The 144,179-nt window shown below is 43.2% G+C and overlaps 1 protein-coding gene across 2 annotated transcripts; it reads right to left on the bottom strand.

The window, feature by feature from the left end:
• Positions 1–54,946: 54,946 nt before the first annotated feature.
• klhl18 (kelch-like family member 18) lies at positions 54,947–136,783 on the bottom strand. Of its 2 annotated transcripts, XM_084139710.1 has the most exons (10): positions 136,629–136,783; positions 134,934–135,064; positions 126,186–126,326; positions 107,670–107,868; positions 100,188–100,348; positions 91,434–91,570; positions 84,321–84,543; positions 79,215–79,319; positions 77,410–77,521; positions 54,947–57,137 (listed from the first exon to the last, which is right to left on the bottom strand). In XM_084139710.1, exons 1-10 carry the CDS (start codon positions 136,761–136,763, stop codon positions 56,751–56,753), a joined length of 1,731 nt encoding a protein of 576 aa, XP_083995836.1. In that variant the 5' UTR covers positions 136,764–136,783; the 3' UTR covers positions 54,947–56,750. The 2 variants fall into 2 exon arrangements, with proteins under 2 accessions (XP_083995836.1, XP_083995837.1); XM_084139711.1 differs by lacking the exon at positions 79,215–79,319.
• Between the last annotated feature and the right edge of the window lie 7,396 nt (positions 136,784–144,179).

Below are 144,179 nucleotides of genomic sequence, written 5' to 3'. Positions count from 1 at the left end.
CTGCACGGTTCTTTGGTGGCTCCATTTCCTTTATGGCTGAGATCTTCTGCGGATCTGGCTTGATTCCATTCGCTGTGAGAAGATGTCCGAAGTAGCTGACTTCTGTAGCGCCGACTGTGCTCTTCTCGGGGTTGAGCCGGACTCCTCTCTCGCGGGACCTTTGCAGCATCGCGTTGAGGTTTCTGTCGTGTTCCTCTTTGGTTCGACCATAGACAAGGATGTCGTCCACAATTGCCACGACTCCGTCGAGGCCTTCGTACACCTCGTCGATCTTTCGCTGAAACTCGTCTTGGGCTGAGATAATCCCAAAAGGCAGGCGACGGAACCTGTAGCGTCCAAACGGTGTGTTGAACGTTGTGAGCTTAGATGACTCTTCTGTGAGCTTGATAGCCCAGTAGCCTGATCTGGCGTCCATGACACTGAAGTAGCGTGCACCCGCTAGCTTGTGTGTGATGCCATCTAGCGTCGGTAAGGGGTAATGGGGGCGTTTGATAGCCTTGTTCAAGTCTCTTGGGTCGAGACATACTCTGAGCTTGCCTGTGCGTGGTTTCTCCACCACCACTAACGCGTTGACCCAATCCGTCGGTTCTGTAACCTTGGTGACGATGTCAGATTGCTCCATGCTCTCCAACTCTTTCTTCAGACGGGCGCGGAGAGCAAGTGGAATCTTTCTCGGTGGGTAGACCACAGGGGTTGCGTCTGGGTCAAGGTGAATGGTACATTCTCCTGGGAATAGTCCTATTCCTGTAAAAACATCAGCAAACTCCTCCATGACATTCTCTATCTCTACTGGTGCTGTCACTGATAAAACTAGCTTGATAAGGTCCATGTCTAAACATGCTTTAAGACCTAGCACTGCAGGTGCTCGAGTGTCAACAACGTAAAAGTCCAACATCATGTCCCTTTCCTTGTATTTGCATTTGAGAGTGCATGTGCCTTTTACTGGGAGCTGTTCACCACCATAACTAGTCAGTCTGCGCGTGGTGGGCTGTAGCTCACACTCAGATGTCAAGCTTCTGTACTTACTCAGAGGAATAATGTTTACTTGTGCACCAGTGTCTAGTTTGAATTTTAGCTCTGTGCCTTGTCTTCCTATCTCAATGTCAGCAAAGGCTTGCTCTGTCTCTGATATCTGACTTTTCTGTGTCACTGAATCAATAAACAGTTCATCAGCATTTGACTCTTTGATTGACATTTCATCTTCACTCACTGTATGTACTGTTTTTCCACGGTAAACTCTGCACACTTTTGCAAAGTGATTCCATTTTCCACATTTAGTACACTGTTTGCCTTTAGCTGGGCAATTCCCCTGTTCGCCATGCACTTTGTATCCACAATATCCACATGTTTTGGGGCGTTTGGAGTCTGTGTCGCTCTGTTTTGGAGTTCTGTCTGTCTCCGTTCTGAAACATGCTCTCTGGGCACTGGAGGTGTGCTTTGATGTCTGCCTGACTGCGTGCACTGCTTGTTCACGTGATGCGCTCGTGCTGCCGCCTGAAATGGTTTTCATTTGAACCTGTGCTAGCTCGTGAGATCTGGCTATGTCGATAGCTTTGTCCAGCGTTAACTCTGATCCAACATTCAAAAGTTTCTCTCTCACTCGCGGTGAGTGTATTCCAAATACAATACGGTCCCTGACCATCTCATCCTTGTTTGCATAATCACAGTCTTTCACAAGCAGACGCAGCTCAGTGACAAACTGTTCAAACGATTCGCTAGCGCCTTGTACTTTCTCATGGAATTTGTACCTAGCGAAAATTGTATTGGTCTTTGGCACAACATATGCTTCAAAACGATCGTAGTATGTTTTCAGTACCTTTGATTCAGCCTCGGTAAGTGTCCATGTGTTGTAAATGTCTCTCCCTTTTTCACCGATCCAGAGGAGCAGGTAGCTGCACTTTTCCTCTTCTCCTCTTTCCTTCAGAGGACCCGTGAACATCAGCTCCACATGCTGTTTGAATTTACGCCATGCATCGGGTAGATTTGTAGACCCCCAATCCATTCGAGGTGAAGGAACTCCAGCAAAATCCATCTTTTAGTCCTTTTACTCTGACACCATGTCTTGTTTTGTATGCTTTGTACAAAATAATAAAATGCAGGACGACAGGATATTTATAAACGTAGCTCTTTATTAACTAGCTATAACTTGCATGTCCATGTGTCTCTGGCCATGATCTTCTTAGAATGACCTCACCACCTGGGTGGTCTTAACCAATCATAGCACAGTATGATATGACAGTATAATGCATCCAATTACAATTCAATATGCTGACACATATGAATATTACAAGTTTTTTGATTACATGTTTTGTCTGCGCATTTGTTGGGTCGTATGCGACCGATGGTTAGCGAGCTCTCGTTTGGTAATGTGTTACTAGCTAACGTAGCCTAGACTAGCTAGCTAGCTAGCTAGCTAGATAGCTAGCTAACTTGTAGCTAATTTCCCCCTAACCTCTGACACTCTCTAGCGGTTGGAGGACTAAATCACCTCGAGCTCAACATTTAAAAATGGAACTGGAAAATAATGGTACGTTTTGCTGCTAACGACACCCTTCTAGCTAGCTGACCACCGATTTTCAGTGCAATTTGTGTAAGTGAAGTTAGGTTTTGTTGGGGATTTATTATTCTCATAATTGATGGGATGACTAACTTAGAAAGAATGCATTCTAGACTGGGCTCATGTGGGTTGTTTTACCTGGCAAGCTGTGATTGATGTGAAGAGCTGTTTTACGGGGTAAGATAAGATAATAATTTGTGTCTCCAAATACTAGACTATACTGGTCCTTTGTGATCTGTGAACCATCCTTGGACGTAGGAATGGTGTCTAGGGGAGCTGGCTCTTCTCACCATGACAGGTTGTTATGATAAGATCGTATGCCTGGTAACAGGGATGCGCCAAGGGTCTGGGACTAGCCCGTGCGCCAACGGATTGGCTGAGTAAGTCTAAACCACACTCAGTCTCTACTCTGATTGGCCAGCAGAGAGTGGGAACTGAGAACTGTCAAGAGTATTTGAAGAACAATCTGAAACAATGGATTAGTTCTCTGTCTGCCCTGCGAGGTAGTTCAGGGAGCCCGTATATACGAACCTCATATTTACCATTTGAAGGTTTTGCATTAATTAAAATACTAGTATATCTTAAAGTCGTGTTGACCTCTTTTGTTCCTAATACCATATTTGAATTGACGCAACTTAACAGTTTTGAGTGTTTTGAAAAAAGTGATATGTACACATTTTGTGGAACACGCTGCATATTGTAAAATTCGACTGCGCGACAGACCACACATCATTTAATATCCAACTTTTTAGCTCTGAAATATAGCTAACTATTTTTTTTTTTAACTAATAATTTGGTGTTATCTGTATTTATGTATGTAGGCTGGTGGACTGACTGTTCTCAATGTGTGTGATGTAAATGTGGATGTGTATGATGATGTCAAAACAAACATTTTCATCCTGGATGGACAATGATAGTGGGGAAAAAAAGTATTTAGTCAGCCACCAATTGTGCAAGTTCTCCCACTTAAAAAGATGAGAGAGGCCTGTAATTTTCATCATAGGTACACGTCAACTATGACAGACAAATTGAGGAGAAAAAAATCCAGAAAACCACATTGTAGGATTTTTAATGAATTTATTTGCAAATTATGGTGGAAAATAAGTATTTGGTCACCTACAAACAAGCAAGATTTCTGGTTCTCACAGACCTGTAACTTCTTCTTTAAGAGGCTCCTCTGTCCTCCACTCGTTACCTGTATTAATGGCACCTGTTTGAACTTGTTATCAGTATAAAAGACACCTGTCCACAACCTCAAACAGTCACACTCCAAACTCCACTATGGCCAAGACCAAAGAGCTGTCAAAGGACACCAGAAACAAAACTGTAGACCTGCACCAGGCTGGGAAGACTGAATCTGCAATAGGTAAGCAGCTTGTTTTGAAGAAATCAACTGTGGGAGCAATTATTATGAAATGGAAGACATACAAGACCACTGATAATCTCCCTCGATCTGGGGCTCCACGCAAGATCTCACCCCGTGGGGTCAAAATGATCACAAGAACGGTGAGCAAAAATCCCAGAACCACACGGGGGGACCTAGTGAATGACCTGCAGAGAGCTGGGACCAAAGTAACAAAGCCTACCATCAGTAACACACTACGCCGCCAGGGACTCAAATCCTGCAGTGCCAGACGTTTGACCTGTGTCATTGCCAACAAAGGGTATATAACAAAGTATTGAGTAACTTTTGTAATTGACCAAATACTTGTTTTCCACCATAATTTGCAAATAAATTCATTAAAAATCCTACAATGTGATTTTCTGGAATTCTTTTTCTCATTTTGTCTGTCATAGTTGACATGTACCTATGATGAAAATTACAGGCCTCTCATCTTTTTAAGTGGGAGAACTTGCACAATTGATGGCTGACTAAATACTTTTTTCCCCCACTGTATATATTCTATTCTATTCTATTGTAGGTTTCGGCACCCAGGGGAAACAATGCCGCCACTGGGGAAGCGGTGGTGGGAAATGTTCAGGAGGAGGCACATTATCCTGAGCATGAGGAGGCCAGACACCCAGGACAGGGGGAGTGCTGAGTGTGCCACACGTCCGACGACGGACACCTTCTTCGCTTCTTATGAGAAGCACTTGGAGGAGAGTGGGTTGAGGGAGAAACCCAGACAAATCTATAACTGCGATGAGTCTGGGTTTCGTAGCGAGCAGAGCAGGCACAAAGTGCTGGCTCCCCGGGGCACAAAACACGTGTACCAGCAGGCTCCTGGGACCAAGGAGCACATCACAGTGCTGGCCTGCTTCAACGCAGCTGGGGAGGACGTTTCCCCGGTGGCCACTACACACTGGGAGCCCCCCCCCCCCAAGCCTTGGCTAGCAGTGGCTACATTGACGGGGACCTGTTCAGGAAGTGGTTTCTGCACTTCTTTAAGCATGCAGTGAAGGAGCGCCCTCTCCTTCTCCTCTTCGATGGGCACAAGAGCCACATGGACCCGGAGGTGCTCGCGGCGGCACTAAGGGAAGGGGTTATACTTCTTTGTCTTCCACCACACTGCACCCGTGTCCTGCAGCCGCTGGACGTGGCATACTTTGGCCCTTTAAAGGCTGAGTTCTCCGAGGTAGCTGGAGACCTTAGCCATTTTGACCACTCCTACATGGTAAACAAATCAGAATTTGCCAGAGTATTCCGCTACTCGTACCAGCGATGCAAGGACATGCGCTATGTGGTGGAAGGGTTTAAGAAGTGTGCCCTCTTCCCTTCTTGACCCTTCAGCCATTGAAGGGTCCTGTTTAATGTTGTCTCGGTCCCTACTGAGTCCCACCACCGCCTCTCCTGGAACCAGCAGCACTGTACCATCCGTCAGCGCCTCCTCCCCAGCGACCGCTGGAGGACCCTAAGCCCCATCTCCAGTCCCAGTCCCTGCTCCAGTCCCAGGCCTAGCTCTAGAAGAGCACCCCCTAATAGAGGGTGGGCTGATAGCGAAGGACCTGGGGCACATCCTTACTGTCCTGAAGTATCGGCTGGACCGATACAGAAGAGTCGCTGTGGTCGCCACGTGCCTCACCGGGAAGGAATACACGCGCCGGTGGCAGGAGAGGGTGAGAAGGAGAGGGCAGAGGAGAAAGAGCGTTGGGCAGCCCTCAGAACACAGAGGGCACAGGAGAGGGCTGCCTGGATGAGACCATTGGCGCCATCGCCTCTGCAGGACCCCTGCTGGAACCACTCCTGACAGCTGTATCACCACTGCCAGTGCCTCCCAGTGTGCAACACCTGTAGGAGCCGCCGCAGTCCCCAGCTGCAGAAGGCCACGTGCCTACTCTCCCGGCCACACCGTCGTCGGCCCCTCAACCCCACCATTACAAACACCAGCTCCTCCAAGCCATCGTCGGCGGTTTTGTCCATCACCACCACGATGCACACCACCCACCCTGTCTGTCACCGCCAACACGGCCTCCTCTGGACCAGCTGCCTCCTCAGTCTCCCCTGGTCACACCACCATAGCAGCCTCGTCTGGTGTCCCTGGCCCCCTGCAATTTGAATACTGCCACCTCCACAGGTAAACACATGTTAAATTACGAACAAATGACTGTTTGTTTTCTGTTTTATAAAAGAGCAATGTAAACAAAATAATCTATCTTTACATATCTACAGTACATAGCACCAGCCCTCAAGTCATCTCCACCTCCTCCAAAACCTCTGCAGCTTCCTATTGATGTAAAAAAGTTGAAAAGGTTTTCATGAAACATGCTCTGTCTAACAATACTTTTTCTCAAACTGCAGCACAGAAAAGGAAGAGAAAAGCACCACTGGTCACGCCACCCATGGCACCACTCTCAGGTACTTCATCTGTTTTTCTCTCTCTCTTTTATAAAAGAAGACCACCTGCTGTGCTCGCTGCGGGGAGCGTGATCCGCCTGCAAGCTCCTCTCAGGAGTGTAGATCCGAGGTGCCATGGTTGTGCTGTGACTTCTGTCTGCACTGGTTCCACTGCAGGTGTGTGCAGTGGGATCAAGAGGTAGCGGTGGAGCTGGATTATTATTGTGATTTTTGTGACAATATAAGGATGGAGGTCGAGATGTTATTGTTTGTTTTGTTTGTGGTCATATTAAGTTATTTATTTGTACAAAAACATAAATGTCTAAAATATAATATATATATATATATATATATATATATATATATATATATATATATATATATATATATATATATATATATATATATGTGTATGTATGTATGTATGTATGTATATATATATATATATATATATATATATATATATATATATTTATTTATTGAACCACTCTTGTGTATTTCTTCCTTTAGTTTCCAAGTGCATCTCTGCAACAAACTCCAACATTGTTTTCATTGTTTATGTCAATGAACATAACTGAAATTAAAGTTTTATTTGATGTAAATTATTAATACTCATATTTTAGAATTCAACGGTTATCTACTTTCTCAAAACATAAGATGAATCTGTCAAACAAATGATGAGACATTATTTGGTTACAACACTGAATATGTTGGTGAAGAACCATTTGTTTATCGTCCACAAGAGGGCGCACCGGGCTACGCAATGAAAAGTTGACAGGCAAGTCATTATTTTTTACCGGAAGGCTAGCCAACTAGTCAAACACTTCCGGTACGTGGTGGGTGTCTCTCTTTTTTTTAACGAATTTAAGCGGCTATATCTTGTAATTGAACAGAATAGTAAGGTAGCCAATAACTGGGGGCCGTATGCCGATAGTATGGGACGTATTTGTTTGCTAAACTGCTTATCAAAAAGCTGATAATAGTAGTATTTCCACTGAAATGTCAAACTTGCTAATTGCTAACCCGTTAGCTAACATTTTCACACCACCAATAATCACATAACATTGATGGTTGATCACAAGATAACACTGTTGAAGGTAATGCATTTTTTAAACGCTGTTGAATATGCCGAGAATACGGGGTTCCACGCTTCGTTTCCTCGTCTTCTTTTTTTTGTCATACTACCTTTAGCCAGTAAGTAGCTAGCTAACATAAGAGCGCTTGTGCTAGCTAGGTTACTTTCTAAGCTAAGCTAACGTTAGCTAATTTAGGTTTGTCTGCCCATGTGTATTATCGCGAGCTATTTAGTAGCGTATCAATCGTGTGTCAGCCGTTGATTGCTAACGTACGTTAGCTAAAAGCTAGCTGCTGTAATGGCTATGGAAATAATCCATTTTGTCACTTGTCGTAGCTACTTGTAGTAGTTGCAGGGTCTTGATAAAATGGGTTAATGGTAATGGTTAATCGTCTAGATTCTTCTTTTAACAGATGTGGCCGCTCAGAGAATAGAATTAGTAACATGCAAAGAAGGACCACACAAGGGTGATTCCAGGAAATATGACCAAGACATTTGCACGGCAAAAGACAGGAAGTCATCAACCAGTGTCGAAGACATGAAAGACAGATGGCCTGCTCTGTTTAGAAGCCTCTCAGGTGAGTCAGCAGGCAAAAAAATAAAATGCCAAATGATAAGTCTTTACTATGACAAACCTCTTTGTTATGAGCCTTGCTTGATGATATTTCAGTATTTGTCTTTCAGATCAATGAACAATTCCACAGGCTCACAACAAAGCATCTTGAGGCAAGGTTGGAGACAGATTGCGGGTCATGCTGGATGGTAAAGTATCCTCAGGAAAAATGCATTGTTTTGTATTTATCTGGCTGATGTTCGGTGCTGCAATTTAAGCCACAGGCCCCGCTGTGCTACCCAAGCATTGTACACCTTTTGCTAATATAGGATACTTGGATCTGTGATTTCATAGATTTCACATGCACAGATTGAATCCAATGAGATCAGTGATTTTATTCTATATCAGGGTCATGATGTGAGTTCAGTGAGGAATTATTGTTCAGCTTTACTGGAGGTGGCCTCATTAAAGACTACCATGTGGGGCCAATAAAGCATTTTCACCCATGAATATTCGATCACGTGTGTGTGTGTGTGTGTGTGTGTGTGTGTGAGAGAGGGAGAGAATGTTCACTGCAATCTGATAACAATTAAGGGCATGTCGTAATCCAGGTGGAATAAAATGTGTTCCCCACATTGTATTTGTGTGTTATTTATTTTACAGGAAGCTGAGGGGGGTCATTTCCTGCAAGACCTTGCGCAACATGTAAAGCAAATCTATGCGATCAACAAGGAGGGTGCCGTGGCGAGTGACAGCCCTCAAGAACAAATTACTGTCTTAAGCAGAATGACAGGCCAGAGGACAATTGTCATAGACTGAATGTCAGGGTTACTTTGTAACACCTTCGTAGTTAAACGCTGAGGTGCCTTTGGAACTCTTCTCTCCCTTCATTTTTTCTGGTAGCAGGTCAGGAACGGTGTCCTCTACCACAGGCCCGCTTGTTGTTGGTGAAGCCGCCTGGGGCACAGAATCTGTGCTGGGACCAACCTCTGCCTACTGGGGGATGGTCACCGAGAGGCGGGGCTCGAGCACATTGCGGTCTGGGACCCCGACCCCGATGGGCCCGTGGCGGTTATCTAGGCTAAAGAAGTTAGAGGGTAAGGAAGACACGTTTATTCTGCAAGGTGTGTTTTAAAGGGTCACTGCCACAGTATTTTCCATTGTGTTTTTGTATACAAGAGATACCAAATAGGTGTTTTTAATGAAGGATGTCATTGTAAACTGTAATGTCTATTTTGTTCCCATACAGTTGCGGTTTGAAATTCCGATTTTTGAATCCGTTGTACCATTTTGAGGTTTCATCAAGGTACACACCTTTCACCACTGGTATTTTGGCAATTCTACCATCAATCAATCAATGAGGTGGATTTATAAAGCCCTTTTTACATCAAAATATGTCACAAAGTGCTATACAGAAACCCAGCCTAAAACCCCACACAGCAAGCGATGCAGATGTAGAAGTGCGGTGGCTAGGAAAAACTCCCTAGAAAGGCACAAACCTAGAGAACAACCAGGCTCTGAGGGGTGGCCGGTGCCCTTCTGCCTGTTCCGGGTGGAGATTATAACAGTACGTGGCCATTAAGGGCACATTTTTCTCCAAGATGTTAAAACATTCATAGATGACCAGCAGGGTCAAATAATAAGCACAGTGGTTGTAGAGGTTGCAACAGGTCAGTCAGTACATCAGGAGTAAATGTCACTTGGCTTTTCATAGGCGGCCATTTAGAGGTTGAAATAGCAGCAGGTGCGGTACCAGGGTCTGTCTGCACAGTATGGTTGTTATGACATCACAATGCTACCTGCATCACTGATGGTCTACTGCAAAACCTTGTAGTTTATTTTAAACAGATTTCTATTGGGAACTGTTGAAAAAAGGCGCAACTACAACATTCATGGGTTAAAGCAAAAATGACCAAAGTAATATAGGTGGCATCCATCAACAGTGCTCGTGAACAGATAAATGTTATAGGAACAAACGAGTAAATGTGTTTTGATTATTGGGGTTGTCACGTCTTTAATTATTTTGGCCTTGTAGGCAACATTGTTGTTTGAAAAATATCCCACAGTGCAAACACAAGCTATTTGAGCCTCCATTTCAGTAGTTATCCATGGTTACTATGAGAATATTTTGTTCCCCATGACGTCTATGGGGTTGAAGCTCCATTTTATCTCTCGTAAGTAAATGTTCTGCCCACAGAGATCCTATACTAGTTAGTGTTCTAGGTCCTATTTCTACGGTTTTGCCTACCTATAGCAATCAGGACTTACCTGCAGTGTTGTTTGCAATTCCGTAATTTGTCAACTCATAATAACAGATGTTTTGCAAACCGTTGATGTTTAAATAAATGGATTCCCGGTGTCCTGATACCTTTTCTCTTAAGGGATCTGATTGAGTGAATCCAAAGTAAAAATGTGAACCTTTTCTGAGTTGGTCTAAATGAATACATCATGTAACATTGAGTACATAATAGGATGAATCATTCAGGTAAAAGAACACAATGTCATGGATCTATTTGAATTGAATCAACGTAATATAATAATTTTTACTTCTATCATCTTTACTCAATGTATTGGACCACATCTAAACAACTTACTCAAGCTTATCTACTCATAAAAACAAGCAAAAATATCTAATCAATAATATGACGTGTGCTTTTGTTGACTGTAATAGTTTGAGTACATTCCACAAAGTAATTTTTTACAGTGTATCTAAAGACACGTTTGTTGTGGTGATGCACTTTTTCTTTGACGTTGAACTTGCATTGAACAGACAAATCCATTTCGTTACAACCCTTTTGTAGTATGACTTAGGAATATTTGTTGATGATCCTAATGTCTATGCTTGAATAGTGATTGGTTGTTGGTGAAATATTGCTGAGAACCCATTGTTTCCTGCCCTTTTTTGACTCCCTATAGGAACCATGGGTGAAAGCAAAACTTTGCAACATCCAATAAATGTTTGGGTAGCTCTATTTGAATAGTCAACTTCTCCTTCGGGGGGGTTCACACTGCTTTTCGGAAATGGCATTGGCCAATGCCCTACCTTTATATCCTATAGCTTTGATTTAGCTGGCGCTTTTATCCCAAGTGACAACAGTGAGTCCATAACTTTTAGCATGTGACCCCAGTGGGGATCCAACCCACAACTATGGTGTTGCTAGTGACATGCGCTGAATACCTGAGCCACACAATACTGTGAAATGCAATACAGGTGGAAGGTGTGTGTGATTGCCATCCCCATGAGCGTGCCACCCTCCTCCAGGCCACGGATGAGGCATGCAATGACATCAAATCCACACCTATGTCAAAATGCTCAAGACAGGCTTGATGCAAACTAGTGCCTGCTAAACGTTCGGTTTGTTTCATTCATTCCATTTGTGTCATTTGATTACAGGACATCTATGTTGTAATTATCTGATGAATACATGGACTTTTTCCGTCAATGATTGTGACACGTCTTCAATGATGACATGGGATAAGAATGATGGAAATGTGATTTCCACAGTGTAATTGACAGACTGTAGCATGTTACATTCAAAGAGCAATTTAGAAACATTTGTTTTGCTATTGGATTCATAATGGTCACCTGGGACAACTAATTAGTGAACCAGAGTTCAGCAGTTGGCATTAAAGCGATCAAACCAAGTCATCCTAATAGGCTAGTATTAGCCTAAAGCAGGGTTTCCCAAACTCGGGGCACGTTTTGGGAGTTTTTGCCCTAGCACTACACAGCTGATTCAAATAATCAACTCATCATCATCAAGCTGGGAGTATTAGAATCAGCTGTGGAGTGCTAGGGCAAAACGTGCACCCCTTGGGGACCCCAGGACCGCGTTTGGGAAACGCTGGGCTAAAGAGCTAATACTAAAAGGGACTCCCCATGATGTGCGCAGATATGGGCAGTACCCGAGTTAAACCACAAGATGGCCTCCGTGCTCCACTGTAAAGTTTTGGCCTCTGCATGAGTCTCTCAGCAGCACTGCAACATGGGACTTTCAAAGTCAGTTGGCATGCAATGTTTTTTCTGGACTGCATGCAAGGCTATTATTACACACAACTAATAGTGTCAATTATTCATCTGAACACAAATGTTGTTACTATTCGGCCTATATTATCACTCGTTTCTTTTCCCCCTCGTTTGTAAAGCATTTTACTGTGCTACTATAGTTCAAAGGAAGTGGATGATGCCAGATGGTTGTATATACACACACAAACATTGAAGCTAGAATTCAGGCAACTAAAAGGTAGAATACGTAGCTTTTAGACATGTTAGTGAACAACATACATGGTGGTTAATGTAGAGGTGCGTGTATACATGGAACAATTGTGCCTTTTTGATGGAAATATGGAGGTGGCTCTTAAAAGAGCCTTTGGGGGATTTTGGAGATCAGGTCATCCTCATTTATGCGCGCTCTCCACGAATACGGCGGGCCAGCTGGATGTCCTTGGGCATGATGGTCACCAGCTTGGCGTGGATGGCGCACAGGTTGGTGTCCTCGAACAGGCCGACCAGGTAAGCCTTGCTAGCCTCCTGCAGGGCCATCACGGCGGAGCTCTGGAAGCGCAGGTCGGTCTTGAAGTCCTGGGCGATTTTTCTGACCAGGCGCTGGAAGGGCTGCTTGCGGATGAGCAGCTCAGTGGACTTCTGGTAACGACGGATCTCTCTCAGAGCCACGGTGCCGGGCCTGTAACGGTGAGGCTTCGTCACACCGCCGGTGGCCGGGGCGCTCTTGCGAGCAGCCTTAGTGGCGAGCTGCTTCCTGGGGGCTTTGCCACCTGGTGGATTTGCGAGCGGTTTGCTTGGTTCTGATTTAAGGGTTTTTATTAAAATCGTACAAAAACCATACATCATAAATCATTTCATTTCCATACAATATTTGCATCACGCCACACCATACTCACTCCTGTATCCTCTCACCCTCCTCTTTCCACCACCCCATCACTATTAACCAACCAACCAACAACCCCATCATAATAATAAAACACTATGCAATTTAGCAGACCCTGTACATACCGTCATGCTTGCATACATTTTACATGTGGGCGGCCCCAGGGACCGAACCCACTACCCTGGTGTTACAAGCGCCAAGCTCTACCCACTGAGCCACATAGGACTACGAAAAATCAAGAAAAATTCACATCATATATACCGACCCAAGCATATCCCAACAATAATAATCAAAATACTATGCCATTTAGCAGACGCTTTACTTACCGTCATGCATGCTTACATTTTACGTGGTCGGCCCCGGGGACCGAACCCGCTACCATGGTGTTGCAAGCGCCACGCTCTACCCACTGAGCCACATAGGACTACAAAAAAAAACAGAAAATTCACATCTTATATACCGCCTCAAACAATAAGACTAAATAAACATCAGGGGAGCAACTTCCCTCCCCTTTTTACCCAGCCACAAAAACACACCCTCACACCTTCCTCCCAACGCCTCTATACTAAACCTAAACACCCCCCTCTACAATAATCCTAAACCCCCCTTCCACCTCTCCCGAGCGGCTGGCCCCACTTCTTCTCCTCTCCCTTCATCCTCATTTGAGTTTGTTCTGTTGTTTCTGGATGATTAAATTGAAATTGCAACCAACTTTCTATGGCTTGTTTTAGATATAGTGATATTTGAGAGATGATTTCATTTCAAATAACTGAAAGTGAGAGGTTGTAATTTGAATAAAGGGGGGAAATGCCATTACTGAACATGTGGTGATTAGAACAAAATATTTTACTCTTGACTTTGGCGAATATTATCGCGCGGCAGTGTCCTAATGCCTGCGCGCAGTGGACTATTGGCATCGTTTGCCATAGCAGGCTGGCATTAGATTAGAACATAAGATTTCACTCTTGACTTTGGCGAATATTATCGCGCGGCAGTGTCCTAATGCCTGCGCGCAGTGGACTATTGGCAACGTTTGCCATAGCAGGCTAGCATTAGATTAGAACATAAGATTTCACTCTTGACTTTGGCGACTATTATTGCGCGTAAAGGCCGGCAGTGTACTTTTGTTTTGGGCGTGCAGTGTATTATTGCGGGAGCACGCAAAGTGTATTGTTTTGGGCGCGCAGTGTACTGTTTTGAAGCAAAGCAGCCCTTCCGATAGCCGACAAAGGAGGCCTCCGCAACGGGCCAATCGGGGTGGTGGGGAGATGGTGTCCAATCAGCAGATGCCACTGCCGGCTTATACATTTCACATGGGCATTTCGAGGCTATACTCCGACTGTCTAAGAAGGAAGCTAGCGCCATGGCCAGAACCAAGCAAACCGCTCGCAAATCCACCCGTGGCAAAGCCTACAGGATGCAGCTCGCCGCCAAGGCTGCGCGCAGGAGAGCCTCCCCGTTACAGGCCCGGCACCGTGTCTCAGAGAGATCCGTCGTTACCAAAGCTCCACTGAGCTAATCATCCGCAATGTGCCCTTCCAGCGCCTGGGGAGAAAAATCGCCCAGTTCTTCAAGACCGACCTGTGCTTCCAGAGCTCCGCCGTGATGGCCCTGCATGAGGCTAGCGAGACTTACCTGGTCGGTCTGTTCGAGGACACCAAACTGTGTGCCATCCACGCCAAGAGGGTGACCATCGTGCCATAGGACATCCAGTTGGCCCGTCTTATTCGCAAAGAGCGCGGGTAAATTATGACCTGATCTCCAAAATCCCACCTCCATATTTCCATCAAAAAGGCACAATTGATATATTTATTCGTGGTCCTCAATTGTAGCTCAATTGGTAGAGCATGGCGCTTGTAACGCCAGGGTAGTGGGTTCGATCCCCGGGACGTAAAAATGAATGTGCACATGACTGTATGTCGCTTTGGATAAAAGCGTCTGCTAAAAGGCTTATTATATATGCGCATTTCTCACCATGTATGTTGTTAACTAACCCGTCTAAAAGCTACGTATTGCACGTTTTATTTGCCTGAGGCTTTGAAATAAAAGGCATCAATCCAAATTGATTATCTACAATAGTCAAAGTCGCATGGCAGGCCGAAAAACTCCAACCAAACAATTGGCCAAATCAGGATGGACAAAGGAATGCTCGGTGCATGCGTTTGTGAACTGTATAGCGCCTCTGCCCAGTTGGCAAGGGATATTTCCTGTTTGAGGGAATTCTGACATGCCAAAGGCACAGTTCAGTACACCCCTCATCCAATAGACCCCAGCCACTTCCTTTTGGATCCATGTTTACGGTATAGGGGATGCATTTGTTACATACCGTACGTCTCTGATCTGGTCAATATCAGCATGTTGCTCTACTTACTGTGAAGTAAAATCATATTAGTCATCATCATAACATTCGTACATCACAGTATATATCATCCCCCCTCCTGTAATTCTCACAGAAACCCCTTTATTTCGGCAAAAAAATTCTACATTTTCCCTGGATGTCCCTAGTCTTGCTCAACAAAAAAATTAATCTGTCATCTCTACTTTTTAAGTCACTGCAGCAAAACGATTTTTGAGGTGCATTGATGTAATATTTTGTCATTGAGTAAAAGTTATATAGGCTATATAATGTAATGAAATCTAGAAACATATTGTATATACATATACCAGTAGGGGAGCCTACAGATAAATAATGCACTTGGTTCGAGAGAAAAGTTGCAATCCGTTTTTAATAAAGTAGTACAATTTAAAGGGAGTATGTTAGGGTCAATTACTGAAAAATGTTAACATGCTAATCTTCAGGGGTCATTTTGGAGCCAAACGCAGCCCTTTTGTAAAGGTTGTGTTTTTGTTGAAGACCAAAAAAAGTATTAATTTGTCCCATTTCTTTCCCCTGAGGATATCCAGTATGCACATATCTAAATCTTACCAAACATAGTTTTTTTTGGTGCAGTCAGAAAAAAGACATTTGCTTTAAGGGGGGCGTTTTCCCCCCAAGTTACTCTAATTTTATACTTCACAAACATACATTTTCATGATGTAGTGTTCCAAATCTGCAGTAGACAAACAAATCTGTAGGTTAACACCAAACAGATAAAGAGGTTATGAATTCAGAGCAGTCGGATTAAGTAACAGTCGCATACATTCTAACAAATGAAAAATATCCCATCAAAAGTCATTGGAGCATTGCATTGTGGAAAGAAATTACTTTATAAGAACATGTATTGCAATGTGAAGCATGCATTTCTAGATGACACACTGATTACGTTTGTTGAAAAAGTAACCGTATGATTTGGTGTGCTCTACTTGAAAATGTGCTTAGAGTTTTGAAACCACTGCCTATTTGATGATTTGTTGTTGTTTTAAGATGATGGCTCTCTGTGGCCAAGGTGAATAGTACTTCTGATCCAGCAGGTGGCGCTAAAACCCCTCCCTGGACTTGGACCACCCTCACTGCCTCAGCATATGACACCTTTACATTTACATTTACATTTTAGTCATTTAGCAGACGCTCTTATCCAGAGCGACTTACAGGAGCAATTAGGGTTAAGTGCCTTGCTTAAGGGCACATCGACAGATTTTTCACCTAGTCGGCTCGGGGATTAGAACCAGCGACCTTTCGGTTACTGGCACAACGCTCTTACCCACTAAGCTACCTGCCGCCCCTGCCTGGACCACCCTCACTGCCTCAGCATATGACACCTGCCTGGACCACCCTCACTGCCTCAGCATATGACACCTGCCTGGACCACCCTCACTGCCTCAGCATATGACACCTGCCTGGACCACCCTCACTGCCTCAGCATATGACACCTGCCTGGACCACCCTCACTGCCTCAGCATATGACACCTGCCTGGACCACCCTCACTGCATCAGCATATGACACCTGCCTGGACCACCCTCACTGCCTCAGCATATGACACCTGCCTGGACCACCCTCACTGCCTCAGCATATGACACCTGCCTGGACCACCCTCACTGCCTCAGCATATGACACCCTTCTCTCCTGGACCACCCTCACTGCCTCAGCATATGACACCCTTCTCTCCTGGACCACCCTCACTGCCTCAGCATATGACACCCTTCTCTCCTGGACCACCCTCACTGCCTCAGCATATGACACCCTTCTCTCCTGGACCACCCTCACTGCCTCAGCATATGACACCTGCCTGGACCACCCTCACTGCCTAAGCATATGACACCCTTCTCTCCTGGACCACCCTCACTGCCTCAGCATATGATACCCTTCTCTCCTGGACCAGCCTCACTGCCTCAGCATATGACACCCTTCTCTCCACTCTCACTTGTTGCACCTCCACTGCCTTCTTCATAGCCTCACACCCACTATAGCCACACTATGAGCACCCCCATAGTTGCAGCACTTTGGTTGTACACCATCTCCAACACTTCGCATACTCATGCTCTCCTCCACACCTGGCACACCTCTTTTTCTCTTTACAGACTGTTGCCACATGCCCAAACCTCTGGAATTTATAACATCTTTAAAGGCTTCGGTACATAAGCCCTCACATAATAACTCATATATCCTATTGTTACCTTATTTGGCAGTGCCCGGTCCTTAAAATGTAACAGAATAGACCTGCTCTCCACCCCTCGTTGCTTGCAATCTGTGTACAGTGGGGGGAAAAGTATTTAGTCAGCCACCAATTGTGCAAGTTCTCCCACTTAAAAAGATGAGAGAGGCCTGTAATTTTCATCATAGGTACACGTCAACTATGACAGACAAAATGAGAATTTTTTTCTCCAGAAAATCACATTGCGCCGCCCCATGAATTTATTTATTTTAATGAATTTATTTGCAAATTATGGTGGAAAATAAGTACTTGGTCAATAACAAAAGTTTCTCAATATTTTGTTATATACCCTTTGTTGGCAATGACACAGGTCAAACGTTTTATGTAAGTCTTCACATGGTTTTCACACACTGTTGCTGGTATTTTGGCCCATTCCTCCATGCAGATCTCCTCTAGAGCAGTGATGTTTTGGGGCTGTCGCTGGGCAACACGGACTTTCAACTCCCTCCAAAGATTTTCTATGGGGTTGAGATCTGGAGACTGGCTAGGCCACTCCAGGACCTTGAAATGCTTCTTACGAAGCCACTCCTTCGTTGCCCGGGTGGTGTGTTTGGGATCATTGTCATGCTGAAAGACCCAGCCACGTTTCATCTTCAATGCCCTTGCTGATGGAAGGAGGTTTTCACTCAAAATCTCACGATACATGGCCCCATTCATTCTTTGTCCTCCAAACACGACGAGTTCAGTTTTTACCAAAAAGTTATATTTTGGTTTCATCTGACCATATGACATTCTCCCAATCCTCTTCTGGATCATCCAAATGCAGTCTAGCAAACTTCAGACGGGCCTGGACATGTACTGGCTTAAGCAGGGGGACACGTCTGGCACTGCAGGATTTGAGTCCCTGGCGGCGTAGTGTGTTACTGATGGTAGGCTTTGTTACTTTGGTCCCAGCTCTCTGCAGGTCATTCACTAGGTCCCCCCGTGTGGTTCTGAGATTTTTGCTCACCGTTCTTGTGATCAGTTTGACCCCACGGGGTGAGATCTTGCGTGGAGCCCCAGATCGAGGGAGATTATCAGTGGTCTTGTATGTCTTCCATTTCATAATAATTGCTCCCACAGTTGATTTCTTCAAACCAAGCTGCTTACCTATTGCAGATTCAGTCTTCCCAGCCTGGTGCAGGTCTACAATTTTGTTTCTGGTTCCTTTGACAGCTCTTTGGTCTTGGCCATAGTGGAGTTTGGAGTGTGACTGTTTGAGGTTCAAGTTCAAACAGGTGCCATTAATACAGGTAACTAGTGGAGGACAGAGGAGCCTCTTAAAGAAGAAGTTACAGGTCTGTGAGAGCCAGAAATCTTTCTTGTTTGTAGGTGACCAAATACTTATTTTCCACCATAATTTGCAAATAAATTCATTAAAAATCCTATATAGACACACACACACACACATATATATATATATATATATATATATATATATATATATATATATATATATATATACACATTTACATTGATGGAAGTTACAATCTATCTCCAATATTAAAGCTGATCTACCTCCAAAAAAAAAAAAAACCCTGTCTGATTAGAATGAATAATGTCCGACAATACCTTTTTAATTCTATTCGCTATACATTTAGCTAGAATTTTTGCATCACAACACTGAAGTGTAAGGGGCCTCCAATTTTTTTTAATGGACTGGATCTGTAATGATGTCATGTCATAGTATTGTGTGGACCAGGGGAGAGTTACTACAGTGAGGGAAAAAAGTATTTGATCCCCTGCTGAATTTGTACGTGCGCCCACCGACAAAGACATGATCAGTCTATAATTTTAATGGTAGGTTTATTTGAACAGTGAGAGACAGAATAACAACAACAAAAATCCAGAAAAACGCATGTCAAAAATGTTATGAATTGATTTGCATTTTAATGAGGGAAACAAGTATTTGACCCCTCTGCAAAACATGACTTAGTACTTGGTGGAAAAACCCTTGTTGGCAATCACAGAGGTCAGACGTTTCTTGTAGTTGGCCACCAGGTTTGCACACATTTCAGGAGGAATTTTGTCCCACTCCTCTTTGCAGATCTTCTCCAAGTCATTAAGGTTTTGAGATTGACATTTGGCAACTCGAACCTTCAGCTCCCTCCACAGATTTTCTATGGGATTAAGGTCTGGAGACTGGCTAGGTCACTCCAGGACCTTAATGTGCTTCTTCTTGAGCCACTCCTTTGTTGCCTTGGCCGTGTGTTTTGGGTCATTGTCATGCTGGAATACCCATCCACAACCCATTTTCAATGCCCTGGCTGAGGGAATGAGGTTCTCACCCAAGATTTGACGGTACATGGCCCCGTCCATCGTCCCTTTGATGTGGTGAAGTTGTCCTGTCCCCTTAGCAGAAAAACACCCCCAAAGCATAATGTTTCCACCTCCATGTTTGACGGTGGGGATGGTGTTCTTGGGGTCATAGGCAGCATTCCTCCTCCTCCAAACACGGCGAGTTGAGTTGATGCCAAAGAGCTCCATTTTGGTCTCATCTGACCACAACACTTTCACCCAGTTCTCCTCTGAATCATTCAGATGTTCATTGGCAAACTTCAGACGGACCTGTATATGTGCTTTCTTGAGCAGGGGGACCTTGCGGGCGCTGCAGGATTTCAGTCCTTCACGGCGTAGTGTGTTACCAATTGTTTTCTTGGTCACTATGGTCCCAGCTGCCTTGAGATCATTGACCCTCCCGTGTTGTTCTGGGCTGATTCCTCACCGTTCTCATGATCATTGCAACTCCACAAGGTGAGATCTTGCATGGAACCCCAGGCTGAGGGAGATTGACAGGTATTTTGTGTTTCTTCAATTTGCGAATAATCGCACCAACTGTTGTCACCTTCTCACCAAGCTGCTTGGCGATGGTCTTGTAGCCCATTCCAGCCTTGTGTAGGTCTACAATCTTATCCCTGACATCCTTGGAGAGCTCTTTGGTCTTGGCCATGGTGGAGAGTTTGGAATCTGATTGATTGATTGCTTCTGTGGACAGGTGTCTTTTATACAGGTGACAAGATGAGATTAGGAGCACTCCCTTTAAGAGTGTGCTCCTAATCTCAACTCGTTACCTGTATAAAAGACACCTGGGAGCTAGAAATCTTTCTGATTGAGAGGGGGTCAAATACTTATTTCCCTCATTAAAATGCAAATCAATTTATAACATTTTTGACATACATTTTTCTGGATTTTTTTGTTGTCTCTCACTGTTCAAATAAACCTACCATTAAAATTATAGACTGATCATTTCTTTGTCCGTGGGAAAACGTACAAAATCAGCAGGGGATCAAATACTATTTTCCCTCACTGTAGATAAGTGGTTTGGGGCCATAGAGTCTACATTCCTTATGTCAAAGGAGATTACTGATGTTTAGGATAGCATGATGGATGGACAGGATATCTGACTTGGGGTAAAGAGTAATAACATCAAAGAATGGGAGTGCTCATTGACGATGGCCAGATGGGGTTGAAGAAATGTGCAACCAAGAGTATAAAAGCTGTGAGATTTCTATGTATGGGCAGTTCAACTGACAATGGGGGCAAGGCTATGTCCGTTTGTTAGATGAACCCACGAGCTCGTGATCAAATAAATACTTGGTAAAATCTCCACAGAATGTCTAAGTAAATTCTTCCATCCTCACTTCTCAATACTAGAAATTCATCATAACAGATTGGCGTCTTCACGTACAGGATACAGTCTACAGCTCAACTAACAGGTAAGCAGACTTTCATTCTATTATTATGTTAAAATCTGCTTATCTGTGGTAAGGCTGAGCTGTAACAGACTTTTAAAATTCTATATTATTTGGGTATGAGTGGTATTGAGTTATGTTAGAGATTTATCAAATTAGACAATGACATGGTGCTATGATTCGTAACAGGGTGTGTTAAGAGTAATTAGTACAAGACAAAAGTGCTCTACAGGAGTGGGTGTAGAACTTGATGTGTTGTGTCATCATGGAATAATTTATGAAATAGAGAGATGTGTTGTATCATTATGAAAAAGATAAACGTCTTTGGTAGGTGAACGTAGAAAGATGCGAGGTTCAAGTCCTCGGCGATAAACGTCTTTGGTAGACGAACTTAGAAAGATGCAAGGTTCGAGTCCTCAGCGATAAACGTCTTTGGTAGACGAACATAGAAAGGTGCGAGGTTCAAGTCCTCTGCGAGGTCAGGGATTAAGGTTAAAATCCCTGGTAGAAGATTACAATTAAAATAAACCGTAATTCTTTACGGGAGTAAGAGCCATATAGAGGAGAAGTCCAAATTAAGGAGGGTCAACCTTCTGAGAGGTAGAGTGCTGTAGTAACACGAGAATAAGGTGTGTGAAGTTGCTCCAAACAGGAAGGAGGGACAGAAAGCAATAAGTCATATGATAGAAAGAGCAGAGATAAGTAAACCTGTTGTATTATAGCACCAAAAGTCTAAATAAGCAAACAAAATTTTAATAACATCAGTGTGGAAATTTGATGCAAGTGTTTATTTTACTAACATTGCATGAACTAATAATATAAAAAAATGTGGAACCATATCTTAGTGATAGGTCAGCATGTACAGATAATTAATATCCTCAATAGAGTAGTTAAAGGGGGTAAATTACAAATAGCGCGAAAATATATCATTGACAATATCACCGTAAGCATCACGAAATGGGATTTAGATTATATGAAAGAGGCATATAAAGCATGCGATTTAAGGAGCGCACAAATTATTTGATGTACCTAGAAGTTTCTAACGGTCTATATGGAGTTTGTGACAAATGTGAAAATATGATCAATTTTATGTATGGGTAGGTGAATATTAGAGATTTCATAAAATAATAATTGGAATAATAATTATACATTGGCTTGCTCACCCACAACGTAGACGTACGTCATGGGTGGAAAAGTAATTAATATGGGTTTTCTAAGTTTGTACCGTAGTTGGATAATGTGATCGAGATAAGATTTAAGGAATAAACTGACCGTGAGTAAAGTGGTTAAAGACGCAAGTTATAATATTGTACAAAGCCAATTTGGGTTTCCATCAAAATTAAACTCATTATGGAGCGAATATGATGTAATAAAGGAATTTCATTATGTCGCAAGGGAAAACATAATCCATTTAAATAAAATCGGCAGATCTATTTCCAAATCAATGACTGTGGATTTGACTCGTTGACTGCTAATTTATTCATTTTGAGAACGTGAGAGATTTGCAAAGAAACACTTGAAATACTTTTTTAAGGCTATTTTCTTGTAATTGTGTCGTTATTATGTACCAGAGGTTAAGACTACAAACCATTGTAGTTGGGCTATTTGTGGGACTTATTGTCTTTTCAAAAGGCATCGGTTCCATGGTACTGACTCAAATCTGGGTTTTGGAGTGTAATTCACATGATGGTATGTGTGGCTTGAATGGATACTACAAAGTATTTGGTTTGGTGATGTTGAATGGAAGATTTGTAGCGTGGTGCGTGGTTTAAATAGAAAGACTCACTTATTTACCAGGAATAGCGAGATGATTGCGTGGTAGTAATTTTTTTGTGGGTTGCCTAAGGGTTTGCTAAAATAAACAATTGAGAATGGTGGCGTAATGTCTATAAATAAATTGGATATTGATAATATGGATATGCATTAAATATATGATGTTAAACTACAGCAAGTGTTTGGTCTTACTTGTAGCCTACGTAGAAAGGATAGTTACCTACATCTGCTATATTCTGATAATGGAGGAGTGATGGTTTCATATGAGAAGTGGCTATGATTTTAGTTGATTACAAGAGAAATAGGATATAGTTTACGACGCATGGAGAAGTGAATGTCTTATATTTATGAAAAGTGAAGCAAGGGAACTTAGAGAATAATAGGAATATTAAACAAACTTTAGGGATAATGTAGCTTTGTTAGAAGTATTATGGAAATACTATCGTAATAGATAAACTGAACAAACACGACGTTACTACAGCAATTTAGGATGGTTAATGTTGTTACGTTAGTTTTTAAACCCTACGATAGAGGTAAATGCAGAACGTGGTTTTAGCATGGAGGTTATTTGGTATACTAGTAAGAAGGGGTTTCCATATTTTGTGGGTGTTAGCAACTGGGTCTCAATGAACGTCCAAGAGCATTAAGTGTAATAATGGGTTAAGTTACATGTACAAGGATCAGTGGTTGCTGTAGAGAAGGATGTCAAAAGGCTGGTGAATGTTATCGGTGTGAAATGGCTAGCTAGTTAGCGGTGAGAGCTAGTGGGGTTTCATTTGGTGACGTAACTTGCTCTGTGAACTGGAAGTAGTTGCTTTGCAAGGATAGCAGATTTTGTTGAGCGACGGGTAATGGTGTTTTGATGGTAAATGTTGTCGATATGTGTAGAGGGTTCCTGGTTCGAGCCCAGGAAGGGACCGAAAGCAAATATTTTACATTGATGCTAGTGACCTAGATTACTAGATTCATTGATAACATTACATGAAAGGAATTGTCTTACCAGCACATAGCGAATAGTATAACATAGTAATTAAAGTTGCATATCGGTGAATAGATGTTGTTTGTTTTGACTATAACTTCACAATAATGTATTTTTGTTGAGGTACCGTTATATGGAAAGGTAGCGATAGAGAATAATAGATATTGTAGAGGGTTTACAAAGTAAGTAAGTTCATTGGGTGATGAGACATGTTGAATTAATGTTGAATTAAATTGTTTGAAGAAGGTTAAGTAGGTTTATTGGGAGATGTGAAAGGTTGAATTGGATTGCTTAAGTAGACTGGTATTAAAATAATTATTTTTAGCAAAGTCTATGAAAATATGTTATTAGGTAGTAGTGGTTTGTGGATACAATTTACTAATGACATGATTTCGTAAGAGGGTGACAGGAAGTTGTGATAGTTGGGTAATATTGACATATGTAGGAAGCATTGGGATGATATGAAGAACATGTCTAGATAGTTGAATATGGAACGTTATTTGATCATTGGTAATCATTATTACATTATATAGTTTGTGTAAACAACATTGAGTTATGCAGACAGTTCATTAGTTCTAAACAAATGATAATCTGTTTATGGTATGTTGAACAATGGGATATAGTTTTTACTATTAGGATGATGGATTAAATAAACATTTTTTGTAAGTTATGGAGTTATTAAACAATAGGGTGTTATTTTAAAACATGAATGCAACAAGTGGAGATGATTACATTACCAAACAGATTTAGGCTTTTGATCATTATTATGAGAATTACAGAGGATGAAGTCTGAAGGGTAATCAATTCGATATACTCATGGTAAACTCAGAGGAATTTTGAGAGGTTTTCATCTTTTGAGAGATTTTATATAATCTTTTTATGGAGTAGTTATGAGGAATTAGATTGATACAAATGATTATTGATGAGATAGGACTGTGTATATCTGTATAATGTTTTGTGTGTAATTACTGTCTTTGGATTACTGTTTGTAATTGAATGTTAACAAAATGTATAATTTCTCTTCCAGGAGAAAGGAGATTTGCTTATCATTGGATTGTTGCCCGGGCTAGGGGGAGCAGTTTAGTGGAATTAGGCAGTATTAGGTCGTAAAAGAGAGCTACCACATTAAGTAAGGCCTGGCTATTTTTGTTTGTTGTTTTTCAATTGGGTTTTTCATTTAAAATCACAACACATAGTATGGTGTGTATACAGTGAAGGAAAAAAGTATTTGATCCCCTGCTGATTTTGTACGTTTGCCCACTGACAAAGACATGATCAGTCTATAATTTTAATGGTAGGTTTATTTGAACAGTGAGAGACAGAATAACAACAAAAAAATCCAGAAAAACGCATGTCAAAAATGTTATGAATTGATTTGCATTTTAATGAGGGAAATAAGTATTTGACCACTCTGCAAAACATGACTTAGTACCCTTGTTACCAATCACAGAGGTCAGACGTTTCTTGTAGTTGGCCACCAGGTTTGCACACATCTCAGGAGAAACCTTCAGCTTCTCCACAGATTTTCTATGGGATTAAGTTCTGGAGACTGGCTAGGCCACTCCAGGACCTTAATGTGCTTCTTCTTGAGCCACTCCTTTGTTGCCTTGGCCATGTGTTTTGGGTCATTGTCATGCTGGAATACCCATCCACGACCCATTTTTTTTTTTGTTGCACACACTGCAGCAGGGATTTTGGCCCACTCCTCGATACAGACCTTCTCCAGATCCTTCAGGTTTCGGGGCTGTCGCTGGGCAATACGGACTTTCAGCTCCCTCCAAAGATGTTCTATTTGGTTCAGGTCTGGAGACTGGCTAGGCCACTCCAGGACCTTGAGATGCTTCTTACGGAGCCACTCCTTAGTTGCCCTGACTGTGTGTTTCGGGTCATTGTCATGCTGGAAGACCCAGCCACGACCCATCTTCAATGCTCTTACTGAGGGAAGGAGGTTGTTGGCCAAGATCTCGCGATACATGGCCCCATCCATCCTCCCCTCAATACGGTGCAGTTGTCCTGTCCCCTTTGCAGAAAAGCATCCCCAAAGAATGATGTTTCCACCTCCATGCTTCACGGTTGGGATGGTGTTCTTGGGGTTGTGCTCATCCTTCTTCTTCCTCCAAACACGGCGAGTGGAGTTTAGACCAAAAAGCTCTATTTTTGTCTCATCAGACCATATGACCTTCTCCCATTCCTCCTCTGGATCATCCAGATGGTCATTGGCAAACTTCAGACGGGCCTGGACATGCGCTGGCTTGAGCAGGGGAACCTTGCCTGCACTGCAGGATTTTAATCCATGACGGCGTAGTGTGTTACTAATGGTTTTCTTTGAGACTGTGGTCCCAGCTCTCTTCAGATCATTGACCAGGTCCTGCCTTGTAGTTCTGGGCTGATCCCTCACCTTCCTCATGATCATTGATGCCCCACGAGGTGAGATCTTGCATGGAGCCCAAGACCGAGTGTAATTGACCGTCATCTTGAACTTCTTCCATTTTCTAATAATTGCGGCAACAGTTGTTCCCTTCGCACCAAGCTGCTTGCCTATTGTCCTGTAGCCCATCCCAGGTCTACAATTTTATCCCTGATGTCCTTACACAGCTCTCTGGTCTTGGCCATTGTGGAGAGGATGGAGTCTGTTTGATTGAGTGTGTGGACAGGTGTCTTTTATACAGGTAACGAGTTCAAACAGGTGCAGTTAATATAGGTAATGAGTGGAGAACAGGAGGGCTTCTTAAATAAAAACTAACAGGTCTGTGAGAGCCGGAATTCTTACTGGTTGGTAGGTGATCAAATACTTATGTCATGCAATAAAATGCAAATTAATTACTTAAAAATCATACAATGTGATTTTCTGGATTTTTGTTTTAGATTCCGTCTCTCACAGTTGAAGTGTACCTATGATAAAAATTGCAGACCTCTACATGCTTTGTAAGTAGGAAAACCTGCAAAATTGGCAGTGTATCAAATACTTGTTCTCCCCACTGTATATTATATATATATTTTATTTTATTTTTTAAATATTTTCTTAACTCTATTTTCTTAAAACTGCATTGTTGGTTATGGTAAGTAAGCATTTCACGGTAAGGTCTACACCTGTTGTATTTGGCGCATGTGACAAATACAATGTGATTTTATTTGAAATTACGTCGCACCCCGCAAAAACATTTTATGGCATGACTTCGAAATTCTGATTGGTTCTATTTAATAACTCGCCAAAAATAAAATGAGGTGTAACTTTGCATTAGGACTTTTGATGCACATACTAATGCAAATCCATATGTTAAATGTGGTTACGTAATATTTTCCTGTATTTCAAACGGTTTAATGCAGACTTTTACTTTCTACAAGAGACTCATGCTTGTTCTTCCGAAATAGTTTTTTTTTTTTTTTTATCATTGGGGTAACGATATCATATGGCAACAACCATTCTGTAGGTGTAGCAGTTTTAAGAGGTGGATTTACAGTGCCTTGAAAAAGTATTGGTCCCCCTTGGCATTTTTCCTATTTTGTTGCATTACAACCTGTAATTTAAACAGATTTTTATTTGGTTTTCATGTAATGGACATACACAAAATAGTCCAAATTGGTGAAGTGAAAAAAATAACTTGTTTCAAGAAATTCTCAAAAATAAGTAACAGAAAAGTGGTGCATGCATATGTATTCACCCCCTTTGCTATAAAGCCCCTAAATAAGATCCGGTGCAACCAATTACCTTCAGAAGTCACATAATTAGTTCAATAAAGTCCACCTGTGTGCAATCTAAGTGTCACATGATCTGTCACATGATCTCAGTATATATACACCTGTTCTGAAAGGCCCCAGAGTCTGCAACACCACTAAGCAAGTGGCACCACCAAGCAAGCGGCACCACGAAGACCAAGGAGCTCTCCAAACAGGTCAGGGACAAAGTTGGGGAGAAGTACAGATCAGGGTTGGGTTATAAAAAAAGATCTGAAACTTTGAACATCCCACGGAGCACCATTAAATCCATTATAAAAAAATGGAACGAATATGGCACCACAACAAACCTGCCAAGAGAGGGCCGCCCACCAAAACTCACGGACCAGGCAAGGAGGGTGTTAATCAGAGAGGCAACAAAGAGACCAAAGCTCCCGAGTGGCGCAGCGGTCTAAGGCACTGCATCTCAGTGCTTGACCCCCTGGTTCAAGTTCAGGCTGTATCACAACCGGCCGTGATTGGGAGTCCCATAGGGCGGCGCACAATTGGCCCAGCGTCGTCTGGGTTTGGCCGGTGTAGGCGGTCATTGTAAATAACAATTTGTTCTTAACTGACTTGCCTAGTTAAATAAAGGTTCAATAAAAAGAAACCTGAAGGAGCTGCAAAGCTCCACAGTGGAGGTGGGAGTATCTGTCCATAGGACCACTTTAAGCCGTACACTCCACAGAGTTGGGCTTTACGGAAGAGTGGCCAGAAAAAAGCCATTGCTTGAAGAAAAAAATGTGCAAACACATTGTAGTTATGCATGCTCAAGTTCTGTTTTTTTGTCTTATTTCTTGTTTGTTTTATAATTAAAAATATTTTGTATCTCCAAAGTGGTAGGCATGTTGTGTAAATCAAATGATACAAACCCCCCAAAAATGCATTTTAATTCCAGGTTGTAAGGCAACAACATAGGAAAAATGCAAAGGGGAGTGAATAATCTCGCAAGCCACTGTACCCCTGCTCTTTAGAGTTACCAGCCTCAGAAATTGCAGCCCAAATAAATGGTTCACAGAGTTCAAGTCACAGACACATCTCAACATGGAGGAAGGAGGAGGTCGTCGGGTAAGCTTGGCTTTATACATAGCTTGGGCTTTGTCGAGTAAGGCTTAAACTATGTATTTAGATTGTAGTTAGGTATTGTAGGTAGGTATCGTGGGTTGTTGTATGTAATTATTGTAGGTTAGTATTGTATTGTATTCGGCTGTGCCGGGTGTAGCACGAAGCTAGCTAGCTAGCTAACTCACCACCTGGACTAGCTGGCGAGTAGCTATTAGCAACGGTATAGTTGTTTCCAGAGGTGGGTAGAGTAGCCAAAAATTGTACTCAAGTAAAAGTACTGTTACTTCAGAATAATATGACTCAAGTAAAAGTAAAAAGTAGTCATCCAAATAATTACTTGAGTAAGAGTAAAAAAGTACTTGGTGAAAAAACTACTTAAGTACTGAGTAACTGTTGAGTAACGTCTGATTTATTTTTTAACACAAGACAACAATCAGACACAAAAATACAAAATAATCATCTTTAATGAATTACAAAATAGCTTAAATTAAAATAATTCAGGTAAATTCAAGTATAAAAAAATAAAAAAATAACAGATAAAAAATAAATAAGCACAAGTAACACAAATTTCCAAACCTTTATACTTTTTTTACCAGGCAGAACTAGAACGAGGCAGCCCATAAACTCTCATAAACTGTGTGTGTGTCTCCACAATGACAGAACAACAGAAGGAAACACACAAACATTTCATACCAGGCATGCTGAACAGAAAACTGCACACCAGAAGGAAGCGGTCAACGTAAAATAATCAATAGGTGTTGATTAGGCCTACTCAGTACCTTTGTATTGCATGGCAAGCAACAGCCCTTTTTCTGTGTGCCTAGAAATGAATACTCTGATCTGTGATTAGGCCACACTGCACATCTCACTGAGCAGAGGAAAAGAGCAGCAGTCCATGATAGATGGCCAAATAAAACAATATTGCAGGCCTAGTATCCCAGAACACAAATTAAGCTGAATGCATGTTCTCTAAAAGGCATCAGATGAGAGTGATGTAGTTGTAGATCGGGCATTATGTTTACTTCCAGTTCCAATATCTAACAAGAAAAGTCAGCAAAAAAAAGTCACACTAACTATATTGCCACCCTGTGGTTTGTCACTGACACACTATAATCCTAAATGACAGTAACATTATACAGAGTTATATAGGTCAATGTCTACTGGTTCACATTTGAATTGATAAACAAGTATATTTACCAGCATTTAAGATGTTCTCCTCTGTGGTCCAGGATGTTCTGAATCTTGGTAGGAGTATTGCTGCTGCAATCAGCTCAGGCTCTTTCATGACGTCTCCAAAACGTTTCTGGATCCCTTGCTGCAGGGCGTGAACAAGAGGTGTACACATTTTGCAAGTTGACTCCAACTTCTTCAGCTTGTCCCGCAACTGGTAAAGTGTTGGCAGCAGGAGGCCCATATGCACAGATGATTCCCCTTGGAGGATATTAAGGGCCATGGCAACAGGCTTCATCACAGCAGCATACTCGACCAAAAACCAATTTTCAGCTGGATTGAACCTATAAAAGATGTAACGATAAAACAATTACTTATAGCTATTTCTGGTACAATGTCTTTATTATACATTGTACATGTTAAATACAATATATATATATATATAAACCATATATATATATAAACCAATTTTCAGCTGGATTGAACCTATAAAAGATGTAACGATAAAACAATTACTTATAGCTATTTCTGGTACAATGTCTTTATTATACATTGTACATGTTAAATACAATATATATATACATATATATATATATTTCATTCAAGTCATCCACAATTGTCACACCACTATGCAAAGAAAACTTAGTTACTTGAGACAAGTGGATTCACCCATTAATCAGCAAGGCTTATTTACTTTTATTATTCTTTAAAAACAAAATATACATTTTGTCAACTTACATCTTTATCTTTAATGCTGTGCAGACATTGCGAATTGCTTGTTCTCCTTGCTCTCGGTGAATGCGCACAATCCTTTCTACAGCGAGGAACAGGGAGCTCCAGCGTGTCTGATTGGGTCGGAGAAACTGCAGCTTGCATTCACGTTCCACTGTTTCATGAGCCATGGTTGACCTGCTGGTTTTATTCCAAAGAGCATGACATTTTGCAAAAGCAGACCGAGACAGCCTCTTGTAGGTTTCGTTTGCAGCTCCTCCTGCAGCAGTGGCATCAACTGTGGATATAAGATTGAGGAGATGGCATGCACACTTTTGGTGCCTTGGAAGTTGGTACTCAAGGCCTGTGTTGTCATCCAGAATTGCAGACATCTTGATACTCCACCTCTGACTCACTCTGATCTTCTGTTGCATCATCAAGGGTGGAGTCACTCTCCTCTTGTACATTGATGGCTTCCTCCTCTTTCTCCTCACCATATAATCGAAAGGAAGTTTGAGCCACTGTCTGTTGTCGTCCTGGTCACTTTTTCACTGATGTGGTACTCAGAATGTATTTCCTCTAATGCAGCAGCAAGGACATCAAACGTGTGCGAGCCTTTGACAGGTCTACAAGCCAATGTGGAGTGCCTCTCCAGTGAGGTGTTGTCTATCCAGTGACAGGTGACACCTAAGTAGCTACGTTAGCAACATAGTTCACAGCACTCAGCTTTTTGATGATTATGCTCTTCTTGTGTTTTGCAGCTTCTTGTATTCTTGTGCATAACGTTTTCCTTGTCATTACTGTATGAGGTTGCAAGGTTTCTATCAAAGTATTGAAGAATGGCGTCTCAACCACAGAAAATGGTTGGTTGGCCTCACATACAAAATTTAGCATCAGCTTGTCAAGCGTTGCTTGTGTTACCTGCCCTGGGGTAGCAAAGGCTGTGATTTTTGCATTTTTCACAAGAGTATCACTGGAAGAGGAGGACTTACGCTTTCTGTGGTTCTCTAGTAAGTCTGTGTCCTTTGCCAGTTTGTTGGGGTGAATCCTCTGTGGACAAAAAAAAAATATGTGAGGCTACAGGGAGATCAAGACATTAAAAGAGACTTATTATCACATAAAATGTGGATATATATATATATATAGAAAATGTTTAAAACATATGTAACCTAAAAGACAAACATTCGCCTATCCACAGCAAAAAAAAACGAATTTAGGAAACTTACCGCTACATGTTTCCTCAAGTTAGATGTTGAGTTCTTGAATGCTGAAATGTCCGTTTGTTTTGGTAGACACAGAAGACACAGCATAATGTAGCTGTTCTTTCGCACTTTTACTAAGGTAAACATGCTTTCAATATGAGGCCAGGGGTGCGGGTGTTCCTCCTCGTCTGTGTCTGTATTGCCGACGGCTAATTCTGACATTTTTGTGTTGCTATGACTGTAAAGCCAACCCGTCCCGCCGCTGAGATTGAGTATGGTAAAGTGACGAGACTGCACAACTACGTTTGATTGGTGAAACACAGTCACGTGGTAGAGCCTTAGCGGAAGTCTCCCTCTCTCTCTGTCAAAATAAAACATTAAAATAAGGCATATGTGGGGGGATAAAGACAATTGCGCGTAGAATACCAAAGAGGTAAAAAGAAAAGTAACGACCTCATTGTAGCCTAATGTAGCGGAGTAAGAGTACAGTTTCTTCTTCACAAATCTACTCAAGTAAAAGTAAAAAGTATAGTGATTTAAAACTACTCCTAGAAGTACAATTTTTTCAAAAACTTACTCAAGTAAATGTAACGGAGTAAATGTAACTCGTTACTACCCACCTCTGGTTGTTTCACGCCTGAGAGTGCCTGTAATTACGCCAGCTGGCTGCCTACAATAATTACATACAATAATTGCCTACCATTCAGCTGTTTTCTAACCTCATTGTCTGAACCGTTAACGTTAGGTAGCAAGTGGCTACTGTGCTTGAAATTTAGCTAGCTTGTTGCTACCTGGATAGCTACTAGTAAACAATAGCTGGAACGACCGAGCGAACAGACGCGAACTGGCTGAGTCAATTCAGTGGCTAGCTTTGCACTTGGCTAGATAACAGTAGCTGCTAGGGGTAAGTCATAACCTACACTTGTGTTTTGTTTTTTACATATTGATAGCCCGAGTCGTTCAAGGAATTCGGGACATGGGTGACTAGTTAACGTTAGTTTGGCTCTCTCTGTGTGTTCGTGCCGTGAAAGGAGGGGTTCTTCTTTGTCTGAAAGCAATGGCTAGCTAGTTTTCTAACTATTCTAGCTAACCAACTGGCTGAATAAATTGACGACGGACTCGCTCAAGCTGTCGGGACTAACCCCCCCCCCCCCCCCTCCCCCTCCCTCCCTCTCTGTGGATGACTTCGTCAACCATTTTGAAAAGAAGATTGACGACATCCGATCCTCGTTTGTTAAGTCAAATGACACCGCTGGTCCTGCTCACACTGCCCTACCCTATGCTTTGACTTCTTTCTCCCCTCTCTCTCCAGATAAAATCTTGCGACTTGTGACGGCAGGCCGCCCAACAACCTGCCCGCTTGACCCTATCCCCTCCCCTCTTCTCCAGACCATCTCCGGTGACCTTCTCCCTTACCTCACCGATCAACTTATCCTTGACCGCTGGCTATGTCCCTTCCGTCTTCAAGAGAGCGAGAGTTGCACCCCTTCTCAAAAAAACAACACTCGATCCCTCTGATGTCAACAACTACAGACCAGTATCCCTTCTTTCTTTTCTCTCCAAAACTATTGAGCGTGCCGTCTTTAGCCAACTCTCTTGCTATCTCTCTCAGAATGACCCTTCTTGATCCAAACCAGTCAGGTTTCAAGACTGGTCATTCAACTGAGACTGCTCTTCTATGTGTCACGGAGGCTCTCCGCACTGCTAAAGCTAACTCTCTCTCCTCTGCTCCTGTCCTTCTAGACCTGTCTGCTGCCTTTGATACTGTGAACCATCAGATCCTCCTCTCCACCCTCTCCGAGCTGGGCATCTCCGGCGCGGCTCACTCTTGGATTGCGTCCTACCTGACCGGTCGCTCCTACCAAGTGGCGTGGCGAGAAGCTGTCTCCGCACCACGTGCTCTCACCACTGGTGTCCCCCAGGGCTCAGTTCTAGGCCCTCTCCTATTCTCGCTATACACCAAGTCCCTTGGCTCTGTCATATCCTCACATGGCCTCTCCTATCATTGCTACGCTGACGACACACAACTAATCTTCTCCTTTCCCCCTTCTGATAACCAGGTGGCGAATCGCATCTCTGCATGTCTGGCAGACATATCAGTATGGATGACGGATCACCACCTCAAGCTGAACCTTGGCAAGACGGAGCTGCTCTTCCTCCCGGGGAAGGACTGCCTGTTCCATGATCTCGCCATCACGGTTGACAACTCCGTTGTGTCCTCCTCCCAGAGCGCAAAGAGCGTTGGCGTGACCCTGGACAACACCCTGTCGTTCTCCGCTAACATCAAGGCGGTGACCCGATCCTGTAGGTTCATGCTCTACAACATTCGGAGAGTACGACCCTGCCTTACACAGGAAGCGGCACAGGTCCTAATCCAGGCACTTGTCATCTCCCGTCTGGATTACTGCAACTCGCTGTTGGCTGGGCTCCCTGCATGTGCCATTAAACCCCTACAACTCATCCAGAATGCCGCAGCCCGTCTGGTGTTCAACCTTCCCAAGTTCTCTCACGTCACCACACTCCTCCGCACACTCCACTGGCTTCCAGTTGAAGCTCGCATCTGCTACAAGACCATGGTGCTTGCTTACGGAGTTGTGAGGGGAACGGCACCTCCGTACCTTCAGGCTCTGATCAGTCCCTACACCCAAACGAGGGCATTGCGTTCATCCACCTCTGGCCTGCTGGCTCCCCTACCTCTGCGGAAGCACAGTTCCCGCTCAGCCCAGTCAAAACTGTTCGCTGCTCTGGCACCCCAATGGTGGAACAAGCTCCCTCACGACGCCAGGACAGCGGAGTCACTCACCACCTTCCGGAGACATTTGAAACCCCACCTCTTTAAGGAATACCTGGGATAGGATAAAGTAATCCTTCTACCCCCCCCTACTCCAACCCCCCCCCCCCCCCCCCCCCCCCCAAAAAAAAAAAAGTGGTTGTAAAGTGGTTATCCCACTGGCTATAAGGTGAATGCACCTATTTGTAAGTCGCTCTGGATAAGAGCGTCTGCTAAATGACGTAAATGTAAAATGTAAATGTAATAAACATGCAAATGTTAAGAAACCGACTGTTAGAACTGTTAAGGCTCCATGGATTGATGAGGAATTTAAAAACTGTATGATTGAAAGAGCGAAAGGAGTGGCTAATAAGTCTGGCTGCACATTTGACTGGCTGACTTACCGCAAATTAAGAAATTGTGACTAAACAAAAAGAACAAGAAACTGTATTATGAAGCCAAGATCAATTATATAAAGAATGATGGGGAAAATAACTTGAGTACTTTAAATGAAATTATTGGCAGAAAGACATTCTACTTCATCTTTCATCGAATCAGATGGCTTATTCAACACAAAACCATTTGATGTTTTAATGATCTCTTCATTGGCAAAGTGGGCAAACTTAGACAGGAAATGCCAACAATGAACAGTGAGCCATCGTATTCATGCATTAAAAAAAACTAAACATTTTGTAAAGTTAGTGTGGGAGAGCTGGAAAGACTATTGTTATCAATCAATAATGACAAACCTCCTGGCATTGACAACGTAGATGGAAAGCTACTGAGGGTGGTAGCTGACCATGGCTACTCCTATCTGTCATACCTTTAATCTGATTCTAGAGGAAGCTGTTTGTCCTCAGGCCTAGAGGAAAGCCAAAGTCATTCCGCTACCCAAGAGTGGTAAAGCGTATTTTACTGTTTCTAACAGCACACCTATCAGCTTGTTGCCAGCTCTTAGCAAACTGTTGGAAAAAATGGTGTTTGACCAGATACAATGCTATTTCTCTGTAAACAAATTGACAACAGACTTTCACCATGCTTATAGAAAAGGGCGCTCAACATGTATTGCACTGACACAAATGACTGATGATTGGTTGAAAGAAATTGATAATAAGAAGATTGTGGGCTCTGTACTGTTAGATTTCAGTGCAGCCTTTGATATTATTGACCATAACCTGTTGTTGAGAAAACATACGTTTTATGGCTTTTCACAATTAGATTCAGACCAATCTATCTAATAGAACTCAGAGGGTTTTCTTTAATGGAAGCCTCTCTAATATCAAACATGTAGGGTGTGGTGTAACGCAGGACAGCTCTCTAGGCAATCTACTATTTTCTATTTTTACCAATGACCTGCCACTGGCATTAAATAAAACCTGTGTATCCATGTATGCTGATGATTCAACAATTTACGCATCAGCAACCACAGCTAATGAAGTCACTGAAACCCTCAACCCAATTCAGATGGTTTGGGATGAGTCGGACCGCAGAGTGAAGGAAAAGCAGCCAACAAGTGCTCGGCATATGTGGGAACTCCTTCAAGACTGTTGGAAAAGCATTCATCTAATGTTCTGTATTATGTCATGTTTCATGTTTTGTGTGGACCCCAGGAAGAGTCGCTGCTGCTTTCGCAACAGCTAATGGGGATCCTAATAATATACCAAAACCCCCAGGGTGAAATTCCCCTTCAAATGTTTGAAAATGAAATATTGCAATCAAGTATTTAAACATCTTCAGAAATCAGCGATTCAGACAGCTTTTTGGGCACATTCTTAACACAATTCTGTGAATAATTTAACATCTTTATATATCTGGCACATCTGGCTCATTTCGTTGTGTGTTCTACATCACTACGATCACTTTAAGATATTATTTTGGGCATACTACATTTATATTTCATACAGGTATGGTCATGCAAACGTGATCCAATAAGACCCCATTGAGTTATTTGGCGGCCATATTGGAAAAAGGCTTCTGTGGGGTTAATGTGTGAATCCTGTGATGGCCCTCTGCTGCCTTGATCTCTCTCTGGGCTTTGTTCCTGAGAATGCGCCATGAAGGCCAGTCTTTTTCACTGAAGGCATTCTGTCTGCTTTTTATCAGCTTTTGATTCTAGGTGAAATCCACTCCTTATCCTGTGCACGCATCATAACCATCCGTCCGGCCATTGTCTGTTTTCTCCTGTGTGCTCTCCATATTTGCTACTTCCGGCCATTTATGGAAGGAAAGCTACTGACCACATGTTCTGATGTTTGACTCTCATTGGTTGAATTCCTTTTTTCCTGGTTGTGTTAGTGAGAGAATGAGTGTTATAGATGTGGCCATAAGCCAAAATACGCATTTATCTGTTGCAGGGATTTACCACCTTCTGCTCCTGATATGGTAGGGGGGTTCTCAGTGGCGGTGCGTGGGTAAAATCACTGGATAAGCCAAGCCAGGGAAAAAAAGCCATATTACAACCTACAGTATGGGTTGTGATAATTGCGTTGTTTGCTCTATAACTTGTTAGTTCATATGCCTTGACACCGTGATATATAGGCCTTAGGATGAGACAATAAGAAGACACACAATAAATTAAACTACACCTTTGTTTCATCACAAAACCGGAGAGCAGCATCTGTCCGGTAAAGGCCACAAAGCATTTTGTATGTAACAAACAGTTACATGACCTACAGCATGGTCAAGCAAGCTAATGTTTCCGACATTTTCGGACAACTAAACTACTATTGATTTAGAACCACGGGGAGTTACCAAGTCGTAAAGAAAACAGGCGCTGCCTCCACTATTCCAGCAGCATTTCAACCTATCTAATCACCTATGCTTAGTATAAAACAGTGACAACTAAAAGATACCAAAAACCATTTAGCACAAACAAAGTAAGCTATATGTGGCTGTCCATGGTACTGATTTGTGTGTGTGTGTGTAAGTAGAAAAAACATGTTGACTCACCTTACTTTTAGAGAAACGCCAATGCCATCCTCCTCTTTCATGTTGCCTAAACGGTCTATGACTCTGTCATACAGTACACGCTTTTAGTTTTTGTTGTCCTAAGCTACCTGGCTAAAATGCTTGCTCGCTAAACTAACTTCCTTTCATGGGCAACGATGCACCAAGCCAGCTAGTTAACATTAGCCTAACGTTACTACATCTAGCTACATGTTGAACTTCCATCCTCTCAGGCCAGGGGCACAATGTACAGTGGGGAAAAAAGTATTTAGTCAGCCACCAATTGTGCAAGTTCTCCCACTTAAAAAGATGAGAGAGGCCTGTAATTTTCATCATAGGTAAACGTCAACTATGACAGACAAAATGAGAAAAATAAATCCAGAAAATCACATTCTAGGATTTTTAATGAATTTATTTGCAAATTATGGTGGAAAATAAGTATTTGGTCAATAACAAAAGTTTCTCAATACTTTGTTATATACCCTTTGTTGGCAATGACACAGGTCAAATTTTTTATGTAAGTCTTCACAAGGTTTTCACACACTGTTGCTGTTATTTTGGCCCATTCCTCCATGCAGATCTCCTCTAGAGCAGTGATGTTTTGGGGCTGTCGCTGGGCAACCGAACTTTCAACTCCCTCCAAAGATTTTCTATGGGGTTGAGATCTGGAGACAGGCTAGGCCACTCCAGGACCTTGAAATGCTTCTTACGAAGCCACTCCTTCGTTGCCCGGGCGGTGTGTTTGGGATCATTGTCATGCTGAAAGACCCAGCCACGTTTCATCTTCAATGCCCTTGCTGATGGAAGGAGGTTTTCACTCAAAATCTCACGATACATGGCCCCATTCATTCTTTCCTTTACACGGATCAGTCGTCCTGGTCCCTTTGCAGAAAAACAGCCCCAAAGCATGATGTTTCCACCCCCATGCTTCACAGTAGGTATGGTGTTCTTTGGATGCAACTCAGCATTCTTTGTCCTCCAAACACGACGAGTTGAGTTTTTACCAAAAAGTTATATTTTGGTTTCATCTGACCATATGACATTCTCCCAATCCTCTTCTGGATCATCCAAATGCACTCTAACAAACTTCAGACGGGCCTGGACATGTACTGGCTTAAGCAGGGGGACACATCTCGCACTGCAGGATTTGAGTCCCTGGCGGCGTAGTGTGTTACTGATGGTAGGCTTTGTTACTTTGGTCCCAGCTCTCTGCAGGTCATTCACTAGGTCCCCCGTGTGGATCTGGGATTTTTGCTCACCGTTCTTGTGATCATTTTGACCCCACGGGGTGAGATCTTGCGATCGAGGGAGATTATCAGTGGTCTTGTATGTCTTCCATTTCCTAGTAATTGCTCCCACAGTTGATTTCTTCAAACCAAGCTGCTTACCTATTGCAGATTCAGTCTTCCCAGCCTGGTGCAGGTCTACAATTTTGTTTCTGGTGTCCTTTGACAGCTCTTTGGTCTTGGCCATAGTGGAGTTTGGAGTGTGACTGTTTGAGGTTGTGGACAGGTGTCTTTTATACTGATAACTAGTTCAAACAGGTGCCATTAATACAGGTAACGAGTGGAGGACAGAGGAGCATCTTAAAGAAGAAGTTACAGGTCTGTGAGAGCCAGAAATCTTGCTTGTTTGTAGGTGACCAAATACTTATTTTCCACCATAATTTGCAAATAAATTCATTAAAAATCCTACAATGTGATTTTCTGGAGAAAAAAATTCTCAATTTGTCTGTCATAGTTGACGTGTACCTATGATGAAAATGACATGCCTCTCTCATCTTTTTAAGTGGGAGAACTTGCACAATTGGTGGCTGACTAAATACTTTTTTTCCCCACTGTATGAATTTATGGTTGGATCAGAATCACTATTATAATAATTGGCCAGTACAGAGAATTAAGTAAAACCACAAGTCCAAATCCCCATCTTTGTCCATGGCTAATTTAGGAAAGGGTCGATTTTAGCTATATAGCTACACCCTTAGAAAAAAAGGTGCTATCTAGAACCTAAAACGGTTCTTCGGCTGTCCCCATAGGATAACCCTTTTTGGTTCCATGTAAAACACTTTCCACAGAGAGTTCTACCTGGAACCAAAAAGGGTTCTACCTACAACCAAAAAGCGTTCTCCTATGGGGACAGCCGAAGAACCCTTTTGGAAACCTTTTTCTAAGAGTGTAGCCACCGCAGGACAACGACACAACTTCTAAATGTGATGTGATTGGTCTGAAGCCAAATCCAAACTGGCTTCCTTTGAGACTTGTTTTGGTGCGCCAGGACCACTCACAGCTGAGCTTACTCAGTTTAGCACAATGCTGATTGGCTATTATTTTTTAAAATGTATCAAGGGAGACCAAATGTGACCCACCACCTGGATGTAGCAACATTTGAAATTGTGTTTTTTTACATTGGATAAAAGTAGAGATTAAGAGCTAGAAGATGGTATATCATACAATGCGGTTGAGGAACAATGGGAAAGTAATTCTGCTTTGAAAGTTGATAAACTTGTAACCCCACATTTGGGAAAATGGGCCATGAATGTTTTGGTACACCTACTGGAGAGCTCTTATTATTTATTTTTATTATTATTATTATTATTATTATTATTATTATTATTATTATTATAGCTCTTCTTCGTCTACACCCATTCAGCATCGTTCACACCATCTCTTTAAGGATTCACATGAGGCCATGCGCTAAACAGAGTGAGAAGTGTAGTAAACAACCAAAGATTTCAAGACTAAAAGTGGTGAAAGTAGTAGCAAGAGGTAGTAGTAAAAATACACTTTATCTAGTCCTTGGCCTATATCCTAATCTGACTTTGGTGCGGGTCATGTTGTTCTTCACATTACCATCTCCGGTAAACACACACTATATCAAATAAAATCTAAGTTTATTTGTCACATGCACAGGATACAGAAGGTGTAAACGGTACAGTGAAATGGTTACTTGCATAGTGGAGTCTTTTGTTTAGACATGTATCTAGCTAGCTAGCTAAACAATGAACCATAATCCCAACTCATATTACCATGCACCGGCTCTGACGCTTGTCGGATGTGGCAGGGCTTGCAAACTATTACGGACTACAAAGGGAAACCCAGCCGCGAGCTGCGCAGTGACGCGAGCCTAACAGACGGGCTAAACACCTTTTATGGTCGCTTCGAGGCAAGCAACACTGAAGAATGCATGAGAGCACCAGCTGTTCCGGACGACTGTGTGATCACGCTCTCCGTAGCCGATGTGAGCAAGACCTTTAAACAGGTCAAAATTCACAAAGCCATGGGGCCAGACAGATTACCAGGACGTGTACTCAGAGCATACGCGGACTAACTGGCAAGTGTCTTCACTGACATTTTCAACCTCTCCCTGACTGAGTTTGTAATACCTACATGTTTCAAGCAGACCACCATAGTCTCTGTGCCCAAGAAAGCGAAGGTAACCTGCCTAGATGACTACCGCCCCGTAGCACTCACGTCGGTAGACATGAAGTGCTTTGAAAGGCTGGTCATGGCTAACATCAACACCATCATCCCAGAAACCCTAGACCCACTCCAATTCGCATACTGCCCCAACAGATCCACAGATGACGCAATCTCAATTGCACTCCATACTGCCCTTTCCCACCTGGACAAAAGAAACACCTATGCTGTTCATTGACTACAGCTCAGCGTTCAACATCATAGTGCCCACAAAGCGCATCACTAAGCTAAGGACCCAGGGACTAAACACCTCCCTCTGCAACTGGACTTCCTGACGGGCCGCCCCCAGGTGGTAAGGGTAGGCAACAACACATCTGCCATGCTGATCCTCAATACGGGGGCCCCTCAAGGGTGCGTGCTCTGTCCACTCCTGTACTCCCTGTTCACCTACAACTGCGTGGCCAAGCACAACTCCAACACCATCATTAAGTTTGCTGACGACACAACGGTGGCAGGCCTGATCACCGACAACAATGAGACAGCCTATAGGGAGGAGGTCAGAGACCTGGCAGTGTGATGCCAGGACAACAACCTCTCCCTCAACGTGAGCAAGACAAAGGAGATGACTGTGGACTACAGGAAAAGGAGGGCTGAACACGCCCCCTTTCACATCGATGGGGCTGTAGTGGAGCGGGTCGAGAGTTTCAAGTTCCTTGGTGTCCACACTTTACCAACAAACTATCATGGTCTAAACACACCAAGAAAGTCGTGAATAGGGCACGACAATGCCTTTTCCCCCTCAGGAGACTCTGGCATGGGTCCCCAGATCATCAAAAAGTTATACAGCTGCACCATCGAGAGCATCCTGACCGGCTGCATCACCGCCTGGTTTGGCAACTGCTCGGCATCCGACCATAAGGCGCTACAGAGGGTAGTGCGTACAGCCCAGTACATCACTGGGGCCTACCTTCCTGCCATCCAGGACCTATATACTAGTTGGTGTCAGAGGAAGATCCAAAAAACTGTCAAAGACTCCAGTCACCCAAGTCATATACTGTTCTCTCTGCTACCGCACGGCAAGCGGTACTGGAGCGCCAAGTCTAGGTCGAAAAGGATCCTTAACAGCTTCTACACCCAAGCCATAAAACTGCTGAACAATTAATAAAATGGCCACCCGGACTATTTACATTGACCCCCCCCACCCACTCACTGTTTATTATCTATGCATAGTCACTATTCAAATTACCTCGACTAACCTGTACCCCCGCACATTAACTCGGTACTCCCTGTATTTAGCCTAATTATAGTTATTCTATTGTTGCTTTAAAAAAAAAATTGAGTTCATTTAATAAACATTTTCTTAACCAATATCGTATATGAAGATTATGTCTTTGTTAAATGTTTTTCATGAAGAAATGGAATGCTGTTTATGTTAGTATCAAGAGGGAATGTTTTAGTGTAACACCACATACAACAGACAGGAAGTGTGTTGTAGACAGGAGAGACTGGTGATTGGCCAGAAGAGGGAGCCCATCTTTTTGCATTGTTTATAAATAGGGGTTAAATGATGAAAGGGCAGAGCAGCCATTAGAATTGGAGGACACTGCTCTCCAGACCTCGCGAGTCTGTAAACTTATGCTGTAAGCTTGTGATAATGAATAAAGACTTCTAATCAAGGTACAACTTAAGCGGACTCCTTTGTTTATCAGCAATAATTGCCACCATTCATCCGATACGACAAATGGCGCCCAACGTGGGGCTGGTCTGCATCTCTCCTCTGCTGCATTTGTAGCCGCCAAGCTAACTCAAGCTAACTTCGGTCTGGAGTCATGACCAGACAAGGGTGAGTGTTCCTCACAGCTAAGTTGTTAGTTTTGTTACTGCTTGTGTACACTGGAGGAATGTACCATTACGACCGTGCCTCGGGTGGCGTTATTGCTGTTGACTAGGAGCCTGAAAAATATTCTAAATTTGGTTGATGGGTAAACGGTAAATAATAGGAAGTCTAGAACAATGGATTGGTAGTGAATAAAAGCTGGAATACGTATACATATTTATGGCATTGTGAATCTGGAAAGACCCCCAGCGGGGGCGACTCGCAGGAGTGGGCTACAAATCCTGTGCGTCGTATTAGACTTCGTCAGGTTGGTTCTGGGAACCATGAGTTGAACGATTGTATCTATGTTATACTCCTCTTATAGCCGACGGGAGATATGTTGGGGGTAACCGCTTGATATGATATTCATCATTCACGGCAGCATAAAGTTAGGCGGAGATATGGATAATGATGGATAATGATTTGGGCACAATGCAGGATATTTATTTGCGTGGTAGGCCGCAGTTAGCTAAAGGCTAACGCTAATTCTAAATGCTTGATTGTGTGTCAGGCCACGTGGTACATAGCGGCTAAGGCTAATTCTAAATGCTGGAGTGTGGGTCATGCTACATGGTACATAGCTGCTAATGATAATGCTAAATGCTAATTGTGTTGCGTGCTACATGCTAACGGATATCCTTAGAGACCCCATTGCGATGGATTAAAGTCTCTTAAACTTGTCTCTATGTGTGTAAATCAGGTTATATGTTTTGTGAGCGCTGTTAAATGTTGTTTGACTATGAGGGGGAAACGGGAGTTACAGTTGGACTGTTAACCGTCTGGTTGGGGGGAGAGATCTAAAATCTCCCTTCCACGGTGAAAAAGTATTTTTGAATGGATTTGCGCATGCGTTTAATTTTGCGACACTACACTACAGAAAGGGGGAGTTTATGGCATGAGATTAGGACACGTTTTGTTTTACGGCACTAAACTACAACACGTTTTTGCTAATGGGTCATATTTCTGTTGGGGGCTGCAGGGGGAGACAGAGAAACACACAGACAAAGAGATATTTGGACACGAGTATTCTAGTTGTTACATCGGCGGATGGTTAAAGATGAAACTGTTTTTGTGACCTATTGAATTTATAAATGAGAGAGAGATATGTTGACGGATTATAATAAATTAAATTAAATGACGATTAAAATAAATAAATAAAATAAAAATTGTTTTTGAGCGATCTATAATTATTCCTGAGTTAATTCTTAGAGCGAATGTGAACGAAGGAATATTGAATATGGTTGAAATAACTCAGTGATTGCATTAACTACTAAAATCTGTTTCTGTGTCTTTGTTCCCTTGTCATATGAGAGACAGGAGAGAGAGAGAGAGAAGATACAGGAAGTGCTGACGTGACAAGGTGTGACGCAGGCAGAGGATAAGACATCAGGCTAGTTCACAAAATCATCCCTTACAAAATATGTGATGTTATGACAATTTCACATAGGCTTGGCAAATACTCATTTTAATAAAATTTGCATTTTGGGGTCTCTGTGCATCACTGGGCTGGATTACAGTTCGGTTGGAAATCAGGTACTGACATTATTCTGCAATTAAGATACTTGGGTGCATATTAAACAATGGAATTTATAAAAATCAAAGGGTTGTAAGGTTAGAAGGCTTTGTTTTTGGGATTTCTTTGAAATTGACCAACTTACATTTACTTTCCTGATGGGTTGTGGTAAGATAGTCACTAATTGATAAATTGGTGACATAGGATATAGGAATAAAAATTGGTTTTAATTATTCATAATTTTTAATTGATTTTTTTTTTAAATTAGAAATGGTTTTTTAATAAAACATTTAATTGATTTTTTTTATATTCATATTTTAGTTTATTTGATTTTTTTTGGGGGGGGGGATATATATATATATATTTTTTGGGGGGAGTTGTTAGGTTTATATTAATAATTAGAGGGGGGAAGCCATAGGCTATACAGTCTAAAATAAGATAATTCATAATAAAGGAATATAAAAGAGTAGTTACAATGGGGAAAAACGACATCAAGGCTATATGAAGGTGATTACACCGATTGATACAGTACAAAATAGTGACCCTTTAACTAAAGTATTGCGAGGTTATCCGGTAAGTGAAACAAAAGTTGCCCTTCATTCTCAAACAAAAACTGATAAAAGATTCCAGCGATAAGATAAACAAAGCTATAGAGACAAGGCTAAGGGAAGGAGAGCTTAGGGATGTTTATCCTCAGCTTCCGGTGATCATCCAGGAGGGTGATTATTACATCAGAGATGGAGATGAACGAATAATAGATAGAGGACAAGCAGAAACGACGATAAAGATGAATCAAAACTCCAGAAGGAAGAAAATGAGATGTCTGGAAGAGAAGAGTGAGGTTAAAGAGGACGAGGATGATGAAGATGAGTGATTGAGAAGAGATCATGGGTGGATATGACTCTGTGATCAGAAGGAAGTTGGCAAGAGAGGAAAGAAGAAGGATACTAGAGATTTGATCTCTGATGGAAGTTGAAGGAAGAAGGATACAAGAGATTCGAGTTCATATGAAGACAGCGAGAAAGAGGAGACTGAAGGTGCTGTGTATTCAAAAGGAGTTTGTCCTACAAGGACTGGCACAGAAGAAATAGAAGGAGATATAGACTGAGGCTTATCAGGCCTGGAGGAAGCGAGGACTTTGGGAGAGGTAAGAGAGCTAGAGGAACAGCTCGAGACGTTGAAGAGACAAGGAGAAAACCTGCTGAGAACATTTTTAATCCCAAGAATTGGAGGAGAAGAAGAATACATTGAGGCCAAGCTGCTGAAGAAAAGTAAGAAGATGATGGAAGATGATATTTCGAGGACAGTACTTAGAATATAAGCTGTTGAAGAATCCTGATATGTCAACAGCAAGAAAGAACAGGACAAAGAAACTCTGAGAAAACTCAATCATACAACTGGTGGAGAAGAGAAGCTTTGGTTATGAAGAATCAGAGTGAACCAAATCAACAATCACTGTTACAGCTTCAACTGAACAATATCAAATGCAATTGTACCAGTCAAGGGGGGTACCAGATGTTCCATATCCACAGCCAGTTTCTGGACAGACACAGAATTGGAGAGGAAGAGGACGAGAAGAAATAGAAGTAGGAGGAAGATTTCAGCTACACTTCCAGCAACTTTCAGAAGACTGTTATAATTATGGACAGGTTGGTTACTTTACCTGTGAGTGCAACAAGTCAGGAGGAAAAACAGAGAACATTTTTAAGGAAGATACAGGGGCAATTCAAGATCACCTGTTATCCAGGTGAACCCTAAAGATTCTAGAGTGCCTAGAAGATCCGGAAGGGGGGTGTCAGCTGATAGCACCGATTAGAGAAGAAGAGAAAATAGCTAACAATTGAAGTAAAACCAGAGGACCATTAGAAGTGATAGTGAATAGTGTAAAAACGTATCTGTGTTCAGCCTAAAGAGGTTAAACATCTCACTATGTAAAATTAACTAATTAGGATAGGGATTTGAGGTAGTAAACAGTTAATTACTCTTAGGGAACCAATGGAGCTCGGCTATAAAAATCAAAGAGAAATTAAAATAGACATACTAATATTAGAGCATATACCTATTGCAGTGTTGGGAAGAGATGCATTGTTTAAATTGAATTGTACAATAAGATGTACACTAGACGACTGTCTGGTAGAGGATTTTAAGAATAGGGTTTTTGGGAATCATATTGGCTTAAAAAGATAATATAATAGGAAGGATGATAATCTATTAGACTGCCTATTAGACAATCTGTCTGGAAAATAAAGTTAAAAGGGGTGACTGTTATTCTGGGTTACCTTCTTACACTAAGAGATTTCAGGCTAGGCTAAAAGGTGTTTAGTCGTTTGCCAAGTCTGTGTGTAAAAAAAGTCAGAAGCAGGTGGGGACTTTCCCAATCACATATTCAAAAAATTTGGTGGTAAAGGGATTTTGTGAATAAATCAGTGGAAAAGGTTTTTAAAGGTTAGGAGGAAAAGATTAGATTAAAATAAGTTAGGAGAACTAGGTTGAAGGAACTCTAGGACAGTAAGCTAAGTTTCAAGGTTAGTAGTATGAGAGAGAGAACAGTAGTGAAGGACATTTTGGGGTTTGGTGGGAAGATATGGTAGGAGTTTAGATCTGTTAGGAGCAGATGCATTGAGAAAGTATGTGTTGCTGAATGATAAGAGAAGATTGAGGGTGATTGAGTATCTATAGTTACAGTTCCCAGCAGGGAGATCAAGGTAATTATAGGTGTATTTTTTATAATCAAAAGTTTGAAAGTCAGGGATTAGAGATAGTACTGAGAGTTGGGAAAAAGTGACACTAGTGGTGATAGATGGAAGTACAAGCAAAGACAACTTTTCTTTGGGGAAAAACTAGAAGTAACTAAGGACATTAACACTTCAGTCTATTATAACAACAGTGAGAAGCACGTTAACTCTTTCAACATTGATAGTTATTAAAGCCATAAATATATCGCATTTGATTATAAGGGAACCAATAGCTCCAGCGCCAATTTTAGGAAAAAATACTTATTAGGGTTAGGATGGGGACGTTCCTCCCACATGGAGAGGTAATTATGGAGAAGAAGTATACTTATCTAGTGCAAGCATTAGAATTTGTTCCGGTTAAGAATTATTGGTTAAAAGGCTATGTAATTCATAAAGTAACGCTTATGATGGAAGATTTGAAATCTGTTGAAGTTCCACAGTCACCAAAGGAGTTCAGGAAGAATATGTTACAGTAGTCACTCCAACAGTGAATAATACACATAGGATATCGGTAGCTTTGCCACTAGAAATAATTAAGGTTAATAAATCAACTACTTTAATGGTAACTTTGGAAGGGATTAATGATACGATGGCAATAGCAGATGTAGGAAGTATGACACCGACAACAACTTTTCTGAAATTAAAGGGGGTAGCAAGACGAATAGGGTTAAAATAGGAGAACAGATAGTAGTAGAGAGAATATAGATTCATCATGGAGGTACAGGATGAGGTCTTTGATTTTAATGACAGACAGGGAGAGGTATCTGATCAGTACCGCTCGTTAGGGAAGAGATAAACTAAATGGATGGGTTTGATTCTTCTGTTGTGAAAATTAGAGATAGATAGGCAGGTAGGAATCTTTGGTTCCAGTAGCTCATTCTGTAAGATCAGTGAGGAATCTTGAGGGTCCATGTCTGGTGAGAATTCCAGCACCAAACATGTTAGGGACGGTCGTTCGACCTCTATCAAGTATGTGTCAATCTTATGTTGTTATGACTGTGGTATCAGCAACAATCAGTAACAGATAAAATAATGTCGTTGTTAAAACATTTGTTTAAGCCTAGGTTTAGGTGTTATTGGGTTAAGTGAATTAACTTGTGTGAATTTGTTGGATGGTAAAGAAAATCAGGTAACAGCGTAACTGAAGTATTGGAGGTGAAACCAGTGAGGGCTAAAAGTTGTTTGTTCTAATAGAACATATGATATAAGGGGTATGTTTATGGGAATATCAGATTGTGATGTTATATGATAACTTTGGGTATGCATGACCTTAAGGGTAGTAATGAGAAATATGTAACTTTGTATGTACCAGGTAGTAAGAACAGCAGGACTTTGATGGTTAAAAGATTAGCTTTTGCCTGACAATGTGACTATGGGGAATTTTAGAGATATTTGGAGGGTTTGTGGTGATAAAGCATATATATTCTTACCCTATGGATAGACAGGATGTTGTTACATGTCAACGTTGAAGCTTCCATATGAGGTTTTTACCATTATAAGAGGGGTAGCACCGGACACAGAAATCTGAAGCTAGGTTTGAAATTGGATGAAAAGAGACATGGCTACATGTCATAGTCTTCAAGCCTATCATTGAAGGATAAATCTAAGGGAGAAGGGGGGACTTTTTCCATGGTATGGTGTAACATTTGGGAAGATCATATTGATAATATTAGGTATACTTTGAGTCCAGATAGTTCCGATAATATCACGAGTGTTATAGATGTGTTGAAGAATATAAGGGATGTGTTTGGGAGATCTGAGAAGATTTGGTTGCAAGATCAGGTAGGCCAGTAGGGGCAGTGATGGGTTACATTTAATGGCAGCTTTGATAGCACTGTGTGATGTTTGTAATTTGTTACTGACCTTTGAGAAAGCTATGATATTGAGCTAGGTTGGAGAGTGATGCCTGGAGACAACACTCAGATGCCGGTGTTGACTGTTCCTGATCTGGATAAAGATGGACAAGTGGAACTGAATGGATAAATATCATTTTTGATTATTTGATCATTTTTCAATTTTTTCAATATTGGTGTGATTTTTAGTATGATTTTATGAATCAAGGGGGGAATGGGTTTATGTGATTCATACATCATTTATATATCATTTTTATATTCTTAGTTGATATTGATGTTTAATTTGAAAGTGTTTGTTTTGCAAAAGATACTGTTTGGTCGTTTCTTTTTCTTCCAGAAGCATTTGGGGGAACATGGGAAGGGACAATATGACTGGAGGAGATGAAACAAGGAGGGTGTGGCCGATTCCATCATCAACAGTCCATTGGAAGTCGAGACTACGGGGAGATGAAGTGTAGTGGACTACATTCCAGTGTTTGCAATGAAATATAGACGTGTAATACATAATTGTGTCATATTCTTAGGTATTCATTTTTGTAGAATGATATTTGATGTTATTGAATACATGTGAGGATCTTAGATGTTTTTATTTCGGTGATGTTTAGGGACAGGAAATTTAGGCAGGGAGAGGTTCACTGTAGGGTCCAATGGGTTGACCAGCCTTACAATGGATATTTATTGGATAGGATTTTGTTTGCAGGGGCTTACATGTGTATTTAATTGCATCATAGTTTCAAATGCATTTACATGGTTTCTGAGTTTATCTGGAGTACCGAAGGTGGTTGCCTGGGGCAGAGGGACCGTGAGAGAATTTTACTGTCTTGATTGATGGATGGAAGGTTGCCGGACAGTTTTTCGCTCTTACACTCCATAGAGATTTGTTCATATTTCATGGTAATGTATTCACACTTCATAAACAGTTATTTCATAGAAAGGTATTTACACTCTAGAGAATAATGTTTTTGGTTTAATGTTAAAGATACTCAATAAGATAAATTGTTACTAGTCATAATCCTATTCTGTTTGTTTTCGAGACTGTTCGTCTCGAAGGGGGGAATATCGTATATGAAGATTATGTCTTTGTTAAATGTTTTTCATGAAGAAATGGAATGTTGTTTATGTTAGTATCAAGAGGGAATGTTTTAGTGTAACGCCACATACAACAGACAGGAAGTGTGTTGTAGACAGGAGAGACTGGTGATTGGCCAGAAGAGGGAGCCCATCTTTTTGCATTGTTTATAAATAGGGGTTAAACGATGAAAGGGCAGAGCAGCCATTAGAATTGGAGGACACTGCTCTCCAGACCTCGCGAGCCTGTAAACTTATGCTGTAAGCTTGTGATAATGAATAAAGACTTCTAATCAAGGTACAACTTAAGCGGACTCCTTTGTTTATCAGCAATAATTGCCACCATTCATCCGATACGACACCAACAATGCAGTTTTAAGAAAAATTGAGTTAAGGGCTTGTAAGTAAGCATTCACTGTAAGGTCTACACCTGTTGTATTCGGCGCTTGTGACAAATACAATTTGATTTGATCATGCATGAATCTGCAGGTAGCTGAAACTAACCAACAAGGTTCAATGACAGCTAGCTAAAATTAGGCTATAACTAGCAATGCAAATGGCTTTCTGAGATATAAATAATATTACTACACAGATCATACACGTAACGTTATCTAGCCAGCCAGCTAACGTTAGATAGCTAGTTAAGAGTATGCTTTAACTTGCAATGAAAATGACTGACAAAATTAGAAACGTATATCTGAAAATGTAGCTAGAATCTTACCTGTATACATGGATGAACACTTCTCCCTCTGTCATGGATGCCATGGTTGCCCTTAGTATGAAGATGTAATCCGGAGACGGGTGTTTTGTACAACAGCCTCCTGTTTTCTCTTTTCGACTCTCTGCATTTGGCAATCATCTCTCTGCTTCCACCGGGCATTGCACTGATTTCAAAACTCGTCAACAACACTGTTGATCGCCATTTCTTCCCCCATCATGGTCAAACTAAGGGCAATTTGTGGAATTTCTTTCCTCCTTAATGCGTTTGAGCCAATCAGTTGTGTTGTGACAAGGTACAGTGCCATGCAAAAGTATTCATCCCCCTTGGCATTTTTCCTATTTAGTTGAATTACAACCTGTAATTTAAACATATTTTTATTTGGATTTCATGTAATGGACATACACAAAATAGTCCAAATTGGTGAAGTGAAATGGAAAAAATTACTTGTTTTAAAAATGCTAAAGAATAAATGACGGAAAAGTGGTGCGTGCATATGTATTCACCTCCTTTGCTATGAAGCCCCTAAATAAGATCTGGTGCAACCAATTACCTTCAGAAGTCACATAATTAGTTAGATTGCACACAGGTGGACTTTATTTAAGTAATAATAATAATAATAATAATAATAATATAATATGCCATTTAGCAGACGCTTTTATCCAAAGCGACTTACAGTCATGCGTGCATACATTTTTGTGTATGGGTGGTCCCGGGGATCGAACCCACTACCTTGGCGTTACAAGCGCCGTGCTCTACCAGTTGAGCTACAGAGGACCATAACAAGTGTCACATGATCTGTCACATGATCTCAGTATATATACACCTGTTCTGAAAGGCCCCAGAGTCTGCAACACCACTAAGCAAGGGGCACCACCAAGCAAGCGGCACCATGAAGACCAAGGAGCTCTCCAAACAGGTCAGGGACAAAGTTGTGGAGAAGTACAGATCAGGGTTGGGTTATAAAAAAAATATCAGAAACTTTGAACATCCCATGGAGCACCATTAAATACATTATTAAAAAATTGAAAGAATATGGCACCAAAACAAACCTGCCAAGAGAGGGCCGCCCACCAAAACTCACGGACCAGGCAAGGAGGGCATTAATCAGAGGCAACAAAGAGACCAAAGATAACCCTGAAGGAGCTGCAAAGCTCCACAGCGGAGATTGGAGTATCTGTCCATAGGACCACTTTAAGCCGTACACTACACAGAGCTGGGCTTTACGGAAGAGTGGCCAGAAAAAAAACATTGCTTAAAAGAGACTCCCCAAACATATGGAAGAAGGTACTCTGGTCAGATGAGACTAAAACTGAACTTTTTGGCCATCAAGGAAAACGCTATGTCTGTCGCAAACCCAACACCTCTCCTCACCCCGAGAACACCATCCCCACAGTAAAGCATGGTGGTGGCAGCATCATGCTGTGGGGATGCTTTTCCATCGGCAGGGACTGGAAACTGGAATGATGGATGGTGCTAAATACAGGGAAATTCTTGAGGGAAACCTGTTTCAGTCTTCCAGAGATTTGAGACTGGGACGGAGGTTCACCTTCCAGCAGGACAATGACCCTAAACATACTGCTAAAGCAACACTCAAGTGGTTTAAGGGGAAACTTTTTAATGTCTTGGAATGGCCTAGTCAAAGCCCAGACCTCAATCCAATTGAGAATATGTGGTATGACTTAAAGATTGCTGTACACCAGCGGAACCCATCCAACTTGTAGGAGCTGGAGCAGTTTTGCCTTGAAGAATGGCCAAAAATCCCAGTGGCTAGATGTGCCAAACTTATAGAGACATACCCCAAGAGTCTTGCAGCTGTAATTGCTACAAAAGGTGGCTTTACAAAGTATTGACTTTGGGGGTGGGGGGGGGGGGGGGGGGGGGTGAATAGTTATGCACGCTCAAGTTTTCAGTTTATTTGTCTTATTTCTTGTTTGTTGCACAATACAAAATATGTTGCATCTTCAAAGTGGTAGGAATGTTGTGTAAATCAAATGATACAAAAATCAATTTTAATTCCAGGTTGTAAGGCAACAAAATAAGAAAAATGCCATGGGGGGTGAATACTTTTGCAAGCCACTGTAGGGGTGGTATACAGAAGATAGCCCTATTTGGTAAAAGACCAAGTCCATATTATGGCAACAACAGCTCAAATAAGCAAAGAGAAACGACTGTCAATCATTACTTTAAGACATGAAGGTCAGTCAATCCGGAAAATTTCAAGAACTTTTAAAGTTTCTTCAAGTGCAGTCGCAAAAACCATCAAGCGCTATGATGAAACTGGCTCTCATGAGGACCGCCACAGGAATGGAAGACCCAGAGTTACCTCTGCTTCAGAGGATAAGTTCATTAGAGTTACCAGCCTCAGAAATTGCAGCTCTTCACAGAGTTCAAGTCACAGACACATCTAAATATCAACTGTTCAGAGGGGACTGCATGAATCAGGCCTTCATGGTCGAATTGCTGCAAAGAAACCACTACTAAAGGACACCAAAAAGAAGAAGAGACTTGCTTGGGCCAAGAAACACGAGCAATGGACATTAGTCCGGTGGAAATCTGTCCTTTGGTCTGATGAGTCCCAACCGCCGTGTCTTTGTGAGACGCGGAGTAGGTGAATGGATGATCTCTGCATGTGTGGTTCCCACCATGAAGCATGGAGGAGGTGGTGTGATGGTGCTTTGCTGGTGACACTGTCTGTGATTTATTTAGAATTCAAGGCACACTTAACCAGCATGACTACCACAGCATTCTGCAGCGATACGCCATCCCATCTGATTTGTGCTTAGTGGGATTATCATTTATCTTTCAACAGAACAATGACCCAACACACCTCCAGGCTGTGTAAGGGCTATTTTACCAAGAAGGAGAGTGATGGAGTGCTGCATCAGATGACCTGGCCTCCACAATCCCCCGACCTCAACCCAATTGAGATGGTTTGGGATGAGTTAGACCGCAGAGTGAAGGAAAAGCAACCAACAAGTGCTCAGCATATGTGGGAACTCCTTCAAGACTGTTGGAAAAGCATTCCAGGTGATAATGTCATTAGTTTTTAAAGCTGTCATCAAGGCAAACGGTGGCTACTTTGAAGAATCTCAAATATAAAATATATTTGATTTGTATAACACTTTTTTGATTACTACATGATTCTGTGTGTTATTTCATAGTTTTGATGTCTTCACTATTATTCTACAATGTAGAAAATAGTAAAAATAAAGAAAAACCCTGGAATGAGTAGGAGTCCAAACTTTTGACTGGTACTGTAGATTATGGTGATATCGTCTATATGAATGCGGCTACCACTGTATTGAAACCATTGGACACAGTTAATCATAGCGCACTGCGCTTTATTTACAGGCGACAGGTTCAGTACACATTACTGCTTTCTGTATCAGAAAGTAAGCTGGCCCTCTTTGAAGTCTCAGAGATCGATGCATTGCACTATTTTTGTTTATAAAGCCCTCTTACACAAACTTACGCCGTACCTTACTTCATTGTTAACCTAAAGATGTACGAGCTATCAGACCCGGTCTCAGAGATGGCTAACTCTGGAGAGCCCTTCGGTGTCCACTGAGTTAGGTAGATCTGCGTTTAGTTTTTTTTGCACCTTACTTGTGGAATGATCTCCAGAACTCTCTAAGGTTGGATGTTTTGGTACCACTAGAGCAGTTGAAATGGCTGGTTGATTACCTTTTTACTGAGGAATGTGTTTGTGTTTCATGATCGTGTTTTGTAAGTTACTTTTGTTAAATTGCTTGTAAATATTGTATGTTTTTATTGCGTTGGAATTGTAAATATTGTGAATTTCTACGATTTTGTGCAGGGCTCCCTTGTAAAAGAGGCCTTGGTCTCAATGGGATGTTCCTGTTTAGGTAAAACATATATATATGAAAAAAAATGGCTGCAACTCAATTTGCACCAATTGTAATGGTTTTGAATGGACCACTAATGGATGGAATCGTACATTCTCCCAAAATGCTAGTCAGATTATTCTCGACGTTGCTAAATAAACAGCTAACAAATTCATAAACAGTTTGGGAAAATAACAGCCTAGGGAAGTCACGGAAAAAATGCACTATCCCTTCAAGCTTACAATATTCGTGATAGTAGTACTAAATCGTACAGTTAAGAATCAAGCAAAAAAAAATCACTAATAAATACAATTTGTAGCCTGGGCCAGACAGTACCAAAAGTCAAGAGCAGTAAGAATACTGCAACCGTAATGAAGTTAAGCAAAAAAATAAATAAATATATATATATATATATATATATATATATATATATATATATATATATATATATATATATAAAATGTATGTGTGTAATATATTACCAGAACATCAGCAGAAATAAGCAAAACATCAACATTTCAAAAGTTCACAGTAATTAATCCCAAATTAAAGTTATTTAAATTGTTACAAATTGCAGCAGATAAAGTCTGACAAACAAGTCTAGAAAGCAATACTACATCTCACTGTACAATCCATTTTCAATTACATTAGCTCATTCTTAAAATAGTTTGACACTTATTTGCCACTGTTGTTCCAAGGGAATGGCAAGCTCCCACACAACGTTACCAGTGGCAGATGAAAGAAAACCTCAGAACGTTACTGGAATGCTCCCTAAATGTGCTGCACACAGTCTGCTTTTGTCATATTCAATATTTTGGGTAATAAAGCATAACATTTGCAGTTACATCTTCGCTATGCATTGTCTCCACTCTTCAAATCACCCTTCATCATATATTAGCCACTTAAGTTCTCCCATACCATTTTATAATAAAGGATGGAATTGCACTTTGAGCAAAGGTGCGTTCAACAAAGGTTCTGTTTGTTACGAACATGTTACTTGGTAACAACGATATGAAATGTTCCAAAATGTTATGGTGAAACATCAAACAGCAAATCTTTTATAAGGATTACTATGACAGTTTAGCAATGAGAATCAAACAGAAAATTACTTTCCTATTCCTACTAAATGTAATAGAAAGCCTACATGGCCACATTATTATTTGTAGTGGCAGTTTAGACACGAAACAGATATTTTACATTCGCCGCACACTACCTTATCACACTGTTAGCTAACATATTCCATTTGTTTTGTGTTAGCTAACATTCGCAAAATATTTCCTTTGTTGAACGCACCTCATGTGTAGTTGATTTTGTTTAAACAATTTGAGGGGTTGTCAAGTTGCTATACAACTTGGTGTTGTTGCGTCATAACGCAATCAACCAGAAGACAGTTCTTCAGTTCCCTTTTGCTGAGATCCGTGTTGGGCAAACAGTTCCCACAACCTATGGACAAGCATTTATAGTGGGGAGTTACTTGATAATACTAATTGCTATAATGATAATAATAGTCATTAAGCAAATGATCCCAATCAAAATAATACCTATTTTCCCAAAACACAAAGAAATCCACCTACATTGTGAAACCTGTACCATATTAATGAAACCATGACAAGGCTTCCAGATCAGATAAAATAGTGCAACTCAATCCTCAGTACAATCGCGCAGACAAATGTGGACTGCTCTTATTTTCAATAGCCAACCGTCCTCTGCTGGAGATCCTCAAAAGTAGGTCTTTCCTCAGCTTTTTTCCCAACCATCATAATTTTTACCCAACTCTCGTACTTTCAGACAAATTGTTCCCTTGTTTGTGACAGTAACACTCTAGACAGATTCTGGTATGATGTAGTACCACGTCCTCAAGGTTGTATTGTCTGATGCACAGATCATACGATACAAGTCCACACTTCTCCTGCTATCCATCCATCCCTCTCTAAATCTGCTTGTTCACAACAAGTTCATTTATGTTCGCTCCTCCCAAATAGAAGCTCAGAGCCTAATGGTCAGGGCAGTTACCTCTGGTCATCCCAAAACCCCAGCCTCTGTATCCCTACAAACTATGCAACTGAATCCAAACATGTTTACTCATGTACTAATGTCATATGAACATTCTCATTATAAACCTTCCAATGGTACAATGGCTAAACCAGACCTAAAGAAATCAAATGGTTCTAACTGTGGTACCTGGTATACAGAAACATAGTTATACCTTTTTCTTGATAATTTATTTAACAATTCATTTTAAAAATCTAAAAGTCTTTGGGCTTTTGGGGATGATAGGGGTTAAGCAGGCTGAAGGGGTATACAACCGACACCCACCCCACCCTCGTGGCACACCATGGGTGCCATGAATGTCCAGCGGTTGGTCTCTGCGTCATACATCTCTACAGAGCTTAGGTTGGACTGTCCGTCGTAGCCACCCACGGCGTAAAGCCTGCCACAGTTTGCAACCAGTGAGACTCGGCTGCGCCGTGTGTTCATGGCCAGCAGGTGGCTCCATTGGTCTGCCACTGAGCTGTACACCTCGGCCCCGCTGAGGAACCCGGAGCCGTCATAACCCCCCGCCACATAGAGCTGGCTGCCAAGGGCCGCAGCGCCATGGCGACAGCGCTTGTTCATCATGCCAGCAACAGGGTGCCAAAGGGCTGTGTGCTGGTTGTAGTACTCCACCTACAGGATGGGATGGGTCATTACAGTCATTCTCTTTCAGAGTCTAGTGCATTTTAAAGGGTATGTTCACGATTTAAGAGATTAAGTACTTTTTACCATTCACCTGTGATGATATCGATTGATACAAACCGTTTATGAAGTGTAAGCTATCTATTGGTCATAGATTTCTTAAACCAGCGGGCCTCGAGGAGATTAGATTGATTATAATGTAAGTGGAAGGGCATGGCTTGTTGCTCGTCTAAACAGCACTAAAGTGTCAATTGTGAACATGCAAAGTTACCTGTGCAGCCACTTAATGTCTTCAGAGGTCGTACATGGGTATAGTACCAGATATACTTAAAAAAGTTTGGATCAATCAATATAATCACAGATGAGTGGTAAAAAGGACATGTTAAGAAACACTTCTTTGTCCGAGTCTTAAAGTCCTGTTCGCTAACGGTTTGGAGCGTAGAGTGGGGATTGAAGAGTTTGGAACGGAGAGTGGGGCTTGAAGGGTTTGGAGCGGAGAGTGGAGATTGAAGGGTTTGGAGCGGAGAGTGGGGATTGAAGGGTTTGGAGCGGAGAGTGGGGATTGAAGGGTATGGAGAGGGGTGGGAAGAGTTTGGAGCGGAGCGGAGATTGAAGGGTTTGGAGCGGAGAATGGGGATTGAAGGGTTTGTGGCACGGAGTGGGGATTGATGGGTTTGGAGTGGAGAGTGGGGACTGAAGGGTACGTGAGCTCCTGAGTGGCGCAGTGGTCTAAGGCACTGCATCGCAGTGCTAACTGTGCCACTAGAGATCCTGGTTCGAATCCAGGCTCTGTCGCAGCCGGCCGCGACCGGGAGACTCATGGGCGGCGCACAATTGGCCCAGCGTCGCCTAGGGTAGGGGAGGGAATGGCCGGCAGGGATGTAGCTCAGTTGATAGAGCATGGCGTTTGCAACGCCAGGGTTGTGGGTTCGATTCCCACGGGGGGCCAGTATAAAAAAAAAAATGTAATCACTAACTGTAAGTCGCTCTGGATAAGAGCGTCTGCTAAAATGAAAAAAATGTTTTAAAAAAAATGAGAGGGAAGGTTTTGGAGTGGGTATTGAAGGGTGTGGAGTGGGGAGTGGGGATTGAAGGGTTTGGAGCAAGGAGTGGGAATTGAAGGGTTTGGAGCGGGGATTGAAGGGTTTGAAGCGGGGATTGAAAGGTTTGGAGCGGAGAGTGGGGATTGAAGGATATGGAGTAGGGATTGAAGGGTATGGAGCGGGGAATGAAGGGTTTGGAGCAGGGAGTGGGGATTGAAGGATTTGGAGCGGGGAGTAGGATTGGGTTTGGAGCAAGTCTTAGCATCCTGTTCGCTAAGGGTTTGGAGCGGACAGTGGGGATTGAAGGGTTTGGAGCGGGGATTGAAGGGTATGGAGCGAGGCTTAAATGGTTTAGAGAGGAGGGTGGGGATTGAAGGGTATGGAGTGTGGACCCTCCCGAGTGGCGCGGTGGTCTAAGGCACTGCATCGCTGTGCCACTAGAGATGCTGGTTCGAATCCAGGCTCTGTCGTAGCCGGCCGCGACCGGGAGACCCATGGGGTGGCGCACAATTGGCCCAGGGTAGGGGAGGGAATGGCCGGCAGGGATGTAGCTCAGTTGGTAGAGAATGGTGTTTGCAACGCCAGGGTTGTGGGTTCGATTCCCACGGGGGGCAGTATGAGCAGGGGGTGGGGATTGAAGTGTTTGGAGCAAGTCTTAGCATCCTGTTCGCTAAGGGTTTGGAGCGGAGAGAGGGGATTGAAGGGTTTGGAGCGGAGCGAGGAAATTGAAGGGTTTGGAGCGGGGATTGAAGAGGGAATTGACGGGTTTGAAGCGGGGATTGAAAGGGTTGGAGCGGGGTTTGAAGGGTTTGGAGCGGGAGTGGGGATTGAAAGATTTGGAGCGGAGAGTGGGGATTGAAAGGTTTGGAGCGGAGAGTGGGGATTGAAGGGTTTAGATCAGAGAATGGGGATTGAAGGGTTTGGAATGGGGAGTGAAGGGTTTGGAGCGGGGAGTGTGGATTGAAGGTTTTGGAGAGGAGAGTGGGGACTGAAGGGTTTGGAGCGGGGATTGTATGGTTTGGAGAGGGTAGATGGATTGCAGGGTTTGGAGCGGGGATTGAAGAGTTTGGAGCGGAGAGTGAGATGGAAGGTTATGGACTGTGGATTGAAGAGGGGATTGAAGGGTTTGGAGCAAGTCTTAGCGTCCTGTTCGCTAAGGGTTTGGAGCGGTGAGTGGGGATTGAAGGGTTTGTGTCAGGGAGTGGGGATTGATGGGTTTAGATCAGAGAATGGGGATTGAAGGGTATGGAGCGAGGTTTGAAGGATTTGGAGCAGGGAGTGGGGTTTGAAGGGTTTGGAGCGAGTCTTAGCATCCTGTTCGCTAAGGGTTTGGAGCGGAGAGTGGGGATTGAAGAGTTTGGAACGGAGAGTGGGGCTTGAAGGGTTTGGAGCGGAGAGTGGGGATTGAAGGGTATGGAGAGGGGTGGGAAGAGTTTGGAGCGGAGCGGAGATTGGAGATTGAAGGGTTTGGAGCGGAGAATGGGGATTGAACGGTTTGTGGCACGGAGTGGGGATTGATGGGTTTGGAGTGGAGAGTGGGGACTGAAGGGTATGGAGAGGGGAGGGAAGGGTTTGGAGTGGGTATTGAAGGGTGTGGAGTGGGGAGTGGGGATTGAAGGGTTTGGAGCAAGGAGTGGGAATTGAAGGGTTTGGAGCGGGTATTGAAAGGTTTGAAGCGGGGATTGAAGGGTTTGAAGCCGGGATTGAAAGGTTTGGAGCGGAGAGTGGGGATTGAAGGATATGGAGTAGGGATTGAAGGGTATGGAGCGGGGAATGAAGGGTTTGGAGCGGGGATTGAAGAGTTTGGAGCGAGGCTTAAATGGTTTAGAGAGGAGGGTGGGGATTGAAGGGTATGGAGTGTGGACCCTCCCGAGTGGCGCGGTGGTCTAAGGCACTGCATCGCAGTGCTAGCTGTGCCACTAGAGATGCTGGTTCGAATCCAGGCTCTGTCGTAGCCGGCCGCGACCGGGAGACCCATGGGGAGACCCATGGGGTGGCGCACAATTGGCCCAGGGTAGGGGAGGGAATGGCCGGCAGGGATGTAGCTCAGTTGGTAGAGAATGGTGTTTGCAACGCCAGGGTTGTGGGTTCGATTCCCACGGGGGGGCAGTATGAGCAGGGGGTGGGGATTGAAGTGTTTGGAGCAAGTCTTAGCATCCTGTTCGCTAAGGGTTTGGAGCGGAGAGCGGAGAGAGGGGATTGAAGGGTTTGGAGCGGGGATTGGGGATTGAAGGGTTTGGAGCGGAGAGAGGAAATTGAAGGGTTTGGAGCGGGGATTGAAGAGGGAATTGACGGGTTTGGAGCGGGGATTGAAAGGGTTGGAGCGGGGTTTGAAGGGTTTGGAGCGGGAGTGGGGATTGAAAGATTTGGAGCGGGGAGTGGGGATTGAAAGGTTTGGAGCGGAGAGTGGGGATTGAAAGATTTGGAGCGGAGAGTGGGGATTGAAGGGTTTAGATCAGAGAATGGGGATTGAAGGGTTTGGAATGGGGAGTGAAGGGTTTGGAGCGGGGAGTGTGGATTGAAGGTTTTGGAGAGGAGAGTGGGGACTGAAGGGTTTGGAGTGGGGATTGTATGGTTTGGAGAGGGTAGATGGATTGCAGGGTTTGGAGCGGGGATTGAAGAGTTTGGAGCGGAGAGTGAGATGGAAGGTTATGGACTGTGGATTGAAGAGGGGATTGAAGGATTTGGAGCAAGTCTTAGCGTCCTGTTCGCTAAGGGTTTGGAGCGGTGAGTGGGGATTGAAGGGTTTGTGTCAGGGAGTGGGGATTGATGGGTTTAGATCAGAGAATGGGGATTGAAGGGTATGGAGCGAGGTTTGAAGGATTTGGAGCAGGGAGTGGGGTTTGAAGGGTTTGGAGCGAGTCTTAGCATCCTGTTCGCTAAGGGTTTGGAGCGGAGAGTGGGGATTGAAGGGTTTGGAGCAGGGATTGAAGCATTTGGAGTGGGGATTGAAGGGTTTGGCGTGGAGAGAGGAAATTGAAGGGTTCGGAGTGGGGAGCGGGTATTGAAGAGGGGATTGACGTTTGGAGCGGGGATTGAAAGGGTTGGAGCGGGGATTGAAGGGTTTGGAGCGGGGAGTGGGGATTGATGGGTTTAGATCAGAGAATGGGGATTGAAGGGTATGGAAAGGGGAGCGGGATTGAAGGGTTTGGAGCGGGAAGTGGGGATTGAAGGGGAAGGAGTGGGGATTGAAGGGTATGCAGTAGGGATTGAAGGATTTGGAGCAGGGATTGAATGGTTTGAAGCAGGGATTTAATGGTTTGGAGCGGGAGTGGTGATTGAAGGGTTTGGAGCGGGGATTGAAGTGTTTGGAATGAAGAGTGAAGGGTTTGTAGCAGGGATTGAAGGGTTTGGAATGGGGATTGAAGGGTTTGGAGAGGAGAGTGGGGATTGAAGGTTTTGGAGCGGGGATTGAAGGGTTTGGAGTGGGGATTGAAGGGTTTGGAGCAGGGATTGAAGGGTTTGGAGTGGGAATTGAAGAGTTTGGATTAGGGATTGAAGGGTTTGGAATGGGGATTGAAGGGTTTGGAGAGGAGAGTGGGGATTTAAGGTTTTGGAGCGGGATTGAAGGGTTTGGAGTGGGGATTGAAGGGTTTGGAACGGCGAGTGAAGGGTTTAGAGTGGGTTTGAAGGGTTTAGAGCGGGGATTGAAGGGTTTGGAATGGGGAGTGAAGCGGAGAATGAGGAATGAAGTGTTTGTAGCGGGTAGTGGGGATTGAAGGATTTGGAGCGGAGAGTGGGGATTGAAGGGTTTGGAGTGGGGATTGAAGGGTTTAGAGCGGGGATTGAAGGATATGGAGCGGGGATTGAAGGGTTGGGAATGGCGAGTGAAGGGTTTGTAGCTGGGAGTGGGGAGTGATGGGTTTGGAGCGGGGATTGAAGGATTTGTAGCGGGGAGTGGGTATTGAAGGGTTTGGGAGCTGGGAGTGAAGGGTTTGTAGTGGCGAATGGGGAATGAAGGGTTTGTAGCAGGGAGTGGGGATCGAAGGGTTTGGATCGGAGAGTGGGGATTGAAGGGTTTGGACCGAGGATTGAAGGGTGTAAAGCGGGGATTGAAGGGTTTGGAGCGGGATTGAAGGGTTTGGAATGGTGAGTGAAGGGTTTGTAGGGTTTGGAGAGGAGAGACGGGATTGAAGGGTTTGGAGCGGAGATTGAAAGGTTTGCAGGTGGGAGTGGGTATTGAAGGATTTGGAGCGGCGAGTGAAGAGTTTGGAGCAGGGATGAAAGGGTTTGGAGCGGGGTTTGAAAGGTTTGGAGAGGAGAGTTGGGATTGAAGGGTTTGGAGCGGGAATTGAAGGGTTTGGAATGGAGAGCGTGGATTAAAGGCTTTGGAGAGGGGAGAGGAGAGGAGAGTGGAGAGGAGAGCAGGGAGTGAAGGGTGTGGATCGGGGTTTGAAGGGTTTGGAGCGGGGATTGAAGGGTTGGGAATGGCGAGTGAAGGGTTTGTAGCTGGGAGTGGGGAGTGGGGATTGATGGTTTGGAGCAGGGATTGAAGGATTTGTAGCGGGGAGTGGGTATTGAAGGGTTTTGGAGCAGGGAGTGAAGGGTTTGGAGCTGGGAGTGAAGGGTTTGTAGTGGGGAATGGGGAATGAAGGGTTTGTAGCAGGGAGTGGGGACTGAAGGGTTTGGACCGAGGATTGAAGGGTGTAGAGCGGGGATTGAAGGGTTTGGAATGGTGAGTGAAGGGTTTGTAGCGGGAGTGGGGATAGAAGGGTTTGGAGAGGAGAGACGGGATTGAAGGGTTTGGAGCGGAGATTGAAAGGTTTGCTGGTGGGAGTGGGGATTGAAGGATTTGGAGCGGCGAGTGAAGAGTTTGGCGCAGGGATGAAAGGGTTTGGAGCGGGGATTGAAAGGTTTGGAGAGGAGAGTTGGGATTGAAGGGTTTGGAGCGGGAATTGTAGGGTTTGGAATGGAGAGCGTGGATTAAAGGCTTTGGAGAGGGGAGAGGAGATGAGAGTGGAGAGGAGAGCAGGGAGTGAAGGGTGTGGATCGGGGTTTGAAGGGTTTAGAGCGGGGATTGAATGGTTTGGAATAGGGAGTGAAGGGTTTTTAGCGGGGAATGAAGAGTGAAGGGTTTGTAGTGGGAAGTGGGGATTGAAGGGTTTGGAGCGGAGAGTGGGGATTGAAGGGTTTGGAGCGGAGAGTGGGGATTGAAGGGTATGGAGAGGGGAGGGAAACGTTTGGAGCGGAGCGGGAATTGAAAGGTTTGTAGCGGGGATGAATGGTTTGGAGTAGGGATTGAAAGGTTTGGAGCGGGATTGAAAGGTTTGGGGTGGGGAGTGGGGATTGAAGAGTTTGGAGCGGAGAGTGGAGATTGAAGGGTTTGGAGCGGAGAATGGGTATTGAAGGGTTTGTGGCACGGAGTGGGGATTGATGGGTTTGGAGTGGAGAGTGGGGACTGAAGGGTATGGAGAGGGGAGGGAAGGGTTTGGAGTGGGTACTGAAGGGTGTGGAGCGGGGAGTGGGGATTGAAGGGTTTGGAGCAGGGAGTGGGGATTGAAGGGTTTGGAACGGCGAGTGAAGGGTTTAGAGTGGGTTTTTGAAGGGTTTAGAGCGGGGATTGAAGGGTTTGGAATGGGGAGTGAAGCGGAGAATGAGGAATGAAGTGTTTGTAGCGGGTAGTGGGGATTGAAGGATTTGGAGCGGAGAGTGGGGATTGAAGGGTTTGGAGTGGGGATTGAAGGGTTTAGAGCGGGGATTGAAGGATATGGAGCGGGGATTGAAGGGTTGGGAATGGCGAGTGAAGGGTTTGTAGCTGGGAGTGGGGAGTGATGGGTTTGGAGCGGGGATTGAAGGATTTGTAGCGGGGAGTGGGTATTGAAGGGTTTGGGAGCTGGGAGTGAAGGGTTTGTAGTGGCGAATGGGGAATGAAGGGTTTGTAGCAGGGAGTGGGGATCGAAGGGTTTGGATCGGAGAGTGGGGATTGAAGGGTTTGGACCGAGGATTGAAGGGTGTAAAGCGGGGATTGAAGGGTTTGGAGCGGGATTGAAGGGTTTGGAATGGTGAGTGAAGGGTTTGTAGGGTTTGGAGAGGAGAGACGGGATTGAAGGGTTTGGAGCGGAGATTGAAAGGTTTGCAGGTGGGAGTGGGGATTGAAGGATTTGGAGCGGCGAGTGAAGAGTTTGGAGCAGGGATGAAAGGGTTTGGAGCGGGGTTTGAAAGGTTTGGAGAGGAGAGTTGGGATTGAAGGGTTTGGAGCGGGAATTGAAGGGTTTGGAATGGAGAGCGTGGATTAAAGGCTTTGGAGAGGGGAGAGGAGAGGAGAGTGGAGAGGAGAGCAGGGAGTGAAAGGTGTGGATCGGGGTTTGAAGGGTTTGGAGCGGGGATTGAAGGGTTGGGAATGGCGAGTGAAGGGTTTGTAGCTGGGAGTGGGGAGTGGGGATTGATGGTTTGGAGCAGGGATTGAAGGATTTGTAGCGGGGAGTGGGTATTGAAGGGTTTTGGAGCAGGGAGTGAAGGGTTTGGAGCTGGGAGTGAAGGGTTTGTAGTGGGGAATGGGGAATGAAGGGTTTGTAGCAGGGAGTGGGGACTGAAGGGTTTGGACCGAGGATTGAAGGGTGTAGAGCGGGGATTGAAGGGTTTGGAATGGTGAGTGAAGGGTTTGTAGCGGGAGTGGGGATGGAAGGGTTTGGAGAGGAGAGACGGGATTGAAGGGTTTGGAGCGGAGATTGAAAGGTTTGCAGGTGGGAGTGGGGATTGAAGGATTTGGAGCGGCGAGTGAAGAGTTTGGCGCAGGGATGAAAGGGTTTGGAGCGGGGATTGAAAGGTTTGGAGAGGAGAGTTGGGATTGAAGGGTTTGGAGCAGAAATTGAAGGGTTTGGAATGGAGAGCGTGGATTAAAGGCTTTGGAGAGGGGAGAGGAGATGAGAGTGGAGAGGAGAGCAGGGAGTGAAGGGTGTGGATCGGGGTTTGAAGGGTTTAGAGCGGGGATTGAATGGTTTGGAATAGGGAGTGAAGGGTTTTTAGCGGGGAATGAAGAGTGAAGGGTTTGTAGTGGGAAGTGGGGATTGAAGGGTTTGGAGCGGAGAGTGGGGATTGATGGGTTTGGAGTGGAGAGTGGGGACTGAAGGGTATGGAGAGGGGAGGGAAGGGTTTGGAGTGGGTACTGAAGGGTGTGGAGCGGGGAGTGGGGATTGAAGGGTTTGGAGCAGGGAGTGGGAATTGAAGGGTTTGGAGCGGGGATTGAAGGGTTTGAAGCGGGGATTGAAAGGTTTGGAGCGGAGAGTGGGGATTGAAGGATATGGAGTAGGGATTGAAGGGTATGGAGCGGGGAATGAAGGGTTTGGAGTGGGAATTGAAGAGTTTGGAGCGGGGAGTGGGGATTGAAGGATTTGGAGCGGGGAGTAGGATTGGGTTTGGAGCGAGTCTTAGCATCCTGTTCGCTAAGGGTTTGGAGCGGAGAGCGGAGAGAGGGGATTGAAGTGTTTGGAGCGGGGATTGGGGATTGAAGGGTTTGGAGCGGGGATTGAAGCGTTTGGAGTGGGGATTGAAGGGTTTGGAGCGGAGAGAGGAAATTGAAGGGTTTGGTGCGGGGAGCGGGGATTGAAGAGGGAATTGACGGGTTTGGAGCAGGGGATTGAAAGGGTTGGAGCTGGGTTTGAAGGGTTTGGAGCGGGGAGTGGGGATTGAAAAATTTGGAGCGGAGAGTGGGGATTGAAAGGTTTGGAGCGAAGAGTGGGGATTGAAGGGTTTAGATCAGAGAATGGGGATTGAAGGGTTTGGAATGGGGGTTTGAGAGGTGATTGAAAGGTTTGGGATCAAAGGGTTTGGATCGGAGAGTGGGGATTGAAGGGTTTGGACCGAGGTTGAAGGGTGTAGAGCGGGGATTGAAGGGTTTGGAGCGGGATTGAAGGGTTTGGAATGGTGAGTGAAGGGTTTGTAGCGGGAGTGGGGTTTGATGGTTTTGGAGAGGAGAGTGGGGATTGCAGGGTTTGGAGCGGGGATTGAAGAGTTTGGAGCGGAGAGTGAGATGGAAGGTTATGGACTGTGGATTGAAGAGGGGATTGAATGGTTTGGAGCAAGTCTTAGCGTCCTGTTCGCTAAGGGTTTGGAGCGGTGAGTGGAGATTGAAGGGTTTGTGTCAGGGAGTGGGGATTGATGGGTTTAGATCAGAGAATGGGGATTGAAGGGTATGGAGCGAGGTTTGAAGGATTTGGAGCAGGGAGTGGGGATTGAAGGGTTTGGAGCGAGTCTTAGCATCCTGTTCGCTAAGGGTTTGGAGCGGAGAGTGGGGATTGAAGGGTTTGGAGCGGGGATTGAAGCGTTTGGAGTGGGGATTGAAGGGTTTGGCGCGGAGAGAGGAAATTGAAGGGTTCGGAGTGGGGAGCGGGGATTGAAGAGAGGGTTGACAGTTTGGAGCGGGGATTGAAAGGGTTGGAGCGGGGATTGAAGGGTTTGTAGTGGGAAGTGGGGATTGAAGGTTTTGGAGTGGGGAATGAAGGGTTTAGAGCAGGGATTAAATGGTTTAGAGCAGGGATTGAAGGTTTTGGAATGGCGAGTGAAGGGTTTGTAGCGGGGAGTTGGGATCGACGGGTTTGAGAGGAGAGTGGGGCTTGAAGGGTTTGGAGTGGGGAGTGAAGGGTTTAGAGCGGGGATTGAAGGGTTTGGGGCGGAGAGTGGAGATTGAAAGGTTTGGAGAGGGGAGCGGGGAGCGGGGAGAGAAGATTGAAGGGTTTGGAGAGGGGATTGTATGGTTTGGAGAGGACAGATGGATTGAAGGGTTTGGAGAGGGGAGCGGGGAGGGTTTTGAACGGGGAGAGGGGATTGAAAGGTTTGGAGTGGAGAGTGGGGATTGAAGGGTATGGAGCAGGTATTAAAGGGGTTGGAGCGGGTACTGAAGAGTTTGGAGCGGGGATTGAAGGGTTTGCAGAGGAGAGTGGGGATTGAAGGGTTTGGAGCGGTGATTGAAGGGTTTGGAGCGGGGATTGAAGGGTTTGGAGCAGAGAGTGGAGATTGAAAGGTTTGGAGCGGAGAGTGGGAATTGAAGGGTTTGGAGCAAAAATTGAAGGGTTTGAGAGGAGATTGAAAGGTTTGGAGTGGGGAGTGGGATTTGAAGGGTGTGGAGCGGGAGCGGGGATTGAAGGGTTTGGCGCGGGGATTGAATGGTTTGGAGCGGGGAATGAAGGGTTTGGAGCGGGGATTGAAGGGTTTGTAGCAGGGAGTGGGGTTTGAAGGGTTTGGAGCGAGTCTTAGCATCCTGTTCGCTAAGGGTTTGGAGCGGAGAGTGGGGATTGAAGGGTTTGGAGCAGGGATTGAAGCATTTGGAGTGGGGATTGAAGGGTTTGGCGCGGAGAGAGGAAATTGAAGGGTTCGGAGTGGGGAGCGGGTATTGAAGAGGGGATTGACGTTTGGAGCGGGGATTGAAAGGGTTGGAGCGGGGATTGAAGGGTTTGGAGCGGGGAGTGGGGATTGATGGGTTTAGATCAGAGAATGGGGATTGAAGGGTATGAAAAGGGGAGCGGGATTGAAGGGTTTGGAGCGGGAAGTGGGGATTGAAGGGGAAGGAGTGGGGATTGAAGGGTATGCAGTAGGGATTGAAGGATTTGGAGCAGGGATTGAATGGTTTGAAGCAGGGATTTAATGGTTTGGAGCGGGAGTGGGGATTGAAGGGTTTGGAGCGGGGATTGAAGTGTTTGGAATGAAGAGTGAAGGGTTTGTAGCAGGGATTGAAGGGTTTGGAATGGGGATTGAAGGGTTTGGAGAGGAGAGTGGGGATTGAAGGTTTTGGAGCGGGGATTGAAGGGTTTGGAGTGGGGATTGAAGGGTTTGGAGCAGGGATTGAAGGGTTTGGAGTGGGAATTGAAGAGTTTGGATTAGGGATTGAAGGGTTTGGAGCAGGGATTGAAGGGTTTGGAATGGGGATTGAAGGGTTTGGAGAGGAGAGTGGGGATTTAAGGTTTTGGAGCGGGATTGAAGGGTTTGGAGTGGGGATTGAAGGGTTTGGAACGGCGAGTGAAGCGGAGAATGAGGAATGAAGTGTTTGTAGCGGGTAGTGGGGATTGAAGGATTTGGAGCGGAGAGTGGGGATTGAAGGGTTTGGAGTGGGGATTGAAGGGTTTAGAGCGGGGATTGAAGGATATGGAGCGGGGATTGAAGGGTTGGGAATGGCGAGTGAAGGGTTTGTAGCTGGGAGTGGGGAGTGATGGGTTTGGAGCGGGGATTGAAGGATTTGTAGCGGGGAGCGGGTATTGAAGGGTTTGGGAGCTGGGAGTGAAGTGTTTGTAGTGGCGAATGAAGGGTTTGTAGCAGGGAGTGGGGATCGAAGGGTTTGGATCGGAGAGTGGGGATTGAAGGGTTTGGACCGAGGATTGAAGGGTGTAAAGCGGGGATTGAAGGGTTTGGAGCGGGATTGAAGGGTTTGGAATGGTGAGTGAAGGGTTTGTAGGGTTTGGAGAGGAGAGACGGGATTGAAGGGTTTGGAGCGGAGATTGAAAGGTTTGCAGGTGGGAGTGGGGATTGAAGGATTTGGAGCGGCGAGTGAAGAGTTTGGAGCAAGGATGAAAGGGTTTGGAGCGGGGTTTGAAAGGTTTGGAGAGGAGAGTTGGGATTGAAGGGTTTGGAGCGGGAATTGAAGGGTTTGGAATGGAGAGCGTGGATTAAAGGCTTTGGAGAGGGGAGAGGAGAGGAGATTGGAGAGGAGAGCAGGGAGTGAAGGGTGTGGATCGGGGTTTGAAGGGTTTGGAGCGGGGATTGAAGGGTTGGGAATGGCGAGTGAAGGGTTTGTAGCTGGGAGTGGGGAGTGGGGATTGATGGTTTGGAGCAGGGATTGAAGGATTTGTAGCGGGGAGTGGGTATTGAAGGGTTTTGGAGCAGGGAGTGAAGGGTTTGGAGCTGGGAGTGAAGGGTTTGTAGTGGGGAATGGGGAATGAAGGGTTTGTAGCAGGGAGTGGGGACTGAAGGGTTTGGACCGAGGATTGAAGGGTGTAGAGCGGGGATTGAAGGGTTTGGAATGGTGAGTGAAGGGTTTGTAGCGGGAGTGGGGATAGAAGGGTTTGGAGAGGAGAGACGGGATTGAAGGGTTTGGAGCGGAGATTGAAAGGTTTGCAGGTGGGAGTGGGGATTGAAGGATTTGGAGCGGCGAGTGAAGAGTTTGGCGCAGGGATGAAAGGGTTTGGAGCGGGGATTGAAAGGTTTGGAGAGGAGAGTTGGGATTGAAGGGTTTGGAGCGGGAATTGAAGGGTTTGGAATGGAGAGCGTGGATTAAAGGCTTTGGAGAGGGGAGAGGAGATGAGAGTGGAGAGGAGAGCAGGGAGTGAAGGGTGTGGATCGGGGTTTGAAGGGTTTAGAGCGGGGATTGAATGGTTTGGAATAGGGAGTGAAGGGTTTTTAGCGGGGAATGAAGAGTGAAGGGTTTGTAGTGGGAAGTGGGGATTGAAGGGTTTGGAGCGGAGAGTGGGGATTGAAGGGTTTGGAGCGGAGAGTGGGGATTGAAGGGTATGGAGAGGGGAGGGAAACGTTTGGAGCGGAGCGGGAATTGAAAGGTTTGTAGCGGGGATGAATGGTTTGGAGTAGGGATTGAAAGGTTTGGAGCGGGATTGAAAGGTTTGGGGTGGGGAGTGGGGATTGAAGAGTTTGGAGCGGAGAGTGGAGATTGAAGGGTTTGGAGCGGAGAGTGGGGACTGAAGGGTATGGAGAGGGGAGGGAAGGGTTTGGAGTGGGTACTGAAGGGTGTGGAGCGGGGAGTGGGGATTGAAGGGTTTGGAGCAGGGAGTGGGAATTGAAGGGTTTGGAGCGGGGATTGAAGGGTTTGAAGCGGGGATTGAAAGGTTTGGAGCGGAGAGTGGGGATTGAAGGATATGGAGTAGGGATTGAAGGGTATGGAGCGGGGAATGAAGGGTTTGGAGTGGGAATTGAAGAGTTTGGAGCGGGGAGTGGGGATTGAAGGATTTGGAGCGGGGAGTAGGATTGGGTTTGGAGCGAGTCTTAGCATCCTGTTCGCTAAGGGTTTGGAGCGGAGAGCGGAGAGAGGGGATTGAAGTGTTTGGAATGGGGAGTGAAGCGGAGAATGAGGAATGAAGTGTTTGTAGCGGGTAGTGGGGATTGAAGGATTTGGAGCGGAGAGTGGGGATTGAAGGGTTTGGAGTGGGGAATGAAGGGTTTAGAGCGGGGATTGAAGGATATGGAGCGGGGATTGAAGGGTTGGGAATGGCGAGTGAAGGGTTTGTAGCTGGGAGTGGGGAGTGATGGGTTTGGAGCGGGGATTGAAGGATTTGTAGCGGGGAGTGGGTATTGAAGGGTTTTGGAGCTGGGAGTGAAGGGTTTGTAGTGGCGAATGGGGAATGAAGTGTTTGTAGCAGGGAGTGGGGATCGAAGGGTTTGGATCGGAGAGTGGGGATTGAAGGGTTTGGACCGAGGATTGAAGGGTGTAGAGCGGGGATTGAAGGGTTTGGAGCGGGATTGAAGGGTTTGGAATGGTGAGTGAAGGGTTTGTAAAGGGGGTGGGGATTGAAGGGTTTGGAGAGGAGAGACGGGATTGAAGGGTTTGGAGCGGAGATTGAAAGGTTTGCAGGTGGGAGTGGGGATTGAAGGATTTGGAGCGGCGAGTGAAGAGTTTGGAGCAGGGATGAAAGGGTTTGGAGCGGGGTTTGAAAGGTTTGGAGAGGAGAGTTGGGATTGAAGGGTTTGGAGCGGGAATTGAAGGGTTTGGAATGGAGAGCGTGGATTAAAGGCTTTGGAGAGGGGAGAGGAGAGGAGAGTGGAGAGGAGAGCAGGGAGTGAAGGGTGTGGATCGGGGTTTGAAGGGTTTGGAGCGGGGATTGAAGGGTTGGGAATGGCGAGTGAAGGGTTTGTAGCTGGGAGTGGGGAGTGGGGATTGATGGTTTGGAGCAGGGATTGAAGGATTTGTAGCGGGGAGTGGGTATTGAAGGGTTTTGGAGCAGGGAGTGAAGGGTTTGGAGCTGGGAGTGAAGGGTTTGTAGTGGGGAATGGGGAATGAAGGGTTTGTAGCAGGGAGTGGGGACTGAAGGGTTTGGACCGAGGATTGAAGGGTGTAGAGCGGGGATTGAAGGGTTTGGAATGGTGAGTGAAGGGTTTGTAGCGGGAGTGGGGATGGAAGGGTTTGGAGAGGAGAGACGGGATTGAAGGGTTTGGAGCGGAGATTGAAAGGTTTGCAGGTGGGAGTGGGGATTGAAGGATTTGGAGCGGCGAGTGAAGAGTTTGGCGCAGGGATGAAAGGGTTTGGAGCGGGGATTGAAAGGTTTGGAGAGGAGAGTTGGGATTGAAGGGTTTGGAGCGGGAATTGAAGGGTTTGGAATGGAGAGCGTGGATTAAAGGCTTTGGAGAGGGGAGAGGAGATGAGAGTGGAGAGGAGAGCAGGGAGTGAAGGGTGTGGATCGGGGTTTGAAGGGTTTAGAGCGGGGATTGAATGGTTTGGAATAGGGAGTGAAGGGTTTTTAGCGGGGAATGAAGATTGAAGGGTTTGGAGCGGAGAGTGGGGATTGATGGGTTTGGAGTGGAGAGTGGGGACTGAAGGGTATGGAGAGGGGAGGGAAGGGTTTGGAGTGGGTACTGAAGGGTGTGGAGCGGGGAGTGGGGATTGAAGGGTTTGGAGCAGGGAGTGGGAATTGAAGGGTTTGGAGCGGGGATTGAAGGGTTTGAAGCGGGGATTGAAAGGTTTGGAGCGGAGAGTGGGGATTGAAGGATATGGAGTAGGGATTGAAGGGTATGGAGCGGGGAATGAAGGGTTTGGAGTGGGAATTGAAGAGTTTGGAGCGGGGAGTGGGGATTGAAGGATTTGGAGCGGGGAGTAGGATTGGGTTTGGAGCGAGTCTTAGCATCCTGTTCGCTAAGGGTTTGGAGCGGAGAGCGGAGAGAGGGGATTGAAGTGTTTGGAGCGGGGATTGGGGATTGAAGGGTTTGGAGCGGGGATTGAAGCGTTTGGAGTGGGGATTGAAGGGTTTGGAGCGGAGAGAGGAAATTGAAGGGTTTGGAGCGGGGAGCGGGGATTGAAGAGGGAATTGACGGGTTTGGAGCGGGGATTGAAAGGGTTGGAGCTGGGTTTGAAGGGTTTGGAGCGGGGAGTGGGGATTGAAAAATTTGGAGCGGAGAGTGGGGATTGAAAGGTTTGGAGCGAAGAGTGGGGATTGAAGGGTTTAGATCAGAGAATGGGGATTGAAGGGTTTGGAATGGGGGTTTGAGAGGTGATTGAAAGGTTTGGGATCAAAGGGTTTGGATCGGAGAGTGGGGATTGAAGGGTTTGGACCGAGGTTGAAGGGTGTAGAGCGGGGATTGAAGGGTTTGGAGCGGGATTGAAGGGTTTGGAATGGTGAGTGAAGGGTTTGTAGCGGGAGTGGGGTTTGATGGTTTTGGAGAGGAGAGTGGGGATTGCAGGGTTTGGAGCGGGGATTGAAGAGTTTGGAGCGGAGAGTGAGATGGAAGGTTATGGACTGTGGATTGAAGAGGGGATTGAATGGTTTGGAGCAAGTCTTAGCGTCCTGTTCGCTAAGGGTTTGGAGCGGTGAGTGGAGATTGAAGGGTTTGTGTCAGGGAGTGGGGATTGATGGGTTTAGATCAGAGAATGGGGATTGAAGGGTATGGAGCGAGGTTTGAAGGATTTGGAGCAGGGAATGGGGATTGAAGGGTTTGGAGCGAGTCTTAGCATCCTGTTCGCTAAGGGTTTGGAGCGGAGAGTGGGGATTGAAGGGTTTGGAGCAGGGATTGAAGCGTTTGGAGTGGGGATTGAAGGGTTTGGCGCGGAGAGAGGAAATTGAAGGGTTCGGAGTGGGGAGCGGGGATTGAAGAGAGGTTTGACGGTTTGGAGCGGGGATTGAAAGGGTTGGAGCGGGGATTGAAGGGTTTGTAGTGGGAAGTGGGGATTGAAGGGTTTGGAGTGGGGAATGAAGGGTTTAGAGCAGGGATTGAAGGTTTTGGAATGGCGAGTGAAGGGTTTGTAGCGGGGAGTTGGGATCGACGGGTTTGAGAGGAGAGTGGGGCTTGAAGGGTTTGGAGTGGGGAGTGAAGGGTTTAGAGCGGGGATTGAAGGGTTTGGGGCGGAGAGTGGAGATTGAAAGGTTTGGAGAGGGGAGCGGGGAGCGGGGAGAGAAGATTGAAGGGTTTGGAGAGGGGATTGTATGGTTTGGAGAGGACAGATGGATTGAAGGGTTTGGAAAGGGGAGCGGGGAGGGTTTTGAACGGGGAGAGGGGATTGAAAGGTTTGGAGTGGAGAGTGGGGATTGAAGGGTATGGAGCAGGTATTAAAGGGGTTGGAGCGGGTACTGAAGAGTTTGGAGCGGGGATTGAAGGGTTTGCAGAGGAGAGTGGGGATTGAAGGGTTTGGAGCGGTGATTGAAGGGTTTGGAGCAGAGAGTGGAGATTGAAAGGTTTGGAGCGGAGAGTGGGAATTGAAGGGTTTGGAGCAAAAATTGAAGGGTTTGAGAGGTGATTGAAAGGTTTGGAGTGGGGAGTGGGATTTGAAGGGTGTGGAGCGGGAGCGGGGATTGAAGGGTTTGGCGCGGGGATTGAATGGTTTGGAGCGGGGAATGAAGGGTTTGGAGCGGGGATTGAAGGGTTTGTAGCGGGGATTGAAGGGTTTGGAGAGGAGAGTGGGGATTGAAGGGTTTGGAGCGGAGCGTGGGGATTGAAGGGTTTGGAGCGAAGCATGGGGATTGAAGGGTTTGGAGTGTAGCATGGGGATTTAAGGGTTTGGAGCGTAGCGTGGGGATTGAAGAGTTTGGAGCGGAGATTGAAGGGTTTGGAATGGGGAGTGAAGGGTTTGTAGCGGGGAGTGGGGATTGAAGGGTTTTGAGAGGAGAGTGGAGATTGAAGGGTTTGGAGTGGAGAGTTGGGATTGAAGGGTTTGGAGAGGTTAAGGGGAAGGGGATTGAAGGATTTGGAGCGGGGATTGAAGTGTGTGCAGAGGGGTGTGGGTATTGAAGAGTTTGGAGCGGGGAATGAAGTGTGTGCAGAGGGGAGTGGGTATTGAAGGGTTTGTAGCGGGGATTGGGGATTGAAGTGTTTGGAGAGGAGAGTGGGGATTGAAGGGTTTGGAGCGGAGCGTGGGGGTTGAAGGGTTTGGAGCGGAGCATGGGGATTGAAGGGTTTGGAGCGTAGCATGGGGATTGAAGGGTTGGAGCGTAGCGTGGGGATTGAAGAGTTTGGAGCGGAGATTGAAGGGTTTGGAATGGGGAGTGAAGGGTTTGTAGCGGGGAGTGGGGATTGAAGGGTTTTGAGAGGAGAGTGGGGATTGAAGGGTTTGGAGAGGAGAGTGGGGATTGAAGGGTTTGGAGCGGAGCATGGGGATTGAAGGGTTTGGAGCGTAGCATGGGGATTGAAGAGTTTGGAGAGTATCGTGGGGATTGAAGAGTTTGGAGTGGAGATTGAAGGGTTTGGAAAGGGGATTGAAGGGTTTGGAGCGTAGCATGGGGATTGAAGGGTTTGGAGCGTAGCGTGGGGATTGAAGAGTTTGGAGCGGAGATTGAAGGGTTTGGAATGGGGAGTGAAGGGTTTGTAGTTGGGAGTGGGGATTGAAGGGTTTTGAGAGGAGAGTGGGGATTGAAGGGTTTGGAGTGGAGAGTTGGGATTGAAGGGTTTGGAGAGGTGAAGGGGAAGGGGATTGAAGGATTTGGAGCGGGGATTGGAGGGTTTGCAGAGGGGAGTGGGTATTGAAGAGTTTGGAGCAGGGAATGAAGTGTGTTCAGATGGGAGTGGGTATTGAAGGGTTTGTAGCCGGGATTGGGGATTGACGGGTTTGGAGAGGAGAGTGGGGATTGAAGGGTTTGGAGCGGAGCGTGGGGATTGAAGGGTTTGGAACGGAGCATGGGGATTGAAGGGTTTGGAACGTAGCATGGGGATTGAAGGGTTTGGAGCGTAGCGTGGGGATTGAAGAGTTTGGAGCAGAGATTGAAGTGTGTGCAGAGGGGAGTGGGTATTGAAGGGTTTGTAGTGGGGATTGGGGATTGAAGGGTTTGGAGCGGAGCGTGGGGATTGAAGGGTTTGGAGCGGAGCGTGGGGATTGAAGGGTTTGGAGCGGAGCGTGGGGATTGAAGGGTTTGGAGCGGAGCGTGGGGATTGAAGAGTTTGGAGCGGAGATTGAAGAGTTTGGAGCAGAGATTGAAGGGTTTGGAGCGGGGATTGAAGGGTTTGGAATGGGGAGTGAAGGGTTTGGAATGGGGAGTGAAGGGTTTGGAGAGGAGAGTGGGGATTGAAGGGTTTGGAGTGGAGAGTTGGGATAGAAGGGTTTGGAGCGGGGAGTGAAGGGTTTGTAGCGGGGATTGAAGGGTTTGGGGCGGAGAGTGGATATTTAAATGTTTGGGGGTAGAGATTCAAAGGTTTGGAGCAGAGAGTGGGGATTGAAGGGTTTGGAACGGGAATTGACAGGTTTGGAGTGGGGATAGGGGATTAAAGGTTTTGGAGAGGGGATTGAAGGGTTTGTGGCAGGGAGTGTGGATTGAAGGGTTTAGAGTGGAGAGTGGGGATTAAAGGGTATGGAGCGGTGATTTAAGTGTTTGGAGCGGGAATTGAAGGGTTTGGAGCGGGGATTGAAAGGTTTGGAGTGGAGAGTGGGATTTAAGATTTTGCAGCTGGATTGAAGAGTTTGGAGCGGAGAGTTTGGATTGAAAAGTATGGAGCGGGGAATTAAGGGTTTGGAGCGGGGAGTGGGGATTGAAGGGTTTGGAGCGGGGAGTGAAGGGTTTGGAGCGGGGATTGAAGGGTTTGGATCGGAGAGTGGGGAATGAAGGGTTTGGAGCAGGAAGTGAAGGGTTTGGAGCGGGGATTAAGGGTTTTGAGCAGGGAGCAGGGATTGACAGGTTTGGAACGGGGATTGAAGGGTTTTGAGCGGGGATTGAAGGGTTTGGAGCGGGGATTGAAGGGTTTGGAGCGGGGATTGAAGGGTTTGGAGCGGGGATTGAAGGGTTTGGAGCGGGGATTGAAGGGTTTGGAGCGGAGAGTGAGGAATGAAGGCTTTGGAGCGGGGAGTGAAGCGTTTGGAGCGGGGAGTGGGGATTAAGGGTTAGGAGCAGGGAGCAGGGATTGACGGGTTAGGAGCGGCATTGAAGGGTTTGGAGTGGTGATTGAAGGGTTTGGAGCGTTGATTGAAGGGTTTGGAGCTCGGAGTGGGTATTGAAGGGTTTGGAGAGGGGAGTGGGTATTGAAGGGTTTGGAGAGGGGAGTGTGCATTGAAGGGTTTGGAGAGGGGAGTGGGTATTGAAGGGTTTGGAGAGGGGAGTGGGTATTGAAGGGTTTGGAGAGGGGAGTGGGTATTGAAGGGTTTGGAGAGGGGAGTGGGTATTGAAGGGTTTGGAGAGGGGAGTGGGTATTGAAGGGTTTGGAGAGGGGAGTGGATATTGAAGGGTTTGGAGAGGGGAGTGGGTATTGAAGGGTTTGGAGAGGGGAGTGGGTATTGAAGGGTTTGGAGAGGGGAGTGGGTATTGAAGGGTTTGGAGAGGGGAGTGGGTATTGAAGGGTTTGGAGAGGGGAGTGGGTATTGAAGGGTTTGGAGAGGGGAGTGGGGATTGAATCCCAGTCTCTGATGGGGAGAGGCGTATATATAGTGCCTAGTGAAAGTCTCCAAACCTTTCGCACAGTTTTCATATTTTGCTCCCTTCATTTAAAAATCTAGAAATGCATAAATTGGGATTTTTCCCCACTGATCGACAACCTACTGCACACTTTAAAATGTCAAGAAAAAAGGTATAATTTTTTATTTTTATATTGATTGCGTAGCATCTTTACACCCCATAGTTAATACTTAGTGGAAGCACCTTTGGCAGCAAATGCAGCGGTGAATAGTTTTTTATTAGTTTCCACCAATATTGCACAACTCTTGGAGCAACATCTCCCCATTATTCTCAGCAAAATTGCTCAAGCTCAGTCAAATTGGTTGGGAATCATTGATGGACTGCAATATGTAAGTCTTGTGTTTGATTTTCAACCTGATTTAAAGTCAGGGCTGAGACTAGACCACTCATATTTTAGGAAAATGTTTGTTCCTGAACTTAAGATGTACCACAGCAAGGGGTGCGATGACCTTACATTGTAATCAATTTATTTTTATTTTTTTCATTTTCAAATGTGGAGTAGGTTGTGTAGATCTGAAGAAAAACATATAATACTTTTTTTGATTTAAAGAGGCCATACGTGTCACATTTTCCACCTGCAAATAGTGCCTAATAGACCTAATCCTCTCATTTTTAGGACCACTGTACTGTGAAATTCATAATATCTCTCCTGATGAACTCTCCCTTAGTCCTGTCAGCAATGTGTATGTCAAATGGCATCCTTACCGTATTGAAGATCTGTAAACCGTCATGACCACCAGATACAAAAATCCTTCCATCAAAAACAGTGACCCCAGCTGCACTGCGACTTGCACTCATCTCTGTCATTACTGTCCACCTGCACAAGTGTATAAGGAAAAGCAGCTGCACTTTAATGTTGATACAGATGGGCTATACTTTTTCACTTAATATAAAAAGTCATACTGTAACAACATTTTGATTTGCAACAACTGTGTAATTATTAAAGACAACAATTGAAATTAAGCAATTCTATTTCCTGGATACATACGGAAAATAGTTTTACATACTTGATTGATGTTATATGATCTAAAGTAATGGTTTTGGATAGGATAGGATTGGATAAGTGTAAGCAAGTAAAACACAGCAGAAACACACAAAATTCATGTTACAAAATACGACATTAGCAATAAAAATATAAAAAAATATAAACGTTTACATTCCACCACAACCAAGCTCAGAATTAAAGGTAGACTCGGCAATGCATTAAGTAAACAGCAGTATTGGGCCGACTTCCGCAAAATATGAATGTGGAGGTTGGAGCATGCATTTACACGGAGTGTAGAAAACATTAAGACCACCTGCTCTTTCCATGACAGACTGACCAGGTGAATCCAGGTGAAAGCTATGATCCCTTATGGATGGCACCTGTTAAATCCACTTCAATCAGTGTAGATGAAGGGGAGGAGACAGGTTAAAGAAAGATTTTTAAGCCTTGATACAATTTAGACATGGATTGTGTATGTGTGCCATTCAGAGTGAATGGGCAAGACAAATTATTGAAGTGCCTTTGAACGGGGTATGGTAGTAGGTGCCAGGCGCACCGGTTTGTGTCAAGACCTGCAACGCTGCTGGGTTTTTCACGCTCAACAGTTTCCCATGTGTATCAATAATGGTCCACCACTGAAAGGACATCCAGCCAAGTTGACACAACTGTGGGAAACATTGGAGTCAACATGGTCCAGCCTCCCTGTGGAGCGCTTTCAACACCTTCTAGAGTCCATGCCCCAAAGAATTGAGGCTGTTCTGAGGGCAAAAGGGGGTGCAACTCAATATTAGGTGTTCCTAATATTAAGTATTCCTAATGTTTTGTACACTCAGTGTAAGATTACATCACCATTGTCAATCAAGGGTCAAAGCCTTGGGTCAAATGTGGTAGTAGCTCCATCTTGTCCTTCAACAGGGAATTGTTGCAGTATTGCAGACACCTATCCAATCCTCACAGATCTCCAGAAGTACAAAGGGAGTAAGGGTCAGTGACACTCAAATGGAGGCCTATTAAAATGTACTTATCAATGCACACAGCACCTTTTTCCCCACTCCTATAGATCACATCATTTTAGAACGTCATACAAAAGTATTACTGCGTGTGAACTTTCAAATGCATACTGTCATTACTTAATATGTGATGTGATAGGTATTTGAATTACAATTTATTAACACAGAAAATATTTCATTAATAAAATATTTAAACGAGCGTCTTCCTCAAATGAAGGGGATAATGACGCAATGTTTGCGAGAGGGAGGGAATCTGATTTAATTGGTCATCAACTCGCGGCTCAGAAATCATTCAGGATAAATGGAGCCCCGGAGTAGGTTAGTTCTGAAGCATTTGTTGCCATAGAAATGTCCCTGGCTAAAAGGTGAGCCACTTTCATGGTACCGGTTATCCCAAGTTGACCAAAGTTACCTCACTAACTCCTCAAACCAGGTACGTAGTATACCCTCTGGTCTAGGTTGACTTGGAATTCAGGGAGTCAAAGTAAAGTAATCACATAGGAAATGTACAGAACCTGTTGGCTTCTGGAGAGTAGCACTCTACTGAGTTGAGAGAGGATTTGCCATCATAGCCCCCGCACACATATATATGGCCGTCCACCACCACTGTTCCCATTGCACTGCATTCGGAGAGATGGGGAAAGGGGAAAGAGGATAAATACAACTGGATCCTGTCCATTTAACTAGGGTTTTCGGCAATGGTGTATAAAAATCATAGAATATACAGTACCAGTCTAAAGTTTGGACACACCTACTCATTCAAGGGTTTTTCTTTGTTTTTACTATTTTCTACATCGTAGAATAATAGTGAAGATATCAAAACTATGATATAACACATATGGAATCATGTAGTAACATTCTTCAAAGAAGCCACCCTTTGCCTTGATGACAACTTTGCACACTTGGCATTCTCTCAACCAGCATCACCTGGAATGCTTTTCCAACAGTCTTGAAGGAGTACCCACATATGCTGAGCACTTGTTGGCTGCTTTTCCTTCACTCTGCGGTCAAACTTATCCCAAACCGTCTCAATTGGGTTGAAGTCAGGTGATTGTGGAGCCCAGGTCATCTGATGCAGCACTCCATCACTCTCCTTCTTGGTCAAATAGCCCTTACACAGCCTGGAGGTGTGTTGGGTCAATGTCCTGTTGAAAAACAAATGATAGTCCCACTAAGCCCAAACCAGATGGGATGGCGTATCGCTGCAGAATGCTGTGGTAGCCATGCTGGTTAAGTGTGCCTTGAATTCTAAATAAATCACAGACAGTGTCACCAGCAAAGCACCCCCACGCCATCACACCTCCTCCTCATGCTTCACAGTGGGAACCACACATGCAGAGATCATCCGTTCACCTACTATGCGTCTCACAAAGACACAGCGGTTGGAACCAAAAATCTCAAATTTGGACTCATCAGACCAAAGGACACATTTCCACCGGTCTAATGTCCATTGCTCGTGTTTCCTGGCCCAAGCAAGTCTCTTCTTCTTATTGGTCTCCTTTAGTAGTGGTTTCTTTGCAGCAATTCAACCATGAAGGCCTGATTCACACAGTCTCCTCTGAACAGTTAATGTTGAGATGTGTCTGTTACTTGAACTCTGTGAAGCATTTATTTGGACTGCAATTTCTGAGCCTGGTAACTCTAATTAACTTATCCTCTGCAGCAGAGGTAACTCTGGGTCTTCCATTCCTGTGGCGGTCCTCATGAGAGCCAGTTTCATCATAGCGCTTGATGGTTTTTGCGACTGCACTTGAAGAAACGTTCAAAGTTCTTGAAATTTTCCGGATTGACTGACCTTCATGTCTTAAAGTAATGATGGACAGTCGTTTCTCTTTGCTTATTTGAGCTGTTCTTGCCATTATATGGACTTGGTCTTTCACCAAATAGGACTATATTCTGTATACCAACCCTACCTTGTCACAACACAACTGATTGGCTCAAACGCATTAAGAAATAATGAAATTCCACAAATTAACTTTTAACAAGGCACACCTGTTAATTGAAATGCATTCCAGGTGACTACCTCAAAAAGCTGGTTGAGAGAATGCCATGAATGTTCAAAGCTGCCATCAAGGCAAAGGGTGGGTACTTTGAAGAATCTCAAATATAAAATATATTTTGATTTGTTTAACACTTTTTTGGTTACTACATGATTCCATATGTGTTATTTCATAGTTTTGATGTCTTCACTATTATTCTACAATGTAGAAAATAGTAAAAATAAAGAAAAACCCTGGAATTAGTAGGTGTGTCCAAACTCTTGACTGCTACTGTATGTCTATACTTTCCTCAGGGCTTATTTGATTCCTGTATGAGATGCCGTTCAAGCACACCAAGTCGAGTTGTATGGTCCATTACTAAAATAGGGTGTGTATAACTTTCACAATAGTAGCTGTTCGACACCTGTGACAAGTTTTCATTTTTGGATTTTGGGGATAATTCATTTACATGTTTGAATGCAGTCTATGGACAAAGAGTGACTGCAATCTGGTTTTGAAAAACTAGCCAATGCCAACATATGCTAATAAAAAAGCATTCTGGGACCACAATCCCTGTCGATTACTCCTATTTAGTATGTTTTAAATTGCATGCCTGATTCCTCTCCAAATAGTTGTAAACCTATTAATTTAATAGATTGACTTAGATGAGGAATTTGTCCCAAAATGCAAGTATAAGCATTTGTGAGCAGTGGCTTGTTTCACAAAACCAAAGGCTGCGTTCCAGGCTGACTACATTGCAAACACATGCCAGATCTCACAACGCCTGGACAGTGTTTATCACATCAGCTAACGTCATATGATACAGCAATCTTATGCCTCAGAGTGTGCAGTTGACGACGTAGCACAAAACCATTGATTAATGAAATGACTCCAATATAGTTTGCCTGGAACACGACTGAAGTGTTTTGTTAAACTAGTCCATTGACTGCTTTCAAAGCAGAAACAACTATCTAAATATGCAAAATCACTGAACTCTCCTTTAAAGCGTTCCAATATTAATGTATTTGTACAACAGGGGTGGCAAACCCTCTGCCGGAAGAGCTGCTGGGTTTGCAGTAGTGTAGCTGCTCCAGCCCTGCCCTAACGCCTGATTCTACTACAGGTTCTTATCAGGGCCCTGATTAGCTGAATCAGGTGTTTTAGAACAGGGCTGGAACATGAAGAGGATTGGCCACCCCTAATTGGCTACATTTATAAATATTTTGCTCTCTTCCTATTACCATGGCCATTAAAGGGATGTTCCACTCAAAATACAACTTAACTGCATTTTTTTTTCTACTTACCATGGCTGTTGTCAATCTCCTACGTTTTTTGGATACACATTTTGCTTCCTTCAGTATTTGATAGTGATATTGTATTTTGTCAGCATTACCATAGGGCCCCAGCCATTCATTCTGAAAATATGTCTTAAACAACTTACAAAATTCCTCACAGAGAGGAAACAGCCAAAGAGATAATCATTTTCATCTGTATCCCTTATTACTGTATAGAGTGCTGAGAAAAAGTTTTTGAACCCTGCACAGTTTTAACATTTTGAGAGGACCACCACACTTTAGTGCAAAGTTAAAAATGGGGACAATCCTCCTTTAAGCATTTTAGAATGTCTCGATCAGCTACTAGGTAAATAAAATGGGGTACATTTGGAGCCTACTCCACAACTTATCAAAATCTACAGGTTATCAGTACATCTACAAGTAATCAGTATACTGTATCTACTTAATAATTGGTCGTTCTATATGAATTCAATCACTTCTTGACCACACCCATTTTGCTTTGAATGAAACCTTCCATACATGGTTACCGGTGGTAGATTAGGTCAGAAAGTAACATCTTGGACCTGAATGCCAAAACATTCACGAGATAGAGGTGCTCGAAGGTGACCCATTTTGCATACCCCACCATACCATGAGACATCCATGACAGCATCACTGAAAAAGATTAACAGTTCAGTTATTTGAAAGCTTCAAAACAGGGTTTCAAAACTGTTTTATAATATCTTGATATTTATTTATATTTTTTTATACTGAACAAATATATAAACCCAACATGCAACAATTTCAAACCATTTTACTGAGTTACAGTTCATATAAGGAAATCAGTCAATTGAAATGAATGAATTAGGCCCTAATCTATGGATTTTACTTGACTTGGCAGGGGCGCAGCCATGGATGGGCCTGGGAGGGTATAGGCACATCCACTTGGGAGACTGGCCCAGCCAATCAGAAGGAGTTGCCCCCCCCCACAAAATGGCTTTATTACAGACTGAAATACTCCTCAGTTTCATCAGCTGTCCAGGTGGCTGGTCTCAGACGATCCCGCAGGTGAATAAACCCGGACGTGGAGGTCCTGGGCTGGCATGGTTACATGTGGTCTGCGGTTGTGAGGCCGGTTGGACGTAATGCCAAATTCTCTAAAATGACGTTGGAGGTGGCTTATGATAGAGAAATGAACAATCAATTCTCTGGCAACAGCTCTGGTGGACATCCCTGCAGTCAGCATGCCAGCTGTCTGAGATAAATAAGCTTTTTGTGCGTATGGAACATTTTGGGGATCTTTTATTTCAGCTCTTGAAACATGGCATAAACACTTTACATGTTGCATTTATATTTTTGTTCAGTGGATGTTAAAAGGTACATTTTTTGTCATGTTTATAAAAAAAAAAAGAATAAAAAAAAGAGAAAAGATCAAATAGATAGACAACCCTACGTGATCGTACAGCATTACATGAAGGCCAATCACGGCTCAGCCTCTACCTTGAAATTCTGGGATATTGAGAAAGTTTCTCTTTCCTCCCGAGGTGGCAATATGTTGAGGAAATGGTTAAGAGAGAGGCACTTTGGATCGACTGCTTAGATTGCGTGGAACAAGCAGTCTGAATGAACAGCTCTCGTTCTCATCTTTTTTGTAAGTACATTTTTCTTTGTTTATTTCTCGGCCTTTTGTTATTCAAGTTGAATGTATGTGTAGGAATCTTGAATGATGATCATACTCGTTTGAATAACCTGTGTAGTTGCTACTACTACTGACAGTATTGACATGTTTGATTGACATGACTAGCGGGACACTCCCCTGCGAGTGCCTCCCACACTTTTCCTATTCAAGGCGATTAATGTCGAAACGTAAGCTTATTGTTTGTTTCTCCCGTCAATAAAGATATCAGATCTACCCAGCAACAGAGCTCCTTTTTCTTTATTTTCCTGGATAGTCACCAGTTGAAGTATCCTGGGGTAAGGATTGTTTTGGGGATTTTCAAATCCCACAGTTGAGCGTCTGATCCCCCACTTTTCGTTTAAGCTGGGCTGAAGTGCGTTTGGGTATACCTTTTTTCCAGTTAGACAACCCTGTTTGTAAGTTTTCAAATAATATCAAACTGAAGCGTGTATCTTTTTCAGTGATTAAAGACTTGAATTTCTCATGGTAGCGTATGCAAAATTGGTCAACTTTGAGCACCTCGATCTCCTGAATGTTTTGGTATTCAGGTCCAAAAAGTCAATTTCTGACTACTTCTACCATGGACAAACATTTATGGAAAGTTTCCTTTAAATCAAAAGGAGTGCAGTCAAAAGTGATTGAATTAATATAAAACAACCCTTAGTACATAATTAGGAAATACATTCTTACCTGCGTTGACTGTTCATGCTTGCAACACATGTCCAAGTATCCGTTTCTGGGTTATAGACCTCCACTGTGCTTAGCCGTGACTGTCCATCATATCCACCGATTGCGTAAAGTAACCCATTGACAACTGCCACACCCACTCGACTTCGCGCTGTACTCATTGGCTGACAGCGTTCCCAGCAATTTCCAATTGGGTCAAATACTTCAACTACATTCAATGAGTCACCTGGATCGAAAAACCAACGCACAACATTTAAACAAAAAGAAACCATTTTAGGGTGTAACGATTCACGTAGTCCTCAGTTTTTGGGTCACGGTTTCAATGGCTTCTATACTGATATGTGGGTCATTCCACGAACTGACTGCCTTTTGAGTCCCTTTGATATTTTAAGTAGAAGTTGTGCACCAATATTACATTTTAAAAGCCTGTTATATTAAATGAAGTGCCCTTTAATATGAACCACAAGGAAAATTAAATAAATCAGATTTTTAATAAAGACTTGATAAAGTGCCAAAAATGTCCCTCATCATGTTCTTACCACTTCTAGGAAGATTTTAACCCACTTTACGCCAACATTTCTCCAAGTTATCACCATCATTGTAAAGCCCTAGTCATTTCTGAAGATGATTATTTATTTCATGTGATTTAGGATGCAAAGGGACGGTATATTACTGGAAGTTTACCAGTAAACTATCAGAATTGTTGTAACTTTCAAGGATTTTATGTAATTTATCACAAGACTTCTAGTAGCCTTTTTGGGTACTTCAGATTATCACAGGTGTCTGTAATTATCAATTTCCCTCTGTGTGGCCTTTTTACATGTAAAATAAATATTTTTTCACACAAAAAATAGAATGACAAAGTTGTAAAACATTATCCTAAATACAAACCAATTTAGTGAATACCATTTATGTTTAATATGATATTTTACTATATCAATATGTCTCTGTTGTAAATGTTTTGGCACCAAACTGGTGGTAGTTGTGAAAAAAGTCTATAGTTGGAAGAGTTGAAGAGTTAGTTGAAAATGAATGCCATTGTTGATACAAAAAAAATAATCATTAATTAGGCTATTTTCTCTTCAACCATATGGTCTATCCACAAGAAACTCATGGACACTATGGACACACATTACCAGTCAAAAGTCTGGACACACCTACTCATTCAAGTTAATTTTTTATTATTTACATTGTAGAATAATAATGAAGACATCAAAACTATGAAAGAACACATATGGAATCATGTAGTAACCAAAACAGTGTTTAACAAATATTTTATATTTGAGATTCTTCAAATAGCCCCCCTTTGCCTTGATGACAGCTTTGCACACTCTTGGCATTCTCTCAACCAGATTCATGAGAGAGTCACCTGGAACGCATTTCAATTAACAGGTGTGCCTTCTTAAAACTTATTTGTGGAATTTCTTTCCTTCTTAATGTGTTTGAGCAAATCAGTTGTGTTGTGACAAGGTAGGGGGGGTATACAGAAGATAGCCCTATTTGGTAAAAGACCAAGTCCATATTATGGCAAGAACAGCCCAAATAAGCAAAGAGAAACAACAGTCCATCATTACTTTAAGACACAAAGGTCATTCAATACGGAAAATGTAAAGAACTTTAAAGTTTCTTCAAGTGCAGTCACAAAAACCATCAAGCGCTATGACAAAACTGGCTCTCATGAGGACCGCCACAGGAATGGAAAACCCAGAGTTACCTCTGCTGCAGAGGATAAGTTCATTAGAGTTACCAGCCTCAGAAATTGCAGCCCAAATAAATGCTTCACAGAGTTCAAGTAACAGACACATCTCAACATCAACTGTTCAGAGGAGACTGTGTGAATCAGGCCTTCATGGTTGAATTGCTGCAAAGAAACCACTACTAAAGGACACCAATAAGAAGAAGAGACTTGCTTAGGCCAAGAAACACGAGCAATGGACATTAGACCAGCGGAAATGTGTCCTTTGGTCTGATGAATCCAAATTTGAGATTTCTGATTCCAACCGCAGTTGCTTTGTGAGACGCGGTGTGGGGGAACGGATGATTTCCGCATGTGTATTTCCCACCGTAAAGCATGGAGGAGGAGGTGTTATGGTGTGGGGGTGCTTTGCTGGTGACACAGTCTGTGATTTAATTAGAATTCAAGGCACACTTAACCAGCATGGCTAGCACAGCATTCTGCAATGATATGACAACAAGTGCTCAGCATATGTGGGAACTCCTTGACTGTTGGAAAAGCATTCCAGGTGAAGCTGGTTGAGAGAATGGCAAGAGTGTGCAAAGCTGTCATCAAGGCACAGGGTGGCTATTTGAAGAATCTCAAATATAAAATATATTTTTTGATTTGTTTAACACTTTTTTGGTTACTACATGATTCCATATGTGATATTTCATAGTTTTGATGTCTTCACTATTATTCTACAATGTAGAAAATAAATAAAGAAAAACCCTTGAGTAGGTGTGTCCAAACTTTTGACTGGTACTGTATATTTAAAAAAATCACACTACCTGAGCCACTTGTGTGGGTTGTAGACTCCGTCTCATGCTACCACTAGAGTGAAAGCGCCGCCAGCATTCAAAAGTGACCAAAACATCAGCCAGGAAGCATAGGAACTGAGAAGTGGTCTGTGGTCAACAACTGCAAAACCAGTCCTTTATTGGGGGTGTCTTGCTAACTGCCTATAATTTCCACCTGTTGTCTATTCCATTTGCACAACAGCATGTGGATTTTATTGTCAATCAGTGTTGCTTCCTAAGTGGACAGTTTGATTTCACAGAAGTGTGATTGACTTGGAGTTACATTGTGTTGTTTAAGTGTTCTCTTAATTTTTTTGAGCAGTGTATATATATATATATATATATATACAGTGGGGAAAAAAAGTATTTAGTCAGCCACCAATTGTGCAAGTTCTCCCACTTAAAAAGATGAGAGAGGCCTGTAATTTTCATCATAGGTACACATCAACTATGACAGACAAAATGAGAAAAGAAATTCCAGAAAATCACATTGTAGGATTTTTAATGCATTTATTTGCAAATTATGGTGGAAAATAAGTATTTGGTCAATAACAAAAAAGTTTCTCAATACTTTGTTATATACCCTTTGTTGGCAATGACACAGGTCAAACGTTTTCTGTAAGTCTTCACAAGGTTTTCACACACTGTTGCTGGTATTTTGGCCCATTCCTCCATGCAGATCTCCTCTAGAGCAGTGATGTTTTGGGGCTGTCGCTGGGCAACACGGATTTTCAACTCCCTCCAAAGATTTTCTATGGGGTTGAGATCTGGAGACTGGCTAGGCCACTCCAGGACCTTGAAATGCTTCTTACGAAGCCACTCCTTCGTTGCCCGGGCGGTGTGTTTGGGATCATTGTCATGCTGAAAGACCCAGCCACGTTTCATCTTCAATGCCCTTGCTGATGGAAGGAGGTTTTCACTCAAAATCTCACGATACATGGCCCCATTCATTCTTTCCTTTACACGGATCAGTCGTCCTGGTCCCTTTGCAGAAAAACAGCCCCAAAGCATGATGTTTCCACCCCCATGCTTCACAGTAGGTATGGTGTTCTTTGGATGCAACTCAGCATTCTTTGTACTCCAAACACGACGAGTTGAGTTTTTACCAAAAAGTTATATTTTGGTTTCATCTGACCATATGACATTCTCCCAATCCTCTTCTGGATCATCCAAATGCACTCTAGCAAACTTCAGACGGGCCTGGACATGTACTGGCTTAAGCAGGGGGACACAGCAGGATTTGAGTCCCTGGCGGCGTAGTGTGTTACTGATGGTAGGCTTTGTTACTTTGGTCCCAGCTCTCTGCAGGTCATTCACTAGGTCCCCCCGTGTGGTTCTGGGATTTTTGCTCACCGTTCTTGTGATCATTTTGACCCCACGGGGTGAGATCTTGCGTGGAGCCCCAGATCGAGGGAGATTATCAGTGGTGTTGTATGTCTTCCATTTCCTAATAATTGCTCCCACAGTTGATTTCTTCAAACCAAGCTGCTTACCTATTGCAGATCCAGTCTTCCCAGCCTGGTGCAGGTCTACAATTTTGTTTCTGGTGTCCTTTGACAGCTCTTTGGTCTTGGCCATAGTGGAGTTTGGAGTGTGACTGTTTGAGGTTGTGGACAGGTGTATTTTATACTGATAACAAGTTCAAACAGGTGCCATTAATACAGGAAACGAGGGGAGGACAGAGGAGCCTCTTAAAGAAGAAGTTGCAGGTCTGTGAGAGCCAGAAATCTTGCTTGTTTGTAGGTGACCAAATACTTATTTTCCACCATAATTTGCAAATAAATTCATTAAAAATCCTACAATGTGATTTTCTGGATTTTTTTTTCTCAATTTGTCTGTCATAGTTGACGTGTACCTATGATGAAAATTACAGGCATCTCTCATCTTTTTAAGTGGGAGAACTTGCACAATTGGTGGCTGACTAAATACTTTTTTTCCCCACTGTATATACACATACACACAGTGGGGAGAACAAGTATTTGATACACTGCCGATTTTGCAGGTTTTCCTACTTACAAAGCATGTAGAGGTCTGTAATTTTTATCATAGGTACACTTCAACTGTGAGAGACGGAATCTAAAACAAAAATCCGGAAAATCACATTGTATTATTTTTAAGTAATTAATTTGCATTTTATACATCAGAAAAGCAGAACTTAATATTTGGTACAGAAACCTGTGTTTGCAATTACAGAGATAGTACGTTTCCTGTAGGTCTTGACCAGGTTTGCACACACTGCAGCAGGGATTTTGGCCCACTCCTCCATACAGACCTTCTCCAGATCCTTCAGGTTTCGGGGCTGTCGCTGGGCAATACAGACTTTCAGCTCCCTCCAAAGATTTCTATTGGGTTCAGGTCTGGAGACTGGCTAGGCCACTCCAGGACCTTGAGATGCTTCTTACGGAGCCACTCCTTAGTTGCCCTGGCTGTGTGTTTCGGGTCATTGTCATGCTGGAAGACCCAGCCACGACCCATCTTCAATGCTCTTACTGAGGGAAGTAGGTTGTTGGCCAAGATCTCTCGATATATGGCCCCATCCATCCTACCCTCAATACGGTGCAGTCGTCCTGTCCCTTTTGCAGAAAAGCATCCCCAAAGAATGATGTTTCCACCTCCATGCTTCACGGTTGGGATGGTGACTAAAATGTAATGTAATGTTTTCTTGGGGTTGTACTCATCCTTCTTCCTCCAAACATGGCGAGTGGAGTTTAGACCAAAAAGCTATATTTTTGTCTCATCAGACCACATGACCTTCTCCCATTCCTCCTCTGGATCATCCAGATGGTCATTGGCAAACTTCAGATGGGCCTGGACATGCGCTGGCTTGAGCAAGGGGACATTGCGTGTGCTACAGGATTTTAATCCATGACGGCGTAGTGTGTTACTAATGGTTTTCTTTGAGACTGTGGTCCCAGCTCTCTTCAGGTCATTGACCAGGTCCTGCCGTGTAGTTCTGGGCTGATCCCTCACCTTCCTCATGATCATTGATGCCCCACGAGGTGAGATCTTGCATGGAGCCCCAGACCGAGGGAGATTGACCGTCATCTTGAACTTCTTCCATTTTCTAATAATTGCGCCAACAGTTGTTGCCTTCTCACCAAGCTGCTTGTCTATTGTCCTGTAGCCCATCCCAGCCTTGTGCAGGTCTACAATTTTATCCCTGATGTCCTTACACATCTCTCTGGTCTTGGCCATTGTGGAGAAGATGGAGTCTGTTTGATTGAGTGTGTGGACAGGTGTCTTTTATACAGGTAACGAGTTCAAACAGGTGCAGTTAATACAGGTAATAAGTGGAGAACAGGAGGGTTTCTTAAAGAAAAACTAACAGGTCTTTGAGAGCCGGAATTCTTACTGGTTGGTAGGTGATCAAATACTTATGTCATGCAATAAAATGCAAATTAATTACTTAAAAATCATACAATGTGATTTTCTGGATTTTTGTTTTAGATTCCGTCTCTCACAGTTGAAGTGTATGATAAAAATTACAGACCTCTAGATGCTTTGTAAGTAGGAAAACCTGCACAATTGGCAGTGTATCAAATACTTATTCTCCCCACTGTATATGAATAAAAAATATTAAGTTATTCAAGTATAAATTACCCAAATTACCATAGATTACCTGTTTACCCAAATTACAGAAGATTTCCGGTAACATTGATAAATTACCGGTAGTTTTGCAACCCTGCATGTGATTAGTGATTAATTTACGTCTGTCCCTCATTTTAAGGTCAACCCTGTTACGTGAACTGAACTCTATTTTAATTATGGTGAAACTATTCCTTTTTAAATTATTTTTTTCAAAAGAAACATTGAACCTGGAACCCGAGTGGCGCAGTGCTAGCTGTGCCACTAGAGATCCTGGTTCGAATCCAGGCTCTGTCGTAGCTGGCCGTGACCGGGAGACTCATGGGGCGGCGCACAATTGGCCCAGCGTCGCCTAGGGTAGGGGAGGGAATGGCCGGCAGGGATGTAGCTTAGTTGGTAGAGCATGATGTTTGCAACGCCAGGGTTGTGGGTTTGATTCCCACAGGGGGCCAGTATGAAAAAAATAACTAAAAATGATGTATGCACTCACTAACTGTAAGTCGCTCTGGATAAGAGCGTCTGCTAAATGACTCAAAAAAAATAAAACAAAAAAAACATATAATAGTCAAATCATAGTGTAAAAGCAGTTGAGCTGGCTCTACTCTTTTTGGCAATTTTCTGGTGGAAAACAGCTCGTTGAGCATAACACATGAACCATTGGAGGCTCTTCAGTGAATTTCAGGAAAATGTCAAATAATGAAACATTAAAAAAGTTATTCTTTTTAGATAAAACTATACTAAATATATTCAAGTCACCAAATACCTGATTAAAACACACTGTTTTGCAATGGTCTACAGTAGCCTCAACAGCACCCTCTAGTGTAGCACCATGGTGTAGCTGGAGGACAGCTATTTTATCTTTTATCTTTTCAACTACTGAATGGAAAGACGACCATTTTCGCATATGTTGACACCGATATTGTGCTGGAGATAATGGATATGAGGTGGAAAAGGTTGTCGAAGTGTACCAACATTTTTAAACCATTGGGACAACTACAGGTGATGTTAAAAGTGTACCTGCACTATTTAGTCCACCGACTGCATATATTAGCCCTGCGATTGAAGTACAGCATCTTTGTCGAGTCTTAAAAGCAGGCAGGTGAGGACGGCGCTCTGGCATGAGGTGGAAATCCTTCGCTTCATCAACAAGATCCCTGTTGGAAGGAACACACAACTCAAAAGGTTGGCAATGTATGACAGTAATATTACATGAGAGCTACTTGGCCTCCAAAAGTAGCAGAGATATACATTTATCCAAACCTAAATTAACTATTTCTCAATAACCATTTTAGATACAGATATACAGTTGCGGCCAAATATACAGAAGATCAGGCAAGAGCGACTTCGCCAATGACCTGGCTCTTTATCACACACACACCAAAATCTACAAGACAAAACTGATGGACTCCTATTATTTTGGCCAGCAAGTCGGCCTGGTTATCAACTGCAGCAAGACAAAGGTCATGCCCATCAACATCAACACAGCAAAAGCAGTCAGAATTAAGGAACAAGACCTGGTTAACCAGAAGTTTTACTTACCTTGGGAGCATCATATTCCATGATGGAGGCACCAGCAGAAACATCTGAACCAAAATCAATAAAGCAAGAGCAACCTTTACGAAGTTCAATAAAGTCTGGAAATCCGGACAATATAGCACTAACAAAAAACTGTAAATATACCAGAGCTGTGTACTGGAAACACTCCTTTATGGTGCGGAATGCTGGAAAATGACAGAAGCAGACCTGGATAAAGTATCTACTTTCCACACAACTTGTCTCTGGAGAATCATGCACATCTTCTGGCTAAACACAATATCAAACACCAACCTCAGACAAACGAAGCAGGAAGCCATGGTGCCATACTCAAGAGACGCAGCTGGATAGGACAAGTCCTGAGAAAGAGTACAGACTCCATCCCAACAATAGCTGTCCTTAGAATTCCAGAGGGCAGACGTAAGAGGGGGAGGCCCAACACAACGTGGCGGAGAACAATCGAGACTGAGCTCCAACAACAGCAGAGCTGGGGCACGGTGGAGAAGATGGCCAGAGACAGGCAGAAATTTACTGCCTTTGTTGCTGCCCTATGCGCCAGCCGGCGCAATGGGGATGAGTGAACCAAAGGAGGTTTGGTTTGTTGTTGGTTTATCCCTGAATAATAATAATAATAACTGGGGCCTACATCTCTATGTGGATGACACATTATTACCGTGACCCCTCAGGGCAGCAGGCCATTAACGACCTTCAGCTTGGCTTTGATTCAATTCGAGAATTGCTCACCGATCTTAAAGTAGTGCTAAATGTTAATCAAACCAAGTTTGTTGTTCTCCATGTCTCGTAAAATTGACCCTAAAGATCTGTGTATCTGCACCTTGAAGAGAGCCCAAATTGAGCAAGTCCCTCATAAGTATTTAGGTATTTGGATTGACAATAATCTGTCTTTTAAAACATGCATTGAAAAACTAACAAAGAAGCTGAGAATTAAGATCTGTTTCCTTTATAGAAATAAATCCTGCCTTGTTCAAGCATCGTTCTTCCCAGTACTTGACTATGGTGATATAATCTACATGCAGGCAGCAGTCTCTGTTTTAAAACCTTTAGATTCAGTCTATCACTCAGCCCTGCATTTTATCAATGGAGACAATTTTCGTACACATCATTGCCTTTTATATAGTTTGGTTGGCTGAGAGTCTCTGACTACCAGAAGGGCCCAATATTGGCTGCTATTTGTACATAAAGCAGTTCTCCAGAAACTCCCATACTACCTCACCTTACTTATTAATTGGAAATCAAGCCACTCTCATACTCACTCTCATGACCAGCTGGTTCTAGAGGTTCCGCAAGTCTCCACAGAGTCTGGGAAGATTGTTTTTAGTTATTGTGCCCATGGAGCATGGAATGACCTGCAGGCCACTTTGAGGCTTGACTCTCTGGCCTGGAAGGGTCAGTTCGGGACTTTGATGAGGAATGTTGTGAAGGAGAACTGCACTTGTTTTGATTGATGTGTTATTGTATCTGTCACTTTTGAATTTGATTTGTTGCAATGTGTAATTGTACATTTATAGTGTTGTGTTGAGACTGATCATGTTGATATATTGTTCCCAGAACACCCTTGTAAATGAGACCATGTTCTCAATGGTTTCACCTGGTTAAATTGTTTTTATTCTAGTTGGAACGGAGCGTAGTCTCCTATGCATTTCCCAAGGTTCAACAGTGGAATAGCTGGCAAGAATGCAGATAGGTTTAGCTGTGGTAATGATGTGGTGACAGATGAAAAAAACGTGTCATTTATAGTATTGGCAATGGAAGTATGGTTGTCTGGGTCGAGCCTCTCAACTTTGATGGAGATTGTCTTTTTACTGCTGGTCAGAGATTTAATTTGATGGTATCACGTGGCTGGGTTCTCCCTCTTGCTTTTCTGAATTTTGTTGTGGTACAATGTTTATCTTGCTACCTTGATCTCTCTCTGGGTTTTGTTCCTCAGAGTGTGCCATATATATATATACTGCTCAAAAAAAATAAAGGGAACACTAAAATAACACATCCTAGATCTGAATGAATGAAATAATCTTATTAAATACTTTTTTCTTTACATAGTTGAATGTGCTGACAACAATATCACACAAAAATTATCAATGGAAATCAAATGTATCAACCCATGGAGGTCTGGATTTGGAGTCATCCTCAAAATTAAAGTGGAAAACCACACTACAGGCTGATCCGACTTTGATGTAATGTCCTTAAAACAAGTCAAAATGAGGCTCAGTAGTGTGTGTGGCCTCCACATGCCTGTATGACCTCCCTACAACGCCTGGGCATGCTCCTGATGAGGTGGCGGATGGTCTCCTGAGGGATCTCCTCCCAGACCTGGACTAAAGCATCCGCCAACTCCTGGACAGTCTGTGGATGGTGCAAGACATGATGTCCCAGATGTGCTCAATTGGATTCAGGTCTGGGGAACGGGCGGTCCATAGCATCAATGCCTTCCTCTTGCAGGAACTGCTGACACACTCCAGCCACATGAGGTCTAGCATTGTCTTGCATTAGGAGGAACCCAGGGCCAACCGCACCAGCATATGGTCTCACAAGGGGTCTGAGGATCTCATCTCGGTACCTAATGGCAGTCAGGCTACCTCTGGCGAGCACATGGAGGGCTGTGCGGCCCCCCAAAGAAATGCCACCCCACACCATGACTGACCCACCGCCAAACCGGTCATGCTGGAGGATGTTGCAGGCAGCAGAACGTTCTCCATGGTGTCTCCAGACTCTGTCACGTCTGTCACATGTGCTCAGTGTGAACCTGCTTTCATCTGTGAAGAGCACAGGGCGCCAGTGGCGAATTTGCCAATTTTGGTGTTCTCTGGCAAATGCCAAACGTCCTGCACGGTGTTGGGCTGTAAGCACAATCCCCACCTGTGGACGTCGGGCCCTCATACCACCCTCATGGAGTCTGTTTCTGACCGTTTGAGCATACACATGCACATTTGTGGCCTGCTGGAGGTCATTTTGCAGGGCTCTGGCAGTGCTCCTCCTACTCCTCCTTGCACAAAGGCGGAGGTAGCAGTCCTGCTGCTGGGTTGTTGCCCTCCTACGGCCTCCTCCACGTCTCCTGATGTACTGGCCTGTCTCCTGGTAGCGCCTCCATGCTCTGGACACTACGCTGACAGACACAGCAAACCTTCTTGCCACAGCTCGCATTGATGTGCCATCCTGGATGAGCTGCACTACCTGAGCCACTTGTGTGGGTTGTAGACTCCGTCTCATGCTACCACTAGAGTGAAAGCGCCGCCAGCATTCAAAAGTGACCAAAACATCAGCCAGGAAGCATAGGAACTGAGAAGTGGTCTGTGGTCAACAACTGCAAAACCAGTCCTTTATTGGGGGTGTCTTGCTAACTGCCTATAATTTCCACCTGTTGTCTATTCCATTTGCACAACAGCATGTGAAATTTATTGTCAATCAGTGTTGCTTCCTAAGTGGACAGTTTGATTTCACAGAAGTGTGATTGACTTGGAGTTACATTGTGTTGTTTAAGTGTTCCCTTAATTTTTTTGAGCAGTGTGTGTGTGTGTGTGTGTGTGTGTGTGTGTGTGTGTGTGTGTGTGTGTGTGTGTGTGTATATATATATATATATATATATATATATATATATATATATATATACACACACATATACAGTGGGGAGAACACGTATTTGATACACTGCCGATTTTGCAGGTTTTCCTACTTACAAAGCATGTAGAGGTCTGTAATTTTTATCATAGGTACACTTCAACTGTGAGAGACGGAATCTAAAACAAAAATCCAGAAAATCACATTGTATGATTTTTAAGTAATTAATTTGCATTTTATTGCATGACATAAGTATTTGATCACCTACCAACCAGTAAGAATTCCGGCTCTCACAGACCTGTTAGTTTTTCTTTAAGAAGCCCTCCTGTTCTCCACTCATTACCTGTATTAACTGCACCTGTTTGAACTCGTTACCTGTATAAAATACACCTGTCCACACACTCAATCAAACAGACTCCAACCTCTCCACAATGGCCGAGACCAGAGAGCTGTGTAAGGACATCAGGGATAAAATTGTAGACCTGCAAAAGGCTGGGATGGGCTACAGGACAATAGGCAAGCAGCTTGGTGAGAAGGCAACAACTGTTGGCGCAATTATTAGAAAATGGATGAAGTTCAAGATGACGGTCAATCACTCTCGGTCTGGGGCTCCATGCAAGATCTCACCTCGTGGGGCATCAATGATCATGAGGAAGGTGAGGGATCAGCCCAGAACTACACGGCAGGACCTGGTCAATGACCTGAAGAGAGCTGGGACCACAGTCTCAAAGAAAACCATTAGTAACACACTACGCCGTCATGGATTAAAATCCTGCAGTGCACGCAAGGTCCCCCTGCTCAAGCCAGCGCATGTCCAGGCCTGTCTGAAGTTTGCCAATGACCATCTGGATTATCCAGAGGAGGAATGGGAGAAGGTCATGTGGTCTGATGAGACAAAAATAGAGCTTTTTGGTCTAAACTCCACTCGCCGTGTTTGGAGGAAGAAGGAGGATGAGTACAACCCCAAGAACACCATCCCAACCATGAAGCATGGAGGTGGAAACATCATTCTTTGGGGATGCTTTTCTGCAAAGGGGACAGGACGACTGCACCGTATTGAGGGGAGGATGGATGGATGGGGCCATGTATCGCGAGATCTTGGCAAACAACATCCTTCGCTCAGTAATTGAAGATGGGTCGTGGCTGGGTCTTCCAGCATGACAACGACCCAAAACACACAGCCAGGGCAACTAAGGTGTGGCTCCGTAAGAAGCATCTCCAGGTCCTGGAGTGGCCTAGCCAGTCTCCAGACCTGAACCCAATAGAACATCTTTGGAGGGAGCTGAAAGTCCGTATTGCCCAGCGACAGCCCCGAAACCTGAAGGATCTGGAGACAGTCTGTATGGAGGAGTGGGCCAAAATCCCTGCTGCAGTGTGTGCAAATCTGGTCAAAACCTACAGGAAACGTATGATCTCTGTAATTGCAAACAAAGGTTTCTGTACCAAATATTAAGTTCTGCTTTTCTGATGTATCAAATACTTATGTCATGCAATAAAATGCTAATTAATTACTTAAAAATCATACAATGTGATTTTCTGGATTTTTGTTTTAGATTCCGTCTCTCACAGTTGAAGTGTACCTATGATAAAAATTACAGACCTCTACATGCTTTGTAAGTAGGAAGTGGTCCTCTGTAGCTCAGCTGGTAGAGCACGGCGCTTGTAACGCCAAGGTAGTGGGTTCGATCCCCGGGACCACCCATACACAAAAATGTATGCACGCATGACTGTAAGTCGCTTTGGATAAAAGCGTCTGCTAAATGGCATATTATTATTATTATTATTAAAACCTGCAAAATCGGCAGTGTATCAAATACTTGTTCTCCCCACTGTATATGTATGTGTATATGTATGTGTATATATATATATATATATATATATATATATATATATATATATATATATATCGGCCTCCCAAGTGGCGCGGTGGTCTAAGGCACTGCATCGCAGTGCTAGCTGTGCCACTAGAGATCCTGGTTCAAATCCAAGCTCTGTCGTAGCCGGCCGTGACCGGGAGACCCATGGGGCAGCGCACAATTGGCCCAGCGTCGTCCAGGGTATGGGAGGGAATGGCCGGCAGGGATGTAGCTCAGTTGGTAGAGCATGGCATTTGCAACGCCTGGGTTGTGGGTTCGATTCCCACGGGGGGGTCAGTATGAAATGAAAAACATTTAATAAAAACAATAATAATAATGTATGTACTCACTATCTGTAAGTCGTTCTGGATAAGAGCATCTGCTAAATGACTAAAATGTCAATGTAAAACAATATAAAATGTAAAAACCAGATATAAAGTATGTAGAAAAGTTAATGGAGCTACATATTTTTAAACCACGCCATTGGCCATGCCCACTAACCCCGCACCCTAACTTTGCCACCGCTGCTGAAAAAATCCTACGGGAAACAGTATTAGTTTGTTTCATCTGTTTCCTTCTTGCGTCGTGGGTAATAGTCTATCCAGTGAATGCGTTTTCTACCTTTCCGGCACCCTCTCCGTCTATGGAATTTTCTATGTATTCCTTGTTGAATCAGTCTATTTTCAAGCTGCTTACTCAGGGTAGTCTTGATCTGCTGGAGACTGTTTAGGAATCCTCTTGAATACTGAATGCAAGTTGTCATTGTTTAGCGAATTCAAATCAAAGCATTAAATGAATCGGACTGATTTATCCTCAAATCTACCATTCTACGAGTCCAACATTTCTAGATTAATGTAATCTTTTCGTAATCAGCTTCCTAAATCTAACACTTGTTTAATATTTTTATTTTTTATGTGAATAATGACTAAATGTACAAATGTTATCCAAGGCTGCCATCTATGCGGTCTTCCTGCTTACCAACGACGAAATGAAACATTCAAATAAAAAACCACCCACCCTACAATCAAACATGGGGAGGTTCGATAATGCTGTGGGGTTGCTTTGCTGCCTCTGCTACTGGGGGCCTTGAAGGTGTGCAAGACATCATGAAATCAGCAGATTATCAAGGTGTTTTGAAGTGCAATGTTCAACCCAGTGTCCAAAAACTGTGTCTCTGTTGAAGGTTGGGAGTCTTCCAGCAGGATAACAACCCCAAACATAAAAAGCAACCTAGAATGGTTCAAGAAGAAATGCTGGACTTTTCTGGAGGGGCCAGCGAAGCGTCTAGATCTGAATCACATCCATAACTATGGCAAGAGCTGGAAACAGCCGTTGGTGGAGGGCACCCTTCAAACATTGAAGAATTAGAGCAGTGTGCTGCTAAAGAGTGGGCAAAATTGCCAGTAAGAAGGTGCAGCAAGTTCATTGAAGGATTTGTCGGCAGTTATCTTGGCCAAAGGCTGTGCAAACAAGTACTAGCTCCGGGGTGCCATTCATTTTGTCCATGCCATGTCTTTATTAAAGATACATTTACAAAAATAAAAATGGTTCTGCAAGTACAGTACCTTCAGAAAGTATACATACCCCTCGACTTATTCCACATTCTGTTTTGTTACAGCCTGAATTAAAAATATATTAAATTGATTTAAAGTGAAAACATGTTTTTAGAAATTGATGCACATTTATTGAAAATGAAATACAGAAATGTCTAATTTAAATAAGTATTCGAAACCCTGAGTCAATACATGTTAGAATTACATTTGGCAGTGATCATAGCTATGAGTCTTTCTGGGTAAGTCTGTAAGTGCTTTGCACAGCTGGATTTTTTTAAATCTTCAAGATCTGTCAAATTGCTTGTTGGTCATTGCTAGACAACCCTTTTCAAGTCTTGCCATAGATTTTCAAGCATATTTAAGTCAAAACTGTACCTTGGACACTCAGGAACATTCACTGTCTTTTTGCAAACAGGATGCATGTTGTGGAATATTTGTATTCTGTACAGGCTTCCTTCTTTTCACTCTGTCAATTAGGTTAGTATTGTGTAGTAACTACAATGTTGTTGGTCCTTCCTCAGTGTTCTCCAATCACAGCCATTAAACTCTGTAACTGTTTAAAAGTTACCATTGGCCTTTTGAAATCCCTGAGCGGTTTCCCTCCTCTCCGCCAACTGAGTTAGGAAGGACGCCTGTATCTTTGTAGTGACTGGATGTATTGATACACCATCCAAAGTGTAATTAATAACTTCACCATGCTCAAAGGGATATTCAATGTCTGCTTTTTTTTTTTTACCCATCTACCAATAGGTGCCCTTCTTTGCGAGGCTTTGGAAAACCTCCCTGGTCTTTGTGGTTGAATCTGTGTTTAAAATTCACTGCTCGACTGAGGGACCTTACAGATAATTGTTTGTGTGGGGTACAGAGATGAGGTAGTCATTCAAAAATCATATTAAACACTATTATTGCACACAGAGTAAGTGACATCTTAAGCAAATGTTTACTCCTGAACTTATTCAGGCTTGCCATAACAAAGGGGTTGAATACTTATTGACTCAAGACATTTCAGTTTTTCATTTTTAATTAATTTGTAAAAATTTCGAAAAACAATTCCACTTTGACATTATAAGGTATTTGTCTGTAGGCCAGTGACAATTTTTTTATTGTAATATATTTTCAATTCAGGCTGTAGCACAACAAAACGTGGAAAAAAGTCAAGGGGTGTGAATACTTTATGAAGGCTCTGTTAAAAGCAAAAATACATTAAAACATTAAAGAAAATGAAAATAGATGCAACAAATAGCGTTAGTCACCTGCATTTGTGGCAAAAGCGCACCAGCTCGTCCTGTTGAACGCGGTCTGCCAAGAACTGGGGTCGACAAAGGGGCAGACGGGTCTTGGAGAGCAATTCGGGGAGCCGAGGTTCCCGCTCCTCACGTTCATGCCGCACCCACGCAAGAACTGCTTCAAACACCTAGAATGAGGGGACAAAGAATGTCAGAGGGATTAGGAAAAAGCTTAGGGATTCAAATCCGGTCATGTTAGATGCCGTTTACCACAGCACGCACTGTTTTATCACAGGCGAGCGATTTTGCACTCATGACTGCATTCTCTATCAGAAAGTGGGCTGGCCCTAATTGGCATCGCGTGGGTCGAAACATTGCATTCTGATCATTTATAAAGCTGTTGCGCAAAAACTGCTGCATTACTTTACATCATTACTAACCTATAGAAGTAAGAAATACAATACCTGCTCACAGGAATGGTTTTTTTGTTTCTTCGCACCTCACTTACGGAACAATCTTCAGAATACCCTACAGTTGGACGCATTGGTGCCTTTCGGGCAGTTCAGATAGTTGGTGGAGGACCTCTTTACAGAGGAATGTGATTGTTAATTTACAAGTGTTTTTTCATTTTTTTATCTACCACCTTGATTGAAGTATTTACAGTTGAAGTCAGAAGTTTACATACACTTAGGTTGGAGTCATTAAAACTTGTTTTTCAACCACTCCACAAATTTCTTGTTAACAAATTATAGTTTTGGCAAGTCGGTTAGGACATCTACTTTGTGCATGACACAAGTAATTTTTCCAACAATTGTTTACAGACAGATTATTTAACTTATAATTCACTGGATCACAATTCCAGTGGGTCAGAAGTTTACAAACACTAAGTTGACTGTGCCTTTAAACTCCAGAAAATGACATCATGGCTTTAGAAGCTTCTGATAGGCTAATTGACATCATTTGAGTCAATTGGCAGTGTACCTGTGGATGTATTTCAAGGCCTACCATCAAACTCAGTGCCTCTTTGCTTGACATCATGGGATAATCAAAAGAAATCAGCCAAGACCTCAGAAAAACAATTGTAGACCTCCACAAGTCTGGTTCATCCTTGGTAGCAATTTCCAAAACCCTGAAGGTACCACGTTCATCTGTACAAACAATAGTACGCAAGTATAAACACCATGGGACCAAGCAGCCGTCATACCGCTCAGGAAGGAGCCGCATTCTGTCTCCTAGAGATTAACATACTTTGGTGCGAAAAGTGCAAATCAATCCCAGAACAACAGCAAAGGACCTTGAGAAGATGCTGAAGGAAACAGGTACAAAAGTATCTATATCCACAGTAAAACAAGTCCTATATCGACATAACCTGAAAGGCCGCCCAGCAAGGAAGAAGCCACTGCTCCAAAACCGGCATAAAAAAGCCAGACTACGGTTTGTAACTGCACATGGGGACAAAGATCGTACTTTTTGGAGAAATGTCCTCTAGTCTGATGAAACAAAAATAGAACTGTTTGGCCATAATGACCATCGTTGTGTTTGGAGGGAAAAGGGGGTTGCTTGCAAGCCGAAGAACACCATCCCAACCGTGAAGCACGGGGTGGCAGCATCATGCTGTGGGGGTGCTTTGCTGCAGGAGGGACTGGTGCACTTCACAAAATAGATGGCATCATGAGGAAGGAAAATTATGTGGATATATTGAAGCAACATCTCAAGACATCAGTCAGGAAGTTAAAGCTTGGTCGCAAATGGGTCTTCCAATAGGACAATGACCCCAAGCATACTTCCAAAGTTGTGGCAAAATGGCTTAAGGACAACAAAGTCAAGGTATTGGAGTGGCCATCACAAAGCCCTGACCTCAATCCTATAGAAAATGTGTGGGCAGAACTGAAAAGGCGTGTGTGAGCAAGGAGGCCTACAAACCTGACTCAGTTACACCAGCTCTGTCAGGAGGAATGGGCCAAAATTCACCCAACTTATTGTGGGAAGCTTGTGGAAGGCTACCCGAAACGTTTGACCCAAGTTAACCAATGTAAAGGCAATGCTACCAAATACTAATTGAGTGTATGTAAACTTCTGACCTACTGGGAATGTGATGAAAGAAATAAAAGCTGAAATAAATCATTCTCTCTACTATTATTCTGACGGAGCTTAAGAAACAAGGTTCATGAAATCAATAATTTGCTAGTAACAGACGACATTAATATTCTGACTATCTCTGAAACTCACTTAGATAATACCTTTGATGATACAGTGGTAGCAATACAAGGTGAAACCATTTACAGAAATGCTAATGGTGGAGGTGTTGCTGTTTATATTCAGAACCACATTCCTGTAAAGCTTTGAGAGGATCTCATGGAAAATACTGTTGAAGTAATATGGCTACAGGTTCATCTGCCTCACCTAAAGCCCATTATTGTGGGAAGCTGCTATAGACCACCAAGTGCTACCAGTCAGTATATGGATAACATGTGAAATGCTTGATAATCTATGTGATATCAACAGAGAGGTACATTTTCTGGGTGATTTAAATATTGACTGGCTTTCATCAAGCTGCCAACTCAAGAAAAAGCTTCAAACTGTAACCAGTTCCTGTAACCTGGTTCAGGTTATCAGTCAACCTACCAGGGTAGTTACAAACAGCACATGGATTAAATTATTAACATATTGATCACATCTTTACTAATGCTGCAGAAATTCACTTTAAAGTAGTATCCAAATCCATCAGATGTAGTGATAACAATATAGTAGCCATATCTAGGAAAACCAAAGTTCCAAAGGCTGGGCCTAATATAGTGTATAAGAGGTCATACAATACGTTTTGTAGTGATTCCTATGTTGTTGATGTAAAGAATATTTGTTGGTCCGTGGTGTGTACTGAGGAGCAAACAGATGCTGCACTTGACACATTTATGAAATTGCTTATTCCAGTTACTAATAAGCATGCACCCATTAAGAAAATGACTGTAAAAACTGTTAAATCCCTGTGGATTGATGAGGAATTGAAGAAACTACACTAAAAGCTTTTGAGCGTCTTAAATGAAGTTTTGGGGAAAAAGGCAAACTCAGCTCCATCATTCATTGAATCCGATGGCTCATTCATCACAAAATCGACTGATATTGCCAACTACTTTAATGATTTTTTTCATTGGCAAGATTAGCAAATTTAGGCATGACATGCCAGCAATAAACGCTTACGCTACACATCCAAGTATATCTGACCAAATTATGAAAGACAAGCATTGTAATTTTGAATTCCGTAAAAGTGAGTGTGGAAGATGTTAAAAAATGATTGTGGTCTATCAACAATGACAAGCCACCAGGGTCTGACAACTTGGATGGAAAACTACTGAGGATAATACCGGACGATATTGCCACATTTTCAATTTAAGCCTACTAGAAAGTGTGTGCCCCTAGGCCTGGAGGGAAGCAAAAGTCATTCCGCTACCTAAGAATATTAAAGCCCCCTTTACTGGCTCAAATAGCCGACCAATCAGCCTGTTACCAACCAATAGTAAAGTTTTGGAAATAATTGTGTTTGACCAGATACAATGCTATTTTACAGTAAACAAATTGACAACATACTTTCAGCATGCTTATAGGGAAGGACATTCAACAAGCACAGCACTTACACAAATGACTGATTGGCTGAGAGAAATGTATAAAAAGATTGTGGGGGCTGTTTTGTTAGACTTCAGTGCGGCTTTTGACATTATCGATCATAGCTGCTGGAAAAACGTATGTGTTATGGCTTTACAGCCCCTGCTATAGTGTGGATACAGAGTTACCTGTCTAACAGAACACAAAGGGTGTTCTTTAATCAACATAATCCAGGTATAATCAGGTTTTCCCCAGGGCAGCTGACTAATGACATGCCACTGGTTTCGAGTAAAGATACGTCACATACTACATTGACTGAAATGACTGCAACACTTAACAAAGAGCTGCAGTTAGTTTCAGAGTGGGTGGCAATGAATAAGTTAGTCCTAAATATTTCTAAAACAAAAAGCATTGTACTTGGGACAAATCATTCACTAAACCCTAAACCTCAATAAATAATGTGGAAATTGAGCAAGTTGAGGTGACTAAACTGCTTGGAGTAACCCTGGATTGTAAACTGTCATGGTCAAAACATATTGATACAACAGTAGCTAAGATGGGGAGAGGTCTGTCAATAATAAAGTGCTGCTCTACCTTCTTAACAGCACTATCAACAAGGCAGGTCCTACAGGCCCTAGTTTTGTCACACCTGGACTACTGTTCAGTCGTGTGGTCAGGTGCCACAAAAAGGGCAATTGGCTCAGAACAGGGCAGCACGGCTGGCCCTTGGATGTACACAGAGAGCTAATATTAATAATATGCATGCCAATCTCTCCTTGCTCAAAGTTGAGGAGAGATTTACTTAATCACTACTTGTATTTATGAGGTATTGACATGTTGAAAGCACCAAGCTCGGACACCCATGCATACCCCACAAGACATGCCACAAGAGGTCTCTTTATAGTCCAGAACAGACTATGGGAGGCGCACAGTACTACATAGAGCCATGACTACATGGAACTCTATTCCACATCAAGTTATTGATGCAAGCAGTTAAATTAGATTTAAGAAACAGATAAAAATACACCTTATTGAACAGCGGGGACTGTGAAGCAACACAAACATATGCACAGACACATGCATACACACACAATAACATACGCACACATGGATTTTGTATTGTAGATATGTGTTAGTGGTGGAGTAGGGGCCTGAGGGCACACAGTGTGTTATGAAATCTGTGAATGAATTGTAATGTTTGAAAAATTGTATAACTAACTTGATTTAGCTGGACCCCAGGAAGAGTAGCTGCTGCTTTGGCAGCAGCTAATGGGGATCCATAATAAATACAAAATACAAAATTCCTGAACTTATTTAGGCTTGCCATAACAAAGGGGTTGAATACTTATTGACTCAATACATTTCAGCTTTTCATTTTTTTATTAATTTGTAAACATAATTCCACTTTGACATTATGGGGTTATTGTGTGTAGGCCAGTAAATTTACAGTGGCCAGTAAATTCAGGCTGTAACACATCAAAATGTGGAATAAGTCAAGGAGTGTAAATACTTTCTGAAGGCACTGGATATTAAAATGTATGAAGGTTGTTTAGCGCACAGGAAAAGGCGTCCTGGGAGGATGGGACGGGGGGTTTGATCAGGTCATGCAGGCTCAGCCATTTGTTATAGCCTGGAGCAGGGGTCTCCAACAGGTCGAAATCCAGCTACTACTAGCTCGCCCAAGAATTCTGAAAGTACATACTTTTTTGTGTGTTTCACCGGAACCTGTCCTAAACAAATATCAGACACTGCAAGCTCCTGGCTACTATCCAATCAAAGCCATACTGACATTATTATAAACGAGCTTCAATGCCATACAACACTCCGTCCATAGCCTCCAACTGCTCTTAAACACTAGTAAAACTAAATGCATGCTCTTCAAATCGAACGCTGCTGGCACCCGCCCACCAGACTAGAATCACTACTCTCGACGGGTCTGACCTAGAGTATGTGGACAACTACAAATACCTAGGTGTCTGGTTAGACTGTAAACTCTCCTTCCAGACTCACATTAAGCATCTCCAATCCAAAGTTAAATCTAGAATCGGCTTCGTATTTTGCAACAAAGCCTCCTTCACTCATGCTGCCAAACATGCCCTCGTAAAACTGACTATCCTACCGATCCTGGACTTCGGCGATGTCATTTACAAAATAGCCTCCAACACTCTACTCAGCAAATTGGATGTAGTCTATCACAGTGCCATCCGTTTTGTCACCAAAGCCCCATATACTACCCAACACTGTGACCTGCACGCTCTTGATGGCTGGTCCTCACTACATATTTGTCGCCAAACCCACTGGCTTCAGGTCATCTATAAATAACTTCTAGGCAAATCCCTGTCTTATCTTAGCTCATTGGTCACCATAGCAACACCCACCCGTAGTATGCGCTCCAGCAGGTATATCTCACTGGTCATCCCCAAAGCCAACACATCCTTTGACCACCATTACTTCCAGTTCTCTGCTGCCAATGACTGGAACGAACTGCAAAAATCTCTGAAGGTCGAGACACATATCTCCCTCACTAACTTTAAGCATCAGTTGTCAGAGCACCTTACCGATCACTGCACCTGTACACAGCCCATCTGAAATTAGCCCACCCAACTACCTCATCCCCATATTGTTATTTATTTTGCTCATTTGCACCCCAGTATCTCTATTTGCACATCATCTCTTGCACATCTATCATTCCAGTGTTAATAGTAATTGTAATTATTTTGCACTATGGCCTATTTATTACCATACCTCCATAACTTGATACATTTGCACACACTGTATTTATATATTTTCTGTTGTATTTTTGACTTTATGTTTTGTTTTACCCCATATGTAACTCTGTGTTGTTGTTTTTATCACACTGCTTTGCTTTATCTTGGCCAGGTCGCAGATGTAAATGAGAACTTGTTCTCAACTGGCTTACCTGGTTAAATAAAGGTGAAATAAAAAAATAAAAAAATAATAAAAATAAATTATCCCACCCCTGGTTAGGTAAAGAACCAAACCTAACACAATATATTAAATTCCAGCAATTCCAGACCTCAAAAATTGTATTCTGATGTGATTTATGCATTAGCATTGTCTCAGAACTTTCAATTTGTTTGTTTCCCTATAAATAATTGGAAAAATAAAACCCAGAAAATGGATTTGGGGAAAATACTATATAAAACGGAATTCGGGAAAGAATGAATAAGATTTCATAGGGCTTATATTAGAGTTGATTACTTACCCTTTCTTTCCAGGTATATTGACAGAAAACACATTTATTGTATAGCAAGGACCTGGGGAAGACTTGCAGGGGAGAGGAAAATAGAAGAATTGCCTATTTAAAAGCTAAATTATTATTATTTAGCTCAGAACATGTTTCATTTTTTAAAAGTAGCTCTCATGCTAGAAAATGTTGGAGATCCCTGGCCTAGAGTCTAGGCTACCCTGCCACCCCAACACTTCTTCACCCTCTTCATTCACAATATTCTCACCCATCAGACTATTCTCTATTTAATCTTGGCTGTACTATATATTTTGTATTTCATAATAATACTTTCATAATTGTAGATTCCTTTTAATTACAAAATCAAATGCTGGTTCTAGTGTTAATTGGTTCATAGCGTCCATATTGTTTGGGACACAAACTTTATACAACTTAAAGCTCTTGGTCCATAGATAGTATATACAGATTTTAAAATGTTCAAATGTTGTTCACTAAATTAAATGATGGAAAATCCATCATGGCAAATGTTCTTGAGAAGTTGTAGAAATTATTTTCCAATGGATTTAAATTGAATGGATTTGAACAAAATGTGACTATCTAAAACAGGGTGCGGAGCTTTCCAAATGTGCATACCGAATCCCTTGGTATTGCTCCATCATGTTTCACTGCTTGAACCCCTAATGACAATAAAAGCCACAGACCTGCTCCTCCGCTTTGATGTTGAGCTCGTCACAGCCAACCAGCTCCAGTATTTCCTCTGGCCTGAGACTGAGGAACTCCTCAGACACGGACACCTCCACAAAGTGCTGGTGGACAAAACTGTTGGCCGCGTCGTACAGTGTTGTGCACATCATGGTCTCTGCAAACTGTCGCACGCCCAGACAGTTCTTAGGGTGAAGTCTGGGGTGAAATAGAGGTGGTGTGGAAGAGAGAGAGAAAGGGAGAGTAAAAGTTCAAATGAATGCTGCTTATAAGTTATTCACAACTTCCAGTTACTTTTAAATGTCATGGTTATTTTTTTTTCCGCCAATTGCTCATGCAAGATGTCACCCTAAGTGTGCAATATTGAAAAATAATTTGCCTACAGTGCCAAGGACTTTTGGGAGTTTAATAAATGCTCCAGTGTTGAGAATATTAGCGGCATACCCACAGACCAAAAAGCTGAACAGAAAAACACATTTTTGATTTGCAGAAGGGGAAATCAAATGATTAATTTTCCATGATTTACCACCAACAAGGGTTGGGTGCTGCTAGTAATAGGGTTCTCCCCAGGAATTTTAAACAAGGTGGTGCTGACAAGTACAGACATAATAATCATTTATTACATTTGTGAAATGTTTTTTTTATTACAAGAATGATCTCAAAGTACATACAAATTAGAAATAAAGTAATAATAATAATAAAATAATAATAATGAAAATATAACATCAAATAAAATATATATTCAGTCAGGTCCAAAATTATTGGCACCCTTGATAAAGATTAGCAAAAAAGACTGTATAAATTAAATTATACAAATACTTTGCTATATTGCATGCTAAAAAAAAAATCTGAAAATGCAATTATTGTGAGGATAACGGCATTGAGACTTTTTCTAAAATGTCTTATGAGATTAGAGAACACATTCCTCCATACAGAATCTTTACAGATCCATGATATCCTTCAGATTTGCCCTTATGGACTGCCCTCTTCAATTCAAACCACAGGTTTTCAATGGGGTTCAAGTCCGGAGACTGAGATGGCCATTGCAAAATGTTGATTTTATGGTCAATTAATCATTTCTTTGTGGATTATGATGTGTGCTTGGGGTTATGGATGTTACATGAAATGGACAAGCTTTTTGGGGAGACTGAACTTATTAGCAAAAGTCTGAGTTTGTAAGTCAAAACATGGATTGCCATGCGGATGGAAAGGCTTGGCTGAAAACAAAAACGATAATTTTGAAAAGATGGTCATTTCCATTATTACATTACAGAGGAAAAACAACCGATATGGATGTTACACCCTCCATTATGGATGTTACAGTCTGAAATAGACCTTCAACTCAAAGATTTCTTGATCAAAATCTATCATGACACATTTGTTGTCATTTGGAATGTCAGCAGATGACATAGTTCCTTAGGATTGCATAATTACAGGTAAACTGAATAGTATACAAGGCCAGGCACTGATGTTCCCTCTAAAGTGCACGTGTGCGCGACCCTTCCTCCAGGACTGCAGCGCAGACTAAATGCCATGCAGTGCAGAGACGCAAGACATTGAAATTCTGAGTTTTCCCCATTAGTTTGCACTATATAGATCAACGTTTTTTCTGTGATCGAATCAACATTATATCTGGCCCTTTTCAATGCAACAAACCAAAACAAATCTAACTTTGCAAGATTGAGTCTACGGAGTAGAATTCTATTGGTGGGGGTGCCCCACGAGCGGTCCTTCAATCACCCACGAGTGAATGTGCTTTTCAGATCAGTTCAGATCAGAGCTGTGCGTGAGCACATTTGTTGAAATTCTTTGCTAGTTTGTGAGTTATTAGCCCGGTTATAGATAAGTATAGGTCAGCAATGGGGAGTTACTACTTCCTACAAGAGCACAAAACATGTAGGCTACATTTCAAGCTGTCTTTGAAAAGCCAGTCAGATAAAAAGCATATGTCTTAATTAAATATGCAAATAAGCCAATAGGCAGAGGGGTAGCCTACATTGTTTAATTCTCTGTATGGTAATAATAATTAATTTTATTTTGTAAAATGGTTTCTTGCATCATACAACACAATACAATGCAATATAGTCACCTATGTGGCCCATGGTGTTACAGACCAAGTAAAAAATCATGAATTAATGTCAAGCCCTTCATAATGTAAAAACGTTTTTAAAAGTCTCAGGCAATGTAGGTCTGCATTGAATACCACATATAGGCTTCTGTAGGCTACTTCATAGAAATCAAAAGCTATTTCCATGTGAAAATGTTATGGTATTTGCTCCATTGGATTTGTTGGTAGGGCTACTTTATGCTCAAATAGTCAAATAGTCTAAAACTGTAAGGGTACAGCCTCAGTGTTCACTATAAGCGCGCGCCGGAAGTTGCACAAAATTCCGACAATGTTCAAGTTTCCGTTCATAAGACTTCAAATTTGCTCAGTACCCCAAAAAATTTGAGGGAACATTGCCAGGCACCACATCCAAATATGTATGCATGTACAGTTGTGGTCAAAAGTTTTGAGAACGACACAAGTATTGGTCTTCACAAAGTTCGCTGCCTCAGTGTTATGAGATATTTTTGTCAGATGTTACTATGGTATACTGAAGTATAATTACAAGCATTCCATAAGTGTCAAAGGCTTTTATTGACAATTACATTAAGTTTATGCAAAGAGTGAATATTTGCAGTGTTGACCCTTCTTTTTCAAGACCTCTGCAATCCGCCCTGGCATGCTGTCAATTAACTTCTGGGCCACATCCTGACTGATGGCAGCCCATTCTTGCATAATCAATGCTTGGAGTTTGTCCGAATTTGTGGGTTTTTGTTTGTCCACCCACCTCGAGGAACAACGAAAAGTTCTCAATGGGATTAAGGTCTGGGGAGTTTCCTGGCCATGGACCCAAAATGTTGATGTTTTGTTCCCCGAGCCACTTAGTTATCACTTTTGCCTTATGGCAAGGTGCTCCATCATGCTGGAAAAGGCATTGGTCGTCACCAAACTGTTCTTGGATGGTTGGGAGAAGTTGCTCTCGGAGGATGTGTTGGTACCATTCTTTATTCATGGCTGTGTTCTTAGGCAAAATTGTGAGTGAGCCCACTCCCTTGGCTGAGAAGCAACCCCACACTTGAATGGTCTCAGGATGATTTACTGTTGGCATGACACAGGACTGATGGTAGCGCTCACCTTTTCTCCGGACAAGCTTTTTTCCGGATGCCCCAAACAATCGGAAAGGAGATTCATCAGAGAAAATGACTTTACCCCAGTCCTCAGCAGTCCAATCCCTGTACCTTTTGCAGAATATCAGTCTGTCCCTGATGTTTTTCCTGGAGAGAAGTGGCTTCTTTGCTGCCCTTCTTGACATCAGGCCATCCTCCAAAAGTCTTCGCGTCACTGTGCTTGCAGATGCACTCACACCTGCCTGCTGCCATTCCTGAGCAAGTTATGCACTGGTGGTGCCCGATCCCACAGCTGAATCAACTTTATGAGACGGTCCTGGCGCTTGCTGGACTTTCTTGGGCGCCCTGACGCCTTCTTCACAACAATTGAACCTCTCTCCTTGAAGTTCTTGATGATCCGATAAATGGTTGATTTAGGTGCAATCTTACTAGCAGCAATATCTTTGCCTGTGAAGCCCTTTTTGTGCAAAGCAATGATGACGGCACATGTTTCCTTGCAGGTAACCATGGTTAACAGAGGAAGAACAATGATTTCAAACACCACCATCCTTCTAAAGCTTCCAGTCTGTTATTCTAACTCAAATCAGCATGACAGAGTGATCTCCAGCCTCCAGACACACTCACCTGTGGTAACGAGAGAATCACTGACATGATGGCAGCTGGTCCTTTTGTGACAGGGCTGAAATGCAGTGTAAATGTTTTTGGGGGGGATTAAGTTCATTTTCATGGCAAATAGGGACTTTGCAATTAATTGCAATTCATCTGATCACTCTTCATGACATTCTGGAGTATATGCAAATTCCCATCATCAAAACTGAGGCACCAGACTTGGTGAAAATTAGTATTTGTGTCATTCTCAAAACTTTTGACCACGACTGTATATATGTAATCTAAAAATGTACTTTTACCAGTTGAATTTAGACACAAATATAAGATTGTATTATAAGAAAATATGCAAATGACATGTGCCTTTACTGCCAATTCACTTTTCTGGACACCGGATGAAGTCAGTATATGTTGGGGGGTATTCATATGAAAAATAAATTTCAAGACTATTCAGAGATGGTTGATAAGCACTTTTCTCATCTTTCTATCTAAAAATAAGTGATGTCATGTATGAGAAATGCATTTCAGCATATTTTTTCAAAGATAATCTTTCTAGAACATACTTTTTCAAGATATCAACAATTGCTTCAGTAAAAGTCTGAAGACTAGCCTACATCCCAGAACAAGCAAACACAATGTGGTGAATGCACAAGCTTCTGAAGCTAAGATATAATAATTCAATATCCATCACATCCACACCCGTTATGGATGTTATAATGCTGAAAAAGGATACTGACAATGAAGAGAGAAACCAATTATATAGAAGAAAGTTCGCTTCACAGAGAAAGTTTCAAGATGATCCAATCAAGGGAAACCTAGCAGCGACCTGCCCAGTGAAGTGAGCCTACCAGATGAGCTAAATGCCTTCTATGCTCGCTTCGAGGCAAGCAACACTGAACCATGCATGAGAGCACCAGCTGTTCTGGACTGTGTGATCACGCTCTCCATAGCCTATGCAAGACCTTTAAACAGGTTAACATTCACAAGGCCAGATGGATTACCAGGAGATGTACTCCGAGCATGCGCTGACCAGCTGGCAAGTGTCTTCACTGACATTTTCATCCTCTCTCTGACCCAGTCTGTAATACCTACATGTTTCAAGCAGACCACCATAGTCCCCGAGCCCAAGAACACCAAGGTAACCTGTCTAAAATGTGTTATTTTATGTTATTATTTTATTTTTGATCTATTTGTTAATTTTCTACCTTTTTAACTGCATTTTTGGGAAAGGGCGCGTAAATAAGCATTTCACGGTAAAGTCTACACTTGTTGTATTCGGCGCATGTGACAAATAAAATTTAATTGGATTTCTCAATGACTATCGCCCTGTAGCACTCCCATATGTAGCCATGAAATGCTTTGAAAGGCTGGTCATGGCTCACATCAATACCATCATCCCAGACACCCTGGACCCACTCCAATTCACATACCGCCCCAACAGATCCACAGATGACGCGATCTCCATTGCAATCCACACCGCCCTTTCCCACCTGGACAAGAGGAACACCTATGTGAGAATGCTGTTCATTGACTACAGCTCAGTGTTCAACACCATAGTGCCCTCCAAGCTCATAACTAAAGGACCCTGGGACTGAACACCTCCCTCTGCAACTGGATCCTGGAGTTCCTGATTGGCCACCCCCTGGTGGTAAGGGTATGCAACACATCCGCCACGCTGACCTTCAACACGGGGACCCCTGAGGGGTGTGTGCTTAGTCCTCTCCTGTACTCCCTGTTCACCCACGACACCATCATTACATTTGCCGATGACACGACGGTGGTAGGTCTGATCACCGACGACGATGAGAGAGCCTATAGGGAGGACGTCAGAGACCTGGCAGTGTGGTGCCAGGACAACAACAACTCCCTCAACGTAAGCAAGACAAAGGAGCTGATTGTAGACTATAGGAAATGGAGGTCCGAGCACGCCCCCATTCACATCGGCAGGGCTTTAGTGGAGCGGGTCGAGAGCTTCAAGTTCCTCGGTGTCCACATCACTAAGGATCTATCATGGTCCACACACACCAACACAGTCGTGAAGAGGGCATGACAACACCTCTTCCCCCTCAGGAGGCTGAAAAGATTTGGCATGTGCCATTAAGATTAAGGGCATAATTACGTGTTCCACGATTTATGGTCTATGCTATGTAGGAAAAACGAAACAAGCTCTGAAAAGAAGGATAGCAGAACACAGGAGTAATATCAGGACTCTTGACCAGAGAAACCCTGTGGCTGTGCATTTCATGGAGGCTTGTCACAACATTAGCTCTCTGAGATACATTGGTATCGAACATGTTAAGACTCCTAGGAGGGGGGTAAGATACTGATAATCTATTATTGAGAAGAGAATTGTATTGGATTCACCATTTGTGCACCATGTCTCCTAAAGATCTGAACCAAGAGGTTGATATCAGTCTATTTCTTACCTGAATGTCACTGATTTGTCTTGCCTTCCAGGTCTCCACTTTGTCATTTTGTACATATATTAGATTCTGTAACTAATACATGTGCCCATCTCATTGATATCAAATGATTAGAGATACACAAGTTGTTTTTGAAATAGGTCACTTGAATTATATCTACGGCCACCGCGCCTCCTATGCATAATGGTCATATGGGCGGGCATTCCAACAGTTTCCAACATAATCTATTTTACTGTTGCCTAGGTTTGAAATTGAACCCATTTACTGGGCCCTCAGATCCTCAAAAAGTTATACAGTTGCACCATTGAGAGCATCTTGACTGGCTGCATCACCGCTTGGTACGGCAACTGCTTGGCATCCGACCGCAAGACGCTACAGAGGGTAATGAGTATAGCCCAGTACATCACTGGGGCCGAGCTCCCTGCCATACATGACCTTTATACCAGGCGGTGTAAGAGGTAGGCCCTAAAAATTGTCAAACACTCCAGCCACCCAAGCACCAAGTCTGGAACCAACAGGACCCTGAACAGCTTCTACCCCAAAGCCATAAGACTGCTAAATAGTTTGTTAAATAGTTAACCAAATAGCTACCAGGACTATCTGCATTGACCCTTTTTGCACTCATCACATACGCTGCTGCTACTGTTTATTATCTGTAATTTTATTCCTAGTCATATGTACATATCTACCTCAATTACCTCGTAACCCTGCACATCGACTCGGTACTGGTACCCCGTGTATATAGCCAAGTTATTGTTACTCATTGGGTATTTATTATTACTTTTATTAGATCTGTGTTTAGCTTTTCTATTCTTTCTCTGCATTGTTGAGCATTTCAATGTTAGTCTACACCTGTTCTTTACGAAGCATGTGACCAATTAAATGTTATGTTCCAATGCCCATCCCAGTCACCACCTCCATATCTTAAGACTGTAGAGCATGCAAACAAAATGTAAATGTGGTATGCATTGCTACATTAACATCTCATCTTCATGACTAATACTGCTGTGAGAGTTAAAACAAGCTCTGTGAGCCCATGATTAACTGAAAAGCCTTTTTTAACACTTGTCCACCTACTCGGTAATGGTCAAAATTCATGCAATTTCCTACTTTAACTTTTCAAATAAAACCTGAACTCCTTAAGGATAATTATGAAAGTGGTTTAATCTGGAAATGACTAACTTTATTTGTGCATGCTCAGGTTGACTTTTACACGGAATCGCTCTTATATTTCACTTTTTAGCTATTTTTATGTACCCATTCCCTGATTTATGAAGACCAACAACCATGTCTCTTTTCATTTGTGAGCTCTGTCTTTCCCCATGGTGATGGATGACAAAGGGGTGTTACATGTAATGTTACCTCATTTTCATACCCCAGGGAAACAGGAAGCCATGGAAGACCACAATACAGTTTCTTTAACTCAGATTAACTTTAAAAAGTAGAATGTTCATTCAGATTTAATTTTGTTCGATTTAATTTATAAGAACTTATAGGGATGCCAATCATTTTGACACTTATCTTTGAGAAAAAAGTAATACTTAGCTAAATCTGTTTCTCTGAGCAACTGTTTTAATATACATATTTTTTTTGTTGTTGCATACAATACAGGCGGTACATTTTTAAAAATTAATGCTTTTTATTTCATGCAATTCCCCCTTCTGCAAAAAATGGTTTTTACTTTGTCATTATGGGGTATTGTGTGTTGATTGATGGGGGGGGGGGGGGGGGGGGGGGGGGGGGCAATGTAATACATTTTAGAAAGTGGAAAAGGTCAAGGGTTCTGAATACTTTTCAAATGCACTGTGTGTGTGTATATATATATATATATATACATACAGTGAGGGGAAAAAGTATTTGATCCCCTGCTGATTTTGTACATTTGCCCACTGACAAAGAAATTATCAGTCTATCATTTTAATGGTAGGTTATTTGAACAATGAGAGACCAAAAAATCCAGAAAAACGCATGTCAAAAAAGTTATGAATTTATTTGCATTTTAATGAGGGATAAAAGTACAGTGGGGAGAACAAGTATTTGATACACTGCCGATTTTGCAGGTTTTCCTACTTACAAAGCATGTAGAGCAGGGTTCTTCAATTCCGGTCCTGGAGGGCCGAAACACCTCTGTTTTTTATCCTCTCCTTCTAATCAGGGGCTAATTCAGACCTGGGACACCAGGTGAGTGCAATTAACTACCAGGTAGAAATAAAAAACAGAAGTGTTTCCGGCCCTCCTGGACCGGAATTGAAGAACCCTGATGTAAAGGTCTGTCATTTCTATCATAGGTACACTTCAACTGTGAGAGACAGAATGAATTTTTTTTTCTCCAGAAAGTCACATTGTATGATTTTTAAGTAATTAATTTGCATTTTATTGCATGACATAAGTATTTGATCACCTACCAACCAGTAAGAATTATGGCTCTCACAGACCTGTTACTTTTTCTTTAAGAAGCCCTCCTGTTCTCCACTCATTACCTGTATTAACTGCACCTGTTTGAACTCGTTACCTGTATAAAATACACCTGTCCACACACTCAATCAAACAGACTCCATCTTCTCCACAATGGCCAAGACCAGAGAGCTGTGTAAGGACATCAGGGATAAAATTGTAGATCTGCACAAGGCTGGGATTGGCTAAAGGACAATAGGCAAGCAGCTTGGTGAGAAGGCAACAACTGTTGGCGCAATTATTATAAAAGGGAAGAAGATCAAGATGACGGTCAATCACCCTCGGTCTGGGGCTCCATGCGAGATCTCATCTCGTGGGGCATTAATGATCATGAGGAAGGTGAGGGATCAGCCCAGAACTACAAGGCAGGACCTGGTCAATGACCTGAAGAGAGCTGGGACCACAGTCTCAAAGAAAACCATTAGTAACACACTACGCCGTCATGGATTAAAATCCTGCAGCGCACGCAAGGTCCCCCTGCTGAAGCCTGCGCATGTCAAGGCCCATCTGAAGTTTGCCAATGACCATCTGGATGATCCAGAGGAGGAATGGGAGAAGGTCATGTGGTCTGATGAGACAAAAATTGAGCTTTTTGGTCTAAACTCCACTCGCCGTGTTTGGAGGAAGAAGAAGGATGAGTACAACCCCAAGTACACCATTCCAACCGTGAAGCATGGAGGTGGAAACATCATTCTTTGGGGATGCTTTTCTGCAAAAGGGACAGGACGACTGCACCGTATTGAGGGGAAGATGGATGGGGCCATGTATCGCGAGATCTTGGCCAACAACCTCCTTCCCTCAGTAAGAGCATTGAAGATTGGTCGTGGCTGGGTCTTCCAGCATGACAACGACCCAAAACACACAGCCAGGGCAACTAAGGAGTGGCTCCGTAAGAAGCATCTCAAGGTCCTGGAGTGGCCTAGCCAGTCTCCAGACCTGAACCCAATAGAAAATCTTTGGAGGGAGTTGAAAGTCTGTATTGCCCAGCGACAGCCACCAAACCTGAAGGATCTGGAGAAGATGTCACGATCGTTGAGAGACGGGTCAGACCAAGGTGCAGCGTGGTATGCAAACATGTTTATTAAATCAAATAAACATTAAACAAAACCAGAAACAACGTAACGTGAAGTCCTCAGGCTAAACACATACAAGCCTAACACGGAACAAGATCCCACAATTAAGGTAGGCAAACAGGCTACTTAAGTACAGTGGGGGAAAAAAGTATTTAGTCAGCCACCAATTGTGCAAGTTCTCCCACTTAAAAAGATGAGAGAGGCCTGTAATTTTTATCATAGGTACACGTCAACTATGACAGACAAAATGAGAAAAAAAAAATCCAGAAAGTCACATTTTTTAATGAATGGATTTTTAATGAATTTATTTGCAAATTATGTTGGAAAATAAATATTTGGTCAATAACAAAAGTTTCTCAATACTTTGTTATATACCCTTTGTTGGCAATGACACGGGTCAAACGTTTTCTGTAAGTCTTCACAAGGTTTTCACACACTGTTGCTGGTATTTTGGCCCATTCCTCCATGCAGATCTCCTCTAGAGCAGTGATGTTTTGGGGCTGTCGTTGGGCAACACAGACTTTCAACTCCCTCCAAAGATTTTCTATGGGGTTGAGATCTGGAGACTGGCTAGGCCACTCCAGGACCTTGAAATGCTTCTTACGAAGCCACTCCTTCGTTGCCCGGGCGGTGTGTTTGGGATCACTGTCATGCTGAAAGACCCAGCCACGTTTCATCTTCAATGCCCTTGCTGATGGAAGGAGGTTTTCACTCAAAATCTCACGATACATGGCCCCATTCATTCTTTCCTTTACACGGATCAGTCGTCCTGGTCCCTTTGCAGAAAGACAGCCCCAAAGCATGATGTTTCCACCCCCATGCTTCACAGTAGGTATGGTGTTCTTTGGATGCAACTCAGCATTCTTTGTCCTCCAAACACAACGAGTTGAGTTTTTACCAAAAAAGTTCTATTTTGGTTTCATCTGACCATATGACATTCTCCCAATCCTCTTCTGGATCATCCAAATGCACTCTAGCAAACTTCAGACGGGCCTGGACATGTACTGGCTTAAGCAGGGGGACACGTCTGGCACAGCAGGATTTGAGTCCCTGGCGGCGTAGTGTGTTACTGATGGTAGGCTTTGTTACTTTGGTCCCAGCTCTCTGCAGGTCATTCACTAGGTCCCCCCGTGTGGTTCTGGGATTTTTGCTCACCGTTCTTGTGATCATTTTGACCCCACGGGGTGAGATTTTGCGTGGAGCCCCAGATCGAGGGAGATTATCAGTGGTCTTGTATGTCTTCCATTTCCTAATAATTGCTCCCACAGTTGATTTCTTCAAACCAAGCTGCTTACCTATTGCAGATTCAGTCTTCCCAGCCTGGTGCAGGTCTACAATTTTGTTTCTGGTGTCCTTTGACAGCTCTTTGGTCTTGGCCATAGTGGAGTTTGGAGTGTGACTGTTTGAGGTTGTGGACAGGTGTCTTTTATACTGATAACAAGTTCAAACAGGTGCCATTAATACAGGTAACGAGTGGAGGACAGAGGAGCCTCTTAAAGAAGAAGTTACAGGTCTGTGAGAGCCAGAAATCTTGCTTGTTTGTAGGTGACCAAATACTTATTTTCCACCATAATTTGCAAATAAATTCATAAAAAATCCTACAATGTGATTTTCTGGAAGAAAAATTCTCATTTTGCCTGTCATAGTTGACGTGTACCTATGATGAAAATTACAGGCCTCTCATCTTTTTAAGTGGGAGAACTTGCACAATTGGTGGCTGACTAAATACTTTTTTTCCCCACTGTATGATCCCCAATCAGAGACAACGAGCGACAGCTGTCTCTGATTGGGAATCACCCCGGCCCAACCTAGAAATAGACTACCTAGATCACAAACACAGAATTTCCAGCATAGATTCTCACGCCCTGACCAAACCAACTAAAGACAATAGGCCTCTCAAGGCCAGGGCGGATTGCTCTGGCTCCGGAGTAGAGCAGCTGACCGGAGCTGGATCAGACACCGGTGGAGCGGATTGCGCTGGCTCCGGAATGGAGCAACGGACCGGAGCCGGATCAGGCACCGGTGGAGCAGGCCGGGCCGGGCCGGACTGGAGACACGCACCACTGGTTTGGTGCGAGGAGCAGGGACGGGCCGTAGTGGACTGGGAACACGCACCACTGGCTTGGTGCAGGGAGTAGGTATGGGACGTACCGGACTGGGGACACGCACCACTGGCTTGGCTTGGGTCGCCGTTTCTCCTCTCCTGCCTGGGCTTCTTCCTTAACCCAGGGTCCTTTACCCGCAAATATCTCCTCCCAAGACCACATCTTCCCCACCTGTGTCCAGGGTGTTTGCTCCTCTTGGACACGCTGCTTGGTCCGTTGGTGGTGGGATCTTCTGTCACGATCGTTCAGACCAAGGTGCAGCGTGGTATGCGAGCATGTTTATTAAATCAAATAAACATTAAAACAAAACAACTTGAAGTCCTCAGGCTAAACACATACAAGCCTAACACGGAACAAGATCCCACAACTAAGGTAGGCAAACAGGCTACTTAAGTATGATCCCCAATCAGAGACAACGAGCGACAGCTGTCACTGATTGGGAATCACACCCGGCCCAACCTAGAAATAAACTACCTAGATCACAAACATAGAATTTCCAACATAGATTCTCACGCCCTGACCAAACCAACTAAAGACAACAGGCCTCTCAAGGCCAGGGCGTGACAGAAGGTCTGTATGGAGGAGTGGGCCAAAATCCCTGCTGCAGTGTGTGCAAACCTGGTCAAGACCTACAGGAAACGTATGATCTCTGTAATTGCAAAAAAAGGTTTCTGTACCAAATATTAATTTCTGCTTTTCTGATGTATAAAATGCAAATTAATTACTTAAAAATAATACAATGTGATTTTCTGGATTTTTGTTTTAGATTCCGTCTCTCACAGTTTAAATGTACCTATAATAAAAATTACAGACCTCTACATACTTTGTAAGTAGGAAAACCTGCAAAATCGGCAGTGTATCAAATACTTGTTCTCCCCACTGTATTTGACCCCCTCTCAATCAGAAATATTTCTGGCTCCCAGGTGTCTTTTATACAGGTAATGAGCTGAGATTAGGAGCACACTCTTAAAGGGAGTGCTCCTAATCTCAGTTTGTTACCTGTATATAAGACACCTGTCCACAGAAGCAATCAATCAATAAGATTCCAAACTCTCCACCATGGCCAATACCAAAGAGCTCTCCAAGGATGTCAGGGACAAGATTGTAGACCTACACAAGGCTGGAATGGGCTACAAGACCATCGCCAAGCAGCTTGGTGAGAAGGTGACAACAGTTGGTGCGATTATTCGCAAATGGAAGAAACACAAAAAAAAACTGTCAATCTCCCTATGCCTGGGGCTCCATACAAGCTCTCACCTCGTGGAGTTGCAATGATCATGAGAATGGTGAGAAATCAGCCCAGAACTACACGGGAGGATCTTGTCAATGATCTCAAGGCAGCTGGGACCATAGTCACCAAGAAAACAATTGGTAACACACTACGCCGTGAAGGACTGGCATCAACTCAACTCGCCGTGTTTGGAGGAGGAGGAATGCTGCCTATGACCCCAAGAACACCATTCCCACCTTTAAACATGGAGGTGGAAACATTATGCATTGGGGGTGTTTTTCTGTTAAGGGGACAGGACAACTTCATCGCCTCAAAGGGACGATGGACGGGGCCATGTACCGTCAAGTCTTGGGTGAGAACCTCCTTCCCTCAGCCAGGGCATTGAAAATGGGTTGTGGATGGGTATTCCAGCATGACAATGACCCAAAACACACGGCCAAGGCAACAAAGGAGTGGCTCAAGAAGAAGCACATTAATGTCCTGGAGTGGCCTAGCCAGTCTCCAGACCTTAATCCCATAGAAAATCTGTGGAGGGAGCTGAAGGTTTGAGTTGCCAAACTCAGCCTCGAAACCTTTATGACTTGGAGAAGATCTGGAAAGAGGAGTGGGACAAAATCCCTCCTGAGTTGTGTGGAAACCTGGTGGCCAACTACAAGAAATGTCTGACCTCTGTGATTGCCAACAAAGGTTTTGCCACCAAGTACTATGTTTTGCAGAGGGGTCAAATACTTAATTCCCTCATTAAAATGCAAATCAATGAATAACATTTTTGACATGCGTTTTTTTTCTGGATTTTTTTGTTGTTATTCTATCTCACTGTTCAAATAAACCTAGCATTAAAATTATAGACTGAAAATGTCTTTGTCAGTGGGCAAACGTACAAAATCAGCAGGGGATCAAATACTTTTTTCCCCTCACTGTGTGTGTGTGTGTATATATATAGTGGGGAGAACAAGTATTTGATACACTGCCGATTTTGCAGGTTTTCCTACTTACAAAGCATGTAGAGGTCTGTAATTTTTATCATAGGTACACTTCAACTGTGAGAGACGGAATCTAAAACAAAAATCCAGAAAATCACATTGTATGATTTTTTAGTAATTAATTTGCATTTTATTTCATGACATAAGTATTTGATACATCAGAAAAGCAGAACTTAATATTTGGTACAGAAACCTTTGTTTGCAATTACAGAGATCATACGTTTCCTGTAGGTCTTGACCAGGTTTGCACACACTGCAGCAGGGATTTTGGCCCACTCTTCCATACAGACCTTCTCCAGATCCTTCAGGTTTCGGGGCTGTCGCTGGGCAATACGGACTTTCAGCTCCCTCCAAAGATTTTCTATTGGGTTCAGGTCTGGAGACTGGCTAGACCACTCCAGGACATTAATGTGCTTCTTATGGAGCCACTCCTTAGTTGCCCTGGCTGTGTGTTTCGGGTCGTTGTCATGCTGGAAGACCCAGCCACGACCCATCTTCAATGCTCTTACTGAGGGAAGGAGGTTGTTGGCCAAGATCTCGCAATACATGGCCCCATCCATCCTCCCCTCAATACGGTGCAGTCGTCCTGTCCCCTTTGCAGAAAAGCATCCCCAAAGAATGATGTTTCCACCTCCATGCTTCACGGTTGGGATGGTGTTCTTGGGGTTGTACTCATCCTTCTTCTTCCTCCAAACACGGCGAGTGGAGTTTAGACCAAAAAGCTCTATTTTTGTCTCATCAGACCACATGACCTTCTCCCATTCCTCCTCTGGATCATCCAGATGGTCATTGGCAAACTTCAGATGGGCCTGGACATGCGCTGGCTTGAGCAGGGGGACCTTGCGTGTGCTGCAGGATTTTAATCCATGACGGCGTAGTGTGTTACTAATGGTTTTCTTTGAGACTGTGGTCCCAGCTCTCTTCAGGTCATTGACCAGGTCCTGCCATGTAGTTCTGGGCTGACCCCTCACCTTCCTCATGATCATCGATGCCCCACGAGGTGAGATCTTGCATGGAGCCCCAGACTGAGAGTGATTGACCGTCATCTTGAACTTCTTCCATTTTCTAATAATTGTTCCAACAGTTGTTGCCTTCTCACCAAGCTGCTTGCCTATTGTCCTGTAGCCCATCCCAGCCTTGTGCAGGTCTACAATTTTATCCCTGATGTCCTTACACAGCTCTCTGGTCTTGGCCATTGTGGAGAGGTTGGAGTCTGTTTGATTGAGTGTGTGGACAGGTGTCTTTTATACAGGTAACGAGTTCAAACAGGTGCAGTTAATACAGGTAATGAGTGGAGAACAGGAGGGCTTCTTAAAGAAAAACTAACAGGTCTGTGAGATCCGGAATTCTTACTGGTTGGTAGGTGATCAAATACTTATGTCATGCAATAAAATGCAAATTAATACAATGTGATTTTCTGGATTTTTGTTTTAGATTCCGTCGCTCACAGTTGAAGTGTACCTTTGATTAAAAATTACAGACCTCTACATGCTTTGTAAGTAGGAAAACCTGCAAAATCGGCAGTGTATCAAATACTTGTTCTCCCCACTGTATGTATTTGTATATATATATATATATATATATATATATATATATATATATATATATATATATATATATATATATATATATATATATATGCTTCTCCTTCACTGCTGTCGGACTCATCCCAAACCATCTCAATTGGGTTGAGGTCGGGGGATTGTGGATATATATATATATAGATATATATATACATAGTAGCAGTCAAACGTTTGGACAACTACTCATTTCAAGGTTCTCTTTATTTTTGCAATTTTCTACACTGTAGAATAATAGTGAAGACATCAAAACTATGAAATAACACATATGGAATCATGTAGTAACCAAAAAAGTGTTAAACAAATCAGATTCTGTGGCCTCCACAATCCCCCGACCTCAACCCAATTGAGATGGTTTGGGATGAGTCGGACGGCAGTGAAGGAGAAGCAGCCAACAAGTGCTCAGCATACAGTGGGGAAAAAAAGTATTTAGTCAGCCAACAATTGTGCAAGTTCTCCCACTTAAAAAGATGAGAGAGGCCTGTAATTTTCATCATAGGTACACGTCAACTATGATAGACAAATTGAGAAAGAAAATTCCAGAAAATCACATTGTAGGATTTTTTATGAATTTATTTGCAAATTATGGTGGAAAATAAGTATTTGGTCACCTACAAACAAGCAAGATTTCTGGCTCTCACAGACCTGTAACGTCTTCTTTAAGAGGCTCCTCTGTCCTCCACTCGTTACCTGTATTAATGGCACCTGTTTGAACTTGTTATCAGTATAAAAGACACCTGTCCACAACAAACAGTCACACTCCAAACTCCACTATGGCCAAGACCAAAGAGCTGTCAAAGGACCAGAAACAAAATTGTAGACCTGCACCATGCTGGGAAGACTGAATCTGCAATAGGTAAGCAGCTTGGTTTGAAGAAATCAACTGTGGGAGCAATTATTAGGAAATGGAAGACATACAAGACCACTGATAATCTACCTCGATCTGGGGCTCCACGCAAAATCTCACCCCGTGGGGTCAAAATGGTCACAAGAACGGTGAGCAAAAATCCCAGAACCACACGGGGGGGACCTAGTGAATGACCTGCAGAGAGCTGGGACCAAAGTAACAAAGCCTACTATAAGTAACACACTACGCCGCCAGGGACTCAAATCCTGCAGTGCGAGACGTGTTCCCCTGCTTAAGCCAGTACATGTCCAGGCCCGTCTGAAGTTTGCTAGAGTGCATTTGGATGATCCAGAAGAGAATTGGGAGAATGTCAGATGAAACCAAAATATAACTTTTTGGTAAAAACTCAACTCGTCGTGTTTGGAGGACAAAGAATGCTGAGTTGCATCCAAAGAACACCATACCTACTGTGAAGCATTGGGGTGGAAACATCATGCTTTGGGGCTCTTTTTCTGCAAAGGGACCAGGACGACTGATCCGTGTAAAGGAAATAATGAATGGGGCCATGTATCGTGAGATTTGGTGTGAAAACCTCCTTCCATCAGCAAGGGCATTGAAGATGAAACGTGGCTGGGTCTTTCAGCATGACAATGATCCCAAACACACCGCCCGGGCAACGAAGGAGTGGCTTCGTAAGAAGCATTTCAAGGTCCTGGAGTGGCCTAGCCAGTCTCCAGATCTCAACCCCATAGAAAATATTTGGAGGGAGTTGAAAGTCCGTGTTGCCCAGCGACAGCCCCAAAACATCACTGCTCTAGAGGAGATCTGCATGGAGGAATGGGCCAAAATACCAGCAACAGTGTGTGAAAACCTTGTGAAGACTTACAAAAAACCTTTGACCTGTGTCATTGCCAACAAAGGGTATATAACAAAGTATTGAGAAACTTTTGTTATTGACCAAATACTTACTTTCCACCATAATTTGCAAGTAAATTCATAAAAAATCCTACAATGTGATTTTCTGGATTTTTTTTCCTCATTTTGTCTGTCATAGTTGACGTGTACCTATGATGAAAATTACAGGTCTCTCTCATCTTTTTAAGTGGGAGAACTTGCACAATTGGTGGCTGACTAAATACTTTTTTTCCCCACTGTATGTGGGAACTCCTTCAAGACTGTTGGAAAAGCATTCCAGGTGAAGCTGGTTGAGAGAATGCCAAGAGTGTGCAAAGCTGTCATCAAGGCAAAGGGTGGCTATTTGAAGAATCTCAAATATAAAATATATTTTGATTTGTTTAACACTTTTTTGGTTACTACATGATTCCATATGTGTTATTTAATAGTTTTGATGTCTTCACTATTATTCTACAATTTAGAAAATAGTAAAAATAAAGAAAAACCCTTCAATGAGTAGGTGTGTCCAAACTTTTGACTGGTACTGTATGTTTATTTATTTATATGTTTATTTATTAATATATATATATACAGTGCTATGAAAAAGTATTTTTCCTGTAGAGACTGATCAACAACTACAGGAAGCATTTGGTTGGAGTCATTGCGCTAAAGGTGGCACAACCAGTTATTGAGTGTAAGGGGGCAATTACTTTTTCACACAGGGGAATTGGGTGTTGCATAACTTTGTTTATTAAATAAATGAAATAAATATGTAATTGTTGTGTTATTTGTTCACTTATGTTCCCTTTACCTAATATTAGGTTTTGGTTGAAGATCTGATAACATTCAGTATCACAAATATGCAAAAGTAGAGAAAATTAGAAAGGGGGCAAATACTTTTTCATAGCACTGTGTATATAAAAACGCAACAATCAAATATAAGAGGAAGGGTAGGCCAGCTGGTAGAGGTGAGTTTTAAGGCCTGCTTTAAATGCTTCAGTGGTTTGAGCAGCCCAAACATGAAGCGAGGGAGGAAAAAGTTGAATCAATATAAAATCAGCAAACACATGGCACATGCATTTCCATTTTTCAAGGACCAATTACATTTGTGTGTGTGTGTGTATAATGCATGTGTGGGAACACACCTTTCCTGGAGGAAGGAGCAGCAGGCATCCTTGACATTCTGCAGCTGCAAAAAGCTGGCTCCAATCAGCAGGGACTGGACGTTCTGCTGGTCGATGGCCACATGGCCATTATACGCAAAATTAATCAAAGCTTCAAGTGCACTGCCAAGGGGAAAAAGAAAGAAGTGACACCTAAAGTAAGGGGGCAGCACTGTGGCCCAGTCCAGAAACAACCCTAAGCTCCTACACCCTACCCCAGTGCTCTGTTGCTGATGAATGGGATGAATGCAGGAGCAGATTTCAGGAGCAGGACAAGACACCCTCTTCTTGACTGATGACTAACATAAGGGCATGTACGTGATAGGCCTATCTGGCTTATATGATTATGATGTCATAATGCTTTGTGACAGTGTCAAAGTGTATTTTCTTAGTCCAAGTAAAGTGACACAGGATGGTCATAGTGCTTCATGACAGTGTCATAAAGTGTATGTTCTACACGTTATTTAAAATATGATGGAAAAAAACATGACTAAAGAATTCATTACAGAAAATATATATATATATATTTAAGAAACTGTCAAACAAAATGACATTTATTGTCTGGGAAAAAAATATTTTGAATAAATGTGGGTTTTGACACTTATGTAGTGACACTTATTTGGATACATCCATAACAATGACCTAATGATGCGCGATTTTACCTGGTATAGAAAATGTGCTCTCTCGTCAGGACACTGTTGTTCGAGAGCTAGCCAACAACACCGCAAACACAATCACTTCAAACTGAAGCTGGAAAGATTGCAAACTGTCTGCACTTTGTTTCATTTTACCTGTTTCCTATTGATAGTTCTTTGTATATATCCATAAAAATTATGCTGATTTGTGAATTCGACTGGCTGAGAAAAGCTTCCTGCACATCTGTCTCAGCCCAACAAGTTCATTACTATGGAACAGCTGGAGATCGAATTTGAATATTGAAACAATGTTGCAAATGTCGGCGAGACAAACAGCAAGGTTTATACAAATCTCTGCTGTTGAAAACTAAATATTATTCTAAAATAAATGTGAGATAATGTCTAGATGCTTTTTATAGTGGAGATCAAGTTTATAAATTGCCTAGCAGGGCTGATGAGACAGCGGATTGCGCAGTCAAATGGAACAGAGTAAATAGGCATTTTAACGTCATAGATTTAGCCGGTGGTAACTTGTGGAAAAGACACCGGCTGGAATGAGGTTTTAACCAATAAGCATTCAGGATTAGACCTACGCGTTGTATAACGCAACATAATTCACAACAGGTGTAAATATATGGGTCATGACAGTGTCTGGTGCTGCTCCTGATATCTGCTCCTGCATTCATCACAGTCATCAGCAACAGAGCATTGGGGTAGGTGCATGTCTGACATCAACGTGTGCACAATTACAATGATATATAAAACTGTTGACACGTAGACTATGGTGTAATGGAATGTTTAGCCTTGTGTGGTAGGTTTTGTGGGTTTTGACACCAATGTAGGTGTCATAACCAGCCATAAAATAACGCAATATTAATTAATTTTTATTTTACCTTTATTTAACTAGGCAAGTCAGTTAAGAACAAATTCTTATTTAAAATGACGGCCTACACCGGCCAAACCCGGACGATGCTGGGACAATTGTGCGCCACCCTATGGGACTCCCAATCACGGCCGGTTGTGATACAGCCTGGAATCGAACCAGGGGGTCTGTAGTGACGCCTCAAGCACTGACATGCAGTGCCTTAGACCGCTGCGCCACTCGGGAGCCCAGTGCATTCGGTAGGAATTCAGGCCCATTGACTTTTTCCACATTTTGTACCTTACAGTCTTATTCTAAAATTGATTAAATAAAAAATTTTCCTCATCAATCTACACACAATACCCCATAATGTGAAAACAGGTGTAGACATTTTTGGCAAAATTATTACAAATAACAGAAATATCTTACAAGTATTCAGACCCTTTGCTATGAGAATCGAAATTGAGCTTAAGTGCACCCTGTTTCCATTGCTCATCCTTGAGATATTTCTACAACTTGATTGGAGTCCACCTGTGGTAAATTAAATTGATTGGACATGATTTGGAAATGCACACACACCTGTCTATATAAGGTTCCACAGTTCACAGTGCATGTCAGAGCAAAAACCAAGCCATGAAGTCGAAGGAATTGTCTGTAGCGCTCCGAGACAGGATTGTGTCGAGGCACAGATCTGGGGAAGGGTACCAAAACATTTCTGCAGCATTGAAGGTCCCCCAAGAACCCAGTGGCCTACATCATTCTTAAATGGAAGAAGTTTGGAACCACCAAGAGTCTTCCTAGAGCTGGCCACCCGGCCAAACTGAGCAATCGGGGAAGAAGGGCCTTGGTCAGGGAGGTGCCCAAGAACCTGATGGTCACTCTGACAGAGCTCTAGAGTTCCTCTGTGGAGATGGGAGAACCTTCTAGAAGGACAACCATCTCTGCAGCACTCCACCAGTCAGGCCTTTATGGTAGAGTGGCCAGATGGAAGCCACTCCTCAGTAAAAGGCACATGACAGCCCGCTTGGAGTTTGCCAAGAGGCACGTAAAGGACTCTGACCATGAGAAACAAGATTCTCTGGTCTGATGAAACCAAGAATGAACTCTTTGGCCTGAATGCCAAGCGTCACGTCTGGAGGAAACCTGGCACCATCCCTACGGTGAAGCATGGTGATGGTGGCAATGGTGATGGTGGCAGCATCATGCTGTGGGGATGTTTTTCAGCGGCAGGGACTGGGAGACTAGTCAGGATCGAAGGAAAGATGAACGGAGCAAAGTACAGAGAGATCCTCGATGAAAAACTGCTCCAGAGCGCCCAGGACCTTGGAAGGTGAACCTTCGCCCCAGTCTAACAGGACAACGACCCTAAGCACACAGCCAAGACAACGCAGGAGTGGCTTCGGGGACAAGTCCCTGAATGTCCTTGAGTGGCCCAGCCAGAGCCCAGACTTGGACCCGATCAAACATTTCTGGAGAGACATGAAAATAGTTGTGCAGCGACACTCCCCATCCAACCTGACAGAGCTTGAGAGGATCTGCAGAGAAGAATGGGAGAACTCCCCAAATACAGGTGTGCCAAGCTTGTAGCGTCATTCCCAAGAAGACTCAAGGCTGTAAACGCTGCCAAAGGTGTTTCAACAATGTACTGAGTAAAGGGTCTGAATACTTTCCGAATGCACTGTATGTCACAACAGGTCTAAATATATGTCATGATAGTGTTATGACCATATTATGACAGGTTATGACAAGTTGTCAGTTATGACATATGATGTTGTTATGACTGTATGTCACTGGGTGTCAAGTAAAGTGCTACCGATACCTTTAATACCTATCCAATCCTTTCAGATCTAGGTCTACTCAAGCGATAAGGGGTACTAATCAATACCAATCAACACTGTAACAAATTCAAATTAATTACATCGTTGATATTGCCCCTCCTTAGTTCATAATCTAACACCAATTTACAGCTGCACTGCTGAGATCATTGCCTAACAATGCACACCATGTTCAAAAATGTTAAATAAAGTAAATACATTTTCTATAAAAAGTTAATTCCCTCTTCGACGCACCTGTAAGCTAGCTGGAAGCTAGTCCAATGATTGCAATTGTGTACTTGCGTGAAACAATGAAGCGAATCGTAGGGCTGGGCGATATGGCCCAAAAATCATCACAGTATTTTCAAAAAAATGTATGGTATGGCGGTATTTGACAATATTATGTTTTTGAATAATAAAAAAGTAAAACATTTGCTTTATGAGTAGTGCGTGATCCTAGGGTGGCAACACATACATAAGTGATTTCAATGGGTCTTTCTCCATTCTGATTGTTTAATACTGTTCAATTAAACATTTTCATCAATTTCTACATTTCCTGCACTCATTTGCGATAATTTCCACACTGCTACGTAGGGCTACACAATATGGGCCCACAAAAATCGAGGCCTTATTTTTAAACAAATGTTGCACTTGGGTGAACTGTTGGAATCATGGAAATATCTTTATTCTAATTATATAGTTAGAATAGAATATAAATAATAGTGGGCACCTTGAATACAGTTTTGTTTGACATGACAAATTACAATTCCAGGAATGAGTTATTGTGACAGGGTAGGTACCCAAAAATGTTGCTCAGTGTTTCCTAGGGGACCCTATAATGTTTGGCTACATTAAAATGTTTCTTAATGTAGCCAACATATTCATGCTTCGCCTTTTCCTCTCTGATTTAGAAGATACTGTTGCACAAACAACATGCTGATTTAGGCCTACACCAGCACTGGTATCAGGCTGTACAGCTAGCTACATTTGCTCTGACTCAGTTCATTTATTAGCTAGCTAGCCAGCTAACTAGCGATTAGTGTTAGCGGCTAACGCAATTTAGCTAAAACTTGTTAAGAAAAGACAAACTAGCTGTTTGCAGATGTAAGAAACAAACTAATAGTGTAATTATAGAACACTTGTAGGTTTATATTTAGAAGCAAAAGTGGAAACAACAACATTGTCATCAACACTGTTGCATGTGCTGCATTGACCATGCAGACTGAACACAAGTGTCTCGTGGTCAAGCAACAACACATTTTATTGGGTTTTATAGGCGGTTCCCACCCAAAGAAGAGAGGAATCCAGAGACTTAATGATTGGATTTCTTGTTTCATACAAGTATGCATGCATAATCACTGGGTTGCAGGTGCTTCGAGGAGGGAATCAACTTAAAGCTGCAATATGTAACTTTTTGGGCGACCTGACCAAATTCACATAGAAATGTAAGTTATAGATCTGTCATTCTCATTGAAAGCAAGTTTTAAAAGTTGTAGATCTGTTATGTGTGCTATTTCTATGCTTCCAGTTCTTCAGTTTAGTTTTTGTGTCTTTTACTTTTGGTTTTGTACACCAGATTCAAACAGCTGAAAATACAATAATTCACAGCGGTTTAGATGGTACAATGATTCTCTACACTATACTTGCTTGTTTTGTCACAAACTGAAATTAGATGAACTATTAAAATTTTAGCAACCAGGAAATGGCGGAGCGATTTCTGCATAGTGCATCTTTAAAACAGGACCATTTTACAGAAAAAGTATTTAGACTACTTTGTTGAACATGTTGTGAATTGTCAGAATAACACACTTATATGACTTGAAACATCCTGTGTGCACGACTTCAACCATTTATTTTCAAAAGGAAAGTGATAACGTTGTAACTGATTTTAATGTGCTATAACACTGATTAATATTGGCTAGGGTGAGGGGTTGTTTCTGGTCCAGCCAATCACACACAAGGATCAATTTAAAATATGTTATTACACTACATGACCAAAAGTATGTGGACACCTGCTCTTCAAACATCTCATTCCAAAATCATGGGCATTAATATAGAGTTGTTTCCCTCTTTCCTGCTATAACAGCCTCCACCCTTCTGGGAAGGCTTTCCACTAGATATTGGAACATTACTGCGGGGACTTGCTTCCATTCAGCCACAAGAGCATTAGTGATTTTGGGCACTGATGTCGGGCGATTAGGCCTGGCTCGCAGTCGGCGTACCAATTCATCCCAAAGGTGTTCAATGGGGTTGAGGTCAGGGCTCTGTGCAGGCCAGTCAAGTTCTTCCACACCGATCTCGACAAACCATTTCTGTATGGACCTCGCTTTGTGCACAGGGGCATTGTCATGCTGAATCCAGCAGCATACCACCCTGCATCCCACTGTTGGCTTGCCTCTGAAGCTAAGCAGGGTTGGTCCTAGTCGGTCCCTGGATGGGAGACCAGATGCTGCTGGAAGTGGTGTTGGAGGGCCAGTAGGAGGCACTCTTTCCTCTGGTCAAAAAAAATAATATCCCAATGCCCCAGGGCAGTGATTGGGGACATTGCCCTGTGTAGGGCGCCGTCTTTCGGATGGGATGTTAAACGTGTGTTATCGTAAGAGTAGGGGGTCCTTGCTAAATTCCCAATCTGGTCCTCATACCATCATGGCCACCTAAACACCCCCAGCTTCTAATTGGCTCATTCATCCCCCCTCCTCACCATTCTAACTATTCCCCAGGTCGTTGCTGTAAATGACAATGTGTTCTCAGTCAACTTACATAAAAATAAGGATTAAATAAAGAAAGAAACAGGAAAGGGCCTTCCCCAAACTGTTGCCACAGAGTTGGAAGCACAGACTCGTCTAGAATTACATCGTATGCTGTAGCGTTAAGATATGGACTTATGGGGCCTTGCCCTTTATTTATTCCTCCTCCACCAAACTTTACAGTTGGCACTATGCATTGGGGCAGGTAGTGTTCTCCTGGCATCCACCAAACCCAGATTCGTCCGTCGGACTGCCATATGGTGAACCGTGATTCATCACTCCATAGAACGCGTTTCTACTGTTCCAGAGTCCAATGGCGCCGCGCTTTACACCACTCCAGCCGACCCTTGGCGTTGCACGTGGTGATCTTAGGCTTGTGTACCGCTGCTCGGCCATAGAGACCCATTTAATTTAGCTTCCGACGAACAGTTTTGTGAGTGTTGCAACCGAGGACAGACGATTTTTACACACTACGCCCTTCTGCACTCTGCGGTCCCATTCTGTGAGCTTGTGTGGTATAACACTTGCCTGCCTGAGCCGTTGTTGCTCCTAGATGTTTCCACTTCACAATAACAGCACTTACAGTTGACCGGGGCAGCTCTAGAAGGGCAGAAATTTGATGAACTGACTTGTTGGAAAGGTGGCATCCTATGACGGTGCCACGTTAAAAGTCACTGAGCTCTTCAGTAATGCCATTCTACTGCCAATGTTTGTCTTTGGAGATTGCATGGCGGTGTGCTCAATTTTATACACCTGTCAGCAACAGGTGTGGCTGAAATAGCCGAATCCACTAATTTGAAGGGGTGTCCACATACTTGTGTATATATAGTGTATGTTTAATTAAACTCAATCTTCTTGATCCAACATATTTTATTCAAGTTCATGCAATGTACATTTTTCATATTAAGGTTCCCACAATCCTCCAGTCACAGAGCAATATTGCAAATTACTGTCAGGGCAATTTTAATTAATTGAGTTGCTTTTACATAAATAAATTGAAATAAGTGACCTTTACTTCAATTTAATTGCTCTGTTCTTTTAACACAAATTAATCGTTTAATGAGTCATTTTAACATAATTAAATCCCCCAAAAACATACAAAATCATTAATTTCAACAAGATATATATACAATTAATAAAAATATAAATACAACATGCAACAATGTCAAAGGTTTTACTGAGTTACAGTTCATAAGGAAATCAGTCAATTTAAATAAATAAATGTGGCTCTAATCTATGGATTTCACATGAATAGGAATACAGATATGCATATGTTGGTCACATACCTTTAAAAAAAAAGTATGGGCGTGGATCAGAAAACCAGTCAGTATCTGGTGTGACAACTATTTGCCTCATGCAGCGCAAAACATCTCTTTCGCATAGAGTTGATCAGGCTGTTTATTGTGGCCTGTGGAATGTTGTCCCACTCCTGTGCGAAGTTGCTGGATATTGGCGGAAACTGGAACACGCTGTCGTACATATCGATCCAGAGCATCCCAAACATGCTCAATGGGTGACATGTCTGGTGTGTATGCAGGCCATGGAAGAACTGGGACATTCTCAGCTTCCAGGAATTGTGTACAGATCCTTGCAACATGGGGCCGTGCATTATCATGCTGAAACACGAGGTGATGGCGGCTGATGAATGGCATGACAATGGGCCTCAGGATCTCGTCACAATATCTCTGTGCATTCAAATTGCCATTGATAAAATACAATTGTGTTCGTTGTCCGTAGCTTATGCCTGCCCATACCATAACCCCACCGCCACCATTGTGCACACTGTTCACAACGTTGACATCAGCAAACCGCTCGCCCACACGACTGCCATCTGCCCAGTACAGTTGAAACCGGGATTCATCTGTGAAGAGCACACTTCTCCAGCGTGCCAGTGGCCATCAAAGGTGAGCATTGCCCACTGAAGTCGGTTACAATACCAAACTGCAGTCAGGTCAAGACCCTGGTGAGGACGACGAGCATGCAGATAAGCTTCCCTGAGACGGATTCAGTTTGTGCAGAAATTCTTTAGTTGTGCAAACCCACAGTTTCATCAGCTGTCTGGGTGGCTGGTCTCAGACGATCCCGCAGGTGAAGAAGCCGGATGTGAAGGTCCTGGGCTGGCGTGGTTACAAGTGGTCTGTGGTTGTGAGGCCAGTTGGACGTACTGCTAAATTCTCTAAAACGATGTTGGAGGCGACTTATGGTAGAGAAATTAACATTAAATTCTCTGGCAACAGCTCTGGTGGACATTTCAGCAGTCAGCATGCCAATTTCGCGCTCCCTCAAAACTTGAAACATCTGTGGCATTGTGTTGTGTGACAAAACTGCACATTTTAAAGTGGCCTTTTATTGTCCCCAGCACAAGGTGCACCTATGTAATGATCATGCTGTTTAATCAGCTTCTTGATATGCCACACTTGTCAGGTGGATGAATTGTCTTGGCAAATGAGAAATACTCAATAACAGGGATGTAAACAAATTTGTGCACAAAATTTTAGATAAATAATTTTTGGGTGCGTATGGAAAATGTCTGGGATCTTTTATTTCAGCTCATGAAATAAGCTGAACTTTACATGTTGCGTTTATATTTTTGTTCAGTATAAATATAATAGATATTCCCCTAGATTAATCTCACTCAGTGCTGCTTAGTGAGTAGGCTATAGGGGCCTTACCTAGGGTCCATCCCTTGCATTACAATCTCATCTTGCTTGCACTCTACCATGTCATTCGTAAACATGGCATGGAAGTAAGGGATGGAGGCGGCCAGAACAATCCTATGAGCGCTGAACTTGTGGTCTCCAACCTGCAAGGACGATACAAGCAAGTGATTTAGTCCAGACATGGGTCAAATACATAGCCTGTCAAATACATGTTCCATACAGTAGAATGGAACAAATGGAATAGCATCAAAAGTGCATACTCCAAGCTAAATCAAGCGCACCTCAAGTACTTTCATTTGACAGAATTGTAATAATCAGAACTTAATTTTACCATGTGACCATTGCTTTCCCCTTGGAGACACTAACTTAAGACTATAGCCTATTGTATTCATTAGGCTACTCACGTGTGTTTATTTTTATTAAAAACTATACAATCAAAAGAGACATCTTGCATGAGGTGGGTGCACTGACAGTTAGGCCTAACCAATATCTATAAGGTCAAGGCATGAAGTCGCCTTCATGTAGGACATGCAGTGCAGGTCATGTGAAAGAGAAAGTGCACTAAAGGTCAACTAACCTAATAGTCTATGTTAAGCCAGAGTGAAGGCTCGCTGGAGGTCATGCATTACAGAATATGGCCCACTAGATATGTAGGCTACAGGACTGTACGCTGCAGCTTATCATAATGATGGTGCTTATTAATAGGGCAGGTGCATCCCGGGGGAGGGACAGAAGAGCAAATGAACCTCTGCTGTTTCCCTGACAAAGGTCCTACTGACCACATAAACCACATGTAATGTGAACTTTAAGTTGATGCTGCAGGTATTAAAGCCAGAGATTTGAGGACAATTGACAGACAGTCAGCGCGAGGTTTGTGAAGATATGGGCGATGGCTGGCTAGTCATGTTAATTTGATTCGAGAATACTACAATCTGAGATAACAATGGTCAGTAGTCCATATTTGTCTGAAAGCAAGGCATACTGGACTAGTTACTACAACGCAAGCTACGTTATATTCTTCTAATTCAGCTTCAGGCTATGTATTGTATACGTTAGTAAGCAGTTGGCTAAACCTTTCTTGAGAGGCCATAGCTATAGCTAGCTAGACACCAGGGATGAGTTTCCCAAAAACAGTCAAGATGATGTTAGTACTAAAGATAACCTTTACGTTTTAGTAAACGTACTCCTGACCATAGTGTGGTGCTTCACCATCACAGCAAAAAAAATTTTTAAATCTCAGCATTGGCTGTAACGTTAACGTTAGAGTAGACTTCAGTTGGTGCTAGCTAGCTAACGAACTAAAACTCCCTCTGGCTAAAGCTTTTGTTGGTTCTTCCGGACATAGGGTGAGTCTGCTAGCAAGTTGGGCAGCCAAATCGTGGATAAAACTACCATGACAATTGAAAGGGAAGGGCTAAATGTGTTAGATAACTACATATTTGGCACGATAACCGCGACTTCTACATTCATTTAATGCATTACAGTCAGTAGGTACAGGAGCTAGCTATGCTGCTTAGCCAATAACCTAGGCTAGAGCCTTCTAGTTGCAAATAGAAGGCTCTGCAGCTAGCTAGCTAACGTTAGTTACCTAGCTAGCTTGCCTCAATTCTACTGCTAGCAAGATAACGTTAGCTAGTTAGCCGGCTAGCTGTTTTCTCAAACTACTGTAGTGCGCTTGGCTAGCTACTAGGCTAACGTCACACCTACCTTCAGGGTGACATCGCAGAGTTTTCCTTGTCTTCTGATCTCCTCCATAACAGCATATCCACGACCTGGTAAATCGTGGACTGAAAAATGCATTAAATCCTCCAGTTCTTCATATATCATATCACCCATCGTCATTGAGAAAAAGGAAATTACGAATTTTGAAAACGCCTAACAATAGGGAAATGACCGACACGAGACACCGTAGTATTTTTTTAATTATCCAAACCACTAGTATTCTGCCAGCAGCACAAATTATGACGTCAAAATGTATGGTAATAAGGAAACCTTCAAAGTAAAAGCCTGTATTTCAAAACATTGCAGTGTGGATAACTAATTCAAAACATATTGCATTTTAATCAATGGCCACTTTTATTGTGCCAACAAACTTATTAGAAATATGTTAACTTTTTTTGGGGGGGGGACCAAGAATGAAAAATATACAATGTTGACAAATAGGGATACCTAGTCAGTTGTACAACTGAATGCATTCAACTGAAATGTGTCTTCTGCATTTAACCCAACCCCTCTGAATCAGAGGTGCGGGGGCTGCCTTAATCTGCATAATCAAATCAAATGTTATTTGTCACATACACGTGTTTAGCGGATGTTATTGCAGGTGTAGCGAAATGCTTGTGCTTCTAGCTCCGACAGTGCAGTAATATCTAACAAGTAATATCTAGCAATTTCACATATACCCAATACGCAAAAATCTAAGTAAGGAATGGAATTAAGAATATTTACATATATGGATGAGCAATGACAGAGCAGCATAGACTAAGATACAGTAGAATATTATAGCATACAGTATATACATATGAGATGAGTAATGCAAGATTTGTAAACATTATTAAAGTGACTAGTGTTCCATTTCTTAAAGTGGCCAGCGATTTCAATAGGCAGCAGCAGCCTCTAATGTGCTAGTGATGGCTATTTAAAAGTCTGATGGCCTTGAGATAGAAGCTGTTTTTCAGTCTCTCGGTCCCAGCTTTGATGACCTCGCCTTCTGGATGATAGCGGGGTGAACAGGCAGTGGCTCGGGTGGTTGATGTCTTTGATGATCTTTTTGGCCTTCCTGTGACATCAGGTGCTGTAGGTGTCCTGGAGGGTGTGTAGTTTGCCCCCGGTAATGCATTCGGCAGACCGCACCACCCTCTGGAGAGCCCTGCGGTTGCGGGCGGTGCAGTTGCCGTACCAGGCGGTGATACTGCCCGACAGGATGCTCCCAATTGTGCATCTGTAAAAGTTTGTGAGGGTTTTAGGTGCCAAGCCAAATTTCTTCAGCCTCCTGTGGTTGAAGAGGCCTTCTTCACCACACTGTCTGCATGGGTGGACCATTTCAGTGATGTGTATGCCAAGGAACTTGAAGCTTTCCACCTTCTCCACTGCGGTCCCATCAATGTGGATAGGGGGGTGCACCCTCTGCTGTTTCCTGAAGTCCACGATCATCTCCTTTGTTTTGTTGACATTGAGGGGTTATTATTTAATAAGTGACTGTTGTCGATATAACATATATATCTTCTAAGAGTTTAATTCGGGAGATGGTATCTCGTTAAACAACTTCTTCCGTGGTGCCCCAAATTCCTAATGAGTTAATTGTTACATGATTAATTTATTAGAGTGACAATTAAACATACACTGCTAAAAAAATAAAGGGAACACTAAAATAACACATCCCAGATCTGAATGAATGAAATAATCTTATTAAATACTTTTTTCTTTACATAGTTAAATGTGCTGACAACAAAATCACACAAAAATGATCAATGGAAATCAAATTTATCAACCCATGGAGGTCTGGATTTGTAGTCACCCTCAAAATTAAAGTGGAAAACCACACTACAGGCTGATCCAACTTTGATGTAATGTCCTTAAAACAAGTCAAAATGAGGCTCAGTAGTGTGTGTGGCCTCCACGTGCCTGTATGACCTCCCTACAACGCCTGGGCATGCTCCTGATGAGGTGGCGGATGGTCTCCTGAGGGATCTCCTCCCAGACCTGGACTAAAGCATCCGCCAACTCCTGGACAGTCAGTGGTGCAACGTGGCGTTGGTGGATGGAGCGAGACATGATGTCCCAGATGTGCTCAATTGGATTCAGGTCTGGGGAACGGGCGGGCCAGTCCATAGCATCAATTACTTCCTCTTGCAGGAACTGCAGACACACTCCAGCCACATGAGGTCTAGCATTGTCTTGCATTAGGAGGAACCCAGGGCCAACCGCACCAGCATATGGTCTCACAAGGGGTCTGAGGATCTCATCTCGGTACCTAATGGCAGTCAGGCTACCTCTGGCGAGCACATGGAGGGCTGTGCGGCCCCCCAAAGAAATGCCACCCCACACCATGACTGACCCACCGCCAAACCGGTCATGCTGGAGGATGTTGCAGGCAGCAGAACGTTCTCCATGGCGTCTCCAGACTCTGTCATGTCTGTCACATGTGCTCAGTGTGAACCTGCTTTCATCTGTGAAGAGCACAGGGCGCCAGTGGCGAATTTGCCAATTTTGGTGTTCTCTGGCAAATGCCAAACGTCCTGCACGGTGTTGGGCTGTAAGCACAACCCCCAAATCTGGTGCAGTCCATGAGGAGGAGATGCACTGCACTACTTAATGCAGCTGGTGGCCACACCAGATACTGACTGTTAATTTTGATTTTGCCCCCCCCCCCCCCCCCCCTTTGTTCAGGGACACATTATTCAATGTCTGTGGAACTTGTTCAGTTTATGTCTCAGTTGTTTAATCTTGTTATGTTCATACAAATATTTACACGTTAGGTTTGCTGAAAATAAACGCAGTTGACAGTGAGGACCTTTCTTTTTTTGCTGAGTTGATATATTTTCAATTGTCATGACAGCCAGGTGATGCATTCTATCTTGGGTCATTGTGCTCCTAAACCATGTACAGTGGGGAGAACAAGTATTTGATACACTGCCAATTTTGCAGGTTTTCCTACTTACAAAGCATGTAGAGGTCAGTAATTTTGATCATAGGTACACTTCAACTGTGAGAGACGGAATCTAAAACAGAAATCCAGAAAATCACATTGTATGATTTTTAAGTAATTAATTTACATTTTATTGCATGACATAAGTATTTGATACATCAGAAAAGCAGAACTTAATATTTGGTACAGAAACCTTTGTTTGCAATTACAGAGATCATACGTTTCCTGTAGGTCTTGACCAGGTTTGCACACACTGCAGCAGGGATTTTGGCCCACTCCTCCATACAGACCTTCTCCAGATCCTTCAGGTTTCAGGGCTGTCGCTGGGCAATACAGACTTTCAGCTCCCTCCAAAGATTCTGTATTGGGTTCAGGTCTGTAGACGGGCTAGGCCACTCCAGGACCTTGAGATGCTTCTTACGGAGCAACTCCTTAGTTGTGCTGGCTGTATGTTCCCATCTTCAATGCTCTTACTGAGGGAAGGAGGTTGTTGGCCAAGATCTTGTGATACATGGCCCCATCCATCCTCCCCTCAATACGGTGCAGTCGTCCTGTCCCCTTTGCAGAAAAGCATCCCCAAAGAATGATGTTTCCATCTCCATGCTTCACGGTTGGGATGGTGTTCTTGGGGTTGTACTCATCCTTCTTCTTCCTCCAAACACGGCGAGTGGAGTTTAGACCAAAAAGCTCTATTTTTTTTCTCATCAGACCACATTACCTTCTCCCATTCCTCCTCTGGATCATCCAGATGGTCATTGGCAAACTTCAGATGGGCCTGGACATGCACTGGCTTGAGCAGGGGGACCTTGCGTGCGCTGCAGGATTTTAATCCATGACGGCGTAGTGTGTTACTAATGGTTTTCTTTGAGACTGTGGTCCCAGCTCTCTTCAGGTCATTGACCAGGTCCTGCCGTGTAGTTCTGGGCTGATCCCTCACCTTCCTCATGATCATTGATGCACCACGAGGTGAGATCTTGCATGGAGCCCTAGACTGAGGGTGATTGACCGTCATCTTGAACTTCTTCAATTTTCTAGTAATTGCGCCAACAGTTGTTGCCTTCTCACCAAGCTGCTTGCCTATTGTCCTGTAGCCCATCCCAGCCTTGTGCAGGTCTACAATTTTATCCCTGATGTCCTTACACATCTCTCTGGTCTTGGCCATTGTGGAGAGGTTGGAGTCTGTTTGATTGAGAGTTCAAACAGGTGCAGTTAATACAGGTAATGAGTGGAGAACAGGAGGGCTTCTTAAAGAAAAACTAACAGGTCTGTGAGAGACGGAATTCTTACTGGTTGGTAGGTGATCAAATACTTATGTCATGCAATAAAATGCAAATTAATTACTTAAAAATCATAATGTGATTTTCAGGATATTTTTTTTATTTATTCTGTTTTTCACAGTTGAAGTGTACCTATGATAAAAATTACAGACCTCTACATGCTTTGTAAGTAGGAAAACCTGCAAAATCGGCAGTGTATCAAATACTTGTTCTCCCCACTGTATTTTGTACCAATTGAGAACTTGTCTAATTCCCTGAGATCTGGATCTTCTAAAAAAAAAATCATTATTTTAGTATTTTGGGGGTTTACTGTCAGGGCCCAGGTCTGGCCAAACTGCTCTAGAAGGTCCAGGCTCTGCTGTAGGCCATGTGCTTTGGGTGACAGCAGGCATAGGTCATCTGCGAAGAGCAGGCATTTAACCTCTGAATTGTGGAGAATAACACCAGGGGCTGAGGATTTTTTTAGAATAGTGGCCAATTTGTTGATGTAAATATTGAAGAGTGCAGGGCTCAGATTGCAACCCTGGCGAAGGCCCCGCCCCGGTTAAAGAATTATGTTCTTTAACTCCTGTTCGGCTATAATTATCTGTTGTAAATGACTACCGATGATCCTTCTACTTCTTAAAACAGACCTTTGTGTTGATGTTCTACTTCCTTGTAATCTGTGTTGGAGTCTCTGACAATATATTAAACCAGATGAATTTTGATTGGCTTTATCTGTGACTGCTCTTCTCTTTTATTCACCTTGAAAATCCCAATGACATTATATTATATATGTCTATGGCACGTATAAGATGTATTTTGACTTCATGAATAGTGATCTTTCTACTTTATTTTAGAAAACTTGAGATGTTAATGCTCACTGAAAGAAAAAATAACTTATGTACAGTGGGGAAAATAAGTATTTAGTCAGCCACCAATTGTGCAAGTTCTCCCACTTAAAAAGTGCTACTATGACAGACAAAATGAGATTTTTTTTCTCCAGAAAATCACATTGTAGGATTTTTTATGAATTTATTTGCAAATTATGGTGGAAATAAGTATTTGGTCAATAACAAAAGTTTCTCAATACTTTGTTATATACCCTTTGTTGACAATGACACAGGTCAAACGTTTTCATTAAGTCTTCACAAGGTTTTCACACACTGTTGCTGGTATTTTGGCCCATTCCTCCATGCAGATCTCCTCTAGAGCAGTGATGTTTTGGGGCTGTCGCTGGGCAACACGGACTTTCAACTCCCTCCAAAGATTTTCTATGGGGTTGAGATCTGGAGACTGGCTAGGCCACTCCAGGACATTGAAATGCTTCTTACGAAGCCACTCCTTCGTTGCCCGGGCGGTGTGTTTGGGATCATTGTCATGCTGAAAGACCCAGCCACGTTTCATCTTCAATGCCCTTGCTGATGGAAGGAGGTTTTCACTCAAAATCTCACGATACATGGCCCCATTCATTATTTCCTTTACACGGATCAGTCGTCCTGGTCCCTTTGCAGAAAAACAGCCCAAAGCATGATGTTTCCATCCCCATGCTTCACAGTAGGTATGGTGTTCTTTGGATGCAACTCAGCATTCTTTGTCCTCCAAACACGACGAGTTGAGTTTTTACCAAAAAGTTCTATTTTGGTTTCATCTGACCATATGACATTCTCCCAATCCTCTTCTGGATCATCCAAATGCACTCTAGCAAACTTCAGACGGGCCTGGACATGTACTGGCTTAAGCAGGGGGACACGTCTTGCACTGCAGGATTTGAGTCCCTGGCGACGTAGTGTGTTACTGATGGTAGGCTTTGTTACTTTGGTCCCAGCTCTCTGCAGATCATTCACTAGGTCCCCCCGTGTGGTTCTGGGATTTTTGCTCACCGTTCTTGTGATCATTTTGACCCCACGGGGTGAGATCTTGCGTGGAGCCCCAGATCGAGGGAGATTATCAGTGGTCTTGTATGTCTTCCATTTCCTAATATTTGCTCCCACAGTTGATTTCTTCAAACCAAGCTGCTTACCTATTGCAGATTCAGTCTTCCCAGCCTGGTGCAGGTCTACAATTTTGTTTCTGGTGTCCTTTGACAGCTCTTTGGTCTTGGCCATAGTGGAGTTTGGAGTGTGGCTGTTTGAGGTTGTGGACAGGTGTTTTTATACTGATAACAAGTTCAAACATGTGCCATTAATACAGGTAATGAGTGGAGGACAGAGGAGCCTCTTAAAGAAGAAGTTATAGGTCTGTGAGAGCCAGAAATCTTGCTTGTTTGTAGGTGACCAAATACTTATTTTCCACCATAATTTGCAAATAAATTCATTAAAAATCCTACAATGTGATTTTCTGGATTTTTTTCCCTCAATTTGTCTGTCATAGTTGATGTGTACCTATGATGAAAATTACAGGCCTCTCTCATCTTTTTAAGTGGGAGAACTTGCACAATTGGTGGCTGACTAAATACTTTTTTCCCCCACTGTAGATACAACACTTGTTTATTTTCATGATTACACCAGAACCTTTGTTTTAGGACTATTGTACTCTTGTCTAGGGCTGTAGCGGTCATGAAATTTTGTCAGCTGGTGATTGTCATGCAAGTAACTGCCAGTCTCACTGTAATTGACCGTTAATTAACCTCTTAAGGATCGTACAATTTTTTTTCAATTTTCACCTAAAATGACATACCCAAATCTAACTGCCTGTAGCTCAGGACCTGAAGCAGGGATATGTATATTCTTGGTATCATTTTTATTTATTTTTTGTCATTTTAGCAGACGCTCTTATCCAGAGTGACTTACAGTTAGTGAGTGCATACATTTTCATACTGGCCCCCCATGGGAAAAGAACCCACAACCCTGGCGTTGCAAACGCCATGCTTTACCAACTGAGCTACACGGGACTACCTTTGAAGTTTGTGGAAATGTGAAATGAATGTAGGATAATGTAACATTAGATCTGGTAAAAGAAAATACAAACAAAAAAAACATGTTTTCTATGATTTTTTGTTGTTGCATCATCTTTGAAATGCAAGAGAAAGGCCAGACAGTGATGTAGGAATCTAGGTGTCATTTAGATTTGGTCCACAAGATGGCAGCATTGTGTGTGCGAAGTTTCAGACTGATCCAGTAAAGAATTACATCACAACACAATATTCTGTATCAAGTCTGCCAGGAGTTTTCCCAAATTTTCCGAATAGGTACATTTATACATTTTCAAGTACATACGCCAGAGACGGCAGGGGGTCAAACTGTATAACCTAGTTCCTACATTTGAATATAAAAACAAAAGCAAAACTATGATACATCTTATCTCTGGGACCCTCAGGATGACAAATCAGAGCAAGATTACTGAATGTAAGTA

The sequence above is a fragment of the Coregonus lavaretus genome (genome assembly GCF_964263955.1).
Source record: "Coregonus lavaretus genome assembly, chromosome: 23".
In the NCBI taxonomy this organism is placed as follows: domain Eukaryota; kingdom Metazoa; phylum Chordata; class Actinopteri; order Salmoniformes; family Salmonidae; genus Coregonus; species Coregonus lavaretus.
Note: the sequence above shows the minus strand (reverse complement) of the source record. Positions and strands in the feature narration are given on the sequence as shown.

Bases quoted from the DNA above. Each gene is read 5' to 3' on its own strand.
- klhl18 (XM_084139710.1), bottom strand. From the start codon at position 136,763: ATGACGATGGGTGATATGATATATGAAGAACTGGAGGATTTAATGCAT. The intron at 79,320-84,320 runs GTAAGAATGTAT...CTCCGAATGCAG, and splicing joins AGCATGAACAGTCAACGCAG to TGCAATGGGAACAGTGGTGG. The intron at 77,522-79,214 runs GTTCTGTACATT...ACACTTGTGCAG, and splicing joins TACTCTCCAGAAGCCAACAG to GTGGACAGTAATGACAGAGA.